This window comes from Adiantum capillus-veneris, chromosome 17 (genome assembly GCF_014529385.1).
Source record: "Adiantum capillus-veneris isolate H3 chromosome 17, ASM1452938v2, whole genome shotgun sequence".
Taxonomy (NCBI): Eukaryota; Viridiplantae; Streptophyta; class Polypodiopsida; order Polypodiales; family Pteridaceae; genus Adiantum; species Adiantum capillus-veneris.
This window is the reverse complement of record NC_140947.1, coordinates 79,535,354-79,679,532: the sequence shown is the minus strand read 5'-3', so window position 1 is coordinate 79,679,532 and position 144,179 is coordinate 79,535,354. Positions and strand designations below refer to the sequence as shown.

The 144,179-nt window shown below is 43.1% G+C and overlaps 1 protein-coding gene and 1 pseudogene across 2 annotated transcripts; both read right to left on the bottom strand.

Annotated features, from left to right (window-relative positions):
* Window positions 1–12,946: 12,946 nt before the first annotated feature.
* Window positions 12,947–13,476, bottom strand: LOC147437549 (uncharacterized; annotated as a pseudogene).
* Window positions 13,477–62,839: 49,363 nt separating this feature from the next.
* On the bottom strand, window positions 62,840–101,038 carry LOC147437548 (MAP3K epsilon protein kinase 1-like). Of its 2 annotated transcripts, none has more exons than XM_086487064.1 (23): window positions 100,318–101,038; window positions 100,001–100,135; window positions 99,892–99,912; window positions 99,735–99,808; window positions 99,543–99,633; window positions 99,355–99,438; window positions 74,056–74,157; window positions 73,805–73,936; window positions 72,856–72,927; window positions 72,658–72,764; window positions 70,794–70,899; window positions 67,545–67,895; window positions 67,119–67,463; window positions 66,841–67,038; window positions 66,663–66,746; window positions 66,474–66,565; window positions 66,105–66,188; window positions 65,165–66,018; window positions 64,675–65,063; window positions 64,452–64,586; window positions 63,682–64,088; window positions 63,480–63,594; window positions 62,840–63,401 (listed from the first exon to the last, which is right to left on the bottom strand). In XM_086487064.1, exons 1-23 carry the CDS (start codon window positions 100,381–100,383, stop codon window positions 63,240–63,242), a joined length of 4,206 nt encoding a protein of 1,401 aa, XP_086343190.1. In that variant the 5' UTR covers window positions 100,384–101,038; the 3' UTR covers window positions 62,840–63,239. The 2 variants fall into 2 exon arrangements, with proteins under 2 accessions (XP_086343190.1, XP_086343191.1); XM_086487065.1 differs by having other exon boundaries at window positions 66,105–66,185.
* Between the last annotated feature and the right edge of the window lie 43,141 nt (window positions 101,039–144,179).

Here is a 144,179-nt window from a genome sequence, read left to right as displayed (position 1 = left end):
GAGCCAAAAGCAAGGGTGCCACCAAAGAACAACATAATACCCAAGGCTAACAAACAGGTAACAACCAACATTGTCCACTACAAGTATGACAAGTCACCAACTGCAGTGCAAAGATCGAAGTTCCCAAAACCAGAGAAACAAGTATGGATGCGGAATGATAGAAATGACATGGCAGACACAAAACACAAACACGGAGGAAGAAGACATAAGCCGATAGTTCAACCAAACACCAAGGGCATAAAACAGATATGGATCCCAAAGAAAATGCTGAGCAATAACTCAAATGTGACTCGCATTTGGATACCGAAACAAAAGCAAAAGGAACTCCCTTCAGTACAAGCAACATCGGAAGGCAGACAGTTGCATTTGCAACCGGCAAACAGACTTATGTGAATGCCAATAAGCAACAAAATAGTGGCAACCAATGCAATAGCAATAAACCCTAAACCGGCAAAACAAGCTACCAATGGAAAGCAAAAGAGATACGCTCTATGGCCATTCCGGCCAAGCCAATCCTCTCCAAAGAGACAAATACGGCCATATCAACAGTAGCGGCAAAGCTAGCGACTTTTGCAAAAGAGACAATCAAGCAGTAGAGTTACATCTGTTACTTGCAAAGAAAATAGGAAACCTCGACGGCGAATGCCAATAAGCATCTTGCTTATACCCTTCTCTTACACAGCATTAATTTTTCCATGCATTAACCGAGTATGCATAAAATAGGGCCACATTACACGGCCAAGCATTAGCACAAATTTTTCAACCTATGCAGGGCACATACTCCAAGGTGATACCTTGTCGTCCGGGAGGACTCCAGCTAGGAGGGGGGGAGGCATTTTCAAATGCGGACCCAATGGCAGAAAGAGCAAAAAAGGGCATGTTTTTCGACTATTTTTAAGGGTTGTTGTTTGATTGCAAAATTTTCTAGACTAACCCAAGTACATATGCCCTCATACAGCATGAATCTACAGGTATATGGGGCCAAATGCCAAATCAAGCCCCTAGGTGTGCGTATATAAGTAGAAATAGCCATTTTTCGGGCAAATAATTGGTAAAACGGAGAAATCCGACCATAAAAATTGCATGTGAGTGTATATAATGTTTTGCAGTGATGTTTTTGATTTATTATGATTTTTGGGGATTTTCTGGGTTTGATTTGCTATTTTCCTTTTAATTTTGTTAATTTTCGATAGAAAAACTTCAAAAATACAAAAAGCACGTGAAAAACGGTCGTAATGAAAAACAAAAAATATGGGAATGATCAATGACTATAGGACAACCTATGGTACAGTGGGGGTGCAATTATGAGACTGGAGCGGAAAGCGTGTTTTGGCCAGATTTTGACCGAAATGTCAAATTTCTGGTAAACAGGGCAAATGGAGTCCAAATCAAGAAATTTTTGAGCCTAAACCGCATCTCGCAAGAAGTTGGAGCACATGTCAAATTTCATGAAAAGTGGTTCGGGGACCCCCATTATAAGAATTTTTCACTTCATTTTTAGCTCATTTCCACTATTGACCTTTGAGAGAGAGCTTCTGCCACCTAGAGCGAGCGGAACTTCGAGCAGCTTCTACGACGCGCACGACTACCCAACGGGCTTTAGACATGAGATGTAGGCTCACCACCGTGAGCTTTTCGCGCATGTTTGTCGTTTTGTTGCGAAAACTAGCATAGGGTTCACACACAAAGCGGGCAGTAGAGACCTACAAGTAGAAGTGGCCACCTAACGGCAGCTAACCCAAAAACAACGAGACTTCATCGGCAACTTACCCTAGCATAGGAGACCAGTTTTGGATGTCCAAAGGCAGTAGAAAACCATCGGGGAAAACCCTAATTCCTAGAATCCCGCAAGAGACCACCAAATGGAAAATCGGCGGAAAGGCACCCAAATGCTACCAAAATTCATGGGTAGGAGCATCGCGACATGCTCGACAAGTCTATGTAGCCCACATGACCAAAAGGTGACCCGAAGCGGCACTAAACTTTAGAAACGGCATCAGACACACCAAGCGTCAAATAGCTCTCGCGGATAAATCGCATGTCCGTTTGCCACCAAACTTCACGAGCGGCTTTCCTAGACCATCAACAATCAAGTCCTATGATGGTAGACCACCACAAGTCATCGAAGACATGTAAACGCAACCACGGGTGCTTCTAGAGCGACAAATTGCCAAATGGAGCTCCGGTGAAGCCAAAGTCGACAAAAACCATACGGCAAGGATCCCCAAGGGATCGGGAAGCTATGGAGACCAACATCAAGAAATTTCATCGCCGAAAAGCACTCCAAAAGTCAGAAAACGGCTCGGAGGCTCTGAAATCCACACAGGGAGTTACTTTCTATCCATTTGACTTTTTGTTGAAATTAGGCTTAAAAGGGACTCAGGGGGACAAAGGGCAAGCACTAGTGACAGTTTCCATGGAAAAATCACCAGGAGACATCCTACGCGTAGGATCTCTCAAGGGCATTTCTGGGCACAGAACCCAACATTTCTCATCACACACATTTTCTGAATAGCCTTTACATGCTAGCCACCACGTTTCATCACATTTGGACCAACATTGACCTCATATGCATGAAAAAACGCAAAGTTAGGGCATAGAGGCAATAATGGGCCATAGACCTACCAAAACTTGTCCAAATCACATGAAACTTGCACAAGACATTCATGAGCACATAGCCAACCAACCTGTCTGGTCATCTGCAAAAAATGATGAAATAGATATCCTACGCGTAGGATGTCTATTTGACATTTTTGGCCTACATAGGGTATTTTTACATTCCATATCTTTTCACATCACCTTCAAGAGCTCATATATCAAGTTTGAAGCCATTCTAATCAAACTTGACCCCCAACACCTTCAAGATATACTTTTTTGAGCCCAAAAACACTACACAGGGTCTTGCCAACATCAATTCTTGTCCAAATCAAAATCCAAGAGCATGGCCATGTTCCCCATGCCAAGGACTACCCACAGAACAAATCCCAGCCATTTTGATGAAATAGACATCCTACGCGTAGGATGTCTCAAGCATGTTTTTGAACTTCTGTGCAAAGAATGACATCATGGAAGCCAATACCATGGTGCAAGGAGCCCATATATCAATTTTCAACCCATTTGGATATCATTTACTACCTGTAGTGGACTTTTACCCTATTTGTGAGCCTAAAGCTTGAATCTGCCCAAAAATCCACTTTTTGATGCCCAAATCCAATTCCAAGCACATAGCCATGTTGTACTGGCCAAGGACCACCAGCATGACAAGTATCACCCAAATCTGATGAAAAAAAGACAACCTACGCGTAGGATGTCTAAATGAAAATTTTTGGCCAGAATTGCACTCTGAGCACATGTACAGCTGCCCTAGTTCCTTTTAAGTTTTATTTTCAATTTTCAAGTCATTTAGATAGTTAAAACTCAGTTTCTCAGGTGATATGGAAAAAATACTAACTTCGGGACTACTGAGTGCAACAGGATCTATGGCAGCCGCAAAGTCACCGGCAAAGAAGAAAAGGATGACCATAAAAGATTACCTAGAAGAGGTAGAGCCCTTCGTCATACCAGAAGGAACTCTAAAGCCCACCAGCACACCTGGATCCAAGAAGATCTACTAGAGTCCAATGATCTAAAGATTTACCAAGGCGTGTTCAAAGACACCAAAGGAAATGTAATAGAGCTACCAATGCTACCGCGAGAACTCAATGAGTTCGTCAGAAGCAAGATGGAAGAGTATCTGGAGAAAATAGATCTCCACAATTATTTTGAAGCTATGCCGGTAGGTATTGACATAAAAAGAGTATGGGAATTTGTGACGACAATCAAGGAAGATGGAGTGGCCAGAGTAACGGATCTGCAGGGCAAGCCAGGCATGGAGATTCTAATCACCGCCGAGAGAGTAGTGGCAGTTGCACTAGACCTCTCCAACAAGGGGGATAGTGTAACCAAAAGAAGAGACGAAGTAAAGGTGTACACAGAAAAGAAAGCCAACTACACCTTTGAAGACATTACCAACCCTAAAGTGGCAATCATGAGTCAGCTGTACAATCAATATTTCCATATGTGTACAAAGTGGCCACAAAAGTACAGGATGCCGCCTGCAGCAATTGCCACAACATTCACCTGGGCAATGCAGAAAAGCAAGCCGAAGGTAATCAATTATGCAGCTTATGTACATGATAATTTGGTGAAGATGGGCAACAAGAACCCCACATACGTCGTGCCGAGTGAGCTAATCACGAAGGTGATTTATGGAGCATTGCACGCCAAGGGGAGATGGCCTGACCCTCCATCACAGAACGACTGGCTGAGGCTCAAAGAAGATAAGGCAGACGAACAACCCAAAGCACCAAGGGTGGCAACCGGTTTGAAACGCCGGTTAGAAACCGTGCAAGAAGAGCAGCCAGAGCCAAATGAAGCAAGATATAACACATTTCTAGACCTACTAGCTGCCGGATATACAAAAGAAGAGGCTGCCACAATCGCATTTGACTTGGCAAGGACGGGGCCCAAAGAGCAATTGCAGAGCCTGAGGTTAGTGGAGCTTAAAGAAATGGCCACTGATAGAATGGACCTGCACCCACCCACCCACCAATGATTGGGATGTGGTGATGACAAAGCTAACTGGGCTAAGGACACAGTCAATGGCCTCAGAAAGTGAAATGGCAACTCTCAAAGCCACTAAAGTGCAGATAAAGCTTGAAGTCGACACGTTACAAAAGCAAAGCCAAAGGCAGATAGAGAGACAAACAGAGCTGCAAGACAGTCTGGAAAAGGCATTGCAAAGATGCCAAGAAATGGAAGGAGAAAATCAAGCAGCAGCTCAAAGACTGCAAGGAGCCGAAGAGGAGTATAGACAACTCAGCAAGTCATTGACAGATGCAGAGAGAGAAAGGGATAACCTAACCCTACAACTTGCTGAGGAGTCCAAGGAAGTTGAGTCCATGCGAAATGCCAAAGAAAAGGCGGAAATAGACCAGGAGGCTAGCCAGGATGAGGTCCTTGAGCTCAAGACCAGCTTAAAGTTAAAGATCAAACCATCCAACGGCTACGGGCATCTCCTGCCAGAGTCAAGGCTACTAGCTCGACTCACACCACTACAGAGAGCCAGATCTATGAAGAACAGATGAAAGAGCTCCAGAAAGATTTGACCTTAGAGAAGAAGCAAAGGTTGATGCTGGCAGAAGGGTCGGTGGTTATGCAAACACACATGGAAGAAGAGCAGAGAGCAATGCAAGAAGAGCTAGAAAATATCAAGAGAAAGCTCGAGGAGGCGGAGAAGATAAACGCCGAGTTGAACGACCTCCTCGTGAACATGGGAGAAGAAGCTGAAGTAGAGAAACAGACACTCCAAAAGCAGATAGATGAGCTAAGAGGCCAGCAGGCAGAAGAGCAGGCAGGCACAGGGCCAGCAGCCATGGAAGGTATAGACCTAGAAAATGTGGCAGATCCTGTGGACACACCCATGCAAGAGGAAATCCTAGTAGGACCCTCTCAAGAGCCACAAGATCTGACACAAGAAGAGGAAGAGAAGTTGTGCAAGGCCATAGAGGCAGAAATCAAAGAAATGGCCAAGGAAGCCTTGGAATGGGAGCAGAGGGTTTTTAAATCCATGACCATTTAGAAGATAGACGCCAGCAACCCTCTCTCCCATATCCTTTGCTAAAGTACGAAGCCGCCACCATCAACAAGAGGATCAGAGAAGAGCCAACAGTGCCACTTTACACAGCAGATATCTCCCAGCCTGAAGGGGCAAAGTTGATAGTTGACTCCCAGCCCAGGTCGAGAAAGGCATGGCTGACGAAGTATCCACAGTACCTAATCCATTTGGTAGAGGCACCCAAAATCATCAGAGATAACCTAAGCTTCTGCCCTCTACCAAGGATGCGGACGTGGAAGGCCCAGGAGATACTACAAAGAAGCCAACCCACTTGGCTAAACTATTCGAAGCTGCCAGGCTTGAAGGCAGGTGAGAGAATAAGTGTTCAATACATGGTGAAAACCCTAACAGGCGCATCAAATTGTTCACTGGCTCGCCTGATCTTTCTTGCATAATCATGAGAAAGATCTGCAAAACTCTTTTGGCAGTCTTCGAGACGTTTAAACCGGGCCAGGTGACAGAGAGTATCTTTTTCTTTCATGATACTTACAGATGTGCATACGATCTGTCTGGTCAGCCTTCCAAGGAGGTGATACATGCATTGTATCAAGAGATCATGTTTCTGTCATCCTATCACCTCCAGGCCTTTGAAGAAGCTTTCTACACGGGCTTCTTCACCATCAACACTGATATATTCGGCCCAACACTACTGGATTTACATGCAAGATACGAGTCGCTGCTCAAGATGCGCGAAACCATAAGATGAAGAAGCAGCTCAACAGCCATGTCGGGGACGACATGAGCAAGAAGGGGAGGAGTGTTAGAAGCTAAACACACCCTACGGAAAATGACGGCTCGGCAGATTATCATTTTTTTTGTAATTATTCATTTATTGAGAAAACTCGACATTTCACCTTGTAAATATTGGGGCTTACAGAAGTTTCCAGATTGTATCCCAGTTTTGACATTTAGATTGAGTAGATGGTTAATTTGGAACTTTAGGGGTTGAAAATTGTAAGGTATTTATACCACTTTTTGACCTTAATGAAGAACCTTTGTCATTTTAAAAAAGTTGGAAGTCTGTGAGTGAGCGTACTGTGTACGAGAGAGTGTGTGAGCTTCATCTTGATGCTACATGTGCACCGGTGGTCAGAATCGAGTGCGGAGAATTGCAGCGTGTTGCCCCCGATGTGAGCTACGCGTCGATACCTACATTGCACGCTTACGGTCCGGTATTGCGAGCTCCATCTACGAACTTCATCTGGTGATTCGGTGAGCATACGTTGTCCGATTTTGCATTGTAGCATATCCATGCATTCACATTGAGTAGAGCTACACATTAAGCACTTTAGATTTCGAAAACGAAGACCTGCAAATTTTAGCCAGACATCCTACGTGATTTTGCACCGGGTGTTTTGGGTTGGGATTTTGGTTCATAGACCTTAGGGAGAGCGACCTATTGGTGTTAGTAGGGTCTCCTTCAAGTTCTGTGGTGTTTCGAGATTGTTTGATGGGTATTCGGTTCTAAAAAGAGTTGTAGGAAGTTTCCTCTTACGCACTCCTGAAGGCTGTGACTTGGACATTGGGTAGAGACCTCTGTAGGAATTGATTAGGAGTCGGTCGAGTGTAGGATGACACCCTATGCTTGCTTCCACGCGCCGACGGGTCGAGCTTCGTCCCTAGCTGACAAATTTTGTTAGGTGAGTTCTCGCTGTGTTGACATCCGTCACAGCGTATCCATCCAACACTACCCTAGATGTCAAAACCTACTGATACCGATTGCTGGAACTATTTTTCTTACCAAATTAGGTGTCTGATATATGGAAGATATATCAAATTTAGTGGGAAATGTCCCAAATGGGAAAGGCTTGTTAAAGACTTTGTGAGAAGAAATTTCTTTGCTCTTTGTATTCCACTCTGTAGATCATCCACATGGAATGGACATTGTAGCCACATTTGGTGTGTTCAAGTGTGGAGATGACTATACCTTCGGATGAATTCAAAAATGTGTTCAAGTGTGCATATGACTATACCTTTGGATGAATTCAAAAATACTTGGATTTGGGTTTCAAGGAAAGAGGCAATGGTGCACAGGAGGCGTGAATGGAGCCACATGATTGCCCATGACTGCCCATGACCCAAGAACAATGATTTCTATCATGGGGTGTTCAATATATCTATTTTTGCCTTTGATGTGTATCTCAAGGGTCCTAGATGATAGAAGTCCTTGGTTCCCTCTTAATTCACAATCTCCGCAATTGTATTCAAATTCTAAGTTTAGGTCTCCTAGCTTGGTCAAAATAATACCTATTTTTTATTTTTCCTATCAAAATAAGTCTTTCCATTACGATGATTAAGGTAAAGCTCTCATAGTTAGCACATAGCACTTCTATCAAGGTTTCACGCTACACTATACGTGCAACACAATGTAAAGTTGACTTCCAAATGGGTCATGTAGATCATAGATGGCTCTTATGAATGTGGAGTATCTTTTTGGGCAAGAGAAATGGTGTAGAAAAGGGGTGGAGGATTCATGGTTCCCAAAAACCCCTCCGGCACTAGATGGCTATTGCATGCGAGTGGTACACAAGGTAGAACAATGGGATGTGTGTCATATGGTGACCTTTTCCATTTTGATCGGGTTAGAATGCCCCACGTTTCCCTATGAACCCCCCCCCCCCCCCCCCCCCCCCCCCCCCCCACACACACACACACACACATCCTAGCTCTAGGAGCAATCTACCCTGGGTTCACTCCCATGCAATAGCCCTTTAAATGGGGGTTTTGGATAGTGCTGCAAATCTAGTCAAAATAGACTATGTATCGTTGTGGTACACACAGTTTTTCAATTACAAGACCGATCTACCCATGGGATACCACACCCATACAATGTCAAGGTCATCCAATGCCATTTGAAAGGGTTTCTAGACACCACCAATCCACTTCTCTTGTAAATTATCTCTCTTGCATAAGAATCCCATGAAGCCCCCATTACATTGTGTCCAACAAGGATCATTCCCAATCATTGTGATCTCTTTTTTGGCATATATAATGGATTTGAAATGGCCAAGGGACTCATGATGTCTAAAACCCCCTCCAAATAGCACCAAAATGTCTTACTATTGCATCGTGCATTGTTGAAGAGGAAGACAAGGTGGTAGTGCTTCTCAAACCTCTTCAAGACAGTAAGGACTTTGACCATCTACTCACCATCCTTAATCAGGAGTCCGTTCCTCAAAATTGTCAATAATTTCAAGCAAGATAAGGACAAGATCTCCAAGAACAAGAACAAAACAACTATCACATCAACCTCAAGCACTACTACATCCAATGATGAAGAGGAAGTCTCTACAAGTGGGGCTTTGTTGCCTCTTCCAAGGGTAGGAGGTATCGTGAATGTAACAAGCTAGGTCACTATACAAAGAATTGCTTTACCAAGAACCTTTGCCCTCACTGTGACAAAGAAAAACCATTCACTATCCAAATGCTTCCACAAGGACAAAGGAGTGTTGTCTGTGAAGCCAAGATCATCTTCCTAGATGTTAGGCCTCGAGGGGTTGGCTGCTCTGAGTGATGATAAAAACCTAGTTGTCTGCAATTGCCGAATGTGCAGAAATGGCTCTCTCTCTCTCTCTCTCTCTCTCTCTCTCTCTCTCTCTCTCTCTCTCTCTCTCTCTCTCTCTCTCTCTCTCTCTCTCCTTCTCCTTAAAAAATGCTCATTGCAGTATAAACCCAATCATCAAAACTCTTCTTGGGATTGAAATCTTGAAAATATTTGCTTTTCATATTCAATTATTAGAGGTGCCATATTTCTACAAGCTATGACATGAGTATTTGGCATTAACATGTCATGACCAGTTCAATGTCGTTGGGCTGCTCAATACTAGCTTCATCACCTCCTCGTCCTCATGGGCTTTGTAAGTTATTGAATAGTCCGCTTTGGAGACTCTAGGCAAATGTATGGGAGCCTTGGACTGCTTAACCTTCTAATTTTGTACTTGAGAGCTCTAATCCTCAATCTTAGCCTCACCAAATATTATATATGAATCTGAATATGGACTTTTGAATACATTTAGCAAAGAGGCTATTATTGTTGCGCTTGATTCTCATCCTTGTTACTCCTATCATAGTTGTCATTCCTAGCATTTTCATTGTGCATGAAGCGTTGCATTCTTCAAAGGAATTTCTAGTGGATGGACGGTGTAGATGCACAGCCCCACGACCCCTGACGGTGACGGGTTTAGAAAAAGAGACAAAGGAGAGAATACATTTACACAAGTGGCATTTTTGTCATAGCCATGTACAAAGACATGAGTTGATCTCAATCGATGTTGTTTCCATAATTCAATTACACATATATATCTACACATGATTGTGTCTCTTCATGGTGTTGCTTGGTGTGTCCACACTACACGTGGACAAAGCAGTAATTTCTACACTCCCCCTTAATGTGAGTGTCCGTATTAACACTAGGTTGGTAATGGGACACTTTTATGTCCTGGGACACTTTTATGTCCTATGAAGTGACCATTTTCCTTGAATTATGTCAAGAGTTTCAAAATGGATTTGGAGGTGCTATCTGTCTAGAAAGTTGTCTCATGAGCTGAAAAAAACTTGACATTTTTTTGGAATATCAATTCCATCTTTAACCTTGTCCTTGCACAACATTTCACAACCTAAACTGTGTGAAAAAATGGGTCCTGTTTTTGGCTTTTTTCAACTTTTTGCAACTATACCACTCTAGAATTCATGTTTGTGAGGTCTATAATGCTAGAGAACTATCTTTAGTAGTCCTCAACATTTCCTGATGCTTCTAGGGAGAAATAAATGTTAAAGTTGTAAGTTATGACCAAATTACCAAAATTGTCAAATCCTGTTTTTTAGCCAATTTTAGCTCTTCTATGATTTTTTTGGTGGCTTTCATGATATCCAAATGCAGTTTTGATTCTCTATGTCGCATATTGTAACTTAAAGCTAATATTCCTTGAGTTTTGGGGCACCTAATACCCTATTTTTCATAGTAGAGAACGATGGTTGATTTTTTCAATTATAGAAGAAAACGAAACATTCTAGTATATCAAGTATAGCTTTTTTAATATTGTTAGTTTCTTGTGACAACTACATGCATTTTGTAGGTAGTAACCATATCTAGTCATAAGGATTAAATTTGGCTAGATATTGAATAGTTTCTATGGGATTCTACAACTCATAATGTTGAGCCCAGTTTTTTCATGTTTGTTGTATTTAGCACTTCATCTTTGTCCCCAAGATTCCCCTTGGTAAGAGATGTATTATTCTTTTGACATGCTCCATGGCTCCTTATGAACCTAAAGGACAATAGGGAACTAAGAAAACATGCATATATTATTTGTATTGAGTGTGGCTATAGAAACTTTGATGATAGGTTTGCAGAATGGTAAAAATTCAACTTTTTTGTACCTAATTCTTTTGGCAAAACAAAAAATAGTGAATGAGAAGCAATCATATGTTCTGATCACCAACCCATTGAAGTTAACTAGGGAATTTATCTCAAGTCCTACAAAAATCCCTAATCTTATTTTTATGCAAAAAAACGTAAGAAATGACTGTTTTGATGAAAATGTACTGGTCCATCAATTTTGGAGGCTTGGTGTGACCAAAAGATGAGAAATTTTACAAGTTTCTTACTTTTTCCGTGTGTAGTAGGCCTTGAACTATAACTTCATGAAAGGATTTTACAAAATGAGTGGATCTACTATGGTTTTGGAGGTTTTTTTCAAAACCCTGAAAGGACACTTTTATGTCCCGTTAGGTTACCAACCTAGTGTTAAGATTAAGTGTGGATTACATGCCTAGTGCATTGGTATGTGTGTGTCTGTGTCTTCACTATAGTGTGTACATTGATGATTTAGAAAACAAAAGTTGAATAAATTTCATTGGTTGATGCTCCAATAGTGGAGGTGGAGTTGATGGAAAGGCTAGGAGATTCTCTCTCGGAACTTGCAGGCCTTCAAGATCCTCAAGACAAAATCCTTGTAGTGACATCCTTCAGATCTTCTTAGTGTGCTTGAAACATCCAAGTATTTCTCCCCCTCAAGCTCACAAGAAGATCAAGGTTCATGTCAAAGAAACAATAGAAAGCTTCAATATACATATTGTGTCTAGTAGTTAGATTTTGTCTTTAAAATATGACCTAGATGATGATATATACATTGATGAAATGCAACGAGGTTTCTAGAGGTTAACTACCACGTAGGTGGTCTTAAGTTCTTCTACGTTTTGGCAAAAGCCCACGAGTGTTGCAAACACAAGCATGTGCTCCCATAGTAGGAGTTATTACCTCTTGGACATAAGGAGGTCATGTTAGCTCCATCAAGTTTGATGAAATGGTGATCTTATTAACACCACTGCAAGATGTGGAGCCTCAATCATGGGCTGAAGGTGACTGAATTGCACCGTAATTGAATTAAACACGTGAGGGTGCCTGTAATGATCATATTTTAGGTTTGAATAAATACACATTAGTGTTTAAATGAGATGATGTCTCTCATTCACAAATAGTTCTCAAAGAGAAGCATTTTTTGATCCTGAAATAGCCTTATTGATGAGGCAATTTTCAGTGTGAGAGGGTGCTTGTAGCGAGATTGAAAGATTTAATGTGTTATGCGTATGTTGCAAAAGGGCAAAGCAGTTGTAGGCGTGAGGCGGTAGACGGCACAAGATATGGAGCTCGACGGCCTGCAAAACTGTGAGGTTGAAAGTGTGCTGGCTATGAACAAAAGCACGAGGCACAAGAAGTTTTGGACAAATTCTCACAATAATTCCCACATTATGACTTGCCTCAACATCATGAGCTTTTGTGAGGGAGGCACGGCATACCTAGCTAGGTAAGATTGGAGGTAGGGGATCGCCAGGCCCGGTGGGGGGGCCGGGGGTCCCCTGCCCCCAATCATACCTAGCTAGGTATGCGGTGCCTCCCGAACAGAAGCTCATGATGTTATGTATTGTATGAAAACTCCCTTTTCCTACATGGGCCGGCGGTCCCCTGTCCCCAATGGGTATCTAGTTAGGTATGCGGTGCCTCCCGAACAGAAGCTCATGATGTTATGTATTGTATGAAAACTCCCTTTTCCTACATGAGAAAATTTATAAATCTTCTTGTGAGGCAAGGTTAATAATGCAACAGTACGATGTTGAAGCTTGATGCAGGAGAGAGCAGAAGCGTGGGTGGCACACATGCTCTCCTGGAAAGGAGGTCGGAGATCGTGTAGAAAAAGAGAGAAGGGAGAGAATACATTTACGCATGCTGCATTTCCGCCATAGCCATACACAGAGACATGAGTTGATTTCAATCAATGTTTTTTTCATAATTCAATTAGAGTTATATTTATATATATACATATGATTGTATCCTTTTGTGGGGTTGCTTGTGTCCCATTGAGAATAGTCCAGCTGAGAGTGTCCTTTTAATTTTTGTATGGCTTCCCAGACCTTCACGGCTGCATCTGAATTTGTTGTAGGCAATGGTGATGTAGGAAGTCTTAGCTTTTGCATCTTCAGTCATCTCATCCTCTCCTTTTCGTATGGGAGCCATTGACGCTTGGGTCCTCGGCCACCGAGCTTGAAGATTGCAGTAAACATTTGATGATCACCAAAAGTTGATTCACATCAAACAGCGCCGAATGAGAGTTCCTCATTGCCACTAGAGTTTGTGCTCGTAGCATGAAGGCCCCAATTCCAAGACTGCACAACATTCTTCAGCTGCCTTTCTCGAGTTACAAAGCTTGAGATGACAAACACCCCGGTTGATGTGCAGAGCAATCTTGTGTTGAAGAAGCTTCGCGGATGCTAGGGAATCACTATAGAACTGGAGTGCTCCCTTCCCTGTACTTCTGATGCATGTGGGCTTCACACATGAGAATGCCAAAGAACATCTCGCTCCATGCATCTACAGGAAATCCTTCTGCGCTCTCTCTCTCTCTCTCTCTCTCTCTCTCTACCTTAGACCGTATGCTTCTCCCATGCTTCCTTTCTTGAATGCATACATTTTGAAACCCGTTTTGGTGTATTAGGTTACCTTACATGTTGGTTCAATGATCCGCACTCTCACATGTAGAAATTTGCTTAGGGATAACCCATCAAATCTGCCTTGGGAAGAGAGAGAGAGAGAGAGAGAGAGAGAGAAACCAAAGAAATCCCTTCATTGACCTACTATAGGAGCACACATGAAGGGGCAAAGACAGCAATAAGATTGAGCTTAAAAGAGAGGAGTTGGATGGCCAATCACAATAGCAAGAGTAACCTCTTTGCAAGTTATGGGTGTAAGATATATAAAGAGATAGTTGTACAATAACGATGCCCATTGTTTTATAGTGTGCCCTTGAATTAAGTCACCAGGTTATGTGCAAAACACGTAATGTAGTCAAAATGCAATTTTGCACACAATCAATGAGACCTTTGTTGACATGGAGCTTGCACCAAATCCTAGAAAAGGTGGTACAAGTTTTCTACAAAGGCATGGTTGATTGTCATATTCTTTGTGCTCTATCTCACAAGGAGCCTTTTTCTTGCGTTCGTTTTAAACTGTGTCCCGTTTATTCTTACTTGGTTGACTCGATAAGATTTATAGTTTCCTTGGATAGTGTAGTAAAGAATATTAGAGTTGTATAGGGGACCAACAAGCTTAGGAAGTCTTAACCATGGTTCTAACATCAACCCTTTGGAACGATAAATCAATGATAATCAAAGAAGCATAAGTTTATGAAGAGAATCTACTTTAAACACTATTTCTCTCCATCTATAAACTATCAGTAAAGTGAAAGAGTGGGACAGCCGGGGTTTGGACCACTAGTCTCTCTTGTAGCTTGTCGCAATCTCCACACTGATATATCATACAATATGTTACTTGAAGCACGTTATAATCTTGACACTACTATAGCATATAATTTGTTGCTTGAATTCTTATAAGGAACAACTTTCACCTATTTAACTTTTTTGCTCATTGGGTAGGCCTCGTGATTTTATCACTTGTTTAGCATATTAATGCATTTTGGGATACGTCTAAGAATTATTTCAAACGTCTAGGTTTCATAGGTGATCTAGTAGGAAATTTAATGGAGAAGCTAGGGGTGCGACAATGGCACTCCTCTCTCTGCTATTCTCAATGCAATTGCTTAGTAAAACGGGAGAATGGCATGGTTTGTAGAATTATGACTAATGAGGGAGCTCTAGACTACAAGAATGGGGTAAACACCTAAGTGCAGCACTATGCACTTACATAATTACCTTTGGTGCCTCTCGAAGCTACACTTCTTGTGTTTGGTTGAAATGTTATCATGTCAATTAAATATCAGTCTGCTAGTCTCATAGTGCTAGCAAGTGGAGAAGTGTAAGTTTCGATCGTGGTCATGCGAGTTTCAGTTATCAATAACTCAGGTAGATAATTGAGCCCGCAATGTGGTCACATGTATCTTACTCAGTTAGCTCAATAGTACTGAGCATAGCTTTTTGTAATTGTGTTGATTTTGGCACAATTACACTAGGGGGTGTCTTTAATACATTCAATGCGGCCAACTTTCAAAAGGTGTTATGTTCTCTCTCTAAGCTATTTATTGTAAGATACGTGAGAAACAACGTAATACTAGAGTAAATAGTATGAGATTGAAGCCTTTTTTTGTACCAGTTCGGACATTCTCGCTCGATCAGATACAAAGGTGTGCCTTTGGGCATTACTCAGTCGCATGCAGGGATTTAATATTTACGTATTTACGACAAATTTTGTGTGATCACAAGGTCTTATTGACACATTTACATGATTACACTAAACATAATCACACAGAATCCGGCTAAGGGCGACCTACAGACCCACTAAATTCCTGTCGGGCTTTTTAGTTTCCCCAATGGGCCCGTCGGGATTTTTCTTTTTCCCTGTGGGCCCGCCTAGAATACTAAAAATCCCGGCGGGCTCGCATAATTATATATATGCGGGCCCGATTGGGCCCGCTCGGTGTTATTTCTTGCTTTCATCTTCTGAGAGAGAGAGAGAGAGAGAGAGAGAGAGAGAGAGAGAGAGAGAGAGAGAGAGAGAGAGAGAGAGCTCGTCGACCACCTTTGCGTCGAGAGGAGAGAGAGAGGGAGGGGGTCGTGTGGGAGTGTGCTCTGCTTCGCAGAGCGCAGCAGCACAACAGAGTACCTGACCACACGATCCGGGTATGTGTTGTGTGTGTGTGTGTATGCGTTGTGTGGTAGCGTGTCTTTTGTCGTATTGCGCGGCAGTAATAAGGTACCTTACCACACAATGGGAGTGTGTGTGTAAGCTGTTCTATAGAACAGTGCTTATCACGGGGGCATCACCTCGGTGACGCGGGGAAGATGGTGTCCTTGTGGTAAGTATTGGCTTACTGTCTGAGTATTGCGTCGATAACGCGGTGATCTTTATGGTAAGTCAACTTCCCTTCCCCTTACCCAAAAAACATACGGTCAGTCGCTAACGCGGCTATATGATGTTCGTATGCAAGCCATTATTTTTCCTTAGATTCAGGAGGCACTCGATCGGTAACGTGGCTAATAGAGTGTCGTTTGTTACAAGCATGATTTGTTTTTGCATAAATGTGACGTTCAGGTCGTTAACCCGGCCGTACGAACGTCATATAATTTGTATGTGCATGTGCAATTAATTTTTTAAGTATTAAGAATACGAAATACTTGGTCAGTAACGCGGCTGTGAAGAGTATTTCATATACAAAATGTATGAATTGTTTGATTTTGTTGTTTTTAACTATCCATTTGAAATTATATACTAGCTAATCATATTCAAAAGAATATTTTATTCATCAATCATCGTTATTTTAAATGCTTCATTTATATAAATTATATGTAAAAAAGTATTTGCACACAAATTGCATGTTAAATATTCTTTTTTTATCTTCTTAAAGGACTCTCAAGCATTATCGCTATTTTTAATGCTTCATTTACACAAATCCTCTGTAAAAAATCTAAATGCACACAATTTGCATGTTAAATATTCTTTTGTATCTTTTTAAAGAGCATCAATTATCATCGCTTTTTTGATTGCTACATTTACATAAATTCTATGTAAAAAAGTGTGTGAACACAATTTGCTAGTCCAATTTGTATACTTCCAATGTTTTAAATGTTTTTGAAATTTTTAACTCGGTGTGTGCTTTGTTTAAATTAGTATCTACGCACGGAGAAAAATCTAAGTTAAAAATTCAATACATGCTAAAATGTGCCAGATTGTTAACATGTATTGTTTGATCTGAATTAAGTTCTTATAAGCCACTTGTTTGATCTTCATTTTACACGTGTAACAGATTGCAATTTTAAGTGAAGATTGCTTTCAATTTTTATCAATATTTCCTTGCACATTTCTTAAAGTCTTCAAGTGGTGGTTAAGGGTTTTCTTGAAATAGTGTGAGAGTATTAGCGTCATTCGCAACCATGAATTTGTATTTGATATGCTGTTTTTTATTGTCCAGTGCAAATATGATGCCAGATCAAAAGAAAAGTATTATGCGTTCCATTTGTAAAGAATGTATTTTGGCAATCTCATCATGTGCAGATGATCGCATACAGCAGATTAGTGAAAATGATGTCTACATCAAGGACCTCACTAGCGCTATATGGGAGAACAAAGAGCACAGGTTGCGACTTGAAGGCCAATACAATTTGTTGATTCCAGCGGGGATTCGAGAATTTGACCCCCACCATAAGATTAGGACAGTGTTAGGCAATATGAAAGTATGTTGCAGAGACTTAAAGGAAGATATCCCACCTACCTGCGGCATGTCAAAATTAGAGCTTGGGATAAATTGTGGGAAGAACAGAAGGTAAAGATGAAGCATGTGAAAGCGCAGGACCAAGCAGCCTTACCCAAGAGATTGAAAATGGCCCAAGATGTGCAAGTAGCTTTGGGAGGTCGATCCAGCGGCACCGGCACAATCATGCGCATGGCTTTGAATGCAAAGTGCGCTCATCTTGTCGGCATCCCTCACAAAGCCTTGGTAGAAGGTAGGAGGATTGGAGCAGGCTCCTTCGGTGTGTGCACATTGTACACCATCAAAGGCATCTCATTTTTTCCAGACCACATTACATATGTGGGAAAATGTTACAAGGGAGGGAGTGAGGCGAAATTTAACAGCTTTCAGACAGAGCAAGGAATGCAAACGCTTCACCCCTCCATTGTAAGGTGCATTGGGTTTACTACCGAAGCTCCTTGGATCACAATATTCCCATACTACAATGGGGGTACCATGGGCGACATGATGTGCCGCTTATCATTTGCTCATGGATTGTTCAGACGACACATGCATAGGCTACAACACGGTTGGAGGTCATCGCATGTAGCAAATCTTTCTGTAAGCGAGATAGACACAGTGCGGATCAAAGCAATGATCGAGCAGATGCCAGTCATTTGTCACGCCTTAATCAACGGCGTTGCGATTGCCCATTCAGTCGGTATAGTGCACAATGGCGTGCACCCGTTCAACATAATGTTGGACTTTACTCGCACCAATAAACCCCGCATCGATATCATTGATTGGAGTATGATGCTGAGAACACCAACTAAGCGCGCAGCAATTAATTATCTGCATCCAAGCGCACACTCTGACTCTACAGTTTTGGATGCACAGAGAACAGGGAATGCCAAGATGGCTAAGCGACCATGGATTGCTCCCAAACTATACAATCCACGGTGCACAGATGCATACACAAAAGCGAGCGACATTTATGCATTGGGATACCTATTAGACATGCTGGTAGATTTTTGGAGTGCAGCCAGAAAAGTTTATTTTCTAGAAGAAGTTTTTCACCACTCCGATGAAGATGTTATGAGGGCTATTTGAATTAAAGTGGATTGTTGGATGAAGTTAAAAGAGTGGGAACAAAGAAGAAATTCTTCTGACGTGTTTATATTTTTCAAAGAATATTTAAAGACATACCCTAACCCTGTCCAACGTCCCCTTGTTGAACTTGTACCATCATTTTATCCGATTTAAATATTTCTATGATATACATATGTCTTGTCCAGGGTATTCTATTTTTTATTGAAGTGTATTATCTGGTTTGAAGTGGTTCATCTAATTGAGTCAACTATCTTTAGTCATTTCAAATTTGTCATTTAACTGTCAGTATTTCAAATTTGCCTTGTGGTTCAATTAGTCGCATTTGTTGTGGTTTGATTTAGTGGATTTCGCGATCTTTTGTAGTGAACGAGAAGTTGCTATATTCTGCATCTGTGAGACTGTTGAATCGTGAGAATATATATTTTTCAATGATATTGAATATTTGTCTATCTGTTGATTGCAGCTCTAAGAGAAAATGGTCGATGAAGAACAAGATATTGGCACCCAATCACTACCCAATGATCAACAACAAGCGGTCATTAATGCAGCGCATGGTCTCTGGCACACAGCATGTCGGCACAACAAGCGACGCGTACTGCTCGATGACTCTCAAAATGCGCAAATCCAAACCACATGCAATGAAAAGAGATCAATAAAGAAGTGACAAAGGACATGATCAAGACAATATGGCCATGTGAGGACGCAGATATCAAGAAAAGAAGATGGAGGTTTTGAAGTGCAACCATGATGCGATCAAAGAAAACACTGGGAGGATTTATTTGGAGGTTTATGGCCATCTCCTGCACAATGCAGATTGTACGCTATATTTTGCAAAAATGTTATATGTTCACTTTGTGCAACAGCGACCAGTAGACTTCTCGTCAAAGGAGACAACTGTTGCCACTCGTGATTTAAGGGAGAGTTGTGTCACTTTCACCCGAGATGAGCTGGCATTGATAGTGGAAGGCACCGACCTATAGTTAAAGAGAGAGAAGGATATTTACATGACATAGTTGACAGAGAAAGATGCAAAAATAACACGGCTTTCTATAGCCACCCAGACACCTCAACCCTCACAAGTCCGGATGGAGAAGAGCATTCACCGCTTAAGCCAGGACGTTCAAAATCTAACACAGTGAGTGAATCCAACACTTGTACAAGGGACACACATTAGCCACCTTGTCATGCATCCAGATTTGGTCCCCTCATCTACTTCAGATGCATTCTCATCTTCCCAAGGTCCAATTTGCTACAAGAATTTTGATGGATGGAGTGGATATTATACATTGACATGTGGTCATTATTATCATTTAGTTTGTCTTATTCGTTTAATGCAAAATAGTAGTCAATATGCAATCTGCTCACAAGATATTCCACAAGGGATATATATTATGTTTGGCATGGAAAATGAGTATAAATTCAAGCAAGCCCGCCAAGATACCCCTATCACAATTAGAAATCTGTTTGATGAGCAAGATGCTGCTTCAGGGCAACACAATTGAGATCGACAAACTATGTACTATCGCGAATATGAAGCATTGTAATTACTCAAAATACATTTGAATACAAGGTTTTTTACAATGGTTTTTAACATTTACTCGTTCTACTCTCAAGCTATATTGAATCTGTTGAGTTGTTATCTGGTTCTAAGTCTGAGTGTTGTGGTTCTCTTTGTAATTCAACCTCCACATCTATTATCAAATTCTCTTCTATTTCATCTATAGTGTATTAAGATACACCAACATTGAACTCTTCTTCATCTTCGTTTTGACAATCATACAACCAAGTTGGCATTTCCTCCTCGTAGCCAGCACTTTTGATGTGATTCAATATCTTTTCGTTGCAAAATATATACACTAATTTTTTTGCTCTGTCTATTAATAGTCTGTTGCGAATAGTGCTGTGAACATACTTGTAGATACTTTAGTTTCTCTTTGAACTTGAGTTTGCTGCACATTGTGAGAGTACTTTCATCGCAAGGGGACATAAGGTAGAGTAATGCTCTCCACCATTCATCATCCACCACTTCCATGCAAGTTGCTCTTTTGCCATTACATGTATAAAATCATTCGCAAAAGGACCTTCTTTTAATCTAAATGCACTCATGTCTTTGATGCAATCAATTTGGTCCTGAAAGTTGGAGTAGAACGTGTTGACCACGTGATAGAAATTGCTTACCACCTCTATATTGGACATTAGATCTAAATTACAATACTCTGGATCGAGCATGTAAGCAACTCTATGGAGTGGACTATGAGCGCTCTTCCACCTTACATGAAAATACTTAGCCAAAATTTTTTGTTGTTTGCCAGAGAATGGTAATCACCACTTCTTCTCTACTACAGACTCTTTCAGCTCTTTGGGAATTTCAAGACTCTGTTGGACTGACCACCATGTCATCCACACTTTGCCCAAGTGTGGTGCCCTTTGATCAAGATTACAGATTGCGAACATAACGGGTATCATTACATGGTATGCATCCATTACACTCCTCCACCAAGCAACCTTGTTTACATTGCCATGTAAACATGTAATTTTATCTTTCGCTTTTTCTTTCTACTCAAGCTACCATTCATCAAAGGCCGCGCAATTGAATGTGTCAATTACACTGCATTTATTACGAAGAAGTGATTCCAAGGTATAGAAATGTGTGAAGAACCGAGTTTCAGCAGGAAGTTTCAACATCATTGACATGCGCATCCTATACAAATCGAGCACTCTTTGTCGTTTCAAGATAAATTTCACAACCTGACGTGCTGTATCAATCATTTTGGCGAACCATGTGGTTTCTTCGCTAGTGTACCAATCTTTCAGCACCAAGTTTAAGCTGTGCGTATTACAACCATTGGCAAAAATGTGTGGAAAGCACTTCTTTATTAATTTACTGGCATTTTTACAATTCTTTCCGTTGTCCATGACTACTTCAACGATATGTTCAGCACCAATTTCTTTAATTACATTTATCAAGACCTCAGAAATGTTTGCCACTTTTAATTGCACCAGAACTATCAATCGCCTTTATAAACGTTTCTCCCCTTGGACAAACCAGCATTACATTGATCAACGGTCTTCTCTGAACATTTGACCAGCCATCACTCACAATCGTACATCCTAAAAGTGAAATATTCCCAAGTATTATTTTGCCAACATGCTCTTTGACTTCGGTGTAACATTTGTCCAAGAAAAAATTTCTTATCGTGTGATAAGAAGGAGCTGAAAATCCTGGACCAAACTCATCGATTTTCTTCCAAGCATCCTTCCAATGATTGTTGTCTACCATGACCAAAGCACTTCCAAAAAAGAATATTGCTTTGGCGAGTGTAGTTTGTGCTTCTTCTAGAGACTGCACTCAAAAGCTTTGATGTAATGATTTTTGACGCATTTCACTAAGTCCACCTTCATTGTGACGTTTAAAAGGTACACTGCCTGGAATTTCCTCTCCTTACACAGGTTGTTCTCCAAGGTTAGTTGGCGCCACTACAAGATCTGCGGAGTTAATATTTGGCTCTGGGAACTCTTGACTCGAAGCCACAGATATATATGTCTCTTGTCTCTTGCCACCCTTTTTGGCGAGCTCTTCTCTCAAACGCTTTGCAACTGCAAGTGTCTGAGGATGTTTACATTTCTTACAACTCTTTTTAGCACTACCCAGAAAATGATCCCTAGTACGTGGTGCACCGCCTGATTTTGTTGTGTGACAAAATTTACATTGCCACTCCATATATCGGCCGCATATGTTGTGAGCATAATCCCACTCTTTGCCAAGAGATTTTTTATTCTTTGGCTTCTTCGTACCACTAGTGCCCACATTTTGCTCCATTGCTTTTAAATTAAAACTAAAGACAAAAGAACCAGATGTTCAATTTTTGAAACATTTTTCTTATTTTCAATATATATTAAAATTTAAAAACCATTCAATATGAAAGTAACCATGATGCACAATATGATATTTTCAATGCACGCTAGTCAATCCACATATCACCTATATTGTGAGCAACCATAAACATTGCAATGTAGTCTATGCATGGCATAATAACTATAACAATGCTATGAATATCTCTATGCAATTATTATTATAATGATTATTTATATGTCCACTTTGATTTGCAAACAATAAGACACAGCTAATATTAATTGCTACAAGAAAAACAAACGAAAGCAATAAAATACATGATTGGTCATTTCATGCACTAATAATCTATCGTAATACATAATTCACTCTCTGTATAAACCAATGCATGAACTGACGCAAATAAATCTTCAATATAATCACTCAATTGAGGACTACTTGTAACCCAATTAAGGATTATAGCTCTTATATTGTGGAGTGACAAGTATAAATCAACTCAAATGCAAGACTTCAAGGATCTTTATATGCCCGGTACACTAGTATAGTACATGCGACCCTTGACTATCGACTCGTCATTTACATATGCTCATCTTCTAAAAACAATTACAACCCTCATTTGGACCAATGGCTTCTTTGCAATGAGCATGACTCTCCAAGTTTTCAGTTGTTTTAGTTTCTTAACTTTATGTCGGTAAACGAATTAAAAAATTTTAGAAGTGGTTATCGAATTAAGAATTACGTTCGGCCCAAAAAAAGGACTTGTGACTCTGTAACCTTAGGTCAATTCACAAGGAGATGACTATACCCGGCACTCGGATACACTCCCCAAGGATTTTCCTAGCTAAAAGACCGTGGTTAGCACACTGTTTATTATATATAATTATTCCTGCCGAGCTTTTTCATTTTGTCGGTGGGCCTGCCGGTCTATTATGTATACCCGACGGGCCCGCTGGGAAAATGGAATAGCCCGGCAGGTCCCGTAGGAAAAAATGGAAAACCTGGAGGGCTAACTAGCTCTATAGGTTTTTGCAAGTCATATTCAAAGTCACGTTAAAAATTAACGTGATCATGTGATTTTTTTGTGTAAATACGAAAGCTATTGACGTAATCACCCGATCGTGATTACGTTAATGAATTCCCTGGGACTCGCATGAACCCATGACCCAAGTCACGGAGATCGAATGCTCAACCAACTAAGCTAGCGCACGTCGGTACTAAGATTAAAGACTCACTTTCTAGAGGATTGATTCAAGGGTAATAATTGAGCTGCATAAAGAGACAAACGAGCAAAAGACCTCTCTAGCCACCTTCAAGAATTGGAATTTGGGAATAGAGGCATGAATACCTCTAGCTTCATGGGAGGAATTGGAATTTGGGAATAGAGGCATGAATACCTCTAGCTTCATGGAAGGACTAATGATGGTGGTTCTTCCATAGCAAATCCCAAATGAATAGCCCATTCAGAAGAGATTTTACATAAAAAAGAAGGTAAGAGGGGTGGCATGTGGTCAAGTGTGTCGACAATGCATCAATGAGGGCCGATGACGGTGTGATGGCGTGGACAAGGTTGAATGCAACAAGGGCCAACAGGTGCGTCTATGACAACAATGAGAAGGGGTGGTCCGATGGGGCCGGATGCAACAAGGGCCAATGGGTGTGGCTATGACAAGGTGTACTCATGGGGGTGACTTGTGCGATTGTACAAGCCGACCGGGTCGTCGCCCCTTTCATCCACTAGCTTCCGATGTTCTCCTTCCTACTCGTAGAAAAAACTACAAATCAACAAGTTATGAACTTCACTTGTATTCCACATCTCCCTAAGGTTAGATAGTGCATTTTTATAGACCTATTTGTGGTGTACATTGGTAGAAGAACTTGGGCAGTAAAGTATAGTGGCATTCCAAGAGCAACTATCCTAATTACAACGCTAGCACCAATAGCAACTACTAAATATCGCCTATTGTACACCACATATACATTCTTTGGATGTGATCTCGTCTCATATAATATATTCTATGTTTCATGGAGGCTAAACTGGATTCCAATTTCCAACAGCCGACTTCCCAAATGTTGTTCAAAAGAACGATGCACAAAACAAGTCCACTGACATGCCCGATATTATTATCATTGTACCCTCTTTTTCCTTAGAAGTTAGAACTAACTAGATGAGTGGACAAGTAGGGTTTATCACACACACAAAAGTTGTACCAAATTTGGTCTTTGAATGGTTTTTTGCACACCTCTCACGCCCTTTGATATCTTCCTTCGACAGTAAAACCTCCCCTCCCCTCTCTCTCTCTCTCTCTCTCTCTCTCTCTCTCTCTCTCTCTCTTTATGTGTGTGTGTGTGTGTGTGTGTGTGTATGAGGTCTCGAGTTCAGGAATCGCCGGATAGAATTTGAGCTCTCTTAGGATTATTCCTACGACGTTAAAATTTCTCCTCTCCTCCTCTTCTCTTCTCTCTTCTCTCCCTCTCTCTCTCTCTCAACAAGCATTGCTAACAATCTATTTCTTCAACCCCCTTGGTGCCCCCAAAATGGTGCCAATCCCAAGGGGACAAAAAAATTGTTACAATGGCCCCCTAGGCAATTACAAGGGCAAGTATAAAAATTTGGAAATATTAAAACATGCCCTAAGAAAAAAGGCCTCCTATTACCTAATGAGTGCCAAAAATGCCCTAGCAACTATTGAAGTAAAAGGAGGAAGAGGAAGAAGAGGATATCCACCAAAACCTATAAAACATAGCACCTCCAAGCCAAAGGAAAACCACCTAAGACGGTATGGAGCATAACTGAAGAAGCCCAAGATATCATCAAAGGATTTAATGAGAAACAAAGAGGTTGAAGTATGGGTGGGGAAAGAGGCTCAAGAGGATAACCAAATGGTGCTGCAAGAGGTGCCCATTCAAGAGACGGTAACTACCATGAAATGCAATGGAGAAAGTCAAAGTCAAAGAGACCCCTTTGTATTACATAAGTTATAGGCCCCTAGGCATGACAAAATAAAAAGAATTGGTAGTGAAAAAATATTTGATGACAACATACCATACGAAAAATGATACAAAGTCACTCACAAAAGATGGGTGATATGTCAAAGAAGAGAGGAATGTAGCAGAGTAATGAAGTGAAAACAAGCAACAGACTTTGACGAGGAGTTTGAAAACTCCACCAAAGAATCTCCAATATTAGACTCTAGATCTCCTAGTCCCACCATGTACTCTAATAGAATACAACAAAACCAAGCAACAAGTAGAAAAACCATACAAGCATACACACACCCCTCAGTCACGCATGCACACAGACACAACCAAAGTACACATCACAAGCAACACACACAAAAAAACACCACAAGCAAGTAGGCATGAAAAACAGGCAACAACAATAAAACAAAAGGAGAAGTCCACATAGAAACAAAAGACAAAAACCAAAATAAAACGCCGCAATCACACAAACATGGGGAAGGGGGTAGGGGGGCTTAGCAACCATCGCAAGTAGCAAGAGCATGGGAAACAAATATGGGGACGACAGTAATGGTGATGTGGCACAGGACATCGGCATGACGGAGAAGCCCTGGAGCACAATTGACTCTCTCTCTCTCTCTCTCTCTCTCTCTCTCTCTCTCTCTCTCTCTCTCTCTCTCTCTCTCTCTATCTATCTATCTCTCTATCTCTTGAAAATTATCTCTCTCCATTAAGTACACTACTCGAGAGAGAGTAGTGTACTTAATGGAGGACATAATTCTTTGACGAGCATTTTTTGACGAGCGCTTTTCTGAAATCTGATGAGCAGATTCCAAAGAAAACTCTTTCTCTCTCTCTCTCTCTCTCTCTCTCTCTCTCTCTCTCTCTCTCTCTCTCTCTCAGATATGTGTGTGCTTTGACGATGGTTGTATGTGTGTTTAAAAAGTGGTAAATGGTTCTATTACTATACCACCCAAGCTTCTTCTTCTCCATCATCATCTGCTTCTCTCTCTCTCTCTCTCTCTCTCTCTCTATATATATATATATATATAACATTCATAATTTATAAATCTCTCTCTGTCACTATCCTCTCACTCATACATGTGACTTGTCTTCTCAAATGTTGTGATATATGTTGGGCAAAAAGATTAACCACCAATGTGATGAGTGTCCTTCCATTTTGTCACACTTGTGAGCACTTATACACATGCAACAAATCAATTCAACGGTTCACACTCCATAATAATGAAATTTGATTTTGAACAACATTTAAAGACTGTTGCAATAAAACCACCACAGACTGTTATTAAAAGGGTTTAAAGTACACAACTTAAAACAACAACTACAATAAGATAGATATGGAGAAAAAAATAGTACAATATGTTAATATGGTGTCAAGACCTTATTTCTCCAACATTAGCAAGAAAATCAGGGGCCAGGTTGTCCAAAAGACGGCAAAGGGGGATGCGAGGCAACGAGTGATTATATGGCACAACATGTGCATCAATCTAATCCGATGAGATATGGCTAACAACCACACAGATCCAAAGAAATTAGTAAGAGGATCATTATCCGTGTTTTTCGCAAGGATGGTCGTCGATGTGATTACACTCATCAACGAAGGAGACACTTGTATCATCATCAAAACGGATGCTCCAACCACGGAACCTCTCTCTTGAGTGGTGTGCAAAGGATTTTCTTCTTGGGTGATTTGAATCTTCATTTATTCTTGGCATCCACGTCTTTGGACTTGTTAATTAAGGTGCTTATGGCTTCCAAAGAAATGATGAAAGGTGAAAGTAGTATGAGAGGTTTGAAGGTGTGGGAGGAAGGTTTAAGAGAAATGAAATAGAAGAGGGTGAGAGAAAAAGGCTTGGAAAGGAGGAAAATGCTTGGAAAGTTACCAAGCAATGAAAAACAAATATCTTTTCAAATAGATAGAGATCACTAAGGCTTAAGGAAGAGTAGAGGTGTGAGAAAAAAAAAAAGAGGATAGAGTAAGTTTTTATAGGTAAGTGAAAAGAGGGGAGGGGGAGGCAAAAGATCGGGGAGAGAGGGGGGTCCAAAAAAAAGGGGGCATGATGGGGCGGGCGTTTCGATCAAAAAGAGGGAAAGGAAGGGGCGGCTTCGAGGCACGGTGCGTAGGGAGAAGAGGAAAGGTGGGGTGCAGTGGCAAGGGGAAGAGGGGTGCAGAGGGCATAGGACGACGGGGGGAGGCCGACAAGGGGGCACGGGCGGGGCGGGGGGGGGGGACAGGGGGCGCACAACAAGGGGCGACGGAAAGGGACGGGATGCAAGGGGAAGGAGGGCGGAAGGGCACGCTAGCAAGGGGAAGGGGGTAACAAGGAGGCAACGACAAAGGGCGGGGACGGGGGGCAGCGGTAGGATGCAGGGGACATGAGGTGACGGTCCACATCTGTCGCACCCTGCACGCCCCTTCCCCTGTCACCTTGCCTCTGCCTACGCCCCCCCTTCCCCCTGCCACATCGCACCCCGCCCCGCCCCCACCGCCCCCTTGCCATGTGCAACCCCCTCCTCACCACCTTGCACCCTCGTCGAGAGAGAGAGAGAGAGAGAGAGAGAGAGAGAGAGAGAGAGAGAGAGAGAGAGAGAGAGAGAGAGAGAGAGAGAGAGAGAGAGGGGGGGGGGGATGGGGATTGTTCACGCGGGAAAGAGAGAGAGGAGTGGGGATGAGGTGTGGTTATGCGGGGGGGAGAGAGAGAGAGAGAGAGAGAGAGAGAGAGAGAGAGAGAGAGAGAGAGAAATGGGGGTGGTTCCTTCACACGGAACAAGAGAGAGAGAGAGGGGGGGGGGATGGGAGCCGGTTCCCATGGGGCTGGGAAGAGAGAGAGGGGGGGGGGATGGGGCGCGGCTCACACGGGAAGAGAGAGAGAGAGAGAGAGAGAGAGAGAGAGAGATGAAATGAAATGAAATGTTATATTGACATCTTCAAAAGGCCAAAGTGACCTATGAGACCAAAAAGTTACAATGTGGTGGATTTGATATAAGGTCAGAGTAACAAAAATGATAAAATAAAATACTATGGAATCCTAAACTGCTACGTGTGAGCTAAGCAGCTAGGTGGGATACCTAAATCACAAAAGATCCAGCATTGGTCACTGGCCGATCTCATCAATCTCCTCCATGGTCAATAGCCTAACCGGGCGTTGTGCATGTCAGGCCAAATTGATCCGAATCCTTTGATACAGTCTCCGTCAATGCTGTGTAGTCCTCCGCAGTCGTGGGCATTTGGATCTCCCTAGCTTGATCGCTCGGTCGATCAGTGTGCCTCTAGTGTGAGGCGACGAGCTCTTCTGTGGTAGTAGCTCCTCCGGGTGTCTAGTGTCTACTCTAAAGAAGTCTGTGATCCGTCTCTGAGACTCGCTAGCCTCTCCCCTCATTAGTCTCTCTTTGTGTCTGTGCAGCTCGAGCAAAAACAGGCCCAAGTATCTCTGATCCTCGTATCGCATGACTGTGGAGAGTGGTCGGAAGCCCTCTCTGAACAAGTAGTTGAAGCGGTCATGTATCTCATAGTAGAAGAGGCAGTGGCAAGTGTAGTGCAACTCTGTCTCAGGCTTTATGTCACACAGGAGTCATGTCCTGGTCTCTGCCGATACTCCCTTGTATCTCCCAGTCTCGATCCGCAATTGGTGTGAAGATGTGCGTATCAGGCCAATAGTACATCGTATCCCATGAGACAAGTGGGTGTACATGTATCTGGGCCTCGTCACAAAACCTCCTCCGTAAGCCAAAGCATCAGAAAATACTATGGGAAAAGCATCAATAGCTCCGCCTCTTTAACTTGAGGCAAAAAGCATTGATTCTTTATTTTTACTATTTCATTATCATCTCACACCCTAGCTAGATCCTATATCTAGGATAAAATCCAATATATATATATATTCTATGTATTTTTTATACTTTTCTTATATTTCTTTTTAAATAGCTACTAGGAGAGAATCAAATCCTAGTGGGACACTAGGTGGCATGATTTCAAAGATACACTTATTTTAATGCATTATTGCAAGCATGATTACAAAACTTTGTCAAAGAGCAATGTCATGCTTTCATATGGCATGAGGTGTCCTTTGGAATTAAATGAAAGTCTAGGCTAAGGAGACCACATGAAGACTTTTGCTGCCATAAATGGACCCTATTTTGATGAATTTTTTACACAAGGTTCCAATCCGAATTGGAAAACGATTTTAAAATAAAAAACTTAGCTAATGAGCTGAAGTTTTTACCCATATTTTTACTTTTTATTTGGAGCCACGGTTGAGGAGATATGATCAAAATACTGGACCCTAGTCTGCCCACATCATACAGGGGCAACTCATTTCCAACTTTTCCAATTCCTGTTCACACTGGCTCCTCTCTTCTTGTGTAAACCCTTGGGGGTTCCCTTCACCTATAAAAGGGGACCTCTTCTTCCTTGGAAGGAACTCAAGCATTCAAGCCATTGATGAGAGGAATTCTCGAGGGAGTGACTAGTAATGCCTAATTGTACTTAGCCATTAACATAAGCCCAAGCCTACACTTTCTCCTAGAGGGAGACTAGCCATTCTTGCAACAAGCTAACCTTGGAAGATCAACTCTAATCAAAGAAGGTTTTGCACTTGGTGTATCAATCAAAGTGGAATCATCCACTTTTCTTCTCTCTCCCATCAATAATGGTGCCGAAGGGTTTCAAGTAAGATGTGTTCTACATTGATGTTTTCTTGATTTCTTGTTGTTTTCATTTTCATCTCTAATCCAACATATATATATATATATATATATATATATATATATATGTATCTAATCTCATCTCCTTAACCAAACCTATCTCTCTCATTCTTAGTAATTCATCCTCTCTAGGTTCTCTTGCTACAGGTACATCTCTCCCTGCAGTATCCTTATTGCCTACGAGCAAGAATAGGGCTTGGGAGGAAAACTTCTCATCTCTTCACTTCTCTCATATCTACATTTCTCACATACTATCCTAGATGAATAACCCACATGATGATCATTTCTATCGTTTTCACTCTGTACGATCTATTAGAATTAACGTATGGATTAGCCGTAAAATACACTTTCAACAACGTATAGTGTTTCTCTTCGGCCCTGAAAGGCTCAATGAAATACTTCTATCACCGGATCCCATCATACTACCTCTCATAGACTATAATTTTTCTTTTGATGTAAACGTAGTTATCTTGCTATGAACCAAGAGGATTTGTACACACAATTAATCCCAATCACTAGACAAAATATATATATTATGGTAAGCACAAAACTACAATTCCAAAGAACAATTCGTAGCCTATTTGGTCAGTCAAGATTGGATGCCATTAACTCATCTATTAACCCTTTCATATTACCCATGATACGATATGACCATAGCCTTGATGTTTTCATCTTCGTATTGTTTTAACATTCTCTTTTGCGTTCTTTCTTTGTGTGTGTGTGAGTGCAAGAGAGAAAGAGTGAGTCTTCTTTGATTGCACTTCTTTCCAAACCCTAGTTTTCATGGCATCTATGGTTTAACTCCTTCATATAGTTTTTGTTGAGTTCTCTCACAAACTCTCACAGCCATAAGCCCGGTGCTTTCCTGGCAAGACCGCAAATTTCTCGACAGCGTACTCGCCCTAGGCCTCTATAGAGGTAATGGCAGGGGGGAGAGTGCTCATGAAAGAGCCACCATGCCTCACGTGAGTCCTGACTCAAGAATTGCTGGTATAGGTCCTGCTCTAGGCGATAGGCGAGCCAAAAATGCCCTCTTCTTTCGCCGCAATAGGCGCCGGAATTCAATCTGTGACTGTCTGTGAGTGATTTCCCCCAAAAGCACCTCCCTCTGAAGTCTAGCTCTAGTCTCGTGGTACTCCTCATCATACCAGCTGTACTGGGGCATGCTCCCAGAACGGCATCTCTGCTCAGGCTGGGTGTGTGGGTATGCCTTTGCTGCTGCATCATTATAATGTCCACGTCAGTATAGTAGTAAGCTCCTCTAGAGGTTTCCCTGGCTCTTCTGTACACAGGTGGTTGTAGATCCCATCTATGTATACACAATTCGTCTCCCGCGTGAAGGTGTAGCAAGTAGGGGCTGTTGCATGTGGTCTGTGTGCTACACTAAACTAGAAAGAGATGGTCAAGGAAACAAGAGCATGATCCACTGCCACCCCAATAGGTCTGGGTCCAACCATGAGATCCTGGATACTAGAGGTGAGACTCGGCTGTTCCATGACATAATCCACAGTGCTCGCTCCATGTCTATGTGGAAAGCATATAAAAATCCCCGCATCTAGGAATCTTTGTAGGCCATTCAAGATGACCAATCCATGTGCAGTCCCCATATCTATCAAGTGTCATCCATACTCAGTATGTTCCCCATCGTATGATAGTCTGGATAGGCCCGTCTCTGCAACATCCAGCTCTCTCAGCATCTCCTCTGAAGTATCATAAAAAATTGTCTCATGATGGGCAGTCCTAGCATTGAAGTCCCCTAAAATGATGATGTCACCATCTCTAGAGAACTCCCAGATGTCATCATCCAAAATAGAAAAGGGGGACTGTCCTCTAGGTGGTGCATACACTGACGTACTCGGGGGAAAGTAGCAAATAGCAATGTAAAGACATATGTCCGTCTCTGCTCTCAATCTCACCCACATGTACCTAGCTTACTCATCCCTGCGAGCTATATGTATCAATGGCTGCAACTCCTCCCTAAATAACACTGCCACTCCTTCTGAGCCCCACCCTTTGTGCTCTGATCATGTCTCCTATCTACAAGTAGTCTCCCATCTGTATCCATTAATGTTAAGGCATAGAATACCCAAGGGCCTGATGCGTCTCAAAGTAGAAGATGATGTCTCTCCCACTAAAACTTTCCTCAAAGGCACCCACATCAAGACGCATAGATCTATTACAATTCCAGGTAGCAACTTTGAGTGTGGTTCCATAGGTCTCCCACCGTATGTGGAGCATGGATCCAAAATCACCACTCTTCCATCTCGGTAAAAAGGAATCTTACCTTTTTCCCTTACCGCTCTAATCTCTAGCATTACCTTCTGCATATGAACGATCTATGAGAGGGTAAGATCATCTCCGAGAAAGATGCCCGTTTTCTTAAGAGTTGGTCTCTTCTTCAAAAAGTCCTTCGCTTCCATGGAGGAAAAATGAAGAATGAGTGCCCTTTCTTTTGAGGTTTCCCCCTTGCTCCCATTTTTCTTGTTGCCCACTCTCCAAGCTCTTGAGTGCATCGGCTCATGAACCCCCATCAAAGCCATGAGTTCTTTTACCTCTTCGTCCACATTATCTTTGTCTTTAAGGCCGTAAATTCTCACATGTAGAGAGCGCACATGCCTTCTTTGCTCCTCTTCTAGTGTCAGGTTAGTTATGGTGGGTGTGGACGTTGTTTCCTTGATTTTCCCTTTCTTGGCAACCTCGATCCATTTCTCGGCCTCATTTGCCTTTTGTTGAGTCTTTGTAATAACTTCCACCCCAGAGGTCTAATGATACATGAATATACCATCATCCTGGGGGAGGGCTAATGATAGCCGTTTTTCGGCTCTCCATAATTTCCATAGTAAGTTACTCCACCCTACCAAATTCACCCAAACGCTATGGCTATCCCTACCATTTCACTGTACATAGGCGTGTGTGAGTTAGGGGGCTTTTCCTATATCTTCTTAAAAACCCTCAGCTAGCTAGTCACTAGGCTAGTGAGCCAATAAAAAATAAAAAAATAAAAGTATATTATGGCCTCTTTGTGTGTAAATATTTCATTGTATATATGGCCTAAATATAGGGATTTTTTATAATTATTTTGGTATTTTATTTAAATATTTCTACTTAGGTGTGTGTTTTATTAAACCTATGTACACCTTCTTTCATCCTCTTACACCATAATTATATTTTTTGCCAATATGTACATACTCTAACCTCATATTTTTCCTTTATACAAATCACTCCCACATTTTGACCCTCACCCTCGTGAAAACAAAAAATTGATTTCTACTCATTGGTTACGTTTATTATATTATTTACTTACATACCTTTTCCTCTTTCACCCAAAATAATTCAAGGAGGGACCATATCATATGATTCCAATATCTTTCCATATCCATAACTCCTCCATATTTTTATTATTATTTTTACTCATTATGCTAACACCATGTGCTCATTGAGCTAAAGTCCATGAATAGTCCATACACTAGTCCCACCATGTATATATTTCTTTATTCACCAATAATTCTCCTCCATGCATGGGTCAAGGGCAACTTGGATGCTTTGTATTATAATATGACAAAGGAGGGGCTCACTCTTGGATGCATTGTACAAATTCAACAAAGGAGGGGGCCACTAAAAGACTTTTGCAGGCATAAAAACATGCTTTTTGGTGAGAATTTTGGCACCTATCTCCACTCCAAATTTGGAGCGGTGGTCACAAGAGAAAATGTATCTCACGCTCTGAATAATCACCTCAAATTTTTTTCATGATTTTTGGAGCTACCAGTAGTGAGCTATGATTTTTTGAGTGGACCCCAGTCTGCCCACTTTTCTCACAAGTAGCCCTTAGTCTTCTCTCACCCTTCCACACACCTACTCACTCTTACACATCCCTCCCTCTCCTTCCCTCACTCAAACCTATAATTTCCATGGCTTCTCCCACCCTCTTCACCATTACCCTTCTCTCTCATCCCTATAGTTCTTTTATGAACCTCTACATACATACACCCTCTCCATGTCTCTCTCTATTGCTTCTATGTTACAATTTCATTTACCTCTCCTAAAAATATCTAAAATTCAGCATCTTAACCATGATAACTTCTGAAAATTGAGGATTTTTCATCAACAAATCCTCTTTTCATCGTGGTGGTCAACCGTGGCGGTGGCATAAAGAAGCGAAGAAGAAGAAGAAGACCAGCGGTCATTTTTTCCACAATCTACACAAGGGTGAGTTCAAGCTTCTTCAAAGCTTCACCATCTCAATGATTCTCTTTTAATTCACCCCTTTTCCTTCACCAAACCAACTCATCCTACCCATTGTAAATGTATCACTAACAATTCTAGTGATTATTACCACTAACAACTAACTTCTCTTGTAAAAATGCACCCACACTATCAACATATGGAGTAGGCAACCGCACAAGTAAACCAAATTCACTCACTCCCATGGAAGTTTCTCTCCTTTCACCGCATCAATAATTCTCTTACTTGAGCCCACATCCATGTGACTCAAGAGAAAAGAGAGACCCCATTCTCATTTGAAATTCATAAAAATTCATAATCCTTAATCTTTCCTAATAAAATTGATTAGGCTTAATCCTAATCAAGGCTTCTAAAACCTATTTCCTCCTTGTAAAAGATATGACTATACCATTGCACACTAGATTGAGCGTACCACACGCCAGTTCTATCTTGGTTGTAAAGAGAGAGTAAGCTTTCTATACACCATCACCTTGGTGCATAGAAAATCTTGAGCTAGTTTGAGTGAGTGCGAGTAGAAGATATTCTTCCTACCATTGTTGTATCTACCCCAACATCAATGAATTGGTGCAATTCATGTCCAAAGGCTCACGCTTCTCCTCCAATTTGGCTTGGCAAACTCATTCAGCTTCATAAGGTGACTTGTTTCATTGAAGGTTGTTGTTTTGTTGCTTGTGATTCATTGGCTATTGTTTGGATACCATTGTAAGAGGGTGGATGGTGAGAGGGCTCCCATAACCCTAAGACAATGTGCTAGTGATGCTATAACCAAATCTTGTCACTTAATTCCGCAAGCTCTAAGTTCCTTTTTGTGCAAAATATAAAGTTGAAGCTAAGTTGTACACCATCTCTCTCTCTCTCTCTCTCTCTCTCTCTCTCTCTCTCTCTCTCTCTCTCTCTCTCTCTCTCTCTCTCGTGTTTTAGTGTGTGAGAGTGTTCCATTGGTGTTAGGGTTAGTGTAAATTCCTTGCTTGTTTGTGGGTTGCTCTAACGATTCTCCTCTTTTGCGTCCTAATTCGCTCTTAAACTAGGTGGTGCCCCTTGTGTAGTTGGGATTTGGCTGTGGGTTTGTTGTTTTGGTTTGTGTTGTGTTGTGCCCCAGCCCCATTGAGTAGCACGGGAGCCTTGAAGGGTGTCTAGAGGTTGCTCTTCTTGTTGCCCGCCCCGGACCGCCTCACGAGTAAGTTTCGATTGATTTTGTTGATGGTTTCGGTCATTTCTTCTTTGCACTTTTGAACTGCATCCTCTAAGGGGTGGGGCTTATCATTCTGTTTCCTCATACTTGGTCGCCACCAAAAAACGAGAGAAAATTTGCGATTGTAGTAGGAGAGAGGAGAGACAAACCTACATGCACCACATTATGCATACAAGTTCTCCCACATTAAGCCTACATGGCATATATTTGTTTTTTGTACCTGCCAATTTTTGTGAATTCTACAATTTTCAAATTCCCTGTAAATTCCCGGTAAAACTTTAAAATTTTGTAATTTAATTTTTTGTAGGGCTAAAAAAAAGGGTTGAAACTTTTGAAAAAACATGCACCTACGGGGGGGGGGGGGGGCTACGCATTGTGGGTTGCGCACGAAACTACCTACTATGGTGCAGGGGCAGTGTGAGCAGGGGCACGAGCAGGGGCGGCATGAGCAGGGACAATGTGGCAGTGCAGCTCGCGCAGGCAGGGCTCAGGTGAGGCAGCATGTGCAGGTGACTCAGATGAGACAGCGCAGGCAGTGCAGCTCGTGCAGTGCAGACCGCGAGGGGGGGTATTGGAGAGAGAGAGAGAGAGAGAGAGAGAGAGAGAGATAGATAGATAGATAGATAGATAGATAGATTTTATTATCGTCCTCGGAGGTCAAATATGACCTATGGGACCAAAGTTTCATGTGATGTAGTATGTGTACGGCTGATGAGTGACTCTCGATGCTCCAAAATTGTAGTGATGAGAGTCGCAATGGAGAGCCCACACTTTGGTTGGGAGAGGAAAGTGTGTAGGTCTAAGTTATGGCTGAAAATGTGAGAGAAGCAAGTTCGGATGTGATCAAAAGCTGAGCACTCTAGTAGTGTGTGGTACTCAGACTCTCGAACTTGCAGTGAGCATAATGTGCACAATCGATTTGACTCTTCTCCATTGCCCCAACGCCCTATCTCGCATCGAAGAAAATGGGAGCTAAGCCGAATTGCTGCGATAGTGCGTATCGCGGACAAGGGAATAGGCTCAAGCATGTAAGTGTGAGTACGGTTTCCTCTCTCAGCGAAGAACATGGTTTTGTAGTTGGGGGCAATATAGGTGGTGTAATGTATGAAGCGTGACCCACTGGATTTCTCCCAAGCCGTAATACATTGGCGTTGTAGAAAAGCTTCATTCACTTGAGAGTCAATTGAAGCATCATGTAGCAAGTGTAATGCATCCCATCTCCCAAACCACTTCTTTATGTCTTGCATCCATCCCGTGCTCAAGATCTTGCTTTTATGCGTCTTTTGAACTTTTTTGCTTGCTTCCCATGCAATTGTAGGAAGTCGATGTGAGGGGTTTTGACGCATCTTTATCATGTACTCCACAACCCTTTCCATGCCCATAACCTCAATTGGAAGAGATCCCGACTCAAGAAGTAGGAGCATATATGGTGTTTGTGTCTTAACTTGGAGAAAGTTTGTAAGAAAAGGCTTTTGGACATTCTCAAACTCTTTCCAAGTAGACTTTGAGATGCTCCCACCCCACACTTCAACTCCATAAAGAAGAACCGGTGTCACCAATGCATCAAAAAGATACTTCTTGAGAACCCAACACTTGATGTTTCCCGCATTACACATGTTCTCAAAAGCATAATATGCTCTCTTTTCCGCTTCCAAACGACGCATAGCACATTCATGACACTTGTGATTGGATGGAACCTGAAGGCCAAGGTACTTAAAGCTCTCAACAACTTCAAGTGTCTCATTGTTGTACACAATGCATGGCTTCTCCTTATGGTTGGTTTTCACAAGCATAACCTTTGTTTTGGATTCATTTACAATCAGCCCACTATGCAAGCAAAAGTTCTCAAGGACAACCATAAGCTTTTGTGCATCTTCTAAAGTGTGTGCTAGAAGCACTACATCATCCGCATACAACAAAAGCATGATTACCGCATTGCAAATAGTGACCTCTTCAATGCCTTCTTCTTGCATAAAGTCAAGTACCATTTGTTCCAATTGATCGATGCATAGACCAAAGAGAGTTGGTGACAATGGATATCCTTGTTTAACCCCAATAGTGCTTACAAAAAATTTTGAAATTTCTCTTCCCATGCGCAATTGACAAATCACCTTCTCATAGATTCGAGAAACCGCAAGCATAAACTCACTTGGCACTTGGAGTTCTTCCATCCTTCTCCACAAATTGTTACATGGAATCATATCAAAGGCTTTCTTAAAGTCCACAAAACAACAATACAATCGCTTGCCTTTCAACCGACTTTCCTCCATGAGAACACGAAGAGTGACAAGATGATCAATGGTGCTATGGCATCGACGAAAACCCGCTTGTCCCTTTGCACGCTTGTCATTCTCTTCAGCCCAATCACTCAATTTCATCTCCATTATGCACCCAAATAACTTTGCCATAAGAGACCCAATCATTATAGTCCGGTAGTTGCTTACATTCTTTACATCCCCTCCTTTATGCAAAGGCTTAACCCAATTAGTACTCCAATCATAAGGCATACCATGTTGAAGTGCAAGGTTGAACATATCACACATCCACTCATGGGTAAAATCTCCCGTCCATTTGATCATCTCCGGCTTGATACCTTGAAGATCTCCCGCTTTGCGAGTGGCCAACTTTTCAAGCCCACCGCATACATTCTCAATAGTAAAAAAAGACGGCATACATGGGAGTGAACCATAAAATGGAATTTTTTCAATATTTTCTTGCTCATATAATTGCCTACAATGTGTGTACATATCCACTAGACTCAAGTTACCAAAATTCTCAACCCGCTTGCCTCTCAAGTTTCTCCAAAATCTTCCACATGCATGTGCCTTTTCTTGGACTTGAAATTCTTGTTGCTTTACTTCCCATCTTCTTCTCTTCTTTTGAATCAATGCCTTGTATGTATGCAAATGACTTTGATAGTTGTCTTTGTCCATAGTTGCATCAAGATTTATCAAGGACTTTCGAGCATCTTGACATTCTTTATCAAACCACCTTTTGCGTGATCTATCTTTGTTGATACCATGGAGATGCTTTATGGCAAAGCATTCTTCCGCACAAGAACAAATAGCTTTCTTGAAAGCTTCCCATTTAGTTTCCAATGGTGCATCACATTGAAGCTTTGTCATCCATAATTTTTGCTCAACCATTTCAATGTACATTGGTGCCCATTTGAAATCCATACATAGTGATAACTTCTCTTTCCTTTGGCTGAGATTATCATGCTTAGTTGCTTCTCCACATGAAAGGTCAATACATAAGGTGCGATGGTCGGATTCCGGGGTCCATTGACCAAACATAAAACTCTTTATGCGATACATGATGGCTTCAGAGAGTAGCATATAGTCAATCACACTATCCCCATTATGTCTTCTACATGTAAATCCATTGGTTCCACTCCACAAAGATACACCATTGGCAATGAGCATACCCGTGCTATTACACATGTGTAAAAGTAACTTTCCATAGTGATCTGGCTCTTTCTCATCCATTGAAGTATGATCATACAAGTGAACTTCCTCCAACTCCCTTGAAATGTATGGCATATCAAATTGTTGAGTATCATGTTGCAATGTTTTTGTGCGAGCATTCATATCCCCAAATACAATAACATCACCTTCACCTTTGAAATAAGCAATGTCCTCTTCCAAATCAGAAAATGGTTGATCTCTATCCATGCAAGCATAAAAGGGAGAATCATGATGAGGAATGTAGCAACCGGCTACAAAAATGGGTGCTCTTTTTGGTGTCATAATTTTCAGCCATACATAACGTTTGTACTTGTCATCTTTCACAATTGATACAAAATCTTCCAATCCTTTCTTAACCATACATGCTAACCCTCCATAGACCATAACTCCGGACATGCCAAAGTGGGTTTTGAAGAAATCTTCAATAACAATGGCAAGAGAAGGAGGTGTCTCTAACTTCTCTTCGGGAATTCCACGAATAACAATGTTCTTGGAACGTCGCTCCCGTTCCTTCAACTCCTCCACATCTACATTCTCAACATTCTTTGTTTGAACCATAGCTTGCATGAGTGAGGAATTAGAAACCACATTGCTACCACATACATCAGCCCAAGACTTGTTTGTGCATACATTTTTCATGTCGCATACATCCCGGCTCATAGTGTCAAATTTCTCCTCTTTCAATACATGGACATGCTCTACTGTGCTCATCCGCTCCTTCAAAGCATTCAAGTCCACAAGAGAGCGTTTACATTCCTTGACTTCCTCTTCAAGTTGCATCAAACGTGTTGTTTGCATCTCAAGTGTCCTCTTGAGATTCTCATTCTCAACCACAAGTACCCTTAGTGTGCCATTCTCCATTGCAAGTGCTCATAAGTCTTCGCCTTGTTTGTTTACGGTCTCTTGCAATGATACCAAGTACGCCATGATCATGGTTTCCGATGTCGTTGGTTGGGTGGTTGTGTTGCTATCTCCACACTTAGGAGATTTTGGATCATTTTCCACAATGGTTGTGGACCTTGTTGAAGAAGAAGAACCCTTGCGAGTGCCGGAAGACATCGTATGTAAAATAGGAGATGAGAATCAATTTTGTTGAACCTGTTCACTTCGGAAATGCTGCTATAGAAACGCCTTCCATAACTCTGAAAATTTCTAGAGAGAGAGAGAGAGAGAGAGAGAGAGAGAAATGAAATGAAATGTTATATTAAGGTCTTCAAAAGGCCAGAGTGACCTATGAGACCAAACTGATACAAAAAAGGTGAATCTGTTACAATGTCTGAAAAGTGTGAAAGTGTAAAAATAAATGCAAAAAACTAAATACAAAGTATTAGATAAACTTCTTAGGAGCATTCTGGGTGTCTGGCTAGAATGCTTCTAATCCTTTGTTGTAGTCTCCTCCGGTGAAGTGTGCTTCTGCATCTCGGTCGTGGTCATCTCGATTTCATAAGCTCAATCGCCCTGTCAATGAGGGTGCCTTTGGTATGAATGTGGGTACTCCTTTGTGCTCGCTGCTGGCCTCTTGCTTCTCCTTCCATTTTTGCTTCTCTGGATCCGAAGAAATCTGTGATCTGCCTCTGAGGCTGTAGTGCTCTTTGTCTTCTCATTGAATTATCCATGTGCCAATGTAGTTCCATTAGGTACAGGCCTAAGCACCTTTGATCTTGGTATTGCATGACTCTATTTAGAGGTCCAAAGCCTTCTTTGAATAGGCAATGGAAACGCCCACGTATCTCATAGTATACGGTGCAATGGCATATGTAGTGTAATTCTGTCTCCGGCCCCATTCCGCATAACTTGCAAATTCTGATCTCAGGTGGGATCCTCTAAATCTACCAAATTCAATTTCCAGCTGGTGTGAGGATGTACGAATCTGACCAATAGCACATCTCAAACCATGAGACAGGTGGGTATCCATGTAGCTCGGGCGAATCACAAAACCATATTCAGATAGCTATAGGAGAGGAGAGGGCAATGGAATTTTTTTAAAAAATCAATATGGATTTCAAAAATTATTAAATATTACTAATAACTACTAAGATCAATATAAAATGCTCTTAAATCCTCTAAACACAACTGAACACTTTTAGTCTCATCTTTTCAATCTCATGCTTATCTTTTCTACTCTACTATCATGTCATGCACTATAGTCTTCCCTTCTTTCAAAAGGGCTTTTCCCTTTACCAATGGGAAGATTATCTTTGGGGTTAAATATCTACAAGAGCTTGTTGCGTCACAAAAAATTTCTGCTTTGCATGCAAATGTCATGGTTGGGAGTGAAGAGTTGACAGTGCCAATGGAGAGAACAAGCAATCACTTGGCATAGGAGTTTTATGTTGTGGACGAATTCCTTTCTACAAAGTTCATGGTTCTAGTTGAAGATGACACATTCTCAAATTCTACTGGCATGGCTGCTCCATTGATGGATGTTCCCTACATAGACCTACTAGTCCAAGAAAGGAACATCTCTTTGGAGAGCAAGCATTGCAAAACTCTATCGAGGTAAGGAGTACAAATAGTATTTTGTCATTTTCTAATGCAATGACGAAGCCCAACACTTTGATAAAGCTTCTTTCAAAAATAGTGGAAATCAAACAAGTGTCAAAAATACAAAAGGTGTACAATGGTAACATGGTTTTTGAGTTTCCACCGACCTTAGGAAAAGTTCATCCAATGGATTCTATGGAACATTAGTATGATCCACACCATTGGACCAAACCGCAAACCTCAAAGATTGCATTTCCTAGAGTGTGTCGCAAAAGTTAGTGCACAGGTGCTCTAAAATGTCTCAATGAAAGTTATCCCAAATTGGTTAATTTTGGGAGGTCAAACACAACGCATCTCAATGGCAGCCATGCTAAAATTACCTTGCATGGGCGAGTTTTGCGAGGGACTTGGTGGCAAACTTACTTGCCACTATTACGGTCAACCGCCCATTTGTTTGCGTACATGTGATTGCTTCATATATTATGGCATGCGAAGGGATGAGAGCATGAGCAGATTAACGGTACATCAATGATCTCACCAACATGACATGAGGGATGGGTCGTCAAAAGGGCTCACCGATAAAACCAAAGAAATGGTTACACGAGTTCTCAATGTGGATAGACATGCAGACGCAAGACACGTACAGATGTGTGTGGCAAAGAAAATTGTGATATCAACTTTGATGCAAGAGGGGGGCTCTAGCCATGTACTTGGTGAGCAAGAATTTCTAAATGTTGTTGAGGCAATGGGTCCCTTGGTGGAGGACAATTGGTGAGGATTCTTACATTTTTCTCTTGTTTGGACATAATATTTCAAAGTAATTTAACTCTAAAATATAGGTTTCTAAGGTTCGTGGCTGCAACTAGAAATGGGCCAATAAAGGAGAGCTTCGGTGTGGACTCCTTGCTGCCGGCTAAAAAGAGATTGCACATATGAATTTTTTCACAAAAGCAGGTTCCCCGAGCAATGAGCGTAAGGGGAGTGGTGCTTTGTGTTCAAGATGTCTACAATTGGTCCTGCATTTGGATTGGATTTTGTTAATTGAATGCAACGAACTGGACCTAGAGATCTTAGACATGCTTCGGTGTAGTTTGATCACACTTGCCAAGTGGTAGATTGGGTGACCATGGCATGCCACATTTACGATCCAAGGTTTGTTGTCTTAAGAATATATTTCAAAAGTTTGGCATATCTTAAGAAACAACCAGCAACCTGTTTACTAATATGGTTGTCTTATGTTGCAGCATGCAGAATCTCCTCACTAGTCCAACTTGTGAGATGAAAGAAGAAGACATGAAAGCACAAATTTTTTTTTGGCAGTGCATAAATGAAGTTATGGAGGGTCATGGATGTGAGAGAGCGGATTTCCATGGATTCATCGTGGTGGATGAATCTCAAGCCAACTGGAATGTAGTTTGCACAATGTTCAATGGTGGCAAAGACAATGTTCTACAACATCGAGAGCGATCTTGCATTTTTCATTGGAAACAAAGCATGGTGGCACACACCACAAAGTACATTGTTTCTTCATCTCAACAAAATCAGAAAGAGATGTACAAAAAGTGGTGTCTAGTCCCTTTAAAGAGGCAGTTGTAGTGGAGTTTCATCTACTTTGATAATGGTGGAAAAATGGAAATTGCATGGATAAAATCATCCTTGCAATGGACTCTTGGTTGAGTTGGTGGGAGGTGTGTATTTCACATTTGGAGAGCATCATGCGAGCAATAGAGAGAAATGTTGATGGAGCAAACACTCCAAGAACCAACTTGGCCAAGAGCTAGCATGGTAGCTGGCTTGCAGGCGAAGGGTTCAAAAGAAAAATCTCATTGTATGATGCATGTACTTCACATATGGAAAATGGAATACTACAAAGAACAAAGGCAGTTTCTTACTCTCAAGGTAAACATATTGGAAAGGGTACTTCACTAGAGAGGCTTAAGGAAAGAGTTTCCTCTAGTCCAGCATAAGTGATAAGAGTAGTAAATGAGGCTAAATCTGAAACACTCATATTTTAGGCTCGCACCCCGCTTGAAGGAGACAAAGAAACCGTTTGTCAAAAGCAAGGGCCATCGATTGTGATTGATGTTGAGGATGAATCGACACATAGGCCAGAGTACAATGCAAAAACACGAGACCGCACAACACACGGAAGGCCAAGAAAGATCATTTTCATGAAAGATTCAGGGGTAGTAGATGGGAGTGAGAATTCCAAAGAGAAGATGAAGTTTTGTGTTTTGGAACGAAAGGTCAATGAAGCTATGTTGGAAATCAGAAGAACCCCTCTCCGTAGTCATGTGACATGTAATGGCACCCCTGGTAGTGAAAAAAGATGTGGACAAAATATTGTGGCATGTAGTAAAGGGACTCCTGCACCATCCTTTGAAGGGTATAGATAACATCCAAATGGACTACTCAGACAATGGTTTATATTCTGTTCTAGACATGTTATTCATTGCTATGTGGTGGATCATAATATCGAACCAAGGCCAGGTCCTCCTCCAACAACTTGGCCGGTTGATCTAGGAAGAAATCTCATAGATGAAGAAGTTGAGGTACTACTTGAAGGAAGATTTCCAGTGGAGACAGTTGGAAGAGAGCGACAGAGTGCAACAACAATGCAAACTCCTCCCAGGGGTGGAGGTGATTCCTCTTCCGCTTCAACAAAATCAAGTAGCAGTGGTTCACTACTAAGAAATGGCATAAGAGTCAAATTTTGGACTTCCATTTCAAAGGAGGCAGCTAAGAAAATTGGTCTCACTCTTTGTATAACGCTAAGTCATCGAAGAGAAATGCATTGTAGACAAAGCACATGAAATCTTCAAGGTTGAGCATCACGCAGTAGATGGACATGTGGGAGTGTATGAGGTGCACATCAAGGATGAGCCCTATTGCACATGCCCTGATTTCACCAATAGGGAGGCCAAGAAAAAATCTTATTTGGCTTACAAGCACTTGTACTTCATTTTCTTGAGAATTCTTGGATTGAGCCAAAATGAAAACATGTTCATACAGCAACCCGTGCTAAGCAAAGTACATATCTACCATGCTCTTAGCCATGAATGCACATATCCAAACTTAGAGTGAAGCCCAAGATTGTACAATTTTGTGACAAATTTTTGCCATGTATTGTAGTTGGCGAAGTTGATATACACTGGGTAGGAATTGTACCTTTGGCAAAGATGTTTTGGATTATCTTCGGTTATAAAAATTTTAATCTTGATGTAAATTGATTTAGGTGTATACTTCTCCTTGTGTGTGTGTGTGTGTGTGTGTGTGTGTGTGTGTGTGTGTGTGTGTGTGTGTGTGTGTGTGTGTGTGTGTGTGTGTGTGTGTGTGAGTGAGAGAGAGAGAGAGAGAGAGAGAGAGAGAAAAAAAAAAAATCAAAGGACTCCTGGGATGGGGAGAGAGAGAGAGAGAGAGAGAGAGAGAGAGAGAGAGGGACTGAGGTCAATGTCGACATACGATCAAGAGGAGAGAGAGAGAGAGAGAGAGAGAGAGAGAGAGAGAGAGAGAGAGAGAGAGAGAGCATGATATACATGGTTCACCCAAGTGTGGGCTACATCCACAGGGAAAGCAGCCACTCAATGGCTTTGTACTTCAAACTTGGAGTAAATTACAAAGAGATTAGGAATCCTTAATGGACCTCCCGCCTATTTCTCTCGGTGCCTTGCTCACTTATTCTTGCTTCACTCTATTTCACCATTGTTTTTGTGTGCAGAAGAGGCCTCCTTTTATAGTACGCAAATAGAGCCTCTTTGGGATGTTCTCTCGCATGAGAGAGTCGTCCATCTATAAACACCCCTATGTGTAGCCATCCAGGTATAGACAAGTCCACCTGAAATTCGGCCATCGACTTGTTGAGAGAGAAATGAAATGAAATGAAATGTTATATTAACGTCTTCAAAAGGCCAAAGTGACCTATGAGACCAGAAAGTTACAATGTGGTGGATCTGACACAAAGTCAGAGTAACAAACTAACAACATAACAAAAAATACTATGGGATCCTAGACTGGTCGATGTGAACTAAGTAAAAGGGGCAGCTTGTCAGGATAGTTAAATCACAGGAGATCTAGCATTGGGCGCTGGCCGATCTCATCAATCTCCTCCATGGTCAGTAGTCTGACCGGGCGTCAGAGTGCTCTGAATCTTCTGATGAAGCCTCCGTCGATGTTGTGTAGTCCTCCGCACTCGTGGGCGCTTGGATTTCCCCAGCTCACTCGCTCGATCGATCAGTGTGCCTTTGGTGTGAGACGAAAGTGAGCTCTGTTGTGGTAGTAGCTTTTGCGGGGCTCTCTAGTGTCTGCTCTAAAGAAATCTGTGATCTGTCTCTGAGACTAGCTAGCTCTCCACTCATCAGGCTATCTCTCTGTCTGCGCAGCTCGAGAAAGAACAAACCCAAGCATCTCTAATCCTCATATCCCATGACTCTGGAGAGTGGTCCAAAACCCTCTCTGAACAGGAAATGGAAGCTGCCTCGTATCTCGTAGTAGATGGGGCAGCGGCATGTGTAGTGCAACTCTGTCTCAGGCTCCATGTCACACAAGGGGCAAGTCCTGACCTCTGCTGGTACTCCGTTGTATCTCCCAGTCTCAATCCACAGCTGGTGAGAAGATGTGCGTAACTGGCCAATAGCACATCTTATCCCATGAGACAAGTGGGTGTCCATGTATCTGGGTCTCGTCACAAAACCATCCCCTGTAAGCTGGAAAGATGCTTCTGTAGAAAGCCATCTTCGTGCCCAGCTCCTGCGCCGGCTATATCCATGTCCTCCTGGTGTTTAGCTGGGTCAGGTCTTGACGGATGAGTCTGGTGATCTCGGACTGTGTAAGAGTGAGAGATGGTGCATCCAATGAGTACCGGAAGGGTGGCAACCTGTCTATGCTAAACCCATGCGCCTGAAACCATGATGTCATCTTCCCATACCAACATGATGTATCTCCCTGCATGGCTAATTGTCGAGAGGACTCAAGTGCAATGTGAGCATATCTATCTCTAGGAAAGTTCCCACATGCAGTGTATGAAGGAGACTGGTCTGGTGAGTGCCTCAACCACTAATGGGAGGGCCGTTAGCTCTGCTCGGATAATGGCATGTGGTATTGATGCCTTGGCTATAATGAGCCGCAAGATCATAGAGATCAGAGGTTTCTCCATGCTCCCCCATCCATCAGTGTGATCCGACCCCCCGTGATGATCCAATGAAGGTCCCCATATCTCAGCTCCATAGAGCAATGCAGAAGCCACCAAGGTGTCAAAGAGCCAGAGCTTCGTCCTAGACTCCTGAAACTGAACCTATCAACACATCCTCTCCAATCTACCCAACGATGCACGGGCTCTAGTCAATTTGGTCTCTACTGCTCTCTTGAGTGAGAATGTCGGTCCGCTAAAAACCACTCCAAGGTAAGTGTAAGCATCTGTGTACTCCACAGTCTCCTAGCCATATGTGAATGTAGGTGATGATCTCTTGATCCACTGTGGGGTGGTATTAAACACCATAACCTTGGTTTTACCAAGGTTGACAGACAAACTACTTTCATGGGCAAACCTATGCAAAGCATCCAAGTGATGTTTCATCCCCTCTGGAGATTTGGAGATCAACACAATATCATCAGCATATAACAAAAGTGGGATCCATGTCCCTGCCAGCTGTGCACCTCCATCACCATCGCTCTCAATGTAGTCAGAAACCCTCATCTACATACATATCGACTAGAGTAGGAGAGAGCGGGCAACCCTGCTTCACCCCAATAGTGGAGTGAACCGGTGTAGATAGTCCCTCAGGGGTGCGTACATGCCCAACTACTGATTTGTACAATGCCATGATCCCCCAAATGAGCTCTGTGGGGTACTCCCATCTCCTGTAGTCTGTGCATCAATCTAGCTCTGGGAACTGTGTCAAAGGCTTTGCGGAAGTCCACAAAGCTCCAATAGATCTGTCTCCCATGATATCTGCCCTCCTCGATGATGGCCCGGAGATTCAAGATATGGTCAAGAGTAGAGAAGCCTCTCCTGAACCCTGCCTACCCATCTACACGTATTCCTTCCCTCTCTGCCCATCTACTCAACTGCTGCTCAAGAATGGATGCATACAACCGTGCCAGTGTGTGTCCAATCATGATAGTGCGATAATTCCCAGGCTCCATAGGGTCTCCTGACTTGAAGATAGGTGCAATCGTAGATAGGCTCCAAGTATTAGGCAAGCCCTCACACATGGCACGGTTAAACATAAGTGCTAGAAGCTCTGCTAGTAGATCTTTGGCGTGTATGAAATTCTCAGCCACTAGGCCATCATGAACATATGCTCTCCGAGTCCTCATCCTGTCAATGGCTTTATTCACCATCTTAGTGCAGTGAAAAAAGCACATGTGTGTGGGCATGGATCGGGGGGGTCGGGAAGGGGCGACTGTCCAGGTATTGTGTACAAAGATGATGCGTACTGACCCTAGCTCTCTGTAGAGGTAACGGAAAGGGGGGGGGGCTCATGAAAGATCCACCACGCCTCACGCGACTCCTCACTCAAGAATAATTGGTACAGATCCTACTCTAGTCGAGCCAAAAATGTCCTCTTCTTTCGCCGCACTAAGCGTCGGAAGTCAATCTTTGACTGTCTGTGAGTGATGTCTCCCAAAAGTACCTCCCTTTGAAGTCTACCTCTAGTCTGCTAGCGACACTCCTCATCATACCAGTTGTTCTGAGGCATGCTCCCTGAACGGCGTCTTTGCTCAGGCTGGGTATGTGGGTATGCCTCTGCTCCTACATCATGTAATGTCTGTGTCAGTATAGTAGTAAGCTCCTCCAGTGGTCGCCCTGGTTCCTCAGTGCATAATCGTCTGTAGATCCCGTCCATGTATACAGAGTCTGTCTCCAGCGTGAAGATGTAGCGAGTAGGGACTGCTACCCGTGGCCTGTGTGCTACACTGAACTGGAAGGAGATGGTCATCGACACAAGAGCATGATCCACTGCCAACCCAACCGGTCTCGGCCCAACTGTGAGATCCTGGATACTAGAGATGAGATTCAGCTGTGCCATGACATAATCCACTGTGCTGGCTTCATGTCTGTGTGGGAAGCATGTGAAACCTCCCGCAGAAATGGGAAACCTCTGTAGGCCATTCAAGATGGCCAGTCCATGTGCAATGCCCATATCTATCAAGCGTCGTCCATACTCAGTATATTCCACATCCTATGATAGTCTGGACAAGCCTGTCTCAACAATATCTAGCTCCCTCATCATCTCCTCTGAAGTATCATAGGACACTGTCTGGTGATGGGCAGTCCTAGCATTGAAGTCCCCTAGAATGATAATGTCCCCATCTCTAGAGAACTCCCATGTGTCATCATCGAAAATAGAAAAGGGGGATTGTCCTCTGGGTGATGCGTAGACTGACGTACTCGAGGGAAAGTAGCAAATAGCAATGTAAAGATATCTGCCTGTCTCTGCTTTCAATCTCACCCACATGTACCTAACCTGCTCATCCCTGCGGGCTATATGTATCATTGGCTGCAGATCCTCTCTAAATAACACTGCCACTCCCCTTGAGCCCCGTCCTCTCTGCTCTGATCTTGTTTCCTGTCTGTAAGCTGTCTCCCATTGTATCCACTGATGTGAGGCAGGGATTGCCCAGGGGCCTGATGTGTCTCAAAGTAGAAGATGATGTCTCTTCTAGTAAAACTATCCTCAAAAGCACCCACATCAAGACGCATAGATCCATTACAATTCCAAGAAGTCATTTTGAGTGTGGTCCCATAATTCTCGCACCGTCATGTGGAGCGTCGCTCTAGTATTACTACTCTTCCATCTCGGTAAAAGGCAATCTTGCCTTTTCCCCTTGCCGCTCTAATCTCCGAGATTACCTCCTGCATATGAGCGATCTGCAAGAGGGTAAGATCATCCCCGAGAAAGATGCCCATCTCTTTAAGAGTTGTCCTTTTCTTCAAGAAGGACTTCTTCGCTTCCATGGAGGGAAAACGGAGGATGAGTGCCCTTTCTTTTGAGGTTTCCCCATTGCTTCCATTTTTCTTTATGTTGCCCACTCTCCAGGCTCTTGTGTGCGTCTGATCATGAAGCCCCATCAAGGCCATGAGTTCTTTTACCTCCTCGTCCACATTGTCTTTGTCTTTAAGACCGCAAATCCTCACATGTAAAGCGCACACACGTCTTCTTTGCTCCTCCTCTAGTGTCAGATTAATGATAGTGGGTGTGGACGTGGGCGTTATCTCCTTGCCTTTTCCTTTCTTGGCAACCTCGATCCATTTCTCGGCCTCATCTGCCTTTTGTTGAGTTTTTGTAAGAACACCTACCCAAGAAGTCGTCATCTCTTTGTGTTGCTCTTCTCCCTCTTTGATGGCCCGTACTTGCTCCTTGATCGTGTTGATTTCTTTGATTACTAAGGGTTGCAATTCGCCCTCTTCCAGTGTGTTTCTTGGTCGTGCTTCGGCAAGATCCTTCTTGAGTGATGCAATCTCTTCATCTTGAGTCGTCACCCGATCTTCCAGTGCATTTATCTTGATTTTTTGAATTAAAACGCGTCCTTCGAGCATTTTTATTGTGCCCAATAGATTTCGGTTCATCTTGGTAATGGTCTCTGTCATTTCCTCTTTGCACTTTTGGATGGCATCCTCTAGGGGGGCAGCTTTATCATTCAGCTTCCTCATGCTTAATTGTCGCCCGAAAAACGATAGCCACTAAGCCACTAAGTGCACATATGCATCCACATTACGCATACATTATCTCCCGCATCAAGCATACATTTGTGCCCTTTTGCAATTTCCCTGCTACGTGTGTGCTCTGTTCGTGTCAACCTGCCGCAACTTCACCTTGGTGACTGTTGTTCGTGTCTACCTGAAGGCGAGCAACTCTACCTGATGGCGAGCGGTGAGCACCCATTGAGCGAGCACCTTTGGAAAAGGCGAAAATATTTTGTTGGACTAGCAGCTTGGACGAGCACTTTTGGAAAGGACGAGGGCGAGCAGTCAGGGGGCGAGGGGAGGTTCGAGGGCGAGGGGCGAGGGCGGGCAGTCTGGGGAGGGGCGAGGGGCGAGGGGCAAGGGCGGGCAGTCAGGAGAGGGGCGAGGGGCGAGGGGAGAGGGGCTTTCTCTATCTACGCTTGCAATTTTTTTTTGTTAAAACCCCTCTTTCTCTCTCTACGCTCACAAACTCTCTACCTCTCTCTCTCTCTACACTCTGCCCTCTTTCTCTCTCTATGCAACATTTTTCTCTTTCTCTCTCTACGCAATTACTCTTTCTCTCTCTACGCAATTCCTCTTTCTCTCTCTACGCCTTGTTTTCCTCTTTCTCTCTCTACGCAATTTCTATTTCTCTCTCTACACGCTAGGTTAGGCTGAGTTGGCGCGCGAGCAGGGGGTAGGGCGGGAGAGCAGGGATCAGGGCGAAGGGCGAAGGGCGCAGGGCGCAGGTGCAGAGGCAGCGGGGGAGCAGAGGGCGGGGGTGTAGGGGGCAGCGCGCAAGCAGGGGGGACAGCGGGGGAGCAGAGGGCGGGGGTGCAGGGGGCAGAGCGCGAGCAAGGGGCAAGTGCAAGGGGACAGCGCGCGAGCAGGGGGCGAGAGAGAGAGAGAGAGAGAGAGAGAGAGAGAGAGAGAGAGAGAGAGAGAGAGAGAGAGAGAGAGCTTGAGCTCTTGCAAGCGCACACACAAAGATGGAGGCAAAACCTGTTCTTTTTCTTTTTCACTAACTTAAGATAAGAGGTCTACAATACATAAGGGAGAAAATAACAATATAAAAGGGAACAAGTACAATGGTCTAGTGTAAACCGTTAGTGAGTAAGGTGAGTAGATAAGTGTGACATCACTCCGATAGGTAGATCAACTCGGTGTAGTACAGCTATAGTATCACTCACAAAGATATGTATATCCACCAAGATACGCCAGTGATGACTATCTGTGATAGTCATCTAGGAGTCGTACATGTTGATCTTGAAATCTCAATACTCTCCCTCATGCACAAGGCAATCCCCTGTATGCCAAGCATCGCTTGAAATCTTTGTAGCTTCTCCGTTTTAAGGGCCTTCGTGAAGATATCTACAACTTGCTCATCCGTTGTCACGTACTCAAGGTCAATGTCACATGTTAAGACCCTCTCTTTGATGAAGTGGTAGTGTACCTCAATGTGCTTCGTTTCGGCATGAAACATTTGGTTTCATGCCAACTGTATATTGCAAAGGTTGTCACAGTAGATAACAACTAGCCTCTATATTTGTACTCCAAAGTCCTGAAGTAGCAAGCCTAGCCATACTACCTCACAAGCTGTCACTGTAGCACCCCTGTACTCTGCTCTATACTCAAAGGAGCAACGGTTGGCTACTTATTGATGCTCCATGTGATAGCAACACTCCCAAGTGAAAACATGAATCCGTCGATAGACCTACAATCGGATGTGCTACCAACCCAATTTGCATCTACGTAACCAAAGAGTTGCAACTCCACATCAGCCATATAAAGGAGTGCATAATCCATATAGCACTCACGTACCACAATGTGCGTTTCATTGCATCCAAATGTGGTTGCTTGGGACTGCATAAATTGACTCACCAATCCGACTGTGTAACTCAAATCGAGACATGAGATAGTCAAGTAGATCAAGCTGCCCAAAATCTTCTTGTACATGGTAGCATTCTCAAGTACTTAACTTATATCATTCCCCAACTTCAAATTATGATCTAAGGGCATCACAATTGGCTTACAATCATCCATATCATACGGTTTCAATATGTTCAATGCATATTGTTTTTATGATATCCATACACCCTCTTTTGTGCAAATAATTTCAATGCCTACAAAATACCACAAGTCTCCCAAGTCCTTCATCTCAAACTCTTGCATAAGTACAGCATGTACTCCCTCTACTTCAACCCCATTATCATCTCCAACAATCAAGTCATCCATATAAATACAAATCACCATAATTCTTGCCTCATTCTTCCGCACATATCATGAATGATCTGCATCAGACATCTCAAAGTCCAATGAAATTAGGAACGTCACAATCCTCTCATATAAAGCTCTAGGTGCTTGTTTTAACCCATATAATGCTTTCTTTAAACTACATACAAGGTCACATAGCCTTATATATGCATAACCTTGTGGCTGCTCCATATACACAACCTCCTCCAAGTCTCCATTCAAAAAGGCATTCTTTACATCCATTTGTTTAATACCCATTTTAAAGTTACAACCATTGCAATAAACACACAAACAATAGCTATCTTGGCTATGGGGATGAATGTCTCCTCATAATCAATTCCATAAGTCAGTGAATAACCTTTGGCCACAAATGTGGCCTTATACCTGCTGACATTATCATGAGCATTATGCTTTATTTTGTAAACCCACTTACATCCAATTGCCTTCTTTCCCTTTTGTAATGGCACCAACTCCCATGTTCCATTTGCATCAAAAGTAGACATGTCTTCATTCATAGCTTGCCGCCATTTTTCATCTGTAATAGCATCCTGAAACTCCTGGGTTCTACCTCCTTTGTAATTTTTGCTATATATGCACAATGACGAGCCACATAATTGTCATAAGTCAATCTTTGCATAGAATTTCTTACTCTTTCCGATCTATATGGTCCAGGATCACTTCTTGGTACCTTGTTCCTTGCTTGCATCCTTCTTGCACTCAGAGTTTCCACAGAGAGTATGTCAAACTCCTCATCCAAACTCTATTGAGAACCACTGTTATTGCCATCATCATTACGAGCACTCAAATTTGGCAGGTTAGTGACATCGTTTTCTTTCCCTTTTCTTGATGCACACTCAAGACTTATGACTGCACACCTGTACTTTTTGCAGCCACATTCTCTCTTACATTAGCGCTCAAATCATCTGTTACATCAACATATCAACTTGTCATTTCATCAAAAACAACATCCTTGCTCACCCTCACTTTACACGTGACAGGATTGTAACACTTATACCCTTTCTACTCAAGGAAATATCCAATGAACACACATTTTTCTACTTTCAGATCAAGTTTACTTCTTAGCTCATCCAGCATATGTACATAAGCAATACATCCAAATACTTTAAAATCTTATACATCTAAATTTTCACCACTAAACTTCTCTTCTCTTCTGGTGTCATATCATGTAGTGTAGGAATAGGGATCATGTTCATAATGTAAACATATGTAGCAACAGCCTCAGCTCAATCAGAAAAATCATTGAATTCATTAGAGAAGTATTCTCCCCCTCCATCTGACCTCAATAACTTTACATGTTTTTCAGCTTGTTTTTCAGCCATAACCTTGAAGGTTTGAAAATATATAAACACGTCACTTTTCAGCTTCATGAAATAGACCCATACCTTCCTTGTATCAATGAAACTCACATAATACCTACATCCACCCATAGATGTAGTCTTTGTTGAACCCCATACATCTGTGTGCACTAAATCCAATGCATTCTTATTTACATGCTTATCATGAAGAAAGGATGGTTTATCCTGCTTTCCAAACTAACAAGCTTCACAAACTTTCTGCATTTCAGTAACTTTAAATGTTGGCAAATCTAACCATTTCTTTAGTTTGTATCATCTTCAGCCTCTGCAAATTACCATGACCGATATGTTTGTATCAAATCTCAATATCTGGAACAATATCTGCACTCTATGAAAACATGGCAGCATTCACCTCGGGCACATTTGTATCCAAAAGAAACATTCTGGCCATTTTCTTTCCTTGCATAGCCAAACTTCCGTCCTTATATTCTTCTACAAAGAGACCATCAGAGTTAAACCTCGCTTGCAAGCCATGCTCAACCATTTGCCCAACAAAAATCAAATTCTTTGTGATATTGGGTACATGCAATACATCAACCGGGTACTTTACTATCTGTCATAGACAATGGCACAATTCTTATATGCATAATGGGATGTGCAGTATCATCCCCAGTCTCTACATAACTAGGACTTTGTAAAGTCTGCATTTTCTTAAACCATTCACCATGATTGGTCATGTAATTTGATGCACCAGAATCCACATGCCAAACATTATCACGAGATTTTGCCACATTTGTAGACATAGTATTCAGCATGTGTTGCACCACAAATAGCCTTTCAAGATCATCTACAATTCTACTAGTGATTACATAATTTTTTCATTGCCTTTTGTATGAACCATCACGTTCAAAGTGACCGTATCTTCCACAACCCCAACATACTACATTTTCATGTTGACATGCATTATTATTCTGCACATTTTCACAACTTCTTAAACTTCCCCTGATTCAAAAGTTTCATTGACTACCTGTGTTCTGACTCTAATTGTTACTCTCTTGTTGTGCTTGGTGGTTGCCTCTTCCTCGGCCTCGTCTACGACCAATACCACGTCCTCTACCTCTTCTTTTGTTTTTGAAAAGGACCTGTTCAAAATTATTACCACCCTAAGTAGAGCAATCTTCCTCAACTTCCTTCTCTTCCACAATCAATGTGGACACCAAATCTGTAAACGAGGGAATGTTCACTCGAAAATGAATATTGGTTTTAAACTGTTTGTATTCAAGACCCAATCCTATCAAACATACTTCCACTTTATCATCATCATCGACTGTAATACCAATCGATGCAAGTGACTCACATATGTTCTTTATCTTCAATGAATAGTCATTGATGGACAAGTTTTTCTTATGTACAGTATTCAGCTCAATCGACCACCGACCATAGACTTTCTATAACCAACCATCGATCATTGACCATCAACCAACAATCATTGACCATCGGCACCTGAGACAGAGCTGCATTACATATGTCATTGTCCGACGTACTACATTTGTCTCCTTAGGGAGGGTTTTGGACCACTATCCAAGGTCATGAGATATTAGGATCAAAGATGTCTTAGATATGAAGGCAATTTCGTTGTCTCTTTAGAGAGGGTTTTGAACCACTATCCAAGATCATGAAATATCAAGAGCTACATAGATACAAAGAGAGCATGTTGCGGAGACCAACAACGAGACGGTCTAAGTGGTGCAGGCCATTAAGCAAATCCTAGATATCACCACACTAAAAGTGCGTTGATTGATCATGCTACTAAGCTAGGGAGATCCAGACACCCGCGACTGGGGTACCTCACACATCAATAGAGACTACGACAAATGATACAGGTCACTTTGGCTCTACATGATATCACCCACACCGAAGGTACATTCATCAATCGAGCTATTGAGCTAGGAAGATCTAGACGCCCGCAATTAAGGGTACCGCACAACATGAACAAAGACTATGAGAGAGGACACAGATCACTTCACCTCGACATGCAAGACGCCCAATACGAGTATTTACCATGGCAAACATCGACATCATGGTTTCAGGCGCATGGGTTCAGCATAGACAGTTTGCCTCCCTTCCAGTACTCACTGGATGCACCCTCTCTGACTCTTACGCAGTCCGAGATCACTAGGCTCATCCGCCAGGACTTGACTCAGCTAGACACCAAGAGGACATGGATACAGCCAGCACAGGAGCTGGGCACGAAGATGGATTTCTACAGAAAGCATCTCCTCCAGCTTACGGTTGATGGCTTTGTGACGAGGCCCAGAGACATGGACACCCACTTGTCTCATGGGATACGATGTGCTATCGGCCAAATACGTACATCTTCACACCAGCTGCGGATCGAGACTGGGAGATACAGTGGAGTACCAACAGAGGCCAGGACATGCCCCCTGTGTGACATCGAGCCTGAGACAAAGTTGCACTACACATGACATTGCCCCGTCTACTACGAGATACGAGGCCGCTTCCATTGCTTGTTCAGAGAGGGCTTTGGACCATTCTCCAGAGTCATGCAGTACGAGGATCAGAGATGCTTGGGTTTGTTTTTGCTCGAGCTACACAGACACAGAGAGAGCCTGATGAGAGGAGAGGCTAGCCAGTCCCAGAGACAGATCACAGATTTCTTTAGAGCTGCCACTGGACACCCGGAGGAGTTACTACCACAGCAGAGCTCGTCGTCTCACACCAGAGGCACACTGATCGACCGAGCGACTGAGCTGGGAAGATCCAGATGCCCACGACTGCAAAGGACTACACAACATCGGCGAAGGCTGCATCAAAGGATTCGGATCACTTTGGCTCGACATGCACGACGCCCAGTCAGACTACTGACCATGGAGGAGATTGATGAGATCTGCTAGCGACCGATGCTAGATCTCTTGTGATCTAGCTATCCCAGCTAGCTGATGTTCACACCTAGTAGTTTAGGATTCCATAGTATTTTATTGTGACATTTGTCATTTCATTTTTGTCATTATTGTCATCTTGTTACTCTGACTTTGACTTTATATCAAATCCACCACATTGTAACTTTCTGGTCTCATAGGTCACTTTGGCCTTTTGAAGACATTAATATAACATTTCATTTCTCTCTCTCTCTCTCTCTCTCTCTCTCTCTCTCTCTCTCTCTCTCTCTCTCTCTCTCTCTCTCTCTCTCTCTCTCTCTCTCTCTCTCTCTCGATACGAGGCCGCTTCCATTGCTTGTTCAGAGAGGGGTTTGGACCATTCTCCAGAGTCATGCAGTACGAGGATCAGAGATGCTTGGGTTTGTTTTTGCTCGAGCTACGCAGACACAGAGAGAACCTGATGAGAGGAGAGGCTAGCCAATCTCAAAGACAGATCACAGATTTCTTTAGAGATGCCACTGGACACTCGGAGGAGTTACTACCACAGCACAGCTCGTCATCTCACACCAGAGGCACACTGATCGACCGAGCGACTGAGCTGGGGAGATCCAGACGCCCACGACTGCGGAGGACTACACAGCATCGACGGAGGCTGCATCAGAGGATTCGGATCACTTTGGCTCGACATGCACGACGCCCGGTCAGACTACTGACCATGGAGGAGATTGATGAGATCCGCCAACGACCGATGCTAGATCTCTTGTGATCTAGCTATCCTAGCTAGCTGCTTAGTTCACACCTAGTAGTTTACGATTCCATAGTATTTTATTGTGACATTTGTCATTTCATTTTTGTCATCTTGTTACTCTGACTGTGACTTTGTATCAGATCCACCACATTGTAACTTTCTGGTCTCATAGGTCACTTTGGCCTTTTGAAGACGTTAATATAACATTTCATTTCATCTCTCTCTCTCTCTCTCTCTCTCTCTCTCTCTCTCTCTCTCTCTCTCTCTCTCTCTCTCTCTCTCTCTACTATGCTGCTCGCGCGCGCGCCCCTGCACCCACGCGCCCGCCCCTGCCTGAGCTGCACCAGCGCGCGCCCGCCGCCCTGCCCCCCCCGCTGCCTTGCCTTGCTCGCGTGCTGCACCCCCGTGGCACCATGCTATGCAACCCCCCCCCCCCCCCCCCCCCCCCTACCTCCCCTCGGTTTTTCTTTCACGCGTAGGAAGTTTTTTTTTTTCTTTTTTTTAGCCCGCCCCCACTCCATCTATAATTCTCCCCCCCCCCCCCCCCCCCCCCCCCCCCCTCCTCTCTCTCTCTCTCTCTCTCTCTCTCTCTCTCTCTCTCTCTCTCTCTCTCTCTCTCTCCAACCTATAGCTATCGCTTTCCCCCCCGGACCGTACCGCCTCGCGCTCCACCACTCGCCGAGACCATCGCTAGTGGGGGTGCACACGTGCATCTAGCAACTCCCTTGCGGACGACTCCCCCGCACGCCCAATTGTCGCGTCCGCTGCTAGGGTGGGTGCACACGCGCATCTAACCCCCTTGCGGACGGCGATCAAGCATGAGGAAGACGAATGAAAAAACCGACCCCCTAGAGAATGCCATTCGAAAATGCAAAGAGGAAATGACGGAGACCATCACCAAGATGAACTGCAATCTCTGGGGCACAATAAACATTCTCGAAGGACGTGTGTTGATCCAAGAGAGCAAGATAAGCACGCTGGAAGACCGAGTGACGACCCAAGAGGAAGAGATCACGTCACTCAAGAAAGAACTCGCCGAAGCCCGATCAAGAAACACACTGGAAGAGGGCGAACTGCAACCCTCAGTAATTGAAGAAATCAACACGATCAAGGAACAAGTGCGGGCCATCAAAGAGGGAGAGGAACAGCACAAAGAAATGACGACTTCTTGGGTGGATGTTCTTACCAAAACCCAATAGAAGGCGGACGAAGCCGAGAAATGGATCAAGGTGGCCAAGAAAGGAAAAGACAAGGAGATAACGCCCACGCCCACACCCAACAACATCATTAACCTCAAAAGAAAGAGCACTCATCCTCCGTTTTCCCTCCATGAAAGCAAAGAAGTCATTCTTGAAGAAAAGACCAACTCTTAAAGAGACTGGCATCTTTCTTGGGGACGATCTCACCCTCTCGCAAATCGCTCATATGCAGGAAGTAATGCCGGAGATTAGAGCGGCAAGAGCAAAAGGCAAGATCGCTTTTTACCGAGACAGAAAAGTGGTAATACTTGAGCGACGCTCCACATGACAGTGCGAGACTTATGGTACCACACTCAAAGTAGCTGCCTGGAACTGCAATGGATCTATGCGTCTTGATGTGGGTGCTTTTGAGGATAGCTTTACTGGAAGAGACATCATCTTCTACTCTGAGACACACCAAGCCCCTAGGCAATACATGCCTCACATCAGTGGATATAGGTGGGAGACAGCCTACAGACAGGAGACACGCTCAGAGCACAGAGGGCGGGGCTCGGGAGGAGTGGCAATGTTATTTAGAGAGGATCTGCAGCCACTGATACATATAGCCCGCAGGGACGAGCAGGCTAGGTACATGTGGGTGAGACTGAAAGCAGAGACAGGCAGATACCTCTACCTAGCTATTTGTTACTTTCCCCCGAGTACATCAGTTTATGCACCACCCAGAAGACAGTCCCCTTTCTCTATTTTCGATGATGACATATGGGAGTTCTCTAGGGGCGGTGACATTATCATCCTCGGGGACTTCAATGCTAGGACTGCCCATCACCAGGCAGTGTTTTATGATACTTCAGAGGAGATGCTAAGAGAGATAGATGTGGCAGAGACGGGCCTTTCCAGACTATCACACGATATGGAATATACTGAGTATGGGCGACACCTGATAGACATGGGCACTGCACATGGATTGGCCATCTTGAACGGCCTACAGAGATTTCCTGCTGCGGGAGGTTTTACATGCTTCCTACACAGACATGGAGCCAGCACGGTGGACTATGTCATGGCACAACCGAATCTCACAGCTGGGCCAGACCGGTCGGGGTGGCGGTGGATCATGCTCTGGTGTCAATGACCATTTCCTTCCATTTCAGTGCAGCACACAGGCCACGAGTAGCAGCCCCTACTCGCTACACATTCACAAGGGAGACGGACTCTGTATACATGGACGGAATCTATAGACGCCTATGCACTGAGGACCCGGGGCGACCTCTGGAGGAGCTAACTACTATACTGACACAGACATTACATGAGGCAGCAGCTGAAGCATACCCACACACCCAGCCTAAGCAGAGCCGCCGATTTGGGAGCATGCCTCAGAATAGCTGGTACGATGAGGAGTGCCGCCAAACTAGAGCCAGACTTCAGAGGGAAGTGTTGTTGGGGGACGTCACTCACAGACAATCACAGATGGACTTCCGACACTTGGTGTGACGGAAGAAGAGGGCTTTTTTGGCTAGACTCGAGCAGGATCTATATCAACTATTCTTGAGTCAATACTCGCGTGAGGCGTGGCGGCTCTTTCATGAGCAGCCCCCCCCCCCCCCCCCCCCCCCCCCCCCCCCTCTGCTATTTCCTCCACAGAGACCAGGGGTCAGTACGCATCATCTTTGTACACGGGACCTGGACAGCCGCCCCTCCCCAACCCCCCTGACCCATGCCCACATACATGTGTCTTTTTCACTGCTAAGATGGTGAAGAAAGCCATTGACAGGATGAAGACTGGGAGAGCATATGATCACGAGGGCCTAGTAGCTGAGCATTTCATGCATGCCAAAGACCTACTAGCAGAGCTTCTAGCAGTTATGTTTAACCGTGCCATGTGTGAGGGCCTACCGGACACTTGGAGCCTATCTACAATCATACCTATCTTCAAATCAGGAGACCCCATGGAGCTTGGAAATTATCGCACTATTATGATTGGGCACACACTGGCACGGTTGTATGCATCCATTCTTGAGCAGCAGCTGAGTAGATGGGCAGAGAGGGAAGGAATACGTGCAACTGGGCAAGCAGGATTCGGGAGAGGCTTCTCTACTCTTGACCATATCCTAACACTCAGGGCCATTATCGAGGAAGGCAGATCTCATGGGAGACGGATCTATTGTAGCTTTGTGGACTTCCGCAAAGCTTTCGACACGGTACCCAGAGCTAGATTGATGCGCAGATTACAGGAAATGGGAGTACCCACAAAACTCATTTGGGGGATCATGGCATTGTACAGATCAGTAGTAGGGCATGTACGCACCCCGGAGGGACTTTCTACACCGGTTCACTCCACTATTGGGGTGAAGCAGGGTTGCCCGCTCTCTCCCACTCTTTTCGGTATGTATGTGGATGAGATTTCTGACTTGACAGTGATGGGGATAAAGGTGCTCAGTTAGCAGGGACATGGATTTCACTTTTGTTATATACTGATGACATAGTGTTGATCTCCGAATCCCCAAAGGGAATGCAACGTCAATTGGATGCTCTGCATACGTTTTCCCACGGAAGTGGTTTATCTGTCAACCTGGGTAAAACCAAGGTTATGGTGTTTAATACCACCCCACAGTGGATCAGGAGGTCAGCACCTACACTCACATACGGCCAGGAGACTGTGGAATACACAGACACTTACACTTACCTTGGAGTGGTTTTTAGCGGACCTACATTCTCACTCAGAAGAGCAGCAAAACCCAGACTTACTAGAGCCCACGCAGCATTGGGTAGGTTGGAGAGGATGTGCTCGCAGGTTCAGTTTCAAGAGCCCCGGACGAAGCTCTGGCTCTTTGACACCTTGGTGGCTTCAACATTGCTCTATGGAACCGAGATATGGGGACCTTCACTCGATCACCACGGGAGGACAGGTCGCTCAGACGGATGGGGGAAAATGGAGAAACCTCTCGTCTCTATGATCTCGCGGCTCATTAGAGCCAAGGCATCAGTACCACGGGCCATTATCCGAGCAGAGCTAGCGGCCCCCCCACTTGTGGTGGAGACGCTCACCAAATCCGTCTCCTTCATAAACCGCACATGGGAACTTCCTAGAGACAGCTATGCTCGCATAGCACTTGAATCCTCTCGACATTTAGCCATACAAGGAGATACAACATGCTGGTATGGGGAGATGACATCATGGTTTCAGGCACATGGGTTCAGCATAGACCGGCTGCCGCCATTCCATTACTCATTGGATGCACCATCTCTCACCCTGACACAATCAGAGATCACCAAGCTCATACGCCAAGACCTGACCCAGCTAGACACCAGAAGGACATCGATACAACCAGCACAGGAATTGGGCACGAAGATGGCTTTTCACAAAGACCACCTTCTCCAGCTTACAGAAGATTGTTTTGTGGCGAGACCCAAATACATGGATACCCACTTGTCTCATGGGATACGATGTGCTATTGGCCAGTTATGCACATCTTCTCACCAGTTGGGGATTGAGACTGGGAGATACAGTGAAGTACCAGCAGAGGAGTACCAGCAGAGGACAGGACATGCCCCTTGTGTAACATGGAACCTGAGACAGAGCTACACTATACATGCCGCTACCCCGTCTACTACGAGGTACGAGGCCGTTTCCATTGCTTGTTCAAAGAAGGTTTTGGACCACTCTCAAGAGTCATGGGATATGAAGATCAGAGATGTCTGGGTTTGTTCTTGTTTGGGCTGCGCAAACACAGAGATAGCCTGATGAATGGCGAGGCTAGCCAGTCTCAAAGATGGATCACAGACTTCTTCAGAGCAGACAGAGGACAGCAACAAGAGCCACTCCCACAGCAAAGCTCCCCCTCGTCTCACACCATAGGCACACTGATTGACCGAGCGATTGAACTGGGAAAATCCAAGCGCCCACGACTGCGAAGAACTACACAACATCGATGGAGGCTACGACAAAAAATTCAGAGCACGCTAGCCAAGCATGCACGACGCCCGGTCAGACTACTAACCATGGAGGAAATTGATGAGATTCGCCAACAACCGATGCTAGATCTCTTGTGATTCAACTATTCCAACAAGCCGTCCATTTTTTGCTTAGTCTTTTGCTTGGTTCACATCGATCAACTTAGGACCCCATATTATATATCTTTGTTTTGTACTGTTGTTAGGTTATTTTGTTACTCTGACTTTGTATCAGATCCACCACTTTGTAACTTTCGGGTCTCATAGGTCATTATGGCCTTTTGAAGACGTTAATATAACATTTCATTTCATTTCAGTTCTCTTTCTCTCTCTCTCAATACTAGATATGCTGGTGGGAAATCTCAAGTTAAGGGAAGACCCACAAAATATAATTAAACTGGCGCACACACACGGACAGACATGTAAATCAAGAAAGTGCCCAACAGAATTAAGGGAAATAACTAACCAAAACTCAATAAGGGATACAAAACTTACAATGATTAGTGCTAGCAATAACTGCCAGCCTAAAAGAATTGAAATCAACCTGCTCTCAACTTTTTACAAGCCGACCTTGCAGAAGCAAGTGAGTCTAATTCAAGCTTCGAAAATCCAGTAGTAAAGAGTCTTATTAGGGTGTACAAGCGTACTTCTGCTCATGTACCATGGCACACTATCCAGCTTTCTTTGCAGTCTTTGCAAAGCAGCATGGCTAAAAGATCAAAATTGTTTGCATTTTACCTAGAAGGGTCAACCCTTCGGGAAGACCTACACATGAGATTTTTAGCAAGGTTTTGCCTAAAATACACAAAAGATATGAAGAGTTTCACATCATCGATTGGGTTCTTTAGCTACAACACGCAGTTTATGTGAAGGGCCTTCAGCAGGGAAATTGCCATCTGTTTCACTAGCACTTGGTCATCACGCCGCTCCTCAATAAGCCTTTGAAGTCTTGCTTGCAGATCATATTCTACAATCAGCTGCTTTGGCCGAGGATGGTGCTCATAAACCGCCTGGATAACACATTCCTCTCTCTCAGATAATCGTCCTCTCCTCACTACCAGGAAGAAAACAAAGTAATTCAATATTACCTTGATCAGCTTCAGGAGGGTAAGCCGAACAATGGCATCTTGATGATCCAATCTTGCCACCAGCAGTGGAAATAGCCCTGATGTAGCCAAGCTGACATTGATTCGTGGAGATTTTCTGCACAGAGTTGAAAAACTACGGTGAGGAACACAAACAGATCGATCATAAAACCAACAAATTAGAAAGCACACAGCTACAACTCACGTGATTATCTTGAGGAAAGGCTCCAAGATGTGCACAAAAGATTGCTCTCGTGAGGATTGGAAGAAAGCCACAAGCTTCTGAATCGCCTCAGACTTGAGTAAAGACTGCTCAACCTTCTTCTGTTCATTATCAAAAGCCAAGCACGCTGCTAGTGAATCAAGAGCCGTGACTGCCCAATATTCATCGTCAAGCAGACTCAGGTAGAGCTCAATTCCTTTGTTTGCTCTTAGCTGCTCTCTTGTAACTCGAGATGCGTGTGCCATATCACACAGCAGCGGCAGCGCAAAACTCTTTAATGGAGAGTTAACCCGAACAAAATGCATCAAATGTGGAATAATTCCACTCTCTGCTGCTCGCTCCTGCCTCCTTTTATTAATTTTGCAAAGATTGTAGAGGGCATTCAGTACCTTCAAAAAGACCATCCAAGAATCCATCAAACAATGAGGTGCATGAAAACTGTCCCCTGCAAACAGATTAGGGGGTCTCACATCTTCATTACATTTTGTCCTCCCACCCCACACATGTAGATGCATACACCCCACGAACAACTATATGTCCATAATCTGATAAAAGGGGTTTGGTTACAAAGGAGACAAAGAGGAAGTATGAAGCCGCTTGTGAATTGATATGAGAGCTTTGTCAAAAAAACAAGAGGCTCATTGCATACTAAGCACATCCCATGCCAGCAAACACAGAACATATAGTGGCCATTAAAAATAATGATAACACTTCACAGAGAAGATGACTTGTGATGAGTAAACCATGCATACTTCGCTGTGTACTTGGAACACCATAGGAGCCTCCCGCCACTCAAGGAAAGGGATCAAATGTTTCATCGCCTCTGCCCTTTGAAGGTGCTCTAGGGTACATGGATCTGAAGAAAGCTCCTTGATGCATTTCAAAGCCTGTCCATAACGAGCAAATTGTTTGTGGTTATGTCTAACACAGCATTCAAGTTTACCACGAAGCCATCTAGAGAAGTAAAATAATCACCTTTAGTAGGATAGGGTTTTCCAATTTGTTGAGCATTTGGAAGAGTCGAATCAGTAAACTCACACCACACATGTGGGTTTTCACCATAGTATCTCCACGAGAAAACTCCAGTAGAAGATCTGCAACTTTCTCCAGATATTCTCTAGCAACATCAGCATTCAAGGTTGAAACCATTCGTGACAGCATTCCAGAGGATGTGTTGCTTTCTGGCCTTCCATTCAGAATTCCAGACACTGAAAGAAAGCCTGACGCTGATTGTGATATAAATCCAGAAGTTGAAGGAGCAGTGTCACATAAACCACCATGTGCCTGGGTCACACTTCTTGAGGATGTATTCTTCAAACCTAAGTTAGACTGACCGAGTTCGATGTTGCTTTCTTTTCCATTGTCTGCATAACTCATCGAACCATCAGACACGTTACCTTAATTGGCATTGGCATTACAGAAAAACAGAGTGCTTTACATAGAACAAAAGTACAAATTGACGCACCCTCAAAAGCAGACATAAGGAAGTCAAGTTCACCATTGTTCTTCCTGATTGCAGACGCATGATGAAGCAAAGGTAGAATGCTTTCATGCCTTTCTAGGCCACCTTGCAGGTGTCGTATGTACTCCAGCTGCCCAGATACAGGCCTTGAAGCTGGATCCTTCTCAAGGAGGCTTATCAGGGGCTGCACCTGATCATGCTGATACTGAGCTGATTCAGACTGGCCACGTGAATGATGATGTGCAACATCAAAAGACTGCCATGGTTGATCCAGATGCTGCCTTGAATTATAGCCATTGCCATGGATTGATCGCGTTTGATCCCCCTCGAAAGGAGGCAATTCAGGTGGACCAAGGTCGAAGTTCTCCCTGTCCACTCTAAACAACAAAGGTTGTTCCTGCTGATGGGCTGAAGACCAGCCACTATCATTCGCAACTTGCTCAAACAAGTTTGGGAAAGGGATGCTTGCTTCAGTAGAATGCCGTTTCTCTGTCTGGCCCAAGTTGCTTTTTAAAGGAGCACTGGACGGGGGTCGCACAGAGTCAGCCATGGAGTGACTTGCCCTTACACGAGATCCATCCAGCTGTCCTGAACGAGGGTGAAAAGCATCAATTTGTCCGGACAAAGCATGAGAGGGTTCAAGAGGGCCTGACCATGAACGAAGAGCCGCCGTTTCTGCCAGATTGGTTCCAACAGGGGATGCAAGCCGAGAGGCTTCGTTTAAGCTATGCAATGTGTTTACAAGCCTGATAAGCACACCGTTTTTGGAGAAGATCCGGCAAAAATCATTGCGAGGAGTTTTGCTTTGCAGGTGAAACACCTGCCACATGCCATCGATCGCTATGTGTACCATTTCCCTACAACAAAGCAAACACTGAGTTTGACTGCAGCAGTTTTTGGCTGTGACACGAGTAGACATGTAATGAGCTCAGCAGTAATGAACCTGTATTTAGCATAGTCTGGCTCTAAGAAATTTACTAATATTGGCAAGCCCCGACAGGCTATGAACATTTGCAAGGTGGAGCTGCTGCAATTTAACATAACCAGAGAAAAAGCCTGGTAAGAAATGGTAAGCACGTCAAAATCAACAACCAGACATGCCAGCCCAACTACTCAGCAGCTGGCGGACAAGTCTTAGAAAACACAAAACAAAATGAAAATTTTCAGACCTAGTAGTCAGATCTTCACGACAAGAAGTGCACTTTATGTGTAGATACAACATTTCTCACAATTAACCCAGCAAAATACAAGACAATTATCTTCACCTTGACCAGCATGCATGACTGCAAAAGATAGGATGACAAAGGATTACCTCGTCTGGCATAGTTGACCAACAAAAAAGGCTGATTGCATCCGCATCTCCTTTGAGCACTCAGAGCCAGCAAAACTCATGATGACAGGAATCTAAGAAAGAATACAGGACAAAAACAGAAGAAGAGTGGGCACCACAAGTAAAGAATCTCATGTGCTTCTCTCCAAAGAACATGGAAGCAGATTATACCAAGCCAACAAGGCATGCATTTTCCTGAAAGCTGGGATTATCTTTTGCCAGTTGATTTAAAACCTGCAGAACGGACAGAAGGACCTGCATACATATTTGGAGCAGATAAGGTTATCTTGCTAAAGGCGAGTGTTTCGTGGCGTCATATTCATTTACATATGGTACTTGAACCACTTACTCGATTGTTCTTTGTTTCAAGCATGTCCATAAATGTTGTGACCCCATGCTGTGAGATGAAATGAGTCTTCTGGTCAGGATGCTCTCCAAGTATGGAAACAAGCCTCTGGCAAGCTCTTAGAATAGAGTCCTCTGACTCCTCTGGTTTCAAGAGTCCTATAAGCCTCGAAATCTCTAAGGACTGAGTCCGAATAGTTGCCTGGAATCAAAATTATACGTATAAGGAGACTATGACGTCAGACTGTTATTCAGGCGAATTCTAATAAAGAAAACACATACCAAGTCTGCAACACCAGTATCAACTTCCTCCACACGCCCTCCTAACGAGGAAAGCATGTCCTCGTTTCGCTTTGTTGACACAGGGACCTCTCCTAATTCCTTCCTTTGTGCAATTTTGGCCTTAAGAATTGCAGCCAAGCTACTGGTTCCATTGCTGACTGAGGATAATGGAGACGGACGAGGCATAGAATCTGAGACTAGATCTGATGCAGCTGCCTCCTCAGCTGCTCGAACTGCATTCTTGCTAAACGAGTTGTCGAATAAATCATCAAGCATGCCATCAGCAGGAGTGTCACTGAACCTGCTGAGTTCTCCAGCAGAAGTTACGGCAGTAAATTTTAAAGACTGCATTGAAATGAAAACCATCAGACTCCCTGCAAAATATGAACCTCACAAGAACCTTTTCATCAAAGATTTGATGTGTACCTCCTGATCTACAGACTTGGTAATTCTTTCTGCAGGCTGTCCAGGTTGATCCTTTGAAGAAGAAACATTGTTACCTCCCATAGCTAATATTAGTGGCACTTTCACATTAAGTGGTTCCTGCTCGCACACAGCGGCTGACACACTAGCAGCTTCATTTGCAGCACTGAGCTTCTCAAGTGTAGCCATGACTTCCTCATGACCATGTCCATCCTTGCCGTTGGCCAGTTTCTCCGCCAACCTCCGAGAGATACGGATGGGGGTATTCCTAACAATCGAGAGAGTATTGCTGGAGACTCCCTCGCTGGCCTCGTTTGCAGTCTTCAAAGGAGAAAATATCTTTACTTCATCATCCTGTTACAACCGTTTGTACCAATCTGTGAGAGCCAAGCATGATATTGGTTGCAATAACTTTGCAACAACAGTGGCCAACCTATACCATGACAAGTGCCTCCTTGCACGCCCAAATATGGCTAGCGGAGTTACAGTGGAACAAGGCAAGGCATAAGGGCTGTGGTCAGTAACAAAGACGACGGGCAGGTAGAGGCTGCTGCAATAGCAGAGGGGATCCAGATGGCGCGGCGACACAGGTAAAGCATTAGGTTAATGCACACAGGTCTCATACCGATTGTCAAACAAAGAAAGGCGAGGTCTCTACGATTACAATCAAGACCCAATCTACAGGGTTTGCTCCACTATGTAACCGCATGCTTGTAGATAGCAATTGCTAGCATGCAGCACAGAACTAAATAGCGATGAAACAAGTGCAGCCATCCAGTAGTTATAATTGTGAACCAAATTCTTGGACCTTTTGCAAAGCTTGATTGTGCCCCCCTTAAGCCTCTCGATCACAATTTCAAACTCTTCCTAACAAGACAAAAGAGCACACTCAGTCCTAAACAAGTCCACAAAACGTCCAAATTCATTGTTAAATAGATGTGCAAGTTATGGGGCTGTTAACCCCCTGTTGCCAGCAGTAAGTGTAGATGCTCCCACACACACGACGCAGGAGATGCGCCACACGGGCGCAAGCACACACGAGCATACATTGATGCAAAGATCAGAGGCCTAACTTTCTGTCACGCCTCTTGGGATGTACAACAGACTTGAGTCATAGTGAATCCTAGCACTGAACAAAGCATTATAAAGAGATATTCTTTAGGGGGGGGGAAAAAGTTGATAGCATACACACCACTAGAAATAGAACTAGTGAACACAATTAAACTGGTCAGGAGGCAGACATAAACTCCACATGGCACACACTGCATGTCTGCTTATACGACAACACAAAAAAAGAACATATACATAGAACATATACATAAGAAAGGCTCATATTCACGCTTGAGGAAACTGTGGTTTTTATTTTGGAGAAAAGACAGGACTGAGTACTGTGGGTCCTTGACGATGCTCGCGTCAACCTGTCCTCAAGGAGCTGTACAGATCAAAACATGAGGACAAGTACTCCAAGATCCAGCCTGCACAAGTCATGGAATGAGCCAGAGAAGTGGAGAATGCCAGGCAATCCGGCCCTGTGATATTAAGGAACATTAGTGGTGCTTGCAGGCCCACCGTATCAATAAGGAGTGTGAACTTTCTCTGTCCATATACTACTGAGTGAATCCGCAGAGGTGAAGGCTGACCACCGATAACATGCAACCATATCTAACCTTCCAAATCATCCATTAAGTGACTGACCACAGTGGTAAAAATGATCTCGTGTGGGGACCTGGCTGTGGGCAACACGTCCAAAGTGCCTTTCAGTACCAAAATCTGACAATAGGAAAACGGGAATCCCCCCTTTCCCCCAAAACGTAAGACGAGAACCTGGAAACTGAGCCAACAAACCACATCCCAAGAAACAAAGCCTGTGCGAGCAACCACATGACAGAGCAGGGCACAAACTGTGAGCAAACTATTTAGCAGGGAATGGAGCAAAAGGTCATCTCCTAGATGAGCCTCGGGGTGGGTGTGTGCGTGCTAGCCTAGAGGCACTTGGGTGTGGGCAGGGCCCTGGCTACCCTGCTACGTGGGCACCACCACCCTCTATTTCTTATGTCATAAGCTGCAATATTCTGTTGTTAGTTCCTGGACTGCCTTAGGCACATACATACGCAGGCTTTACACCTTCTTCAACCCATCTTGTCATTTTGCAAATATCACAAGCTTCTTTAGACCTTGCTGGCATTCTTCTAGCACTTTCTTTCTTCTTCTGCATTTTCTCTCTCACTCTCTCTGATATATGTGTTCAGAGCTGCAGTCTCTTTCTCATTTCACTACCACCTTTCATGTGGTATTAGAGCCTCGAACAGCAGCTTCTGCTAAGAACAATGCGGGCACATGGGCAGGCATTGATTGACTGCATTTTTTTCCAGCTAGCACGAGAAGCTGGTGCAGCAATTTCAACAGAGTGAACCTGCATCTTTGGCCCTTGGAAGGGGAAACTTTTTTTTTTGGGCTGTAATTTAAATGTCTGAGAGGGCAATCGTGCTGCATTTTCAGCCTTGAAGAGCTCCTAGACATGCACATTCGATTGCCGGCAGTAGAGGAACATATCTATTCATCTAATAGAAATGGTCAATGGGATTCTTTGTGGATTAATGGGCTTGTGATTTGGTTGCGATCTTGGAGAGCTCTTGGGACCTATAATCGCTGGCCAAGGAGCACTTATAATCTACTTCTGGGAAGGATCACATCAGCAAGCTATGGTCTATCACAGTTAGAGTAAGAGATTCTTCAGACATCCAAGGAAATGGCGCTTACAATGATGACACAACTCTTGCTGCGTATTGCCGTTTCTTTTCTCCAATGTGACGTGTCAATCAGATTTGAGTAAATCAAGCAGGATATTTCATAATAGCCAAGAAACCGGGGTTCTCTCAGAAGGCTTGTCTATGTGATAAAACATGCTCAGAAATTGTTTGAATTTTTGTGTGCACAAATGATTTACTTAAGCATTTGTGGATTATCTTGCGTCCTAACTCTGGCCAAAGCACAGTCCACAAGTTAAAAGTATGTCATCAAGTTTGGGTTACACTGACAACTCCTCAAGTATGCGCAGCAAGGAAAGCGGCTGCAGGCACAATTTTTCCAGCCCAAACTTCCAACTGAGCCCAGCCGTCATGTATCCATATCTAAGAGAAGAAACTAAAACCCCTCCAACAAACATACTAATATTAGTAGATTCTATCTAAATTTGAAGTCATTCGTGACTTAAGCTTGAAGACCTAAAATAAGTAGAGACTCCAGACTTACAGAAGTGCCACCACCCATGCTTTTGTTGATGAGCTCCTCCGTAGGAACTCTTGACGTATCATTTAATTTTTTGTCCCCATTGCCTATTAGATCCTCTGGCGGACTCCTGCAAAATTGGAACAGATGAGTCTCATAATGCACCTAAAGTCATTTCTCAATTGAGGCTCCAAGAAGAGAGATAAATAGTAATAGGAGCAAGCAGACAAAAAATATAAATGCCTTGTTTTGCTGTAAACTGCAAAAGAAGGCAGGTTATTGTACTAAAAGCAGATTGGGATAGAGCAGAGAAGGCAAACAAATGCAATATTGGCGCCCTGAAATTACTGAATGAGCAGGAAAATTGACAGACCAGAGCCGAAAATAAACAAAACTACTTTAAGGTCAAGAAAACCACATTCATAATGACAAAAACAAGACTCTAATGCTCAAACATGTTGACCTAAAACAGTACACAAATATTCATGCGCTTAGAAACAGTGACAATTATACACAGAGATTGACAAGGGAGTATTAATTAAAGATCTACACACGTACAAAATTACTAGACAATTGCCTAAGAGACCTTAGAACTATCAGTCAATGATTCAGACTTTAAAACTATCAGATTTTTCCAATCATGCATTTAGAAAAAGTAACAAGCATACAAACAGAGTAAGATGTAATTCTTAAATATCTACATACAATTAAGATCACTAGGACAAAACTACCTTTAAGGTCAAGACAACCACATTTATAATGACAATAATGACTCTAATGGTCGAAGTTCGAACATGTTGACTGAAAACAATACACAAATATTCATGCACTTAGAAACAATGAAATTATACACAGAGGTTGGCAAGGGATTAATTAAAGATCTACACACGTAAGAAATTACTAGACAATTACCTAAGAGACCTCAGAACTATCAGTCAATGATTCAGACTTTAGAGCTATCAGATTCTTTCAATTCATGCAATTAGAAAGAGTAACAAACATACAAAGAGAGTAAGATGTAATTCTTAAATATCTACATACGAAGACAGTAAGATGTAGTTCTTAAATATCTTCATACACTAGGAAAATTACAAGTTTAAAACTATCGGTCATTGATGAGACACAATAAACAGGTATCAAAGAGAGTGCATCCCTTAAGGCTATCAAAGTTTCCTTAAATTGATGTGAAAAACTTAACTCTACCATCCAAACACTGCAACATAAGCACTCAGCTAAACTCAATATATACTTAATCAAGAACAGAAACGGTGATTAGAAAAACACCGAGCAAGCAAACCCTATAAAATGCCTATGGCATTCTTACCACCCGCAGGTGGACATATATTATACCACTCCTATTGATGTTCACATCTCCAATTATAGGCATAACTCCAACAAAAAATAGGAGAATACACCATGCTTTATGCAACTCACACCCCAAGAGATTGAAGAAAAACTCTAGCACCTGCCTACGGAACCTTGATAGAAAAATGAGGATTGCCTGCATTGAAGCAAGAGGCAGCAATACAATGCTGACTCATTCTTGGAACATCAAACCTCAGCAGAAAAATCCTGAGCCTCTGGTTAGTGGACAAAGAGGCAATCAGGTTATTACACTTCATAGAAGAAAATCAAAAAAGCAGCATTGAGGATATTTCTGTGTCCTGCCTCACAGTCAACCATATACTCAAATTTCGTTCTGATAAATTCCTACAAAGTAAGACATCCACATTGTTCTGTATTAACACCTTACGAGTGTGTGCAACCAAGAAACGCAAAAAAGAATCATCCCTTGACAACATGCATGCAACACGAATTCGTAGACAAATCCCAAAGTTACTGGTTTTTGGATTTCTTTTTTAGAAGAATGCAGAAACTTGACTCGTACTTTAGTTTCTCATGAGACCGCGTCACAGATGAATATGAAGAACGCCTCGAATTTTGAATCCAGGGATGTTGCAGTAAAGTTTTGGCATCTGGTCTCAGCTTTGCATCCTACAAGATACAGATGCTGAAAATAACTTCGGTGCAAACAAACGTGTTTGGAGTTGCAACAATGCAAATAAGGACTTTAAAAAACGCTTACCTTTCGGAAACACTGATGCAAAAAATCAGCAAGTAGAGGCGACACATGTTCAGGTATTGGTGGATGCTCCTCCTATTTAAGAAAGGTGAGTCATTGATTTGTACATCATAATAAGTGAATGCATCAAAGAAAGCAATAATTTGCTTTAACTGTATTCACTTGCAGATACTTTAGCAAAGTATGCTTATAACAAGATTGCTGGATGTCCAAGAAAGTTCAAACTTAATGTCATTTACACCTTCTCTTATTGTCATTGCATCTTTTATATACTTCATTCCTCCTGTTTTCCTATTATCATCCTCTTTTGAGTACTCGCAAAGTTGCAAGCTTTTGGTTTTAAAAATGTCACAAATGAACACACTTTTGTACATGGATTGAAGCTGATTGTTTATTAAAGTTGCTGGCCCCTAAATTGCCACAATGATCCAGGAGTTTGAAACCATGATAGACAGCTTTCAAATTCACTTTCAAGCAATAAAAATGAATTTAACAGGATGAGGTAATTCAATAAACAGTCATTGCAGGCTGTGACAGAAAAAGTATGTTTCTGTAAGAGAAGAAGATATGATGCCATAGACTTTTTTGCCTTAATGCTATTCATGTGGAGCTGATGTGATCACTTCGAATACTCTACATGACAAGCCACTAAACTTCCCAGTATTGCTTTGGGTCATTTTGGGTACCATCTCTTTTAGAGTTCACCATGATAGAAGTGGCGCTCATAACTTGATGATTTTATTGCTCAAGTCAGTGCTATCTGTGTGCATGTATTAGGCCCGTCTAGGGTCAGAGGAAAAAAAAAATGCTCGTGTTAACAGCTTGAAGGGATCAAGCCAGTCTGCTATTCTAGAAGCCGCTTACCTAGAATATCCTTCTCAAACTAGATTAGAACAGAGTAATACCGCCTAGAACTTAACAGTCAAGTCTAGATAGCCATGAGAATTAATACCTCAACAATCCGATAAAGTGCAGTCATTGGTTGCAAATCATAGTATGGAGGCACACAAGTCAGTAGCTCTATCACAGTACAACCCATGCTCCAAATGTCTGATGCCGCACTTACACCCGACATCACAATCACCTACAATGATAAATGAGAAATTATTCAGGCACCAGTGTATCAAGTCCAAAGCAGTAGGATCAGATACTAATCGCTCTGGTTCTCAAAGGACTTCAGAAATATTGAAAGGAGATTGCTACCTCAGGAGCCATCCAGTATGGCGTCCCCACAACTGAATCAGTATTCACATCTGCTTCTGTAAGCTTAGTAGCTACTCCAAAATCTGCAAGCTTTACTAGACCCTGCACGAGGCAACAAAAACAAACTTTCTCATTGATTGCTAGAGCTCAAAGATCATGGAGTGCCAAGTGCAATGACCCTCTCATAAAACAACTTAATCACAAATATCGTTCTCCACAGCACTTATGGCACATCACTGGTATCACCATTTTAAAAGTTCAGCATTGACAGCTACTACGAAATAGTTAACACTATGACCACACTTGTACCCAAGAGAACTGGTTACAAACAATGTAAATGAAATTTTTCATTTAGAAACTAGTGAATAGAATTTGTTTTATGTCAAACTGAATTGTGTATTTGTCCTAAATTCAGTTAAATTTTGTCATTTATGATACAGCCAGCTTTCAACGCATTTCATTTGAAGGCCAGAATTATTTTTATAGAAACTCAACCTTAGGCTTGCGTTTCTCATTCATAGATAGAATGGCAAGTCTCTCCGAATGATGAAATCTCTGCAGACATACTCTAATTCCAATTACAGATAAAGTAGAGGTACCATAAGGAAGGCAAGCTTAATCAAGCAACCACCGTTTACTGTCACCACCAGAAGGCACAAACCTCCTCTGTCAAAGGTGCAGCAGAAAAAGTGAATCGGATGGCGATCAAGTCTGGAACTATGAGGAGCCCCCTCTCAAACACATGCAGCCACTGGATCTCCAAGCCGTCGCGATAGAACTCTGGCGAACAAGCCTCCGATCAAGAGCAGCCCACCGCATGGTGTCTTGGGCAGCCTCTACCTACAAGAAAGCACATGCACACAAGGCTATAGAAGAGGAGAGAAATCGCCACCAGACAAAGAGGGTACGGCTGAAATCTGCAAAATGCAGAGAGAGATCGCTGACTACAAACACGAGAGAGAGAGAGAGAGAGAGAGAGAGAGAGAGAGAGAGAGAGAGAGAGAGAGAGAGAGAGAGAGAGAGAGAGAGAGAGAGAGAGAGAAATGAAATGAAATGAAATGAAATGTTATATTAACGTCTTCAAAAGGCCATAATGACCTATGAGACCCGAAAGTTACAAAGTGGTGGATCTGATACAAAGTCAAAGTAACAAAATAACCTAACAGCAGTACAAAACAAAGATATATACTATGGGGTCCTAAGTTGATCGATGTGAACCAAGCAAAAGACTAAGCAAAAAATGGGCGGCTTGTTGGGATAGTTGAATCACAAGAGATCTAGCATCGGTCGTTGGCGAATCTCATCAATTTCCTCCATGGTTAGTAGTCTGACCGGGCGTCGTGCATGCCTGGCTAGCGTGCTCCGAATTTTTTGTCGTAGCCTCCGTCGATGCTGTGTAGTTCTTCGCAGTCGCGGGCGCCTGGATTTCCCCAGTTCAATCGCTCGGTCAATCAGTGCGCCTCTCGTGTGAGACGAGGGGGAGCTCTGCTGTGGGAGTGGCTCTTGCGGCTGTCCCGTGTCTGCTCTGAAGAAGTCTATGAACCGTCTTTGAGACTGGCTAGCCTCGCCATTCATCAGGCTATCTCTATGTCTACGCAACTCGAGCAAGAACAAACCCAAGCATCTTTGATCTTCGTATCCCATGACTCCTGAGAGTGGTCCAAAACCCTCTCTGAACAAGCAATGGAAGCGGCCTCGTATCTCGTAGTCGACGGGGCAACGGCATGTATAGTGTAGCTCTATCTCAGGTTCCATGTTACACAAGGGGCATGTCCTGTCCTCTGCTGGTACTCCGCTGTATCTCCCAGTCTCAATCCGCAACTGGTGAGAGGATGTGCGTAACTCGCCAATAGTACATCGTATCCCATGAGACAAGTGGGTGTCCATGTATCTGGGTCTCGCCACAAAACCATCTTCCGTAAGCTGGAGAAGGTGTTCTTTGTAAAAAGCCATCTTCGAGCCCAATTCCTGTGCTGGTTGTATCCATGTCCTTCTGGTGTCTAGCTGGGTCAAGTCTTGGCGTATGAGCTTGGTGATCTCTAACTGTGTAAGAGTGAGAGATGGTGCATCCAATGAGTAATGGAATGGTGGCAGCCGGTCTATGCTGAACCCATGTGCCTGAAACCATGATGTCATCTCCCCATACCAGCATGTTGTATCTCCTTGCATGGCTAACTGTCGAGAGGATTCAAGTGCTATGCGAGCATATCTATCTCTAGGAAGTTCCCATGTGCAGTTTATGAAGGAGACTGATCTGGTGAGCGCCTCCACCACAAGTGGGGGGGCCGCTAGCTCTGCTCGGATAATGGCCCGTGGTACTGATGCCTTGGCTCTAATGAGCGCGAGATCATAGAGACAAGAGGTTTCTCCATGTTCCCCCATCCGTCTCAGCAACCCGTCCTCCCGTGGTGATCCAGTGAAGGTCCCCATATCTCGGTTCCATAGAGTAATGCTGAAGCCACCAAGGTGTCAAAGAGCCAGAGCTTCGTCCGGGGCTCCTGAAACTGAACCTGCGAACACATCCTCTCCAATCTACCCAATGTTGCATGGGCTCTAGTAAGTCTGGTTTCTGCTGCTCTTCTGAGTGAGAATGTAGGTCCGCTAAAAACCACTCCAAGGTAAGTGTAAGCACCTGTGTACTCCACAGTCTCCTGGCCGTATGTGAGTGTAGGTGCTGACCTCCTGATCCACTGTGGGTTGGTATTAAACACCATAACCTTGGTTTTACCCAGGTTGACAGACAAACCACTTTCGTGGGCAAACGTATGCAGAGCATCCAATTGACGTTAGAGAGAGAGAGAGAAATGAAATCAAATCAAATCAAATGAAGTGTTATATTAACGTCTTCAAAAGGCCAAAGTGACCTATGAGACCAGAAAGTTACAATGCGGTGTATCTGATACAAAGTCAGATTAACAAAATAAATTAAACTAGGATAACCAAATGTAAATACTGCGGAATCCTAAACTAAGCTGATAGGTGTGAAAGGTGAAAGCGTGAAATGTGTGAACTAAGCAGTACAATGTGTAGACAATATGAGAGAGAGAGAGAGAGAGAGAGAGAGAAATGAAATGAAATGATATATTAACGTCTTCAAAAGGCCAAAATGACCTATGAGACCATCAGATACAAAGTGGTGAATCTAATACAATGTCTGAAGTACAAGTACAAAAAGTACTGAATGTAAAAAATGAAAACTGAAAACGAAGTGTGGAATGTGAAATGTGAAATGTGAAAATGTAGAATAGGCCCTCAATGACAATCTGGGTGTCGTGCTAGAATGCCTCTGATCCTCTGCTAGAGTCTCCGTCGATGGAGTGTGCTCCTGTGTCTCGGTCGTGGTCATCTCGATCTCCCGAGCTCGGTCGCCTTGTAATATGAGAAAGAGAGAGAGAGAGAGAGAGAGAGAGAGAGAGAGAGAGAGAGAGAGAGAGAGAGAGAGAGAGAAGAAGAAGAAGAAGAAGAAGAAAGTTTTTTAACATCTGTGTGAGGCCGAACTCGGCCTATGAGACAAATCAAGTATACATGTGTGTATGTCTTCTGTCTATCGGAAAAGACAAAATAGTTCAGGCTGGTACAAAATAAAAGAGAAAAGGATGTTTGGTGGGTGATGAAATCTATGGGGATGGGTAGAGCACTAGTACTAGGGATATGTGCATGTCTAAATGCTGAGGGTAGTACAACCATGCAAATGCATCAATCTAGCTAGCTCCATCCTATGCTAATGATGGGGTGTAAAATGTAGTACATGGGAGGGTAGGGAGCAAGGGCGGCCCTGTTGAACGCCTTTGGGTGAGCCATCATCTGGGCTCGTCTCTCCTTGGCAGCTCGATGTGCCTGAGTCCGGATCTCCTCGATCTGTCTGCAATAGAGTCATGGGGCTTGACCTCTAGTAGCCTGCAGGCGTCACCGGACCCGGCTCACCTTAGCCTGATGAAGGGTCGCTCCCCTCACTGGGTCTGGGAGTGGAAGGGGTGTAGCTCTCTGAAAGGAATCTGTGAGTTTGTGATTGTCTCCCCCCCCCCCCACCCCCCCGGGGTCTCTGTAGGTGACTGTAGAAGTGTGTCCCTGTGCCTCTGTATCTCTAGCAAGTAGAGCCCCAGCTGTCTCTAATCTCAAGAGTGCATGATATCTCGAAAGGTAGGCTGCTCTCTAAATAGGGGCTCGTATCGACCTCTAATATCCGCATAAGCTCTACATTTGCAAACAGAATGCTCCTCGCTCTCCACTTCCTCTATGCGTACTCTACACATTCTCTCCTCCATGGGAATGCCATGAGCTCGCCCCACCTCGATCTCTAGTTTGTGTGAAAACACTCTGAGCTGACCAATTGCCACCCGCCAAGACCTGACCCAACTAGACACCAGGAGGACATGGATACAACCAGCACAAGAATTGGGCACGAAGATGGCTTTCTACAGAGACCACCTTCTCCAGCTTACGGAAGATGGTTTTGTGACGAGATCCAGATACATGGATACCCACCTGTCTCATGGGATACGATGTGCTATTGGCCAGTTATGCACGTCGTCTCACCGGCTGCGGATTGAAATTGGGAGATACAACGGAGTACGAGCAAAGGCCAGGACATGCCCCTTGTGTGACATGGAACCTGAGACCGAGTTGCATTATACATGCCGCTGCCCCGTCTACTACAAGATACGAGGCCGCTTCCATTGCTTGTTCAGAGAGGGTTTTGGACCACTCTCAAGAGTAATGGAATACGAAGATCAAAGATGCCTGGGTTTGTTCTTGCTCGAGTTGCGCAGACACAGAGAGAGCCTGATGAATGGCGAGGCTAACCAGTCTCAAAGACGGATTACAGACTTCTTCAGAGCAGACACGGGACAGCCGCAAGAGCCACTCCCACAGCAAGACTCCCCCTCGTCTCACACAGAGGCACACTGATTGACCGAGCGATTGAATTGGGGAAATCCAGGCGCCCACGACTGCGAAGGACTACACAGCATCGACCGACGGAGGCTACGTCAAAAGATTCAGAGCACGCTGGCCAGGCATGCACGACGCCCGGTCAGACTACTAACCATGGAGGAAATTGATGAGATTCGCCAACGACCGATGCTAGATCTTTTGTGATTCAGCTATCCCAACTAGCCGTCCATTATTGCTTAGTTTTCGTCTTAGCCCACATCGACCAATCTAGAATCCCATAATATATATCTTTGTTTTGTACTGTTGTTAGGTTATTTTGTTACTCTGACTTTGTATCAGATCCACCACATTGTAACTTTCTGGTCTCATAGGTCACTATGGCCTTTTGAAGACGTTAATATAACATTTCATTTCATTTCTCTCTCTCTCTCTCTCTCTCTCTCTCTCTCTCTCTCTCTCTCTCTCTCTCTCTCTCTCTCTCTCTCTCTCTCTCTCTCTCTCTCTCTCTCTCTCTCTCTCTCTCTCTCTCTATCAATTTGCATAGACCAATTAAAGCAAAAGCTGGCCAAAATCTGCGTCGTAAAAATTGCCAGCAGTACATAATTCCGTGAAATGCACTGCAATTTCCGGCATGTCCATGCGGAGCCTGCCACGTCAGCAATTCGGGTCACTTCTGGGGGCTGTCCATGCGAGGAGGGTGTGTGTGTACCGAGCAACCACGTCACCAGTTTGTGACACTTTATGTGCCAATATCTGTTTTGGAACAAGTATCTCTTCGTTTTCCTCCACTTCAGATTGCTCATTTGGCTCCCCACCATCGAGCACATCGCCTTTAAAAGGCTTCAAGAGACTCACATGAAATTCTCCAAGTATTGGTAGCTTCAGTCTAAAGGAGACATCATTTATCTTTTCTTTTATCTGGAAAGGTCCATAGTATCTCATGCTAAGCTTTGGAAAAAGCCGCTCCTTTCCCTTTTTCTTTCTCAGGCGTGCCTTCTCAAATTGTAAGAGCACCCAATCGTCTTCCTTTAATTTCAAATCGCAACAGTGTCGATCTACTGCCTTCTTGTGTCTTTCCTGAGATTTTGCTAAAGCCTCCCGGACCTTGGCAAAAGCATGGTCCAAGTCCCTCGTGTACTGGTCGGCTTCAAAAATCTTATCTTTCGTGCTAAGGAAGGGTGGAACCTTCATAGCACCTTCAATAATCTCGAATGGTGCCTTCCCCGAAGAAGAGTAGATCGTGTTATTGTAGGCAAATTCCACCAAGGGCAAAAACTTTTCCCATTGAGTCTTCTAATCAGAAATGTAAGACTTCAATACATCCAATACGACTGAATTTGCAATCTCAGATTGCCCATTTGTCTGCGGGTGGAAAGATGACGAGAACTGCAACTGTGTGCCAATGTTCTCCCAAATAGCCTTCCAAAACAAACTCGTGAATCAGGGATCTCTGTTAGAGACGATTGTTTCAAGCATGCCATGTAATCTGAATACCTAGCAATGAACAGTCTCGCTAAATGATCCGGCTTGACTGTTCTCTTCACTGGAATGAAATGAGCTTGCTTGCTAAATCTGTCAATAATAGTCCAGATACCATCGTGCCCACTCTGTGTCTTCGAAAGATCAAAAATGAAATCCATTGCAATACTTTCCCAGGGGCGGGTGGGAATGGGTAAAGGCTGTAACAATCCCTCTGCTTTATGCCTATCAAACTTGATCTTCCAGCATAGCAAGCAATTGCGTACAAAGTCGTCCACATCCTTCTTGAGTCTCGGCCAATAGAAGTAACGTTCCACACCTTTCAAGGTGGTATCAATGCCGCGGTGACCCGTAAATGGTGAACATTGGCATTCAATTAGAACCTTTTCCCTCAACGGCTGTGTAACGCACAGCATCGTTTTCTTCATCAAGTAGCCATCCCGAATGGAATATCCCGCTACTACCTTCCCATTCTGTATTCGATTGAATACATCTTAAAAATCTGGATCTTTGGCGTACTGATTGACCATCTCCTCGAAGCTTCTATGATGAATCGCAAAAAAAGCCAAGAATAACGGCTTCCGGGACAAAGCATCTGCCACCAAGTTCTTCTGTCCCTGCACATGGACAATCTGGAAGTAAAACTGTGATAAGATATTAGCCCACCGTATCTGCTTTTCCGAAAGCTGCTTCTGTGACAAGAAGTAGCATAAACTCTGATGATCAATGAAGACCGTAAAATCGGCTCCGAGTAGGTAATGTCGCCACCCCCGCCAAAAGCTCTTTCTCATAAATCTGTGTTGTCAATTCTAGCCTTGAAACAATCGACTCTCATAGGCAATGACATGGCCTTCTTGCATTAAGACCGCACCCAGACTACGACCACAAGCATCACAATAACTTCGAATGACTTTTGCAAATCCGGCAAAGTCAAAACTTGTCCTGTAGTCAATTTCTCTGGGTCCCCACGAAAAAGGGACACCTTTCAAGTTTCTATTCAAGATAAGCAAAGGGGAAGAAGCCTTTGCAAATTTCCTAATGAACCGCCAGTAGTAAGAACATAAGCCCAAAAAGCTTCTTACTTCATGAACATTATTCAAATCTGGCCAATCACGTATAGTCTCAATCTTAGCCGGGTCCATCTGTACTCCTGCCTGCAGAGACGATGTGTCCTAAAAAGTGTATCTCCGGTAAGAAAAATTCTCTCTTCTTGGCATTGATCACCAACTTGTGATCTCGCAATGCCTGAAAGACCCGTAAGCAGATGATGTCTATGTTCTGCCTCATCCTTGGAGAACTATAATGCATAGTTACAAGGGACGGGGGGGACGGGCCCTAGGGCCGGGGGACGCCCGAAACTGGGCCGGGTGTCACGAGGACGTGGCAGTTATTAACCATGTCACAGAGATGTGGCAACTGCTAACCTTGGTTGTTGGTTTCTTTCCAATGGGGTTTATTTTATTTGTTTAAGACCCTCTTTTTGAAGTAGCAAACGGTCGGACATTGTATGGCCAATGTGAACGGTAGATTCACCCGCAGACGGGAAGTGGTCGGCACTGGAATTCGTATGGTAAGAGGATGTCTAGGCTCAGAGCAAGATCATATAGGTCCCCCCGTCGCACTTAGCAAGTTGGTGGATGCTAGGAAGTGAACTCAATTAAGGCGTAAAGTCAAGGTGGGACTTCCAACAAAAAGTATGCGACAGTTGGGCCACATTGCATTTTTGGATGCGGTCCCAATGAGGATAGATGGTCAGAAGACCAGTGGGAGCCCAACGGAAGCATCTCGTAAAATTTAGGGAACTGCTATTTTGGGCCGTGAAATGTGTTCGCGTCATTACCTTCGGTATGACTAGGGGAACACTTTATAACTCTGCCGCGAAGTCAACTGACGCGTCGGTTGGGATATTTTTAAGCGGCGAACCCGAAACGGGAAAATGCTTGTAAATGCGCCAAGTGTCACATTTTCAGGGACTTGCCTCTTCCAGAAAAATGGGCGCTGATTTTTAAGCTGGGAGAAGCCTCATTTGCAACCTGTCACAGGTTAAGAGCTATGGAGTGCTTTCTTTCCCTCTCATGTACAGTGTGGTGCTAGGAGTGATGCCCTGCACACTACACACTGCTCTCTCTCTCCCCTACGTGCAATTATGTGATGCCCCACAAGAGGGCTACTCATTTGACTGATGTACAGTTGTGTGGGTTCATGCTTTTGTGCTGAGGCAAGAGCCTCCTTGAGCAGGAACAGGGGTAGCTAACTGCTGCTCCAAAGCAGGCACTGGTGAGGGTCATAACCTCACCGTACAGGTGCAAAATCAGCGCTGTGTATGCGCTGTAAATTCACTGTTTTTCAGCCATACGGACGCCAGGATCATTGGGAATCGTGCCCCACTGGCAAAGGACAATTAGGGGACTGTTTGGGGCTGAAAACAGGGCAAAAACCAATAAATACAGCGTGCTGAATTTACTGTTTTTGGACAGGAATCAGAGGGTATACGCCAGTGCAAGCGAGTTCCAGCAGGGGAATTGGTTTCGCGCAAGTTTTGGGGCTGTTATGCTGCCGAAATTTGGCCAAATCAAATGGTATCTAGGTGGATACACGTGAAGGATTCCTAGGACCTTACCTTGTAATTTACCCTCCTAAAGAATAAAGAAATACCGAAAGGGGCGCCAATTTTGGGGCCTACAGGTTGTCGGCGTCTGCTCGGAGCATTCTAGCTTCCGAGCCGTGTGTGAGTTGAAGTGTTAATTCCCATTACAGGTTCTCTTTGCAAAGTGCTCTGTGTGTGTGTATAAAGTAAAGAATTTCGGGTGAAAGCCAATGCCTACCGCCCTACGGGCCGGTTACATGGTTCCGTTGCCGGGACATCAATCACTTTTTCCTCAAAGAGTGAGCCTGGATTGTTCAGGGTAAAGACACACAGTGCAAGAACGCGGGGATTACACTATGGCCGACAAGGGGAAGGGAATTATGGAAGAGGGTTCCTCTCCAAAGGACAGGCAGGAGATTCCTATGTTTTTTGAGATTGGCGAGAGCTCACGGCCACGTCAGTCTGTACCTCCTGTCAACGTCAATGTCCCTCCAGTAGTACAGGGCTTTATGACAGGGCAACTTGAGGATGATGCGTTTAAGACTCAGTTAGTTGCCGCGGTGAATGTCTTTTCGCAGCTGGTGCAGAATCCGAGGTTTATGGAATTCTTGCAAGCGCCACCAGTGCAACAGCAAAATAGGCAACCTACGCCGCGTACGGAGCTTGTTGAAGCTCAAGCCCAGGTACTTCATGAGGCGCAGGAGGAAAGGGAACACTCGCATGTTGCGGAGTCGGGGGCTCCAAAGCAGGTTCCTCCCGTGCTTGAACAGGTGGCTAGAACGCCTATTCCACAGGTTATGCCAGTTCAGCCCGCCACCTTTCAGAGCCAGCATGCTGTCTTGAATGGGCAGGGAGCTGGATACCAGGCTATGCACTCAGTTTTTCCACCACCCACGGTACATCCTGGGTATTTCGGGGGTGGATCAGTGTTCCAAAGTATGGCTGGTTATGCGTCTGGAAGTCAGCCGTACATGCCAGGAACAGTGTTCGGGGGTATGCAAGGCATCATGCCAAACCCCATGTATGGTACTATCGGCATGCAGCAAGGTTTCCACGGCAACCAGGGCCAGTTTGGGGTGCCACAGGGTCATTTTGGCATGGCTGGTTTTTCTGGACAGCAGCCAGATATCGCACCTCTGACGCAAAATGTGAATGGCCAACACGTGCCGATCATGCCTAGTACAGTGCCCATGTTGCAGACCATTCCGTATGACAACTTGGGGGCACTAGAGAAGCCGAAGGCTTACAAAGAAGGTGGTGCAGCAGTAAAGTTCAGTACCTTCAGTGGTTTCGAGGACAAGACAAAGGCACTCACTTTCCTCCAGCAGTTTGATACAGCTTATGCGGGAGGGAATTTTACAGAGGCCTCGAAGGTTAGGAAAGCTGCCACTTTCTTTAAGGACAATGCGCTGACATGGTGGACGACATTGTTAATGCAAGGACAGGCACCCGCCACTTGGGTTTACTTCAAGCAAATGTTTGCATCTGCTTGGCTATCAAATGAATTTGAAGCCGATGTCTTGACAGATTGGCACCAGCTTACGGCAGCTTCGTGCAAGAGCTTGCTGGAGTACAATAGGAGGTTTTGTAAAGCATTACTCTCAGTGACCTCCTACAGATTTGTGCAACTGACAGAGCAGATAGAGAAGTATTGTTGTGGGTTGCCTAAAGGGCTTCGCGATTACTGTACAAAGAATAGAGTGGCTACCCTTACTCAGCTTATGGAAGTTGCGAACACTGGTCTTGCCCTGTTGAAAGGAGAGGACAGTGGATTTCCGAGCAGTGATAAAGGAGGGCAGCAAAAGAAAAATTCAGCGAAGAAGCCCTTTGTGAAGACGGCTCCTGATGCGTCACAGGGGTCTGAACAGGCCACCAAAGACAAGGATTCAGCTGGGACTTCTGGAGCGCAGGCAAAGAAACAGAAAAGGAAGCCTTTTGTGCGCAAGTCGCTCGAGGAAAAGAAGGTCCTAATGGCTGAGAACAAATGCTTTATATGCGAGCAACCTGGTCACTTTTCTATCAATTGTCCACAAAGGAAAAGGCCAGCTGACTCAGAGGATAAAGAAGACCAGAAAGGCAAGAAGCCAAAACCCACGGCAGGTTTAGTGCCAGACATGGTGGGTGACAGGCCCAGCACAAATGCCAGTGAGTTATGCAGGGCATGGGGTAAAGTTAGAGATCAGACGGCACTCATCTTCTTTGATCCAGGTGCCAAAGCCAACTTTATCTCACCAGAGTTAGCTATGAAGCTCGGCATCAAAGCTGAAGAGATGGGGTACACAGCAGAGGCAGGGTTGGCATGTCCTGGCCACTCAGAGTGTGTTACTCCCATCATTGGAAAACTGCGTCTGCATATTCAGTCGTATGTGGACACTGAAGAGTTTTACATCATGCCGCTGGAAGGTTGTGACGCCTTGTTGGGGATCCCGTGGATGTTCCGAGTGCATGGAGTCTTGGATGCCTACAACAAAAAGATCATTGTACAGCATAGGGGCAAAACTCACATCTTGGATGTAAAGCTTAAAGGAGAGTCAGTCCCTATTGTATCTGCTTCTGCTATCACTTCTGTAATAAAGAATCATCTTTCTGTGTACTTGATTTTTGCACGTGATGTCTCAGATAGTGATCAGTCAAATTTATCTGTGTTAGATAAAGAAAGGTCAGCATTTTTGCAAAAGTTTAGTGACTGTTTTTCTGATTCATTACCGTCGCAATTGCCGCCAGAGAGACCTGAGGACCATCGGATAGATTTGGTGCCAGGGTGTAGCCCACCAAATAGACCTCCCTACAGGGTTAGTGCGGCGCAGCAGAAAGAGATTATGGGCCAGGTTGAGGAGTTATTAGAGAAGGGGCTGATTCAGCCTAGTTCTTCACCCTTTTGCTCCCCAGTGCTCCTAGTGCAGAAGAAGGATGGCTCATGGCGCATGTGTATTGATTACCGTGCGTTGAATAAGAATACCATCAAGAATAGGTTCCCTATTCCTCGCATTGATGATATTCTCGATCGTTTAGAGGGTGCTGCAATTTTCAGCAAGATAGACCTGAAGAGTGGGTACCATCAGATTGGTATAAGCCCAGAGGATGTGCACAAGACTGCGTTTAGAACGACATTTGGTCTTTATGAGTTTCTAGTGATGCCGTTTGGGCTAACAAATGCTCCTGCCACGTTCAACAGAATGATGGACCGGATTTTCCGCTCGCATCAACAGTTTGTTGGAACATTCTTCGATGACATGATTGTGTATTCGAAGAATGAAGAGGAGCATAGGCGTCACTTGACCATTGTGTTCGAAGAGCTGCGCAGTCACAGGTTACTTGTCAATCCTAAGAAAAGTGAATTCTTCCTTGAAGAGATCCACTTTCTGGGCCACATAGTCTCAAAGGATGGTGTTAGAATGGATCCCGCAAAGGTCGAAGCTATCAAGACATGGCCAGACTTGAAGACTGTGCACGATGTCAGAAGCTTCTTGGGATTGTGTTCCTACTATAGAAGGTTTATCAGAAATTTTGCAGAGATAGCATCGCCTCTTCACGCATTGCAAAAGAAAGAGGTCACTTTCAGATGGACCCAAAAAGAGATTTCAGCTTTTAGTCTCTTAAAGGAAAAGTTGACTTCAGATCCAGTTATTGTTCTGCCAGATCTCAGGAAGTCATTTGTGGTCCAGTGTGACGCGTGTGGCAGTAGCATCGGAGCAGTGCTAATGCAAGATGGACGGGTAGTAGCCTATGAAAGCCGAATTTTGCAAGGGCCAGAGAGGACTATGCAAGTCTATGAGCAAGAGCTCTTGGCCGTGATTCATGCGCTTTCTAGCTGGAAGCACTACCTCTTAGGTGCTGATTTTGTTGTCCAAACAGATCATCAGACCTTGCGATACTTCTTGACACAGTCAAAGTTATCCGAAAAGCATATGCGATGGGCAAACATTCTTTCCATGTTCCACTTCCACATTATGCATGTGGAAGGCAAGAAGAATGTTGTGGCTGATGCGTTATCAAGAAAGCCACAAATTTCAGCTGTGTCAATTCCTTATCATCATGAGTTAGATGACATGAAGGAACAGTATACTGTTGATGAAGATTTTGCAAGGATCTTTGAACAGTTACAAGAGGGGCAACATCATGAGCACTACCTCCTCAGAGATGGTTTTATGATGATGCATGGCAGACTTTGTGTCACTAGGCCATTGCGACGTAAGGTCATGGAAGAGAGTCATGTCCCACCGTATGCAGGGCATCGTGGCATGGATGCAACAGTTAAAGTGGTAGAGACGTTCTTCTATCGGCCTACCTTGAGGAGAGATGTGGATGCCTTTGTGCGAGCATGCATAGTTTGCCAAAAGGTCAAGTTTGACAGGCAAAAAGCACCAGGGTTGTTACAACCACTGCCGATTCCGGATAAGCCATGGGAAAGCATTGCTATGGACTTTATCTTTGATCTTCCAAGAACGCCAACAGGGAATGATGGTATATGGACCATTATCTGCAGGTTCAGCAAGCAGGCCCATTTTATCCCTGTCAGGAAGAAGATAAAATCCGATCAGATGGCACGCTTGTTCATGTACAATGTGTTTAAGTACCATGGTATGCCACAATCGATTATCAGTGATCGTGATCCTCGCATGACCAGTTTGTTCTGGAGAGGATTGTTTGAGAACATGGGTACTACGCTCAAGTTCTCGTCTTCGTTTCATCCACAAACTGATGGACAGTCAGAAGAGGCCAATTCTATTGTCTTAGATCTGCTGAAATGCTATGTGTCAGATAATAAGGGCAAGTGGGAACAGTATTTGCCTATGCTTGAGTATGCGTACAATAATACGGTGCATTCGTCTACTGGCAAAGCACCTTTTGAAATTGTTGAAGGCGGCAAAAAGGTTCCTCCCATTTTGCACACAAAGGACAAGATCTTTGAGGCAGATCGATATGTTGAGAACATGGATGAGATGTATAAGAAGATTAAAGTTGCCTTGGAGAAGACTCAGGCAAAACAGAAAAAGGCTGTTGATCGTCACCGTCGTGAATTGCTACTATCACCTGGTGATTGGGTTCTCTTAAGGTTCGAAAAGGCAAGGTTAAAGAAGATGAAGGGCAAGGAACGGCTGTTTCCTAAGCTCAGCATGCGTTACTATGGGCCTTTTCAAGTGCTTGACAAGATCAGCGATGTGGCTTACAGGCTGAAATTGCCTGATGCATGGAAGATTCATAATGCGTTTCACGTGAGTCTTCTAAGACCCTTCGTGGGTGATGTGCCAGAAGATATGCCAGTTGAGGATCAACCAGAAGTTGAAGAACTTGATGAGATCTTGGTACCTGAGCAAGTTTTGGCACATAAGGACAGAAAAGTTAAAGGACAAGTTGCAAGACGCTATTTGGTGAAGTTCAAGAACTATCCGCCTATGGATGCAAAGTGGATGGAAGAGCATGAACTGTCAGAGTCACCAAATGTATTGCAGCTTTACCTTGAAGCCTTTGGGTTACAGCCTACTTATGCCCCAACCCAACGTGTGCAAAGGAGGGGTAATGATAGAGCTAGTACATCAAATGTACATATGAATTCAGTGCCATAGATGGAAATGGCAAAAGTATGAAGGTCTCATTAAGTCATTTGTATCTATGTATGTTACGACCTTTCTTGCGGATACATGCGATGATAAAAGAGTGTTAATAGCACAAAATCATCAGTGGCGTGTATTTATGGTATGCAATCGAGGACGTTTGCGATTTCAAGAGGGGGGTATGTCACGAGGACGTGGCAGTTATTAACCATGTCACAGAGATGTGGCAACTGCTAACCTTGGTTGTTGGTTTCTTTCCAATGGGGTTTATTTTATTTGTTTAAGACCCTCTTTTTGAAGTAGCAAACGGTCGGACATTGTATGGCCAATGTGAACGGTAGATTCACCCGCAGACGGGAAGTGGTCGGCACTGGAATTCGTATGGTAAGAGGATGTCTAGGCTCAGAGCAAGATCATATAGGTCCCCCCGTCGCACTTAGCAAGTTGGTGGATGCTAGGAAGTGAACTCAATTGAGGCGTAAAGTCAAGGTGGGACTTCCAACAAAAAGTATGCGACAGTTGGGCCACATTGCATTTTTGGATGCGGTCCCAATGAGGATAGATGGTCAGAAGACCAGTGGGAGCCCAACGGAAGCATCTCGTAAAATTTAGGGAACTGCTATTTTGGGCCGTGAAATGTGTTCGCGTCATTACCTTCGGTATGACTAGGGGAACACTTTATAACTCTGCCGCGAAGTCAACTGACGCGTCGGTTGGGATATTTTTAAGCGGCGAACCCGAAACGGGAAAATGCTTGTAAATGCACCAAGTGTCACATTTTCAGGGACTTGCCTCTTCCAGAAAAATGGGCGCTGATTTTTAAGCTGGGAGAAGCCTCATTTGCAACCTGTCACAGGTTAAGAGATATGGAGTGCTTTCTTTCCCTCTCATGTACAGTGTGGTGCTAGGAGTGATGCCCTGCACACTACACACTGCTCTCTCTCTCCCCTACGTGCAATTATGTGATGCCCCACAAGAGGGCTACTCATTTGACTGATGTACAGTTGTGTGGGTTCATGCTTTTGTGCTGAGGCAAGAGCCTCCTTGAGCAGGAACAGGGGTAGCTAACTGCTGCTCCAAAGCAGGCACTGGTGAGGGTCATAACCTCACCGTACAGGTGCAAAATCAGCGCTGTGTATGCGCTGTAAATTCACTGTTTTTCAGCCATACGGACGCCAGGATCATTGGGAATCGTGCCCCACTGGCAAAGGACAGTTAGGGGACTGTTTGGGGCTGAAAACAGGGCAAAAACCAGTAAATACAGCGTGCTGAATTTACTGTTTTTGGACAGGAATCAGAGGGTATACGCCAGTGCAAGCGAGTTCCAGCAGAGGAATTGGTTTCGCGCAAGTTTTGGGGCTGTTATGCTGCCGAAATTTGGCCAAATCAAATGGTATCTAGGTGGATACACGTGAAGGATTCCCAGGACCTTACCTTGTAATTTACCCTCCTAAAGAATAAAGAAATACCGAAAGGGGCGCCAATTTTGGGGCCTACAGGTTGTCGGCGTCTGCTCGGAGCATTCTAGCTTCCGAGCCGTGTGTGAGTTGAAGTGTTAATTCCCATTACAGGTTCTCTTTGCAAAGTGCTCTGTGTGTGTGTATAAAGTAAAGAATTTCGGGTGAAAGCCAACGCCTACCGCCCTACGGGCCGGTTACACCGGGGACGGACAAGGACAGACGGAAGGAATTTTGGCCGATCGGCGGGGTCGCAGGCAGCCGGACCAGGGATGGTAGGGAACGGACCAGGAACGGTCGGAACGGCCGGGGACGGTAGGGAACGGAAAAAAACAGGCGCCCAAAAATTTTCGAAATTTGAAAAATTGACTGTTTAAAACGGTCAATTGCAACCAACGACCATATTTTTGGGGGGGGGGTTGGGCCCTTGGGAGGCTATAAAAGCCCCCTTGGGCCTCATCTTCCCTCAAGCTCTCCTCTCTACTCGGAGTCTACGTCGCTCTACGACTCCACGCTGTACGATCTACCTTCTAGAGGCTTCTAAGCCTTCTACACCTACACTCTACCCTTGAGTCTCCACTCTCTCCCTCTTCTACCTTCTCAACTTTGAAACTCTCCTCTACTCTCTCTCCACACAAGCTCTCCTCTTAACTTCTAAGCTATTAGCTCCTCTAACTCCTCTAACTTCTAAGCTCTACTCTCTCTCCACCATCATGTCATCTCAAGCTGGCTCTTCTCGAAGGAGGCCCGCCGTGCAAACATGGTCGTGGTGGGATGAAGTCGACTCTAGCACGCGTGGCAAAGGTGGCGGTGCAAGACCATGGACATGCAAGCTATGCCCATACAAGAGAACAGGTGGTGCAAACAAAGTGCGAGCCCATCTTCTTCATGAATCCGGTCACGAGGTGAAGTTTTGCCCTTGAGTAACTCCTGAGAAGAGGTTGGATCTTCTTGAGAAGCTCACGGTGTATGAGGTCGCGGAAGCGGCCAAGAGGGGCCGTTTTGTTGCCGTTGATCCCTCCACCACGGCGACACCGCGAGAGTAAAGGGAAGCCAACCTTGACGACATCTCTCAAGCGTTCAAGACAAATGCATCTACACCGTCCTCTTCCGTTGCACATCGCCAAAGCCCCTCAACGAAAATTGGAATCCTAAATTGAAGGAAGAGGTGGATAGGTCAGTTGTCCGATTCTTCTTCCACGACCACATTGCCTTCCATGCTTCGCAGTGAGTTTCCCTTGGCATATGCACATTGCAATCTCCCATTTTGTATTCATTATGGGTTCTCGACTCTCGACTCTCCATACTAACACAACATGCTCTATTTTGTGTGGATAGGTCTCCATACTTTCAAACCATGGTTACGAAAATAGGGGGATATGGCTCCTCTTATGTACCACCTTCATCGGAGAGGCTTCGCACCACCCTCCTTGACAAAGAGAAGCTTGCCCTGGAGCAAGCGGCCCAAGCAACAAAGGATTTGTGGGGGACCAATGGCGTCTCTCTCCTTGTAGATGGATGGAGCGACACCCGCAAGCGATCCATCCACGGAGTGGTGGCCTACTCTCGGGGGGAGATGTACTTTGTGGAGCCACATGATGCATCCGATAGTGGCAAGGCCGCCGAGATGCTTGCTGCGGAGTGGACAAGCACCATAGAGATCACAGGCCCGGAGAATGTCCTTTGTATGGTTGCAGACGGAGAGGCGTCAAATAGGGCAGCCGGGCTTATCATTGAGGGCATGTATCCCAACATCCATGTCACATTTTGCATGGCGCATTGCCTCAATAACCTCCTCAAGGACATAGGGAACTTGTCATGGATTTCACCCACCATTGGTGACGCCTCTCGAATTGTCTCCTTTGTGCTCAACCATCAAAAAGTGCGCCATGAATTCTCAAAGAGGATCCACTTGTCCTTGCTCAAATATTCAGAGACAAGATTTGCATTCAATTGGCTTATGCTAGGCCGCTTGTCTACATGTGGCCGAGCCTTAAGGGGCCTCTTTCTCAGTGATGAGTTCCAGGCCATGCCGGAGTCTACGTCACCATCAGGATTGAAATGCCGAGAATGGGCCGACGACGCCGCTTGGTGGGAGGAGGTGAAGACTCTTGACGCCATGGTCAAGCCTATTCTACACCTACTTCGAGTTGTGGATGGCTTGCAGCCATGTATTGGCAAAGTCTACAAAGCCATGGATCGGATGATAGAGGCGCTTGAGAAGCTTGTGCCTGACCCTGTTCAGTACGCGGAGATTCATGGCTTGTGTGAGTAGAGGTGGAATGGATACTACTATCCACTCATGCGGCAGCTTACGTGCTTGACCCTGAGTTTCAAGGAAGGCGTCAAGAGACCGACAACGAGGTGAGCAAAGGATGGCGGCTTGCATTGAAGCGCTTTGAGCCTAGCAATGACACTAGGCGCAAGATTAGAGACGAGCTACTCAACTACAGACAAAAGAAGGGCTCCTATGGATGTGTAGATGATCGCAACAAGATTGGCTCGGTTTTGTGGTGGGAGGACTATGGAGGAGATGGCCCACATTTGCAACGCTAGGCTGTTCGTGTCCTTAGCCAAGCATGTACCACTAGTTGCTTGGAGCAACTATGGAGTGTGTACAGCCACATTGCCTCTAAGAAGAGGAATCGCCTTGGGGTCAAGAGGGCCAATGATTTGGTGTTTGTGAGCGCTAACTTGCGCATGCTTGCCAAGAGCGTCACACACAAGGCAGATCCCTTCAATCAGTGGGAGATGGCACAAGAGAACCCATCTATGGCCGATACACTTTTGGAGGAGCTAGAGGAGGACTTCGAGCCTCCATGCGAGCCTCCCGAGGCCTCATACGTCACTGACGACCTCGACTACGACGACGATATGGAGATTCAGCAGGCGAGCACTTCTTGAGTTTGATGATCATTGATCACTCTCGAGTCTAGACTCTTGAGTCTACGACTCTACCTACTACATAGTCCTTTGTACTTTTTGTTATCCTTGAGGCTTGTCCTAAGTCCTTTAGGCTTTTTGACTCTTGAGCCCTTGTAGCATGCACTTTTCATTTTGTATCCATCGATGTTTTATTAGCACATTTCCGCCTATATGACTCGTGTTCTTTGGTCATTTAGTGTAAATTTGTGGTCAAAGTGATGCTCTCTATGTGTGTGGCATGTGCGTAGGTCAAAAAATGGCAAAAAAACTCTTTTTTTTTGCCGTTCCGACCCCCGTCCCCGTTTCTTGACTTTTGCCGTCCTGTCCCCATCCCCGTCCCCGACCCGACGTCCCATGTAACTATGCTATAATGTCGTCAAAGAAAGTGTCAAGAAAAGATCTATACTCTCTCAAAATCTTGTCCATCATTCGGTTAAATTTCGCTGGAGCATTGGTAAGGCCAAAAGGCATCACCAAAAATTCATATAAACAGAAGCTCGTCCGAAAAGCTGTCTTGCAGACATCTCTCGGCGCAATTCGGATATGATGATATCCGCTTTTCAAATCGATCCTACTGAAACAAGAGGATCCCTGTAATTTGTCAAGAATATCATCTATCCTCGGAATCAGAAATTTGTTCGTGATGGTGATTTTATTGAGAGCTTTGTAATCAATGCACATTTTCCAAGATCCATCTTTCTTTAAAACCAACACCACCGGAGAGTACTAGGGTAAGTACTCGGCTGGATAAGGCCCTTTTCCAAGAGGTCTTTCACTTGGTTCATAATCTCTTCACTCTGGGCTCGGCTCACACGATAACGTGGCCGGTTCGGTGGTGTGCTTCCAGGTATCAGATCAATAGTATGATCTTCATGACAAGATGGTGGCAACTCGCCTGGCAGACCCTCAGAAAAGCAATAGGCATGAGTGTGGAGAAAATAATGGCGTTATTTATCAATTTGTCCTACGTTCATCATTTAACTCTTTCAAATAGATAGAGTAAACAAACAGACTTGATTTCATTAATTTCGAAACGGCCGACGCCGATACAATAAGGGCAGACTCGCCTTTCAATTTCACATCAAGTACAATTTTTCAGTCCTTTTCATTTGTCAATGTCTCTTTCTTTGCTCAATAATCGACCGCGGCGTTGTTCTTATGGTACCAAGGGACTCCAAGGAGGACATCACAACCTTCCAAGGGCATTATGTAAAAGTCCTCGTGCCCCAAATACCCCTGACAATGCAACCGAAGTTTGCCAATGACAGGTGTAATGGCTACGTCCCGTCCGGGTGCCGCTAGAACTGCCTCTACTTGTGGTCCCATCCGATCGGGTGTAATCTCAAGCCGCGCCGCCAATTCATGTGAAATGGAGTTGGCCTTGGCTCCTCCATCAAAGAAAATCAATGCTTCTTGATCTTTCACTTTGCCCCAAGCTCGGCAAAGTTCTGTACTTTCATCAATCGTGCTTGGGTCAGTACCCATGCAATCTGGAACCAGTCCTGCTATCATCTTGCCTTTTCTGCCACGTTCCTCAGCTGCTCTCGAAGTCTCTGGCATGTCTTCATTCTGTTCTTGCTGTGCCTTTTTAGGGCACTTCGCGGAGACGTGCCCATGTTTCCCGCATCCAAAACACTTCCCCTCTTTGATGTAGTTGGCCCTCTCCTGAAGAGTGAGCCGAGGTCGTGAATCCTTGTCTTTCTTTTCTTGGGAACTCTTTCTCTTTCTACTTTCATTATTAGAAGTTTGTTGGGTTCTCTGAGTCAAGATCTCATCTGTGGGGTAAATTTTTTTGTTTTGTTTTCGAAGTCGGGTAGGGCACGCCCAGCCGCTCCCCTCATACACCAAAAAAGTATACAAGAAGAACGACCAGGACTATGTGAAACCGGCCTGTTCAATCCAAAAAGGGCGGTAGACTTTACTTTAAACCTTGATTTAGCTTTCACCCATTATTAGTCGTCTATTTTACCTGTACTTTCAAGACACATCAAAGGGGAGAGGGATACAGGCTGCTAGATTGCACCTGTATGAGTAGACGGACACCAGATTGGCCCCTAACTTAGGCGCCCCTTTCGGTATTTCTTTATTATTCAAAAGAGGGAATAAACGCTGTGGTTCCTACAAGCTGCCCCGCACAAACTCGGCTGAATTTCCACTGTTCCAGCCCGATTTCGGCAGCATAACTGTACTAGAACCCTTCACGGTCAGTATTCCCACGCATTGACTGACTTTCCCGACGCATACGGGCACTTTGCAAAACCTGGCGAGAATCTGCAGCACGCTGAATTCTCTGTTTTCAGCCCTGAAAATGCGCCAGATCACCTGTACAGCGGTCCCCTTGCGTCCCCAAACCTCCTGGGGGTATTAGGGTCCGTTTAGGGCCAAAACCCTAAACCTGCAAAAATACACAGCAGGCTGTAATTCACTGTTTCGGGCTCCGTTTCGCGTGCCGGTCGCATCCGTAGCAAGCCCTCGAGCTCCCGCACCTGTAGGGCTACTTGCCCTTTGAATCGGACGAGATTTCTGGCGTGAAACCTCTCCGAATTCACCTGTACCTGCGGGGGGATTAGCCGCTAGCTAATCCAGTACCTGTGCAAGAGGCTCTTGCCTCGGCAATCGCGCATGAACCCACACAACTGTACATTGGTCAAATGAAGAGCCCACTAGAGGGGCATAACATACTGCCAAAGGGGAGAGAGAGGGCAGTGCGTAGTGTGCAAGGCATCACTCCTGGCACCGCACTGTGCATAAGAGGGAAAGCAAGCACTCCATAGCTCTTAACCTGTGATAGAGACTTGCAAAATGAGCCTCCCAGCTATAAATCACGTTTTTGCCTTCTCTATAAGTAGTAAACTGGCCTCAGAGTGCCAAGTGTTACTCATTTGTGCATTTTCCCGCTTTAGACCCTCGGGTCTAAAAATATCTCACCTGCAGCCTCTGTTGGCTTGGCCACAGAGTAACAAAATGATCCCCATGTCAAACTGCACGTAATGACGCGAAGACATTTTCAGGTCCCAAAATAGCAATTCCCTAAATTTTAGGAGATGCTGCCATTGTATCTTTCTAGGTCATCCGACTGCTCTTTGTACACTGCGGCCACATCCAGAACTGAAATGTAGCCTCTGTAGCAAAGGATTCCACTTTGGCTAGTCAATGACCCCACTTGGCTAACCATAGTCCTTGTCCAACCTTAGTGCTCTCTTGCCCTCAGGCCTGGACTCCCTCTGGACAATTCCACACTAGCTATGCAATGCAGGGCAGTTAGATTTCCCGAGGGGTGTTTCCAAAAAGTGAAAGTAAATAGATAATAAGAAAGAAATCAACAAAAAGGATAGATAGTAGTCACATGCTAGTGACACTATGCACCCAAAAACCGAAGGCAGACGCTTTTGTCACTAGTTTTCTCTGGACTACGAGAGTCCAGAATTATCTACACTCTTAGGGCCATGACTAATCCCTTGAGAGACCCATTTCACCAACCTGATTTGGGCATGACAACGACCAAGTACCTCTGTTCAAAGACCCAGGTACTGCGGGACTTGCTTCGGTCTTCCCTTTGGAGTTGCCTCCTCCAGGTAACTTATCGCTCACCTCACTAAACTACCTTTGAAACCCGACGGTTTTCTCCTAGAAAATGCCATACCCGCTTGGAACTCACAGGTGGCGTCCGCTGAGGTTGGTGGTGTCTCCCGTTTGCACCTCCCAACCCCTTTTAGGTGAAGTTGGACCCCCCCCCGGGGGGGGAATGACACTTGGGCTCTCTTGTAGCTCATCTGGCTTTGCTTGGGAGAATTACGTCATTTTCCTCGGAGGGGATCGGATTCAAAATAACAGCATAGGAAGGGGAGCATTATCTCCCCATCTGCCTATGCAGAGCACCCAAATACCGGGCTACAACTTCACCAAGGAACTTCGCCACAGGCACGTGCCCTGCGGTTCCGTCCCTCGAGTGCGGATCACGGCATACCCAGAAGGGCGACCGCTTCCCCCGAGCCTCCCCACCAAGGAGGATAACGGTCCTTTCTTCAGGGTCCAATGAAGGGTCGATTACGTTAAAGGTGGAGTTGAATTGATTTAGCCAACGTCCCCTGGCTTCATCAACCGTCGAACAGTTCATCAGCAAATGCGAAAGCGAACGACCCTCTAACTGGTGTGGGGTAAGTCAAATTGCCCGAATGTATCGCAAATCCCCGTTTCGCATGACCCATCAATTCTTGAATAGAATTTGACTTTTGTTCCAAGCAGTAGTCTCAGATCTCTATAGGAAGTCAGCAGCAAAACCGCTCAATCTGTTCTTTTAACGAGACCTACTTAAATGAAGAGGCTGGTAGAAAAGAGCTCCAAAATCTCTCGCAATAAACGTCCAGAAAATCTCCCTTAATCATCCGAAGATGATTCCAAGCAGTTCGTATATTTCGTTCGTACTCCCGAGTCAGCCAAGAAGAAATAAAGACCTTTTGAATTTCAAATGGAGCTTCCTTTCTCAGTAGAAGGGTGGACCACCATGTTCGAGCGTTTCCCTTGAAGAAAGATGTAGCCCTCCAAATCTTGGAGTTCTCTGAATAATGCCCTCCAGAGAAAGCTATGTCAAATTGTTGTATGAAGGCCAAAGCCCTCGGAGCATCTCGGAATCCAAAACAAGAGTCAAACTTAATTGATTATCCACCTTCTTTGAATTCTCTTACTTTCTTGCTTTTATCTTCAAGGAAGTCATACTGGTTGGCTTTATAAAAGTGCTTCTTCTTTGCATAAAACATGTCATCGTCAGAGTCCGAACTGTCTGAGAATGAGTCCTCTGTAGAACTGTCAGAAACTGGGCGAAATTTAGGCTTCTTTGCCTTTTTCTTGCCCTTCTCGAAGCTTTGCTTTTTGCTTCGCTTTTTGCCTTTCCTGTCTTCTTCGCACGAGTCAAAAGAGCTAGAAGAACTTTCAGAAGAAGAAGAATTGGGTAGTCCTTCAAATCGTACGCGCTTCTTCTACTTTCTCGCCAATGCAAAAGAGGATTGACGACCCAAATAACCCGGAAAGCCAGTTCCTTTCTTATGCTTTTTCTCATGCTTTTTGGATTGTTGTTTGCATCCAAGAGCCGGCTAATCTGTGTTTGAACCACCTCTTGTAATTCTTGCTCTATAAACATCCTCGGAGAAGGAGGTTTCTTGATGGCCGGTTTGATGGGTGGTTCTGTGGCCTTCTGCGAGGGATTGCTGAGTATTTTGGATCCTTCGCAATTTTAATCATCTGCTTCGTTGCCTCCTCAACCAATTGTGGACGTTCCATCTCTTCAATCTCAAACTGAGAAGGCCGAGGTGGGCCGTACTCTTCCTCAGATTGCTCATGAGAATCTTCTCCGTGATCTTCTCCCGCATTCGCAGATGCAAAAGAAGTCGACTGTTTCTTGTTGGAATCCATAAGTGCCGCGAGATAAGTATCGGATTTCCCGGTAGAAGAGAAATCGGCCGCGCTTTGATACCATTGTAACAAACTTGGACACCCCAAGTCAAGATTCTACCGCGACACACCAGAGATTTCTTCCAAACAGTTCACGACTCACAATAAGGTCGACACGGCCCGGCGTAGCTCCGTGCCAAGAGGTATAAGAGGCTTTTTTTTGCTCCAAAGAGAGGGCAGCCCTTCAATATTTTTTATCGGTTTGGTGTTTTGTGCTCACAGTGTTGTTCTCTGTATGTGGCAATTGTCCAGTTTGAACAATTTCAAAAACAAAAAAACAACAAAAACTTGTTTTTTGCAAGTGGCTTTTGAGCACTACAATTAAGCTAAAAGAGGCTTTTTTTGCTCCAAATATTCCAAGGAGCCTCTATGTAGTACAACTAAGTAGCTTGAAATAAGTTCATGTTAGCTTCTAAGTTATGATAGCTTTTTCCCTGGTACTAGTCTGATGTAGGATTTCTCTTTTCCCTCTCCTTAAAAATTGCCTTCAATTCCATGTCCTTCTACTTTAGTGTTTTCCTTTCGAAGATTCCCCTGCTATGCCTTTACAAAAGTAGAATTTGGCTACCTTCCGTCGCATTGAAGATGCCTCTAGATAGAGGCAGTCAAAGAAAATTACGCCTGCCAGTCACCCTATGGAGTTGCATGTGTGGCACTTACCCTACCACACTACATCTCTCCACAAACTTCAACTCGACCACAGCATCCAGCACTATCAAAACATTGGACAGCATGATGGTAGCTAAAAAAACGCATCCAAAGAGTTGCGAGCTACAAATCACATAGAAGCTTATTTTGATCATTTTTAAGCCTACACAATAATGGATATGGGCAGAAACAATTAATTAATGAAAAATAGGTGAGGCCCCAAAAAGCAGACACATCCAACAAATCAAACCAACTTGATAGCAAAGCTAAGGCCAAGGGGTAAAGTTTGTGTAAAACAATTGTGTACCTCTTTGGTTGTAAGAATGTTGGCACCCTTGATATCTCGATGAATAACTCCTTGCTCATGCAAATACACGAGTCCTTCAAGAACCTAGGTCATTCAATGCGCAAAAATAGAGAAAATGAGTCACAACAGACCTGAACCAGCAATTCTCAACAAAATAAAAAGGAACTTTTGCGCAATGAAATGCAAACCTGAGAAATGTATACTGCCACCAAGGACTCTGGAAAGGCTCCAAACTTGTTTGGTTTGATAATGCTTGCAAGGGAGCCATTTTCGACATACCTGAACACCATAAACAATTATGTACACACTCCAAAATTAACCAGGAGCAGAAAACACATGACCCTTGAAACATTTTCCCTTGTGTGATATACTCTTCTTACTCTAAAATAATGTGTAGATGAGACTTTGTCTTGAAAGAATCAAGGTACTTCACAATGTTCTTGTGATTCAAATTCTGCACAAAGACCGCTCAAGTTAAATGTATGCCCATAAAAATAACCATTAGATAAAATCTATCATTGAAAAAAATGGTCATACCTTCAAGAGGTCAATCTCTTGCTGCATGAAAAAAAAACAAATGCAAAAGGTGAGGTTGTGCACAAAAATGAAGGGAAGAAAGCTGTGAAAATGCTCAATAAAATCATACCATGATACTTGCAAGATCCTCCGGAAAGATGTTTTCCAAAGACACCTGTTTGATCGCCACAAAGTCTCCATTCTCCAAATCCAGGCCTTTGTAGACCCTTCCATAAGCTCCCTTGCCAATTTCATCTCCAAGCAACTAGAAATTAAACACCATCCAACTGAAAAACTGCAGGTTTGATGACATCTCAAGAAATGCATGAAAGCCCAGAACTTGAAATAAAAAGTAAATGAAGAAACAGCTGAATCTTTTCTTCAGCACTGATAAATATTTGGCCTCAATGGCCGTACATCCAAAACTAATCGACACTAAGAACTCACATATTTGTCATTTAGAGTCTTGGACTTCTGATGAAACTGAGCTGTCGTTGAAGGCGTCCTTGACATGATAGCGGACCCCAATGCACTCAATTGCCTTCTCAAAGAGGGTACTGGATGCCCTCATCACTACAGAATCATAAGATGCTGAAGCCCTCATTAAACAACATGTTAACAGGATCCAGCATCGCACCAAGCAAGCGGTTACAGGGCTTAATTGTGGGGATAAATCACACCAGCTGAAGTCTTGGACTGTGACCTGCTGAGAGCTGCTGATAAATCAAGAATGCCTGTCGATTAGGGTTTGTGCATCACCTGCAAAGCCCAAATCACCTTCAGTTGCTGCAGAGATAAGCCCAAGCCTTTAAGTATGTAGTCGTCAGTACGAAGAACACGCCCTGCGAGAATGCAAGTACTATGCCGCCTTTATCTTCAAAGGCAGCTGTATCCAGATTGCATATGATGCAAAGTTCAAACTCTTTCGTTGCAAACAGAGCCCAAGAAGCTCGCGGGATAGTCGAATTGAAAGGAGATTGAGGCACAAGGAGCTGCGAGGATCTCTCTCTCTCTCTCTCTCTCTCTCTCTCTCTCTCTCTCTCTAATGGCCTGTTTCCCGGTGTCTCTCCGTCGTCTTGGCCCTGTGCTCTCTCTCACTCGTGGGTCCGCGCGCGAGCGCACACACAGACTCTCGCTCTCGACACTCTCTCTCGCTCTCTCTCTCTCTCTCCAGATTCTGTGCCGTTTCTCTCTCTACAAGATCATCTCTCTAGCCAGGCTGGCGGATTTGACCCGCCATTTCTAACCATTGTACCGGGGTCCTTGGAAGAGGGCTTTCCAAGCCGTTCGATGGCGACGCATCGGACGGTTGGATGGCTGCGCCAGATATGACAACACTTGATCTTGACCGTCGAATGTGTGCTCCCATCGGACACACCAACAGAAGCTTGCACCACCTGATTGGCTCTTAGCTGGCACAAAGTTGGCTTCCACTCTACCTTCACACACCCAGGTTGTTTAGTTCGTGCACTAGGCCTAGTACACACACTACACCACTGGCATGTTTCCACTACACTGTAAAGCCTATGGCATTATATCATGTGTTGAAAGAGATGGAAAGCCCACACCACATCGTCATACACATATGGCACAAGTGATAAGAGTAAGATGCAACATGAAAAACTTGGAAGAATGTGAGTCAAAAGATAGACCACTAGGGCAGTAGAATTTGTAGAGTACCCGGCACACTCCAAAATTGCTAAAACAAAGCTACGAATGTGCCCTGAGTTCATTTCTATTGAAAATTTCTTGATAAAAAAATTTGACATAAGAGAACGCCACGATTGTAGACACAAAAGGTGTGAGAAGGTGTGCATACTAAAGCAATCCTTCTCTACCCTCCTCTATCAAACCTAGTGCAACAGCTAGAGGGGCGCTACCTCATCTTGATGCGGGACCTTGATTCCAAGGTCTCCAGAAAGGTGTCGGCACTAAAGAGGGTAAAAGGTGTATGGCCACTAAGAAGAAATAGAGAGGATGAAATCACTTCAAAAAGATAGGCGCTCCGCAACAACATTGCTCTTTGCATACATACTCCCAAAACCCAAGAGGAGCAAAGTGCACTGGTTGCCTACGATAAATGAACATAGCTACTCAAAGACATTTGCTCAAAGTCGGGAACCAAAACCATTGCAACCATGGAGTTGAGGAAGAATAGGAAAATTGTAAGAGACCATATACTGGCTCACCCACCTAGCCCATAAACTCACACACCCGAAATCAAATTTCACTTGAACACACCCGCACACATACACACAAGTAAACAATTAAATAAACAAAACAAAGATCGGCACAACAAAAAAAATAAAAGGAAAATGCAAAGAAGGAAAGAGGGTGAGGAAACAAAACGAAAAAACAACCAACTAAAAAACGAATTTCACTAGAACACATACACACACAAGTAAACAATTAAATAACGAATTTCACTAAAACACACCCACACACATACACACACAAGTAAACAATTAAATAAACAAAACAAAGATCGGCACACTAAAAAAAATAAAAAAGGAAAAGGCAAAGAAGGAAAGAGGGTGAGGAAACAAAACGAAAAAACAACCAACTAGAAAAGCGGGAAGAGAAAATAAAATGAACAAAACAAGCTTATAACTTGATGGTGAGACACTCTCACAAGAAGACCAAATACAAAACACTATCTTTGTCAATGGAAGCACAAGGAGAATCGTTGCACCTCGAACCTACACCTTTTATTGAGCACACAAGAAGAATCGTAGGAATTAGATGGAGTGCCTTCAACAAGGCAAGCATAGAAAGAAATATTGATGCATCCTCTCTCTCTCTCTCTCTCTCTCTCTCTCTCTCTCTCTCTCTCTCTCTCTCTACAAATGTTGTCAAAAATGGTGCTAATTGTCCAAAGATTGGAGACTCCAACTCAAGTACATCTTCAACGAGAGGAATGATAATGGCATACTTAGTCTCTTTATAAGAGATGGTATATAAGCAAGGCACATGTTTGTGTGCAGTTGCTAAGGAAAATGGAACTCCACGAGTTCTTCTAGTAGACGATGAGAATTTCAAGAGGATACTTGAGATGCATATGCACGCTCGATGCAACTTGAGTGGATATGAATGCTTTGAAAGAACAAGTCAGAAAAGTTAAGCATGACTGTGTAGTAAAAGAGAAAAGCATTGATACAATGAAATGTGATACATGTGAAATGAAGAAAGTAGGAACGGCCAAGCCATAGATTAATGATAATGTGGTGTCAAGCTTGCTTATCATGCATGTTATAGGTAGCAAAATATGTAGACAATGTAGACGTGGAAATTGAGGGAGCTTGAATGACATTCCAAAAATATTGTCATTTGTGAGATAGCTGAAGAGAAGTTTGAAACATTGTCGCCTCTTGCAATTACTATTGAGGACTTTATCAAAACAAAAGTATGTCAAGGATTAATGTAGATGGTGCACATATTGGGTAAGTTGTCTTTCTCTTAGGCATGGAGCTCTTGTCTTACCCACTTTATGTGCATTGTCTCTCTCCATGTTTTGGTCTCTCTCTCTCTCTCTCTCTCTCTCTCTCTCTCTCTCTCCATGCATGTGCATCGCATAAGTGCCATCAAGTGGTATCAGCACCGATGACTCAATCTTCGAGGCGTGGAGAATGGTTCTTGCAATGCAACGGTAAGCATTGGGTGTTGTTTTTGCAAACCAACAAAAATAGTACTAGGTCAATCTAAACCCCCAAGGCAAAAATGTCGGTTGTTTATAAACTGATTGTAAAAGTTCAATTAATTTGGCAAACAGCACTATCATTAAAAAATACAAAATAAACAAGCAACAATGGCAGTTACAAGCTAGAAACGTTATTGAAACATGTGTCATAATAACTAATATCTAATTCTCCTAAATGATTTTCTCATGTTAAACTGATCATTTAATATGGGAAAGTACCAGGGGAGAAAAAGCTAGAATATTGATTAGGCTGGCAAACCGGTCACAATAGGATCCAAAGGAGGGAAAATAGGGATCCAAAGGGGGGGCCATCTGCAAAAGAGCAATGTGCAACAATGGGCTTCAAAGACCCTAAGGTTTAGCCCATTAAAACTTCCAAAATGCTAAGGTTCCTAAATTCAAAGGTAAGGTCCAATGGTCAAAACCTAGGGAACATTGGATGTTTGTGGGAAGACTCAAAACTCTTTCTACATCCCTATCCTTGAGGGGGCAAGCCCTTTTTGTAGGGGATGAGAGAGAAACACACACACTCTCTAGCAAGCTCCCTTTACACAAAGGGCATACTGGACACATGTCAACTCCCTAGCCCAATTGCCCCCAAGGTGCATTCAAATCCTATTAGATGGCCATAGAGATGGACCAATGAGAATTAAGCTAAAGTACATTTAGTTTAATTCATTTAAAAACACTTGATAAAAGAACCAATAGAAATTAAGCTCTCTAGAAGACTATTGGACTGTCTCCCAAGGGGTCCAATGAGCATTCAACAGCTCAATGGCTTGCATGATTTTTATTGGCCAGAAGACTAAGGGGTCCAATGAGAGTTTAATTGCATTATTTAAGTACCTAAAGCTCTCACAAAAGAGGAAAGGGAGACACATGTCACAAGACTATCACTTATGCTTCTTAATTATCATTGGCTAAGCTTGGCATGGGCCAATAGGATGTCAGCATGAGTAAAAAGTAAGAGGGGTCGACCAAGAGAGAGAGGGGGCTGATTTTTGCAAGGCATTGTCACTTATACACTCACACAAGCTCATGTATGAAGTAAAGAAGACTCTCTCTCCTTCTCAAGCTTGAATGGAAAGCTCATCATCTACTCCAAGCTTGTGAGAAGGGAGGCCTACACCAACAACTCTTGGCTTTGTGATGAAAAACCAACTAAGAGCCAAGCTCCAATGCATGCTCATCTTCTTGACCATGCTAATTACTAAGCTATGCTAAGCTATTATGAGCATTATGTAAGGATACATACTTCTTTCTCGTAAGAATACTCCTTCTTCCTCTCAATCTACTCTCATACCCCGCTAGCTCTCACCATCTTCGAAGGTGTGTGAGGTATTGGGTTTGAGACCGTCCGGGAATTAATGTTGTGTTTTACAAGTGTGAGCTTGGTGCTTGAAGCTTCCATCTTCATTGCACTGGCAAGTTATTGAAGGAACACAAAGTATTGTATTGTAAAATGTCTCCCTTGATAGAGGGAAGCCTATAATACAAACCCTTTTCAGGGGGGAACGGCTCCATGTAAATCCAGTCCTCAACTATTGTCAATAGCTTAATTTCTCTCTCTTTTTAAAGTACTGCCCATGCCTATCTAACTAGGTGTTATGCTTTTGTTGCTCTTTCCATCCAAGCACTCTTGTTATACTCATTAGGAATCTATTCTAATGAAATGCTCAGTGTCTATGTTATTTTTCGGTACACACAAGTTACTAAACCATCAAATGTTACATTGGTATCAGAGCACAAGGTTTCTCTTTTCTTGCTCAAGAAGGGAGGTCCTCAAGCTAACTATAAATGGTTCGTATTATTAATCGCAATTGAGTAAGTAGAATAGGGATTTTTCAGCCTTGCAGTGCGCCTGCTTCGTGCAGATAACGGGGCATCACCATCGAGAGCTATGTTCTTAATAGTGGAGTCCTACGGAGCTTGCCTACGGCTTAAGCACTATTGAGCTATTAGAAGCTTGCAGGAGCCGGTATTGTTTTGGTGGTAAAAGACCCTCTCTTCTATTCCTTGCAATTAATGATATTTGAGCCACGGGTACAGGAGCTTGAGTGCTTTTCTAAATGGGTTAAGAGGAGTAGCAACTAGGGCTTGAAGTGCCAAAGCACGCTTAAAAATTTGACACCTAAAACTTGTTAGAATGGCTGACAATATTAAAGAGAGTGAAATTAGTGTTGATAGCTTTGATTTTGCTAATGAACAGGCTACTGATGATGCCCCTATGCTTGTTAACTACCTTGTTTCTAGGCTTCAACAAGCCATGGGCAATCCATCCCTCCAAAGTGAAGTGCAACGACCGCTACGTGCTCATGGGATTCTCCAAATTCCTCACCAAGAAGAGAGAGTACCTAGGAAGCCTCCTTGTGAGACTTCCAAAAGAGTCCTCTCTCTGATAAGGGAAGAAGAAGAGGATCCGTACGAAGGGCTCAAAAATCTACTACTTGACGACGCATCTCCTTCCCAAAGGAGAACTCAAGTTTCAATGGTAGAGCCTCCACCGAAAGAACGAGAAAGAAGTGAGTCTCCTGCCACCTCGATGATGGAGATGGCTCCATGAACACGGCAGGCAAAACGCTCTCCATCACCCCCTAAACGGAGAAGACCATCGCACACTTCTCCACACCATAATTCAAAGAGGGACAAGAGAAAACAAGAGAAGAAAAAGGCGAGAAAGAGGTCACCCTCTTCTCCATCTCCTTCATCCTCTTCCTCTTATGAAGAAAGTGATGGTGCAGACAAGGAGGAACAAGGGAAGAAAAAGGTGAGGAAGAGGTCACCCTCTTCTCCATCCTCCTCAAATTCTTCCTCTTCTGAAGAAAGTGATGGTGCACTCTTCAAACCACCAAAAAGAAGAGGCCATAGGAAATCCTATGCCGCGTGGAAGAGGTCGTTCAAGCTCAAAAAGTTCAAAGAGGGAGGAAAGAACATCTCTTTCCTTACCTAGGATGGCACCTTTGGTGCTACGGAGTCTTGGCTTTCATTCAACAATTTGATGCGGCGTTTGGAGATGAGGGCTTCACGGAGTCCTCTAAGCTACGCCATGTAGCTATGCATTTTCAAAAGTTCGCTAGACAATGGTGGTCTAGCCTATGGGCAAACGATGAAGCTCTCCGAACATGGAAAGCTTTAAGAGCTTCCATCATGAAGCAGTTTTTGGCTACCGATGCCAAAGACAAAAGTAGTCACCGAATGGCGAAGCTTGAAGCTCTCTCCCTATGAATATATTCACAAATATGTAGACAAGTTTTGGGACTTACATCTCAAAGCCACTGTCTTCAAAAAGATAGATTTTGGAGAGCAAAAACAACAATTTTGTGCGGGTCTTACTGAAGATATGGTGGAGTATGTCAACTCCCAAAGGCCACGCACCATGTTTGTGGTCATATACCATACCATGGTGGCTTCACGAATCAATTTCCAACAAGGGGCTAAGAGAAATCTTAATCCCACGGAGAACAAGGACCATAATAATGAGCCTAAGGGGAAGGACACTATCCAAAAGTCTCCTAAAGGCAACACCAACAACAACAAAGCTAAGGAGAAGGGAGTTTATAAAGGCAAAAATAAACTCTCTCCTAAAGATCTTGAGTGTTATCGTAAAGATAACCGTTGTTTCAAGTGCGAGGAGTAAGGGCATGCTTATCGTGCTTGTCCCCATAAGAATACACGAAATGAGCCTCCTAGAGCTACCTCGGTCAAAATTCAGGAAGAGGATGCTCACCACAAAGGATCTCCTCTATGTCATGCTTGGGGAAAGGTAAGAGAACATGATACTTTTATTCTCTTTGACCCTGGTTCTACTCACAATTTCATATCCACAGAGTTGGCCACCAAGCTAGGCATTCAAGCCTATGAGACGAGAGATGTCCTACCTGCTGCTGCTGTTGATGGTGCTTTCAAGGGGCAAGAAGCCTCAGTCACTTCCCTAATTGGGAAATTGAGGCTTCGTGTCCAAAGCTATGTGGACAAGGAGGACTTCTTTATCTCTCCTCTCAAGCACGAGGATGTAATCTTAGGGGCACCATGGTTTGATCGCATGGCTGCCAGTGTTAAATTCCATGAAAGGCAAATCTACTTTAGGTGCAGGGAAAAAGATATGTACATAGATGCTAAGGAGTTGGTTAACACCATACTCATTGTACATACGCAAGCTTTCAATAAGTCAATAAAGAGCTCTATTTTCATGTACATGATTTTTGTTAAAGATTCTCAAAATGAACCTAATGCTTCAGCAAAAGAAATTATAAACAACCACAAGGAATTAGAGTTATCCAATTTTCTCAAGGGATTTCAAGATGTTTTATTGATGACATCCCTTGTGAATTACCTCCTAAACAAGGCAATGATGACCATGCAATTGAACTTCTTCTAGGAAGTTTACCGCCTAATAAACCTCCTTATAGAGTTTCTCAAGCTCAACAAGAGAAGATTATGCGGCAAGTGCATGAGTTAGTTGAGAAGGGCATAATTAGGCCTATCTCATCTCCATTTTGTTCACCCGTGCTATTAGTGTAAAAGAAAGATGGCACATATCGTATGTGTGTTGACTATACAGCACTAAATAGGATCACTGTCAAAAATAGGTTTCCCGTTCCACGGGTAGAAGACCTATTTGATAAGCTACAAGGGTCGGCCTACTTCAATAGGATTGACCTAAAAAGTGGCTATCATCAAATAAGGATAGTTGATCAAGACATTGTACATATCGCATTTTGCAATACGAATACATTGTCATGCCTTTTGGCTTGACCAATGCACCAGCCACATTTAACCGCTTGATGGAGAAGCTATTCAGGCCTCACCAAACCTTTACTGGAGTGTTCTTTGATGATATAATCATCTACTCTAATTCACTAGACGAACACAAGCAACACCTCCAGGTAATATTTCAAGTCTTACGAGAGAAAAAACTTTATATTAATCGAAAGAAAAGTGAGTTGTTCTTACAAGAGATTCAGTATTTAGGTCACATTATCTCTCAAGATGGCATCCAAATGGATCCATCAAAGCTAGAGGTAATGAAAGGATGGCCTAATCCAAGGAATCTACATGAACTAAGAAGCTTTATAGGTATGTGTGCATACTATAGACGCTTCATAGAAAAGTTCTCACAAATCGCGGGACCATCACATGACCTAACAAAGAAAAACATTAGGTATACATGGTCTGCCAAGGAGAACAATGCTTTCGAAAAGCTTAAAGAAAAGCTTATCTCTCAACATGTGCTTACACTGTCGGATCTCTAAAAGCCATTTGAGGTCCAATGTGACGGTTGTGGTGATTGCCTTGGAGTTGTTTTGCTCCAAGAAGGGCACGCCATAGCCTATGAAAGTCGAAGGCTGGATCCTGTTGAGCAAGCTCTAGGCATATATGAAAAGGAACTCCTCGCAGTTCTACATGCCTTAGACTCGTGGAAGCACTATTTATTGGGGTCTCCTTTCATTCTGCGGACGCGTCACCAAAGCCTTAAGTACTTCATGATGCAGACCAAGCTCTCCGACAAACAAATGAGGTGGGAAAATTTCCTTCCGCAATTTCATTTTCATATTGCTCACATTGCTCGCAAGCATAATCAAGTAGCCAATGCACTCTCAAGACGACCGAGAGTGAATGTGGTTTCCATAGCAACTCACAATGATCAATCTTCTATGATAGATGAGTATGCTATTGATCCCAAATTTAGAGATGTGATTTCAACCCTTGCACTAGGGAAGAAAGAGGAACCATTTACCTTACAAGATGGTTATCTTCTCTATGGCAATAGACTATGTGTTACTAACTCACTACGTGAGAAAGTAATGTATGAATCTCATGCTCCTCCTTATGCGGGACATAGAGGGATTCAGTCTACCCTAAAAGGGATAGAAACATATTTCTATTGGCCTGCCATGAAAGCAAGCATACAAGAATATGTTTCTAAATGTGTGCTATGCCAAAAGACGAAGTTTGATAGAGGGAAGCAACCAGGATTTGCTTCAACCTTTGTCAATCCCTAATTCACCATGGGAGAGCATATCCATGGATTTTATCTTTGGAAGTAGACATGTTCAAACAAGCTCATTTTATACCTGTCAAAAAGACTATCAAAGCCCATCAAATGGCAACTTTCTTCTTATCACAAATCTTCAAGTACCATGGCTTGCCAATGTCCATAGTGTCGAATAGAGATCCTAGAATGACCAGTAACTTTTGGAAGGGTCTCTTTGAGAATTTAGGGACAAGGCTAAACTTCTCTTCGGCCTATCACCCTCAAACGGATGGCCAAAGTGAAATAGCTAACCTAACAATTTTTGATCTACTAAGAGCCTATGTAACAGAAGTAGATTAAAGGTCCCAATTGGACAAGTACTTACCCTGAGTGGGGTATGCCTACAATAATACTGTACATACCTCCACGATAAAAGCACCTTTTGAGGTAATTGAGGGAAGATCAAAAAGTCCCCTGCTACTTAAGGTACACGGGAAGATCTTCGCTGCTGCTACAGATGAGTATAGCCGAGACCTACAAGAATCTTTCCAAAAGATTAAGGATGCTATCTCTATCTCACAGCAAAGGCAAAAGGTTGCTGCTGATAAGCACATAATAGCCCAAGCCTTTAAAGAAAATGATTGGGTCTTACTTAAATTTCCCAAGGCTTGATCAAGGCACACAACGGGCAAGAATCCTATGGGACACCAAAAGTATTATGCTAAGCTAGCAAAAGGGTACTATGGTCCCTTCGAGATTCTTAGACCAATCAATGAGATGGCCTATCAACTCAAGTTGCCCATGTCATTGGCTCATACACAATGTTTTCCATGTGAACCTACAAAGGAGAACCACCTCAAGAACCAACTATTGAAGACCCACCGGAGATCGGGGACCAAGAAGAGGTGCTGCAGCCCGAGTCCATTCTCCAACATGAAGACAAGGTATTGAGAGGCGGTAAGATTATCCGATGGTATCTTATTAAGTTTAAGAGCTATCCTTTTGGAGATGCTAGATGGATGCAAGGCATACAATTAAAGGATAATCTAAACCATGTCAATGCTTTACAATGCTTCCCTAGAATTAGAAAATGTAAAAATGTTTAAAATGAGCAAAGTTTTTGTCTTATAAGACTCTCTTTTTCTTTATTGTGCACAAATGTTAAGAAGTATGCATGCTTAGAATCAAGTTTGCGAAGACGACGTCTTCCAAACCAAGTAGAGCTTGTCACTCTACTATGGAAGATTGATAGGACTAATGCGCAGACATGCTTGCGGCGGCATGCAGCTTAGGCTCTCAAGTAGCAAATGGATTAGTCATCCATTCTGGAACAATGTCGTAGGGTAAAATAGGGATCCTCTACCCGCTAGAAAAAGGATTAATGACTAAGCTTTATCTTCTCTACCCCATAGTCGAGGATGGCTATGATTTCAAGAGAGAGGAAATGTCATAATAACTAATATATGATTCTTCTAAATGATTTTCTCATGTTAAACTAATCATTTAATATGGGGAAGTACCAGGGGAGAAAAAGCTAGAATATTGGTTAGGTGGGGAGACCGATCACAATAGGGATACAAAGGAGGGAAAATAGGGATCCAAAGGGGGGGGCCATCTACAAAAGAGCAATGTGCAACAATGGGCTTCAAAGACCCTAAGGTTCAACAGGTAAGGTCCAATGGTCAAAACCTAGGGAATATTGGATGTTTGTGGGAAGACTCAAAAGTCTTTCTTATCCCTATCCTTGAGGGGGCGAGCCCTTTTTGTAGGGGATGAGAAAGAAACACACACACTCTCTAGCAAGCTCCCTTTACACAAAGGACATAGTGGACACATGTCAGCTCCCTAGCCCAGTTGCCCCCAAGGTGCATTCAAATCCTATTGGATGGCCATAGAGGTGGACCAATGAGAATTAGGGTAGAGTACATTTAGTTTAATTCATTTAAAAACACTTGATAAAAGAACCAACAAAAATTAAGCTCTCTAGAAGACTATTGGACAGTCCCCCAAGGGGTCCAATGAGCATTCAACAGCCCAATGGCTTGCCTGATTCCTATTGGCCAGAAGACTAAGGGGTCCAATGAGATTTTAATTTCATTATTTAAATACCTAAATCTCTCACAAAAGGGGAAAGGGGGACACATGTCACAAGGCTATCACTTATGCTTCTTAATTATCATTGGCTAAGCTTGGCATGGGCCAATAGGATGTTAGCATGAGTAAAAAGCAAGAAGGGTCAACCAAGAGAGAGAGAGAGGGGGGTGATTTTTGCAAGGCATTATCACTTACACACTCACACAAGCTCGTGTGTAAATTAAAGAAGACTCTGTCTCCTTCTCAAGCTTTAATGGAAAGCACATCATCTACTCCAAGCTTGTGAGAAGGGAGGCCTACACCAACAACTCTTGGCTTTGTGATGCAAATCCAACCAAGAGCCAAGCTCCAATGCATGCTCATCTCCTCTACCATGCTAATTACTAAGCTATGCTAAGCTATTATGAGGATTATGTGAGGAGACATACTTCTTTCTCGTAAGAATACTCCTTCCTCTCAATCTACTCTCATACCCTGCTAGCTCTCACCATCTTCGAAGGTGTGTGAGGTCTGTTTGAGACGTCTGGGAATCGATGTTGTGTTTTACAAGTGTGAGCTTGGTGCTTGAAGCTTCCATCTTCATTGCACTGGCAAGTTATTGAAGGAACACAAAGTATTGTATTGTAAAATGTCTCCCTTGATAGGGGGAAATCTATAATACAAACCCTTCTAGAGGGGGAACCAGCACCATGTAAATCCGGTCCTCAACTGTTGTCAATAGCTTAATTTCTCTCTCTTTTTGAAGTATTGTCCATGCCTATCTAACTAGGTGTTATGATTTCGTTGCTCTCTCCATCCAAGCACTCTTGCTATGCTCATTAGGAATCTATTCTAATGAAATGCTCACTATGTCTATGTTATTTTCCGCTCCACACAAGTTACTAGACCATTAAATGTTACACATGTAACTCTTGTTGCTTGCAAGCAAACAAGGTAGTGTTGGAGTCATGATGATTTAGTAGCACTAGCCATTTTTTATTGAAATTAAAGGCATGCCTTCTTCTATAAAATCAAAAAAAGAGGTCCCACATAAACTTCTCTTAAAAGAGAGCATTGGGTGTATTATAGTTGTATCAAACTCAAAGGCAAGACAACAAAGGGCATCGTATATACAGGCTAGGGCATTGAGGTCTTTTGTAAGTCCATTAAGTGAGCAACATTATGTCAGAGCATCTACACATACATAGCATCAAAGAATATGAGAACGGGAATGGTGCATTGTTTATGTGTCGATTTTGTGTACGCAAATATGCCTTCAGGCCTTGAGTGCAAGATTTGATGTTGAAATGTATATGTATGCTCAATGAGCGCTTTCATGGAGAGCTGATGCCAATCTATGGCATATTAGATTTTCTTTTCCTAGATGGAGATTACGTTCTCATTAGATCGCTTATGACATATTGCCCTTTGATGCCATTTATGTCTATGTCTAGTTGCCCATGCTATCTTTATGCTCAATTTTAGCATTGAATGTGAGGTGACACTATATGGCAATTCGATGTGTTTCTTTATGGTGATTTGAACCTAATTTAAGAGATATCGATGCTTCATGTGGGAGACAATTGAGACATCCTATTTATGGCAATTTGAGCCTGCCTATAGTCTTGTTCATGCATTGTGGCACTACCATGATGCCAAATTTTGTAGTTTGAGATGTGTATGCCAACTTATGGTCATTTGGTGCGCTTCTTAACATTTTTATGCCTTCTTTGTGTCTCTTCCACATGTCAAGACTTAGTTCAATTCATGTGGGAGCTTACTTAAATTTCATTTGATAGCTTTTTGAGTTTCTTCCTTGATTTGGCATATGTTCTAGAGTAGTGTCAGTGTTGGCAAGTTTTGTTCTGTCTCTTACATTTTATGTATAAGGTTTGGGGATCTATTGCTATACACACATGTGGTGTTGTTTTTGGCACTTATGGCAATTGTCTTGATTTGTGTCTGCACAGCCTTTTGTGAGGTTTCTTAAAACCTAGCATTGGGGGTCAGGTTCTCCAATGTGAGGTGGACTAGATCCTTGAAGCTCCCCTTATTGTTCATGAAACCTCACCATAGGACATGGATAGATGAGATTAGGTATTAGATAGCTGAGTTGGCCAACACTATCTCGAGTCGGTTTATATTTGTTATGTCGAGACTCTGATAAGATGTGTACTCACTCTTTATAGCTATTACAATTCAAGTTTTATGCCACAATACTAAAAATCCTATTAATCTTTGTCATAGTTTCTGACTTGATTTATGTGTCTCGCTATCACAGTCTTTTGACCGACATAGTGTGTGTTTAGTGCCAAAACTCTATCAGATTTTTGCCTTATCTTCTTGCCATAGTTTTGCCTATTGGTTTATTTTCTTTTCTCAAAATTTTGATTGAGATGTAGTCCATCTACCGCTAAACTTTACCAAAATTTTGTCGTGAGTTTTCCATTGTTTCAAGCTTGAATATGATTGCTTTTGCATCTGATAAAAGATTTTTGATAAAATTTGATGGTAGCAATTTTTCTTTGTGAAAAGAGAAAATCCAAGATGTTCTTGTTCAACAAAAGCAGTCAAAGCCATTGTTTTGCTCATCATCCAAGCCCGCAACCATGTTTGACAAGGATTGGCTGGAGTTAGTGTTGGAATTAGGGTTGCAGAGAAACACACACAGCTTGGAGAAGACGAAGGAAGCTCAAGGCACACAATAGAGAGTGTGTTACTTAGTGTGCAATGGAAAGGTAGATAGCCCTAGAGTGATGGGCGTATATACAATGCACGGGGGGAAAAACCTCCTAAAGAGGGAAAAAATGCCCCGGCGGTCCTAGTGTGTTCACACACATCACTACCACATGTATATGGTAACAAATCCCCCCTGGAGTGATGCGGTGAACGAGAGCTGGCACATGAGTAAAGGGAAGTGCCATGCCCTGAGGACAGGATCAGTCCACAAAGGGGAGTAAGCCCAAAGCTTTGCGGAAAGCTTCAAGCTTCTCACGAGACAATGCCTTTGTGAAAAGATCTGCAAGGTTGTCCTGTGTTGGCACATAAGCCAAGCTGATCTCTCCTGGTGAGAGCCTCTCCCTGACATAGTGGTAATGCACCTCAATGTGCTTTGTGCGAGCATGAAAAACTGGGTTCCTCGCAATTGCCAATGCGCCCTAACTGTAAGTGTAGATAGTGTTGGCAGTGTCCTGTCCAACACCCAAATCAGCCATAAGGCGCCTGATCCATACACACTCAACCGTAGCTGTGAAGACTGCCTTGTACTCAGCCTCACAACTCGAAGTGGCCACAGTAGGTTGCTTCTTGCTCAACCGTGATATACATGAACTGCCAAGCATGAAACAAAAACCACTTGTGGACACTCGCGTGTCAAAACAACCAGCCCAATCCGAGTCCAAAAAAGCATGTAAGTTTGGTGGCAATGATCCCCCCTTGGGATAAAATAAGCCAAGATGTAAAGTGCCACTAAGGTAGCGGAAAATCCTCTTGACTGCCTGCAAATGCTTAGACCCTGGGCTATGCACAAATCTGCTGACCTGTGAGACTGCAAATTGAATATCCGACCTCGTGTTGCATACATAAATGAGGCAGCCAACAGCAGTTTGGTAAAGAGTAACATCAGCAGGATCGCCAACATCATGTAGAATCAACTTCAAACCTGTTTCCATGGGAGTGGCAATAGGTTTGCAATCCTCAAGTCCAAACTTACATAGCAAAGTCTTATGTAACTTTTATGACACAAGGCAATACCACCATCACACTGCTTAAGCTGTATACCCAAGTAATGATGCAACAGCCCCAAATCTTTCATCTTGAAAGTAGCATTCAAATCAGCCTTAAATTCAGCAATATGTCTCTCATTTGGTCCAATGATCAGCAAATCATCAACATAAAGAACCACAATGAGAAATACATCATCCTCACGCTTCCTTTTATGACAAAACCGCGAGGCTGCGTTACATAAACTTCCTCAAATATGTCACCATTCAAGAAAGCAGTAACAATGTCTGATTGATGTACATCCCAACCAAAATGAGTTGCCAATGCACATAGAAAACGCACAGTAGTCATACGACAAGTGGGAACAAAAGTCTCTTCATAGTCTATGCCTTTTTGCTGTGCATAACCTTTTGCAACAAGTCGAGCCTTATGGCGATCGATCTCACCATCCGGCTTGCGTTTCAACTTGTAAACCCACTTCGTACCAATGGCCTTTTTTCCAGGAGGCAAATCACATAAAGTCCATGTGTCATTTTCTATGAGTGCATCATATTCTGATTGCATGGCAGCCATCCAATTTTCTGAATTTTGTGCTTCATCAAAAGACAAAGGCTCCTCAACATCATGTAAGCTAGACACAGCCAAAGCATAACAATCTGATGCATAAGATGCATGGCGAGAGCCTGAACGAGTACGACTAGACAAAGGTGCATCCAATTTACTATCACGCAAAGTGTGCACCAGCCATTTTGGCATACCTCTAGCCTGCTCATTTTCAGCCCGTTCCTCATCAAGTACATTATGTACATCTGCATCAGTAATAGGCTGATCTAAAACATTTTCAAAAACCCCCATAGGCTGTACATTTGCCTCATTGGAACTTACATTCGTATTTCCACCACTGAAAAGAGGCAACAAAGTGTCATAAATGTCCTGTGAGCTTACATTACTGTCTCTAGTACATGACAGCAAGGGCTGAACAGAATCTTCCACAAACACTACATCCCGAGAAACCAGAATATGTTTTGTTTGCGGATGATACAACCTGTAACCTTTGCTTTCAGCACTATAACCAACAAAAATACATTTGACAGCCTTATCATCCAATTTTCTGCGCTGCACTTGTGGCACCAAAGCATATGCCAAACAGCCAAAAACACGCATGTGCTCAATAGAAGGCTTTCTATCATGCCATGCTTCATATGGAGTAATAGAATACAAAGCTTTCATAGGACACCTGTTAAGCACATAAGTGGCACACATGATGGCCTCAAGCCAAAAAGAATGCGGCAAAGCTTGACTTTTGACCATACATCGTGCCATTTCCGTTAGTGACCTGTTTTTCCTCTCAGCAACACCATTTTGCTGAGGTGTATAAGGCACTGTACATTGGTGTTTTATCCCACGACTAGCCAGAAATGCATTAAATTCATGAGACATATACTCTCCCCCTCGATTGGAACGGAGGGTGCCCATAGTACATTTCGAGACATTTTCAACCATAGCCAGAAATTGTTTGAAGCACATAAAAACTTTGGACTTCGCTTTAAGCGGAAATACCCATGCATGCCTGGAGTAATCATCAATGAAAGTCACGAAGTACAGGTAATTGCCCAAGGACAGAGTTTGCATGGGCCCACAAACATCACTATGCACAAGCTGCAACCTGCATGTGGCCCGAACTGAACCATCCTTTGGAAATTTAGAACACTGCATCTTACCCAAAATATAGCCTTCACAAACATGTTTGACAGGTGCTTCAAGAGGCGGCAAAGAAGCAACCATATCAGATTTCTGCAAACGTAGCAAACTGGAAAAATTCAGATGACCAAAACATGCATGCCAAAGTTTTGCATCTGAAATAGCCCTTGAATCCGCAACAGCATTTGCAAAATTTTGTCCACACTTGCAACGGCACAAAAGCCCAGATGCAACAATTTCATCACCAAAACTGAGATCATGAACTGTACATCTGTCATCCACAAATTTCACTACAAGTCCAAGTCTAGCAAGTGCGGATACAGACATGAGATTCTTCTTGATCCCAGGTACATAAAGTGCATCAACAAGTGTGAAGGAATTGCCATTAGCAGCAGTGAGCACAATCTTTCCAACTCCATGAACTGGAAAAGAGGCGTTGTTGGCACAAGTGACTGAATTCCCATGAGGGACAGACTCGAGAGAGGTAAACAATTCACTATGTGAGGTAATGTGCTTTGTAGCACCACTGTCCAAATACCACACATGTGAATCTGCAGCAACTGACAAGCATGCATCATGGACAACAGGATTGTAAGTGCACTCTGCGCTAAACGCCCATTCTGCATCAACATCAACATTACAGTCTCCTTTCACAGAAGACTCAACAATGGCTGCATTTGTAGCGGAACCAGCATTTGCAGTGGAACCACCCTCTTTCTTCTTAGCCTCTTTGGCCTTCAACTTAGGACACGACTTGATCAAGTGATCATTGGCTTTACAATAATGGCAACGCATCTTCTTTTTGCCCTTATCACCAGAATTTCCAGACGAATTGCTGCCAACAGAAGCATTAGGAACAGGATTTTTGCCACTCGCAGCAGAACCATAAGAAGTGGCTGCATTGTTGTTACCACCCTTTCTTTGAGAAGCAATAAAAGCCTGTTTAACTGCACGCTGCCTAGTCCTGTTTTTTATGGAGAGTGACTCTTGTAACAACAATGTGCATAATGCATCAAACTTGACAACTTCAGGATTTCCTTGGGTCATCAGTCTCCAAGTACTAGCAAAAGTCTGGTAGGAATTTGGTAAGGCATCAAGAACAGTCTGCACAAGGGAACTGTCTGAAATGACTTCACCTGCAGAAATAAGTTGCTCATTGATATCCTTGACACTAGCAAGGAAAGTGTCCATATCATCTTCCTCATGCATAATCTTCGACTCCAGCTCTTTACGCAGCAAAGCAATTTTAGCCTCATTGCGGCTTGCATAAAGACCTGCTAGAATATCCCAAGCCTATTTTGCAGATTTTGTTGAACGGATGTGAGGAACAATGGTGCGCTTCACAGACAACGCAATCAATGCATGAGCCTGCGCATCCTTAACATCCCAACGAGCTTGTTCTGCCGTAGGCAAAACAACTCTAACAGTTGCAATCCTTGCAGCAAGACCTGCAACATCCTCAACATCGCCTACATCCTCAGAACTAGGACGTACATCAATGCCATGCACAATGTTCCAGACACCCTTTGACACAAGAACATGTTGCATCATATAAGCCCACATAGGGTAGTTGTCCCCATCCAACCTGTCCTCAGCAACAAACATCTCGAACACATCTGTGTTGTTGTTGTAAGCCATTGTAAATGTTGCACCTGATGTGAAAATTGCCCAAAAATAGGAGAAATGGAGCGAGAACAACCTGTGCTATATAGCACAAACCGTAGAAGACTATAAGGCACCTGTTATGCAAAAAACGGCACTGACAGAAATTCTGCACAAAATGACGAAATAGCCTGTGTAGTATTGCCTGTAGTGGAAACGGAGGCCGAAATGAGCCCAAATCATAATTCTGAGCAGACCAAGCTCTTCGAGCACTCCCAAAATATTTGTCGACCTGCGAACGCTCGCCAAAGCTCACTGAAATCAATGAAAGTGAGCAGGCGTGTGCTGGAGCAGCTGGCGACTAAGCCCGGGAGGACGTGACCTGCTCTGATACCAATTGTTGGAATTAGGGTTGCAGAGAAACACACACAGCTTGGAGAAGACGAAGGAAGCTAAAGGCACACAATAGAGAGTGTGTTACTTAGTGTGCAATGGAAAGATAGATAGCCCTAGAGTGATGGGAGTATATACAATGCACGGGGGAAAAAACCTCCTAAAGAGGGAAAAAATGCCCCGACGGTCCTAGTGTGTTCACACACATCACTACCACATGTATATGGTAACAGTTAGATGCATTGGCAATGTCTTCTATTAGACTACACCTGGTAAAATTTGTTTCCCTTACTATGTCTTTGATTTGAGAATGAAAGAAGGCAACATTTTTTCTTTTCAAGTGAATGATTTTGAATACCTCTAAATGAGCTCAAAATCATTTTTAACCTTTTATGAGCTCAAACTTGAACTTGAAGAGGAAGTGAAAGTTGCATGTCTATTATGATCATTACCTTCTTGTTTTGCAGTCTCAAGCACATAGGATGTCCGAGTTTGATTTCCTTGAGTAGCGATTGTCTAAGAAGGCCGAGCAGGTGATTGACAACCATCTATTTGCTTCCATGCACCTGCGGGCTAAGCTACATCCTTGGCCCACATTTTGGTATATTGGTTTAGTTCTTGCTATGCTAGCATCTGCTCGTGGCATATCCACCATTATCTGGTGACTATTTTTTAGCTTTGACTTGATAGGGGTGGTCCTTGCATCAAGGCCTACCACTGAAACAAGTCTTTGCCAAAATTCTTTTACTAGCAAGTAACTGGGAAGAAAAACGCTTTTTTTTCTGTCAGTAGGCAAAATCATAGTTATTTTCATATTTCAAAATTTCACAGGTTTTTGCTATTTCTTTAGGTCTGATGTGCCCCGAGAAATCAACATTTCAACAAAAATTGAATTTCTTGGGTGAGTTTTCCTCTTTTCTCACTCTTTCTTGTTGATTTCCCCACAAAGCACATGCTAACACAAATCTCAACCAAATTGCAAATAAAACATCATCTAGAGATGCATCTACTTACCCTACTCCTAAAACAAAAGAAAACAACTCTCAAAACAAAAACTTACTACAAAAATTCTAAAATCTTCATTTTTTCAGCCTAGTGCAAACTTCATTGCTCTTACAGCCCACAAAGCCACACACCAAACTCTAACCTATTCTCAACACTTTAGTGTATCTTCTAGCTACTTGTATGGCGAGAAACTCACCACTAAAAATACAAGAGACCAAGGATGCCTTGATATCCTCTTCTACTATACTCTATCTAACTAGTCTATCTAAGGTAACTATGTCGGTTTTTGTATGTGTTTACACTAGTCTAGGTATCCATTCCTTGGCAACGGTGCCAATGTCTAAGGGGGGCTTTTACATCATCTGTCACATCTCACAAAGAGACGGTCCCAAGACTAAAATATCAATCCAAGGGAGCAAGTGACTCGACTAGGGCAGTCATGCCAAGACATTTGTCAATCTCTTCTTTGAACACAACACACTCCATGGAAATAGTCTATGAACTCTCTAACTCTAGAAAACCTAATTTTTCTACCTCTTTGATCCAATCACACATTCACATGCAAAACCAATAGCAAATCAACTACGATCAACACCAAACTTGACAGGTGTTGGGTAGTAAAGGCCGCCACGGCCATCGCGCATAAGGAAAAATATGAATCCCAAAGGGGCTTTGTAAGAGCAACCAATTAGATTTTAGTCAACAATAGGACATAAAGGGAGGGCGGTTCATCTCATCTCTCTCTGACATGTCTGTGATCAAATCAAGACCAAACCATCGTGTACCTCAGATACATGCAATGGTAGACCAAGCCACTATGGCTCCCCTCGCAATCGCTAGCGATCCAAAATTCATCTAGAAAGACCACTCTCTAAGTACTATCTAACACCCTTCTAGTTATCTCACTAACATCAAACTCTTTCTCATTTGACGGGCATAATGCACATCTTGAAGTGTGTATGATGCACCACTACAAACATCTTCTGCTCCTTCAATTTCATCGTCCAAGTGCACTTGACATGGCGATTATGCAATCTTCAACCGTAGATATGGTTTCACATGGCCATGAAACTTTGCAAGGATGGGTAACGTATATTCCCAATCCGTGTAAAGTTTTTTTTTGCAAGTCACCTCGATAGACGCCTGTAGCATAGCTATCTAAAACTAGCATAATATGTCAGTACTCAGGGAAGTGACTCCAATGGGGCCCGAAGACTTTTAGAGGGTGTCAACCTCAACGTATCGACTCAACAAGATATCTAGCACTCTCTAATTGAAAAACCTACATATATCCTACTTTGTAGCTCTAGGTCATCACGTCATTTCATCACCTAAACAAACTCAGATAATCACAAAATTTTAAGGGAAGCTATATTAGGTCCTTAGGATTAGGACTAAGGGAACAATTCTACCAAGTCTAGTGGTCATTTGAAAAGGTATCAAAATCACCATCCATCATGTACCAGGTCCTAAAAATTACAACAAAATAGTCGCGATGGGTTGCCCTAAGGTCTAATAAAAATCTCCTATGGTCAAAATGTCAAAAAATAATGATTTCAGCACTCACATCTGTAGGTAAGACTTACAGATGCATAGTTGTGAACCACAAAAAAACTTAAAATGCTTATACCTATTTAAAAGAGAAAGAGACAAGGAACATAATGCACTTCTCAAAATCAAATTTGGATTACTAGAAAGAGACAAGGAACATAATGCACTTCTCAAAATCAAATTTGGATTACTAGATTGAGAGAAAAATGTGTTACAAGTTGTATAAGTTGAGTAGCTGCTTGAAAGCACATACACCGAGCTCTTCCAAAACTCCAAAAGATAATGTTACAATCGTTTGTTCATACTAATTCTATTAAGCTTTATACTACCTAGGAATTTTTAGATGTCCAACAACCGGCTCACATGGCTTTGGGCTCATGACAAAATCTTAGAGCTCAAATTGTAGAGCTTCTGGATCAAAATTACATGGACTCAATTACAAGGCTTCTGAAAAAAAAAAAGATATATTACATCAAAAATTGGGCTTGAAGAAGATGTGATCAACTAGGAGGGCACCTATTAGCTACATTGATGAAACACTCCCCCCTTCCTAGCCGATGCATGTCCTCCTGCAAGTCATGGAAGCTTCTAGTAGTCGAGCTGCCATTTTTCATCTTGTTAAACTTTGCTACTCTAGCAATGATGTCGGCTTTAATCGACAGATCTCTGAATGGATTGTTGAGCAATGTACTCTGATATGCAACATGCCTCACCTACAAATCTTGTTGAAGATGGTGGAGTCCATTTCAAAAAACCCCTTCATGAAGGCCTTTTGGAATGTCTACATATAGTGTGACGGTAGGAACATTAGCCTTGCATGCATCCCCATGATTATATTCCTTGAGGGGGGTTTTGTCTCCATGTTCTAGCCGATGCCATTGGTTCCTTTTAGGAAAACCTCCCAAGGGTGTTCGGCTTTGTTGATGTCCTCTAAAGCTTTGATACATGTAAGGATCATCTTTAAAAATTTGTAGGTCATCCAAAAGGCTAGCTCTGGCACATCTTGAATTAAAGTGAATACTGTTGAAGATGATGAAACAGGAAACAGAAGGAAGACAACAACTCAGAGTAGGAAGAAGATGGAGAAGGAGAAGACACAGAGCTTGTGTACGAGATCTTTGTAGTCTCTCTCTCTATATTAGAATAATAGTGTATACAAACTCAGAGCTACAAAGCTTATATGAAACCCTAAGAGATAAGGTGTCCTTTCACACCAGATTTCCAGGGGGAAAAACCCAGTGGGAGAAAAGTGCCCCTGGTGAAGCGCGTATACACACTAACACTACTACATGTCTACAAATCCCCCCTGTAGTGATAGTGTGAATCCGTACAAGGTAGCAGATCATCATGTGTATGAGAGTAAGCCCAAAGCTTTTTGGAAAGCTTCAAACTTTTCTCGTGATAACGCCTTCGTAAATAGATCTGCAATGTTATCCTGTGTAGGACAGTAAGCTAGTGTGATCTCCCCTGCATGTAGCCTTTCCCTGACATAGTGGTAGTGAACCTCTATGTGCTTTGTTCTTGCATGAAATACTGGATTCCTTGCAAATGCCATAGCACTCTGACTGTCAGTGAAAATGGTAGTGGGTGCCTGTTGACACTCACAAAGATCTGCCAATAACCTGCGTATCCATACACAATCAACTGTTGCCGTGAAAGCTGCCCTGTACTCAGCTTCACAAGTTGATGTAGCCACTGTGGGTTGCTTCTTGCTTAGCCAAGATATACATGCATTTCCCAAGAAAAAACAATTGCCACTTGTGGAATGTCGTGTGTCAAAATCACCAGCCCAATCTGAATCGCTGTAACCAAGAAGCTGCATAGAACTGTGATTTCCATACATATCCCCCCTTGGAAAGAACATGGCAAGATTAGGGGTACCTGAAAGGTAACAAAGTATGCGCTTCACAGCCTGCCAATGATGCATACCTGGGCTGTGCATAAATCTGCTTGCTTGTGAAACCCCAAATTGAATGTCTGGACGAGTGTTGCCTGCCAAATATATCAAGCAACCAACCGCTGCTGCATAAGTATGTACATCAAAAGGTTCTCCAGCATCGTGCATGCTCAACTTTGATCCAGTTTCTACGGGTGTAGAGATTGGCTTACAATTTTGCATACCAAACTTGTCCAAAATTTTATGCAAATATTTTTCCTGCAACATGTATATGCCATCCTCTGATTGCACAAACTGAATACCCAAGTAATAATGTAGCAAACCAAGATCAGACATCTCAAAGGTTTTTCTCAAAGCATCTTTAAACGCTTCAATTTCATCTGTAGTATTGCCTGTAAGAAGCATATCATCCACATAAAGTGTTAGCATAATGAGAACTCCATCTCTCTTTTTGACATACAAAGTACTTTCTGTTGGACTATTCTGAAATCCCTGGCCAATCAAATAAGTATGTATCTTCTCATACCATGCTCTTGGAGCCTATTTGAGACCATACAAAGCTTTACGCAATCTACATACCTTTTGCTCTTGACCTTTTACAATAAAACCACTTGGTTGACTTACATAAACTTCTTCCTGCAAATCACCATTCAAAAAAGCAGTTTTGATATCCAACTGATGCACTTTCCAACCATGATGAGCAGCAATTGCAACTAGTGATCTAACTGTGGACGCACGAGAAGTGAGAGCAAAGGTTTCATCATAATCTATGCCTTTCTGTTGCGCATAGCCTTTTGCCACAAGCCTTGCTTTGTACCTGTCAACAATACCATCTTGTTTCTTTTTTACCTTAAAAACCCACTTTGTACCAATAGGCTTTTTTCTTATAGGCAAGTCCACTAGATCCCATGTATGATTCTTATGAATAGAACCAATTTCTTGCTGCATAGCATCTTTCCACTGAACACACTCTAAAGCTTGTTCAAATGAATCAGGCTCATCTACATCACAAAGAGTCCTAAAGCAAGCCAAATCTACTTGCTCTCTACCAAAAGTAGTACCAGCACGTGTTTTTCGTGGCAACGGTGCATCCAACTTGCTATCCTGCAAAGTTTTTTGAACCCATTTAGGCAAGGTTCTTTCTTCCCTGAGAACTTCTTGCTCTTCACGCACAATTTCCTCTACATCATGAGGTGTCACATGCTGATCAAAAGATTGATCAAGATTATCAACCTGTTGTGATTCTTGATTCTCCACAAAAGAAGGAAGCAAACCTTCAAATACATCATGTGTTTGCATATGAGGTACATCAAAAGCAACCATAGGTTGAGCAGTAGTTTCTGCAAAACTTACATCACGACTTTCAAAAATCTTGTTTGTAGCATGATTGTAAAGTCTATAACCTTTACTTCCACTACTGTACCCCACAAATATACATTTGATTGCCTTATCATCAAGCTTCCCACGTAACTGCTGAGGGATGTGAGCATAAGCAAGACAACCAAAAACACGAAGATAACTGACTGAAGGTTTTCTATCATACCAAGCTTCATATGGAGTAATGGTCTTCAAGGCACGAGTAGGACACCTGTTCAAAACATGTGCTGCACAAGCAACTGCCTCCATCCATAGCTTATGAGGCAAACTCTTAGCCTTGAGCATACATCTAGCCGTCTCCATTAAAGACCTGTTCTTCCTTTCTGCAACACCATTTTGTTGTGGTGTGTATGGCATAGTGCATTGGTGTTTAATGCCTTTCTTTCCCAAAAAATCCTTAAATGCACCTGACATGTATTCACCTCCTCGATCGGTACGAAGAGTCTGTACTTTGCAACCTGTTTCATTTTCAACCATGGCGACATAATGTTGAAAAACTGCAAACACGTCTGACTTTGCTTTGAGTGGATACACCCAACAAAACCTGGAAAAGTCATCAATGAAGGTCACAAAAGAAAGGCTGTTTCCCAAAGATGGTGTCCTCATAGGACCACATACATCACTGTGTACAAGCTGCAACTTTCGTGTCGCTCTAACTGAACCATCCTGCGAAAATGCAAATCTGTACATCTTTCCAAGAACGCAACCTTCACATACATGTCTTGGTGGCATCTCCAATAAAGACAAATCATGCACCATATTATGACGTTGTAAAGTCATCAAACTGCCATAACTAACATGCCCGAATCTAGCATGCCACAACTCAGCATCCTGCATGGCCTGAGTCTTTGTTTCTGCAATACATACCTGAATCTGCTTTTCATAATGATCTAGCACAAATAGTCCATTTTCCAGCGTACCTGTAGTGATAAGAGAATAACCATTCTCTCGATCTCGTACAACACATCTGTCATCCTCAAAAATGACCCGAAGACCATTTTTTGCAAGAGAGGATACAGACAACAAATTCTTCTTGATCCTTGGAACATATAAGACATCTGGCAAGCATAAATCTGAACCATCTGAAATGGTAATCAAAATCTTACCAACGCCTTTGATTGGATAAGAAGCATTATTTGCACATGTCACCTTCTTTCCTGCTGGAGCTGCATCCAATGAACAAAACAAATCCTTCCTTGAAGTAATATGCCTGGATGCACCACTATCAAAGTACCAAATCATTTGTGTCTTGTCAACATTGTAAGCAGAAAAATCTGAACATACTACAAAAGCATAAGAATCCTGCACAAAGTTTGCAGACTCTTCTTTAGCTGTAGAAGAATCACTAGAAGCTGAAACAACCAAACTTGACTCTTTCTTCTTTTCTTTAGCAATTCGCTTTTTACAATCACTAATGTAGTGACCAGGTTTCTTGCAGTAGTGACATTTACCTTTCTTCTTGGACTTGTCGGAATCACCTTTAGACTTCTCTGAAGATTGTCCTGCACTAGACTTGGAGTGATGAGCACTCTCTTTACCCTTGTTTTTGTTCTGTACAACAAGAGCATGATCCATACCATCCACTTGTAAAGACTTGTTCTTACGTGATTAATCCTCCTGCAATAGCAAAGCCACTAACTCTTCAAAATGAAGAGGCTCAGGATTAGCTCGCAAAGACAGAGTCAAAGAAGTCTGAAAAGTCAAATAAGATGGTGGTAGTGAATTGAGTGTTTTGGAAACCAAGTCCTTCTGTGGAATCACTTCATCAATGCTAAGCAATTGCTCTTGAAGATCCCTGATTTTTGTAAGATGCTCGACGATATCGTCACCTTCGTCCATCTGTATTTTGTCAAGTCGTTTCTTCAAAAACTCTATTTTGGCAGCGTTTCTTCCTCCAAACATAGCTTGCAGAGTGTTCCAAGAATCTTCAGAAGTTCTGCAAGATCTGATATGTGGTGTGATTGTCCTCTTTATGGTTAAGGCAATCACAACCATAGCTTGTGCATCTTTAGTATCCCATCTCTTTTGCTCTGGAGTGACTTGTGAGGGTCCTGCACCAACAGCTGCACCACGACCAGGCGTGGCAGGTGCAATGCTACCTGTACGAACTTCATCTCCAGATACATAATCCCACAATCCTTTACCAACCAAAACATTTTTGGCCATAAAAGACCAAAGAGAATAGTTGGTACCATCCAATTTGTCTTCGGATGTAAACACACCAAAAATATATTTCTCCGTAGATTGAGCCATACTGTGGATGCACACAAGAGAGCAAAAGAACCTCCAAGAGATTCACAAATCTCCTCTCCAATGCATGCAAAACTCTACACAAAATCTTAGCACAAAGCTAAGACAAGCTACTTCCCAAAAGAGCTGTTTACCTGAAGAAAATCTGTCAAAAAGCACACCCTCTTGATCTAAACGCCTCCGAAAAGTAACTTCTGCTACGCTGCTCAGAACAAAATTCTGAGGGCTCGAACGGCTTTGAAAGGGGGGTAAAACGCCAAGTTGCCTGGTCAAAATACTCCCGGAGCGTCGAGGATGCTCCCACGAGCAAATTTTTTGAAAACTGCCTGAAAACTGCGATTGCGCGTGCGGACGCGAAAACGCAAGTAGAGGCTCTGGAAATCACCTTGCTCTAATACCAATTGTTGAAGATGATGAAACAGGAAACAGAAGGAAGACAACAACTCAGAGTAGGAAGAAGATGGAGAAGGAGAAGACACAGAGCTTGCGTACGAGATCTCTGTAGTCTCTCTCTCTGTATTAGAATAATAGTGTATACAAACTCAAAGCTACAAAGCTTATATGAAACCCTAAGAGATAAGGTGTCCTTTCACACCAGATGTCCCGGGGGAAAAACCCAGTGGGAGAAAAGTGCCCCTGGTGAAGCGCGTATACACACTAACACTACTACATGTCTACAAATATAGCCCCGAGAGTGTGTACCATGTATGTCTCTCTCGATTTATGATTGTGAGCAAGCTTTGCAAATCATTGAATAGTTGAGCACAGATGGCCTCCTGCGCTTCCATGTGTAGTACGTCCCCCAGATTGCCGTCTTGGAATTGCAAAATATGTTGGGTTAATCCTCAAAGTTTGGGGAGAATTTTTGTATGTTGTCTCATCCCTAGGTGTTACCATATACATGTGGTAGTGATGTGTGTGAACACACTAGGACCGCCGGGGCATTTTTTCCCTCTTTAGGAGGTTTTTTCCCCCGTGCATTGTATATACGCCCATCACTCTAGGGCTATCTATCTTTCCATTGCACACTAAGTAACACACTCTCTATTGTGTGCCTTGAGCTTCCTTCGTCTTCTCCAAGCTGTGTGTGTTTCTCTGCAACCCTAATTCCAACAATTGGTATCAGAGCAGGTCACGTCCTCCCGGGCTTAGTCGCCAGCTGCTCCAGAATTTTGATTTGGGCTTAGTCGCCAGCTGCTCAGAATTTTGATTTGGGCTCATTTCGGCCTCCGTTTCCACTACGGGCAGTACTACACAGGTTATTTCGTCATTTTGTGCAGATTTTCTGTCAGTGCCGTTTTCTGCATAACAGGTGCCTTATAGTCTTCTACGGTTTGTGCTATATAGCACAAGTTGTTCCCGCTCCATTTCTCCTATTTTCGGGCAGTTTTCACATCAGGTGCAACATTTACCATGGCTGACAACAACAACACAGATGTGTTCAAGATGTTTGCTGCTGAGGACAGGTTGGATGGGGACAACTACCCTATGTGGGCTTATATGATGCAACACGTTCTTGTGTCAAAAGGTGTCTGGAACATTGTGCAGGGCATTGATGTACGTCCTGGTTCTGAAGATGTAGGCGATATTGAGGATGTTGCAGGTCTTGCTGCAAGGATTGCAGCTGTTAGAGTTGTTTTGCCTACAGCAGAACAAGCTCGTTGGGATGTTAAGGATGCGCAGGCTCATGCATTGATTGCGTTGTCTGTGAAGCGCACCATTATTCCTCACATCCGTTCAGCAAAATCTGCAAAACAGGCTTGGGATATTCTAGCAGGTCTTTATGCAAGCCGCAATGAGGCTAAAATTGCTTTGCTGCGTAAAGAGCTAGAGTCGAAGATTATGCATGAGGAAGATGATATGGACACTTTCCTTGCTAGTGTCAAGGATATCAATGAGCAACTCATTTCTGCAGGTGAAGTCATTTCTGACAGTTCCCTTGTGCAGACTGTTCTTGATGCCTTACGAGATTCCTACCAGACTTTTGCTAGTACTTGGAGACTGATGATCCAAGGAAATCCTGAAGTTGTCAAGTTTGATGCATTATGCACATTGCTGTTGCAAGAGTCACTTTCTAGAAAAAACAGGACTAGGCAGCGTGCAGTTGAACAGGCTTTTATTGCTTCTCAAAGAAAGGGTGGTAACAGTAATGCAGCCACTTCTTATGGTTCTGTTGTGAGTGGCAAAAATTCTGTTCCTAATGCTTCTGCTGGCAGCACTTCGTCTGGCAATTCTGGTGATAAGGGCAAAAAGAAGATGCGTTGCCATTATTGTAAAGCCAATGATCACTTGATCAAGTCGTGTCCTAAGTTGAAGGCCAAAGAGGCTAAGAAGAAAGAGGGTGGTTCCACTGCAAATGCTGGTTCCACTACAAATGCAGCCATTGTTGAGTCTTCTGTGAAAGGAGATTGTGATGCTGATGTTGATGCAGAATGGGCTTTTAGCGCAGAGTGCACTTACAATCCTGCTGTCCATGATGCATGCTTGTCAGTTGCTGCAGATTCACATGTGTGGTATTTCGACAGTGGTGCTACAAAGCACATTACCTCACATCGTGAATTGTTTACCTCTCTCGAGTCTGTCCCTCATGGGAATTCAGTCACTTGTGCCAACAACGCCTCTTATCCAGTTCAGGGAGTTGGAAAGATTGTGCTCACTGCTGCTAATGGCAGTTCCTTCACACTTGTTGATGCACTTTATGTACCTGGGATCAAGAAGAATCTATTGTCTGTATCCGCACTTGCTAGACTTGGACTTGTAGTCAAATTTGTGGATGACAGATGTACAGTTCATGATCTCAGTTTTGGTGATGAAATTGTTGCATCTGGGCTTTTGTGCCGTGGGCTGTATAAGCTCACTTTGTATGACAAGTGTGGACAAAATTTTGCAAATGCTGTTGCAGATTCAAGGGCTATTTCAGATGCAAAACTTTGGCATGCACGTTTTGGTCATCTGAATTTTGCCAGTTTGCTGCGTTTGCAGAAATCTGATATGGTTGCTTCTTTGCCGCCTCTTGAAGCACCTATCAAACATGTTTGTGAAGGCTGTATTCTGGGTAAAATGCAGCGTTCTAAGTTTCCAAAGGATGGTTCAGTTAGGGCCACATGCAGGTTGCAGCTTGTGCATAGTGATGTTTGTGGGCCCATGCAAACTCCGTCCTTGGGCAATTACCTGTACTTCGTGACTTTCATTGATGATTACTCCAGGCATGCATGGGTATTTCCGCTTAAAGCAAAGTCCGAAGTTTTTATGTGCTTCAAACAATTTTTGGCTATGGCTGAAAATGTCTCGAAATGTACTATGGGCACCCTCCGTTCCGATCGAGGGGGGGAGTATATGTCTCATGAATTTAATGCATTTCTGGCTAGTCGTGGGATAAAACACCAATGTACAGTGCCTTATACACCTCAGCAAAATGGTGTTGCTGAGAGGAAAAACAGGTCACTAACGGAAATGGCACGATGTATGGTCAAAAGTCAAGCTTTGCCGCATTCTTTTTGGCTTGAGGCCATCATGTGTGCCACTTATGTACTTAACAGGTGTCCTACGAAAGCTTTGCAGCCTATTACTCCATATGAAGCATGGCATGATAGAAAACCTTCTATTGAGCACATGCGTGTTTTTGGCTGTTTGGCATATGCTTTGGTGCCACAAGTGCAGCGCAGAAAATTGGATGATAAGGCTGTCAAATGTATTTTTGTTGGTTATAGTGCTGAAAGCAAAGGTTACAGGTTGTATCATCTGCAAACAAAACGTATTTTGGTTTCACGGGATGTAGTGTTTGTGGAAGATTCTGTTCAACCCTTGCTGTCATGTACTAGAGACAGTAATGTAAGCTCACAGGACATTTATGACACTTTGTTGCCTCTTTTCAGTGGTGGAAATACGAATGTAAGTTCCAATGAGGCAAATGTACAGCCTATGGGGGTTTCTGAAAATGTTTTAGAACAGCCTATTACTGATGCAGATGTACATGATGTACTTGATGAGGAAAGGGCTGAAAATGAGCAGGCTAGAGGTATGCCAAAATGGCTGGTGCACACTTTGCGTGACAGTAAATTGGATGCACCTTTATCTAGTCGTACTCGTTCAGGCTCTCGCCATGCATCTCATGCATCAGATTGTTATGCTTTGGCTGTGTCTAGTTTACATGATGTTGAGGAGCCTCTGTCTTTTGATGAAGCACAAAATTCAAAAAATTGGATTGCTGCCATGAAATCAGAATATGATGCACTTATAGAGAATGACACATGGACTTTATGTGATTTGCCTCCTGGCAAAAAGGCCATTGGTACGAAGTGGGTTTACAAGTTGAAACGCAAGCCGGATGGTGAGATCGATCGCCATAAGGCTCGACTTGTTGCAAAGGGTTATGCACAACAAATAGGCATAGATTATGAAGAGACTTTTGCTCCCACTTGTCGTATGACTACTGTGCGTTTTCTATGTGCATTGGCAGCTCATTTTGGTTGGGATGTACATCAATCAGACATTGTTACTGCTTTCTTGAATGGTGACATATTTGAGGAAGTTTATGTAACGCAGCCTCGCGGTTTTGTCATAAAAGGACAAGAGGACAAAGTGTGCAAATGTAAGAAGGCTTTGTATGGGTTGAAGCAATCTCCTCGTGCTTGGTATGAGAAAGCTGACACTCATTTGGTTAAACGAGGCTTTCGTAACAGTCCAACAGAAAGCACATTGTATGTAAAGCGTGAGGATGATGTATTTCTCATTGTGGTTCTTTATGTTGATGATTTGCTGATCACTGGACCAAATGAGAGACATATTGCTGAATTTAAGGCTGATTTGAATGCTACTTTCAAGATGAAAGATTTGGGGCTGTTGCATCATTACTTGGGTATACAGTTTAAGCAGTGTGATGGTGGTATTGCCTTGTGTCAGAAAAGTTACATAGAGACATTGCTATGTAAGTTTGGACTTGAGGATTGCAAACCTATTGCCACTCCCATGGAAACAGGTTTGAAGTTGAGTCTACATGATGCTGGCGATCCTGCTGATGTCACTCTTTACCAAACTGCTGTTGGCTGCCTCATTTATGTATGCAACACAAGGCCAGATATTCAGTTTGCAGTCTCGCAGGTCAGCAGATTTATGCATAGCCCAGGGTCTAAGCATTGGCAGGCTGTCAAGAGGATTTTCCGCTACCTTAGTGGCACTTTACATCTTGGCTTGTTTTATCCCAAGGGGGGATCATTGCCGCCAGACTTACATGCTTTTTCGGACTCAGATTGGGCTGGTTGTTTTGACACGCGAGTGTCCACAAGTGGTTTTTGTTTCATGCTTGGCAGTTCATGTATATCATGGTTGAGCAAGAAGCAACCTAATGTGGCCACTTCGAGTTGTGAGGCTGAGTACAGGGCAGTCTTCACAGCTACGGTTGAGTGTGTATGGCTCAGACGCCTTATGGCTGACTTGGGTGTTGGACAGGACACTGCCAACACTATCTACACTGACAGTCAGAGCACATTGGCAGTTGCGAGGAACCCAGTTTTTCATGCTCGCACAAAGCACATTGAGGTGCATTACCACTATGTCAGGGAGAGGCTCTCAGCAGGAGAGATCAGCTTGGCTTATGTGCCAACACAGGACAACCTTGCAGATCTTTTCACAAAGGCATTGTCTCGTGAGAAGCTTGAAGCTTTCCGCAAAGCTTTGGGCTTACTCCCCTTTGTGGACTGATCCTGTCCTCAGGGCATGGCACTTCCCTTTACTCATGTGCCAGCTCTCGTTCACCGCATCACTCCAGGGGGGATTTGTTACCATATACATGTGGTAGTGATGTGTGTGAACACACTAGGACCGCCGGGGCATTTTTTCCCTCTTTAGGAGGTTTTTTCCCCCGTGCATTGTATATACGCCCATCACTCTAGGGCTATCTATCTTTCCATTGCACACTAAGTAACACACTCTCTATTGTGTGCCTTGAGCTTCCTTCGTCTTCTCCAAGCTGTGTGTGTTTCTCTGCAACCCTAATTCCAACACTAGGTCTCTTTTAGAACCAATTCTCACTGGGACATCTTCATAATCTCCTTTGGCATTTGGTTCAAGTGCTAGGAGTGTATTTTTCTCCAAAGTAGGGCCTCTTGCTTCATCAATGGTGGTAAGGGGACCATTTAATGTCCAAATTTCTCTACATGCTCATCAGGTTTGAGCATCAGTAGAGCTACTGGCTCTAGCACTTTGAGCTTGTACAACATGTATATTCTTTATGATATCCATGAGACATATCTTTGATCCATTTTTTGAGCTCGTCTCTGGCATCCATAGACTCTTTATCTTCTTCAATATCATGCATTCCTCTCTTGGATAATGTACTTGGTATACCCACTTGGGGCATGTCAGTACTTTTAAACTCTATTAGTTGATGTGTCTTGATGAGTGGTACAATTGATTTTGCTTGGAGAGCACCCAATTCCATTACTTTAGCTTCCATTTCTTTGGCATGCATCTCCACTTGGGTAGTAAGTTCATCTTTAGCTTTTGCCAACTGCTCTTATCGCTATTTTATCTATTGTTCTCTTTGTGATTTGGTTGCAAGCATTCCATCCAGTAGGAGTTTCCGTTGTAGATTCTTGTGCTCGAGCTCCATCTTCAAAGCCCTGATTTATTCAGCATTTTTCATAGATGCTTGTGATGTAGAGATAGTTGCATGCACTGATTAGGTCACTAAATACCCTCTCCCAAATCTATAAAATAAGCCAATGCTACACACTTTGTATCCACTTTTGCATCCACTCACTACCCACCATTCCATTCCACTTTGTACTCATTTGCATATTAATTTAGTCATGATTTTCTATCTATATTAGTGTCAATTTCTCTCCCTAATCTCTTGTTAATTAACACATCAATTGCATCATGAATGGCTCATTAACATTTTTGCCATAATGCCATTCCCTTAAGTGTGGTATCAGATAGGATTAATTGACTCTATAATTACACAATTAATTAGTAGCATAATTTGTTGCATTTCATATCTTGCATTACTAATAAATCCACTCCCTAAGCATCACTTAGGATACGAGCATGATCCACTACCCATGATGATTAGGTGAGAGGGAGTTAATTCCGCATTGCTTGGTGTGTTTTACATCGTTTCCACTAGTTCTACACTTTCAATTAGTTCCCTTGAACTCATAGTATTTTTGCACTGTGCATGTGTGGGACAAGGCCTTGTCAAGAGCTTTCCAATGTTTGTCCACTTTCTCTAATTGGGTTTCATACGTATAATTGATTGCTTAATTAATTCTACATCATTAGAGGATTTTTAGATTCTATACTATTTCTTTGCTAATCTGAAGCTTGGAGGAGTTGTGTGTGTGTGCGTGTGTGTGTGTGTGTGTGGGGGGGGGGGGGGGGGGGGGGGGGGGGGGTGGGGGAGAGCATTTAATGCTCGGAGCATTGTTGGCAACAAAAGGTGTTTTTTTCTAGCTTTGAAATGTGAGAAGACCCCCTATTATAGGGGTGTTTTGACCTTTTTCAAAAGGAGCCACAAGGGTACTCCCCAAAATAGGGCACCTACCCACATACCTCAAAGAGGCTCTTAGCTGAATCTATAAGTGGTTCAGGTCCATTGGCTATATCCTTGCAGCCAAGTCTACTACACACAATAGTTATAGCCTCACCATCAAAGGCTACTATCCATTTTGAAGTCTCGTTGGCACAATCAACCTCGTGGCCTTTGCTACACGCAACAACTACATCCACTTCTGCATCATTAGGGCAAACCGTCTACTTCTTGCTAGTTGTTGATGCCTACATTTCTAGGCTACTACCATTTCAATAACATTTACATCACCTACAAAGCCTTTTTCCTCCCTGCCTATTTGACCTCCGATGCCACACATTGTGCTCAAGGTGTTTCACCTTTGACTATTCTAGAAGTTGCATACACAAGGGCTTTCTTGTAGGCATCTACTTTCCCTTCTCTACTACACCACAGTGACAAAAACCGCTTGGCCTGCAATTACAAGCGATGCAGTTACGAACGATCATTCTTACAGAATTTTGAATTAATCTATTTTTTCTTGGCCCCCACAACACTTCATTTTTGCCTTAAGCTTTTTTCAAAAAGTCAATCTCCTACATTGGCAGCTAAAAGGCCTTGAGCTATAGCTCATTTCCCAAGAACTACCACTAAGATCAAACAAAATAAATGTATGTAATGTCTAATGTTACTACTATTCGGTCCATTCGTTTTCATTAATTAATTTGAAGGCAAGATTCCTTTCGGAATCAACCATTGAAAGGCAAAAGTCCCACGCCACGTCAGTCCCCGTCTCCCCCTGCCATGGAGATCTTATTCCCTTGCCGCTGCCTGCTACAGTAGCCATGGCGGGCCTCGACCTTGGATCCCAACCGCGCCCTCCCCGTTCGCCACTATATGCACATAATGCAATGCCTGCATCCTTGTTGCTTGTGAGACAGTCAGACAGAGAGCATTGTCTCCATCAAGCTTTGCTTGCATCACAATGGGATTGGCCTGGCCACAAGCTCACCCCAATTGCATCCTTTCCTATCCAAGTCTGCACCAAGCAACGGATTCACCTAATGATCGCAAGCACCTGCAGTTGCACTCTCCCCGTCGTGGTTTTGTGTCCTTCATGGCGAAAGAAAAAACACAATGTTCACAAACAGATCAGAGGGCGATCTCGCAGGCCAACGGGACAGAGAGACGAACACACACACACACACACACACACAGAGAAGAGAGAGAGAGAGAGAGAGAGAGAGAGAGAGAGAGAGAGAGAGAGAGAGAGAGAGAGAGAGAGAGAGAGTATGCTCCCCTTGAGGACTTCCAATATTGAGAGGCTCTCTCCTACAGAGAGAGAGAGAGAGAGAGAGAGAGAGAGAGAGAGAGAGAGAGAGAGAGAGAGAGAGAGAGAGAGAGAGAGAGAGAGAGACGCTCCTCATCCTCTTGCCCAGTCTCGCATCGGCTCACCACGAAATGCCTCGCAAGCGGTGATGGCGAGGGCGGTTTAGTTTGCAGAGCATTGATCTCCCCCTTTTCATCTCTCTCCTCCACCTCTCATATGATTACCACCCTCCACGTGCCATCACCCTCTTTTTCCATCCTGAAACCCATGAGAGAATCTTCCTTGATTCTATCTAACTAGGTCTATATCGGAAATTGCCAGGGCCTATTCCCAAGATTGTAAAACCCCCACAAAGCACCAATACCATGCACAAATTTGTCTTCACATTTGCACAAACTCTTTTGCATTCACATTTGCCAAACACAAAGCACAACCACTTGCTTTCACTTCTTGCATTGGATTAAAGCATGATCATAAGCTTCACAAAGATGACAAGATTACAAAGAGGACAAGATTTATACAAGGGTCAGGCACTGCCCGACAGTGGGTATGACCACCTCACTAGCACATTGGAGAGGGGGAATGGGGAACACACCCAAAACACACACACTTGTCCCTATATAGCATAGGGTATCCACAACACCCCTATCCTCTCCAAAAAACCTTCAAAAAAGACAATTCACGCTAGCAAGGCCATGCCCACACACTTCCCAATATGCATACCACTATCAAGATCATCCCTCTCCATGTACACATCGTTTTGTGATTCACTTCCACACCACCACCTCACACAACACCTCTCATTCACTCTCTCAACACACAAACACTACTGATTTTGGGGGCACACACCTCCACAGCCAACACCATGGAGCAAAGCAACAGTAGTAGGAAAAGAGAAGGGGAAGGAGGAAATTGACACCACATGGGGCTAAAGATGGGCTTGATCTTGTTTAAAAACACTTACAAAGCTTCATGCTGCCATAGACAGGGCCCGCTTTGACAAGAGTACACACTTTTGCCATGCACTCACCAAAACTCTCATCTCTAGCTTGATAGGAACTCTCCTCTAACAGAAGCATACATTGTTACGCAACTTGCACCCGATCGGTCCACTCAATCAACCCACTTATATATTTTTAGGGCGGTTCTCCCTCTGTATTACACACTCCATATGAGCCTTTCCCTCATCAATTGTGCCCGGTGCTACTGCTCCCCCCCCTAGGGTGACCCGACTCTCAATAAAAGGGGAGGTGTACACACCTTCATGGGTGCCACTAGCTCCACCACCAAACACCTAGTGCAGCCCCGAGACCACCTGCGAGCACCAAATGCCACCAACACAATGCCCTAAGGGCCGCCCACACAGCGAGCGCCATAGCCAATGGGAGGGAGCTCCCTCTCTCTCCCTTCGCTTTCCTAATGGGGTGACCACATACAATATATGTAGTTTGAGCTTTTGAATTCACATCCCCTATGTGGGATTATGGCGCACTGCCATGTGGCAACTTTGGACTCAAATGCCCTCCAAACACTTCAAATTCCAAACACTTCAAAAGTATTCAGCAACTCTCATAAAAAAAGTCCATTCCATGGCAGTTGGTCCACTTGCCATTTTGTGCTCCCGTATTAGTTGACCACCCTATAAAGCCAAGGTGGAAGCTCACACTCCCAAATTTGGCTCCCAAGGATCTCGCCCTCTTCTGACTTATCTATGGCTTTTATCAACATTCCCAAAGTTGGCAAGGAATCACCTATACCTACATCCTCGGTACACTCCCATCTTTAATCTTTCATATCTTTCCAATCACGACTCTGATCGACAAATCGTCGATTTCAATAGTCAGAATGCCTATCAAGGCAATCAAAGTACCACACAAATGGCCCCCAAAAAAACTTCAAAGGCCCATAACTTGCTTCCCACTTGCTTATTTGAGATTTGATTGACAATCCGAAAAGACCTGCATGCACCACATCTCAAGCACTTCAAGTCTATCTACTCACATCAGCTCTGATCATCAACCTGCACTTGACGAATCTGTCAAGGATTTGCAAAGCATTCCATTTTTAGTTTGCCATAACTTTCACCATGTAGCCCCCTTTGGGGAGCCATGTGGATCGGCTAGTAGAGCACCTTGAGCATCACATTTTGCCACACATTTTTGGCACTTTGGACACCTGGAGCAATCAACCTGTTTAGCTCCATGTGGGGTCCCTTTGGCCTAAAAACCCACCTTAGGCATACATTTCTATATACCCTAGATGCCGTGGACCTTCATACATGCTCTAGCTCTCTAGCTTGCACATGTCAGCACCCATAGCACTGCTTTGCACTTCTCATGGCACCAACCATCTGTAGCTGCACTATTGTATTTGTACAAAATTTTGCATGCATGTTATGACGCCATCGCCATTTTCTTGGTTATGATGACACATTTGGAGGGGAGGAGAAGCATTGACAAACACAACAATGACACTTTTGCACCTAACGTCGACAACAATGACATACTTTGATAATTTGCATTAGGACTTCACCTTTGATCTCCGACAATAGAGAAAGACCATTTGTATTTGGCCTACCACCTAGTTGCTTACCATTCTCCAGGGCAGGTGCACATTTTGATCCTACATTTAATTGATAAGTTTTTGGGGAAGATGTTTTGATCTTTGGTCCTGCACCTCGTTGACAATTCTCTGGGGAGGAATCCTTTTGTACTTTTGGATGCGTGACACATTTGCACCACCAAAAGTGAGAACTCCCTCTACTTTGGAAGGCCTACACATTTGACATCACTAATTAGTTCACTAGATATCCTCTCCCAAATCTGTAAAATAAGCCTTTGCTACACACTTTGTATCCACTCACTACCCATCATTCTATCCCATTTTGTACTCATTTGCATATTAATCTAGTCATGATTTGATATCTATATTAACGTCAACTTCTCTCTCTAATCTCTTGTTGATTAACACATTATTTGCACCATGAATGTCTCATTAACGTTTTTGCCACCCATAACGCCATTTCCTTTTAGCTTGGAGTAGAGCTTGGGCTTTTGTGTGTGTGTGTGTGTGTGTGTGTGTGTGAGAGAGAGAGAGAGATTCCTATTTTTTGTCATGTGAGATGGGTTTACCATTTTGTGTAGAGTGAATGGTAGCAAGCATTTCATTGGAACACTCGCAACCTCTCGAGTGACCCCACTAGCTTTGCAATCAATCTGGTCCAACATCTCTCTCTCTCTCTCTCTCACTCACTCACTCACACACACACACACACACACACACACACACACACAGATTGTCGATTTGGTGAAGCATATTGGGACAGGTTGCCCTCATTCGGCTTCTAGCTACTCCAATCTAGATTCCTTGAATGTTCTCTCATTATGAAGGCCCTTGCCTGAGTATATTACACTCACTCATCAACCACAAAGATCTCAAAGAGTACATCCTAATTACAAAATTTCTAGCAAGTTTTGAGTTCACTTGTAGAAATTTTACCATATGCTCATTTTGAGAGAGAGAGAGAGAGAGAGAGAGAGAGCCAACATTCTTACAATGTCCAAAGTTTCCCTTAATGACTACTTCTAATGCTTGTGGACACAACTTTAAATATAAAGTTAATCTCAAACTTAAACTTAAACTTAAACGTACTAAGAAAAACACAAACCATAAATCGTAAACCTAACTTAAACTACAACTAAAAAAGCTTAATGCTTAGTTGAAAAATGAAAATCGTAACGTAAACTTAAATCATAATTCTATAATTCAAATTTAAATTGAAAAATGCAATTCGTAAACCTAAACTTAGATCATAGTTTCTATAATTTAAATTTAAATTGAAAAAAATAAATTTAACTCTAAACCCGACCGAAACTGAAAAACACAAACTTAAATTGTAAACTTAAAACTAAAATTACAACCTAAACTTTAACATAAACTTAAACCGAAATCTAAAAATGTAAACCTTAAATTGCAAATCTAACTTTAATTGAAAAACATAAATTGTAAACCTAAATTTAAACTCAAATTTATAATTTAAAGATAAATTGAAATACGTAAACCTAAACTTAAACCTACAATTTAAATAAATCGAATAAGTAAACATAAATTTAAATCGTAAATTAAAATTTCAGACTTAAACTTAATTTAAGCTGAAAAACACAAACCCTAAACTCAAACATAAATTTAAATGTAAATCATTAACCTAAACATAAACACAAATTTAAATTGTAAATAAAAAATTTAAACATAAACATACCTATAGCCTAAACTTAAACTTGAAGCTAATTTTAAATAGTAAATCTACAATTTAAACATAAACTTAAAAACTTAAATCGTAAACTTAACTTAAATTGAAACATGAAAACCTAAAACTAAATTTACAACTTAAGCTAAAACCATAATTGTAAATTTAAACTTATAATGCAAACCATAAACTTAAAACTAAACTTACATTTTAAATTTAAACCAAAAAATTAAAATAATTTAAACTTACAATGTAAACTGTAAATCTAAAACTAAACTTACAATTTAAATATAAATCAAAAATTTAAATTTTATAATAAATGCAAACCCGCGACTTAAATTCAAAACCTAAACTTAAACTTACATTTTAAATTGTAAACTTAAAATTCAATTTACAATTCAAACCTAAACTTAAACGATGAATGTAAACTTAATTACACTGAAAAGCACAAACTTAACACCAAATCTACGACCTAAACTTAAAGTGAACCTTAAACTTAAATCGTAGCTGTAATTTTGAAGAAATGAAACCTAAACCCAAATTGCAAATTTAAACCTCAACCATAAATGTAAAATTAGACTAAACTACAAGTTAAACCCAAAAACTTATGCTCTAAATCATAAAATTAACAATCATAAGTTTAACATTGAATGCTAAAGAGACATGGTGCGAAAGTAGTTAAATTTTTCAACATATAAATAAGTATTTACATGGCCTCTTATAAAGGCATAATAGGTAGTGATTGTAGCTTTCCAAGAGTCAATATGCTCTGCACCTTATTGATTTACAAGTGACCTTTCACATTTCAAAGGTATAACATGGTTGATCACATGGGTAGTCACACATGCAGTTTACATGGCTAGAGGGCGTTCTTGTGGTGCAACAAATCTTGTATTCGAACAATTCTTTTGTCTGATGGAGAGCATCTATCACATTTCACAGAGAGATGGTCCCAAGATTAAAATGTGAATGCGAGGGAGTAAGTGACTCAACTAGGTCGTGGAGGCACACCAAGAGTTTTTTAATCTCTTGTTTGAACACACAACACACCAGGGAAATAGTCTATGAACTCTCTAACTGTGGAAAACTTGATTTCTACCTCTCTGATCCAATCACACATCCACAGGCAAACCCAGTAGCAAATCAACACCAAACTTGACAGGCACATTCCTTACTAGGTCAAGAACATTTCTAAACCATCAAACCCAAAATCTGCACACTAGGAAAAATCATGATTTTCTCTAACAACAAAATTACAGGTTCTCAAATCTGATGGCGGACATGCCTATTAGATGCTTCTGTATTGGGAATCTAATGCAACCAATGAAATCACAGAACAACACTCGGATAGTGACATATGTCACATGGAAGGTCATGGGAGTCAATGCTCAGATGTTGCGAAACGGTTGCAATGTAGATATTGATGTGATGAGCTCCTCGAGGCTAACACAATGATGCTCTCAGTTTGTCAACCATTTGGTACGGTGCAAAGAGATGAAATCTTGACAGCAAGAGGGTGCTCACAACATACAGAGAAAACTTACTTATTATTAACAATAATAAAACTATCTTCTTCGAAACTTTACAAAGTTGCCTTTTATATTCCGGCTAAGGTTCTTATGTGCAAGGGATATTTCTACTCCATCTAACGATTAACTGGTCTATAAAAATGTCTATTTGTTGATGCAAGTTGGAAGCTCAAAGCCCCAAATTTTGTTAAATAAAAAGTGAACAAAGATCTAATGCTTACAAGTGCTTAAGAAACCTCTTGAGCATCTTCTTTTTTGAAGCAAGCATCTATTGCTGGAATCTTCCAACACTCCCCCCTCCTAATTCATGTCATTCGTGACATGAGTCAAGGTCTGGTAGTAAAAGGAATCTTCTGTCAAGCTCTCTCTATCTCCGTGAGGAAAGTGAAGGTTGGCACATTAGAAAATTTCGTAGGTCATTTGGAGGGCCTTGTAAGAAATTGTATTTCTCTCTCTAGAAACTTTTTATAAAATGCACTTGCACCTTGTGAGTACGTCCAAAAGGACAACCAGACACTCTAAAAAGTAGCTTTATATTCCTAATCGTCCTTGAAAACGGTCACTTTTTTAATTAATGCGAGTGTCTTTTTCAGGAGGCAGGTGCGGCGCATTCAATGCAGCTTACATCATCACTAAAAGTTGAAAAGTCACAAACTATCAAATAGTGATAGATTTTGAGGCTTTTGACACCACCAATGCATCCGGAACGCCAAAATACCTTAAAAACGAATGTCTACTTGCCTCATTCCGACAACCGGAGAGGCAAAAAATGTCAAAAAATCCCCAAAAAATGGGCTTTTTACTTAAGGCGCGCAAAGAGGCATTTCTAAATTCTAGAATGCCCCTCTGCGCGCCGTTAGTACAAAGCTCTTTTTAGTGATTTTTGGACACTTATCTTTCCAGAAAGCCCCTTTTTAGAGGTTTTTGGACATTTTCCTCTCAAAAAGCTCCCTAAAAAAGAGGAAAAATGGGCTTTTTACTAACGGCGCGCGAGGAGGCATTCCAAAATTTTAGAATGCCCCTCTGCGCGTCGTTAGTACAAAGCTCCTTTTAGTGATTTTTGGACACTTATCTTTTCAGAAAGCCCCTTTTTAGAGGTTTTTGGACATTTTCCTCTCAAAAAGCTCCCTAAAAAGAGAAAAAAAGGGCTTTTTACTAACGGCGCGCGAGGAGGCATTACAAAATTTTGGAATAGCCCCTCGCGTGCCGTTAGTAAAATGTTCCTTTAGGGATTTTTGACATTTTTTTGCCTCTTTGGATGTCTGAGCGAGGCAATTGGACATTCATTTCTAGGAGATATGTGCGTTCCGGACGCATTGACAATATCAAAAGTTTCAAAATCTTCCACCACTTGATAGTTTTGTGACTTTTTGAGTTCTAGTGATGACGTATCCCGTATCAAATGCACCGCATCTACCTTCTGAAAAAGGTGCTTGCATTAAATGAAAGAGAGTGCTCGTCTTCAAGGACCACTAGATTATTAAATGAGGAGAGGGACACCTTTTATATTTTTGTTAATATCAATCTATTTTTCTACGTAACGTAGGCTCTTCTCTCATTGGAGGAGCTTATTTTCCTCTCTCTTCCAAAAGGCCCTCCAAAAGACCTCCGAAATCTCCTAATGGTTGCTCTAGATTTTTCTTGTGGCTCCACTTGTTGGGCATTCCTTTCATGTTGTTCTGCATAACGCATGTATAACCATCACACCAAGATTGCATTTTTAGCAAATGTCAAAGCTATTCTTGCATTTTCCATGCCTTTATGCATCCATTTAGCTTGCTAATTTTGTGTCTGTCTTAAAATGGCTTTATATGATTCATGTAGAATGCACAAAAACTTGAAATTTTTTCATTCATGCAAGAATAAGAAAAATCACGATTTTTTCCTAGCTAGCATGGATATTGAATTTTATTGGATTTGGACCTCATGGGCTAAATGTACACTATAAGAATAGGCTATGATATAAAAATGGAGAAATTTGGCTGAGTTGTTTGGCTTGAACCAAGGCTTTAATATTAGTTGCACATTTTTGGAGCTTTGTACACAAGTTCTAAGCCTCATTTGAGTTTTGACTTCACAAAGGGGTCTTATAGGCTCTTGCCAAAGTGGCTATCGGGTTGAAAATTTTGTTGGATGTGTGAACAATCTCTGTGGGGAAAATCATGATTTTTTCCTCAGATTGGATATCTTAGCTCTGATTGACTTCCAACTTTGTGGCCACGTTTTCCCATGATGTTTTAAGGAAATTGAATCATTTGTACCATAAATGTGGCCTCCTATGATAGATGCTTACTACTTTTGGACTTTTGGCAAGGTGAAACAAGTAGGTTCTTGGCATTGGGTAAGTCCTGTACATTTGGGACTTCATAATATTATTTTTCAGGTTAGGTTGAAACCTTGGCCACATCAAGATTTGACTATTGTTCAACAGGAAGAAGGTAGAGAAAAAATCAC

Coding starts and splice junctions, on each gene's coding strand:
- LOC147437548 (XM_086487064.1), bottom strand. CDS start 100,383: ATGTCAAGGACGCCTTCAACGACAGCTCAGTTTCATCAGAAGTCCAAG. Junction 66,566..66,662: donor ATGCATGCCTTGTTGGCTTG/GTATAATCTGCT, acceptor ATTCTTTCTTAG/ATTCCTGTCATCATGAGTTT. Junction 63,595..63,681: donor CCTTTCCTCAAGATAATCAC/GTGAGTTGTAGC, acceptor AACTCTGTGCAG/AAAATCTCCACGAATCAATG.